Source organism: Corvus moneduloides, chromosome 3 (genome assembly GCF_009650955.1).
Source record: "Corvus moneduloides isolate bCorMon1 chromosome 3, bCorMon1.pri, whole genome shotgun sequence".
Classification (NCBI taxonomy): Eukaryota; Metazoa; Chordata; class Aves; order Passeriformes; family Corvidae; genus Corvus; species Corvus moneduloides.
In genome coordinates, this window is record NC_045478.1 from 91,150,152 (window position 1) to 91,294,330 (window position 144,179).

At 41.5% G+C, this 144,179-nt stretch overlaps 2 protein-coding genes across 2 annotated transcripts; one reads left to right on the forward strand and one right to left on the reverse strand.

Moving 5' to 3' along the window:
• Positions 1-5,600: 5,600 nt before the first annotated feature.
• On the forward strand, positions 5,601-87,794 carry GLP1R (glucagon like peptide 1 receptor). The gene is made up of 13 exons (XM_032102736.1): positions 5,601-6,086; positions 34,387-34,483; positions 35,728-35,838; positions 54,400-54,509; positions 57,041-57,147; positions 60,542-60,695; positions 62,160-62,319; positions 70,833-70,893; positions 75,024-75,093; positions 75,797-75,885; positions 78,416-78,554; positions 79,404-79,445; positions 84,364-87,794. Exons 1-13 carry the CDS (start codon positions 5,616-5,618, stop codon positions 84,529-84,531), a joined length of 1,779 nt encoding a protein of 592 aa, XP_031958627.1. The 5' UTR covers positions 5,601-5,615; the 3' UTR covers positions 84,532-87,794.
• Positions 87,795-88,226: 432 nt separating this feature from the next.
• Positions 88,227-89,756, reverse strand: SAYSD1 (SAYSVFN motif domain containing 1). Its single transcript, XM_032102737.1, has 2 exons — positions 89,586-89,756; positions 88,227-89,507 (listed from the first exon to the last, which is right to left on the reverse strand). The coding sequence occupies exons 1-2, from the start codon at positions 89,739-89,741 to the stop codon at positions 89,217-89,219; spliced, it is 447 nt and encodes a 148-aa protein (XP_031958628.1). The 5' UTR covers positions 89,742-89,756; the 3' UTR covers positions 88,227-89,216.
• Positions 89,757-144,179: the final 54,423 nt, after the last annotated feature.

Consider the following 144,179-nt stretch of genomic DNA (forward strand, 5'->3'; position numbering starts at 1 on the left):
CTTCATTAAACAGGCACCTGCCCTTTGTCCCTGCAGCTTCAGATGACCTGTGAGCAGGCTGCTGTAGCAGTGGAAATGAAGGATGGTTAGGGTCACGCTCTCTTTTTAGGGGGATGTTTACGATGTGACAAGCAACAGCCTCAAGGACATAGTGATTAGCAGCTTGTGATCTCCTTCTTACTGAGGAGTAGTTTGACGAAAAGTCAAACTGCTGTAATGCAAATGGCAATGTAAACGAAAACTATTAAACCTGTATAATTACAATCTAGAGAACTTAATTAGTCACAGCCATGATAACACATGGGAAATCCAAGACACAGGTTCCCAGTCTTACTCATTCATGCGGGGAATATTTTGACACAAAAAGACTACAAAGTTTTTTTTCTCAAGAGACACATCCTGTCCCTCTTCAAAGGATATTTTTCTCAAAAAACCATTAGATACTGCAGACAAGCAACCAGGTGCTTGTCTCAGCATTTGGGAAGCATTTTACTGAGGGGATACAGGTCCTACCTATGAAGCATCTAGCAGCAGAGTAGACAGAAGTTCTCTCTGTCTCTTTGGAAAAGACCAGTATCAGACCATTGCACAAGATGTGTATCAAAATGTACAACACGGTTTTCCTCTTCTGTACTGAGGTTTCCCTTGGTGGGAAAACATTGAATGGAGGGATTTCCAAATAATTTCTTCACGGGAAAAAAGCTACCACAACCGAAGAGGGAGATGGGAGAGTAGTATTTCAGTCAATTTTACTTAATAAGTAGACTTATCTTTTTTTCCTTTGTTCTGTGAGTCATTGCTTCCTATTTTCTTGTAAAAAATGAGGAGAGAAATTGAATTCTTTGCTCAGAATTTCTTACCATCCTTTCTTTCCATTAGTTCAGCCAAGTAGCCTTCCATAGTCCAAAATACAATTCTTAACAAAGCTTTTTGAACAGGGGTTTTTAATAAGGAAATTTTAAACAGGAGTTCGGGATTCTGGTAAGAAATTCAAACTGTAATAAAAAAGTTATTTTCTGTTATATTACAAAACTGCAACTAGCTTTGACATTTCTATAATTCTAAGATTTTTAAATATAGGAATCACTGGATCATATTCACAAAATAACAGTCATATGAATTTTTCAACAACATTTTAAGGGACATATTTAAATCATTTTCTTCTTTATAAGACAGAGAACTGTATTGTATTGAAATTAAATACCTATCTAAATCATTCCCTCCATACAATCATTACACAGAATAAATTCCACAAAGCAGTTAGACTCCAAAAGTAGATACAACTATTTCAGTTCATTATGTAGTTTACAAAACTTCAGTTAAAAAAAAAAAAAAAAAATTATTTCTTTGTTTTCATCAAGTAATGTATCGCCCAAAGTGTACAAGCCATACTGTCTGACAGCTGAAAAATGGAGCTCTCCATTACCTACAACCAGGCCCTTATATCTGGAAAAATAAGTGAGCAACAGATTACGTTCATTCATTCAGAGTCTGCATCTACAATTAGGGAAACCTAGTTGATTTCAACCCCTGCATTCCAGCCCTGCAGAGCCACCAGGAGACATTTCATGAGCTGAGCACATTGTCCTGCACGTGGGCAGGTAACTTAAGTAACAGAACAATTAGTATTTAAAAGCACTAAATTAAAATTACTGAAATTTAATGCAAAATGTGTATCATGGCCAGCAACCAGAAGAAATTCTCCTGCTTCCTAATGCCCTTTAAAAACATTTAGCAGTTTTTTACAATGATCTGTCACATAAGTATTTGCAGTAGTCATGTTCTGATTCAAAATAAGACAATTTTGAGTATTGTTCAGAAGTATAAATTAACCTGAAGTTCAGATTTCAAGGTGCAATTCATATACTTTAGTTTCTCCAAAGATATTGAAGTATATATAGCTCCAAGACTAAATGTTCTTTTTAAACACCACTGGGCTGTAATTACAGTCATACCTTATATGTTTTTAACTCTCATTTCCGTAATCCTGCTCAAAGCCACCTTTTTTTTTCCCCAGGAGGCCTACAGAAGGATTCAGCTTAGATAAACTTTTATTTCAGTTAAGAAGGTATTGATATGAGTTACAACTCTACAAACACCATTCAAACTCAAGGATTGAACACTGAAATTCTTCTTCTTTCCTAAGCACGTATTTAAAAATTTTAAGTGATTTGAGTTACTTCATAGGTGCTAGTTCCCAGCTCAGACACTTTAGCTTTTATTGAGCTTGGAAGGATCTTTTCTCACAGTTCTTCTTAGCTTTGCAGAGAAAGAAAAAGAGCCAAAGCATATTCACCGCTGCAGCACACTACAGGTACAAAACACAAGAGCAAATGGCTCTTGCCTTTCAGGCGCTTGGGCAACACTTGCACAGCCACTGCACAGGGCAGCCACTGCCTCCAGTTTTCATTTAAATCCTGAGTCTTGGAAAACACTTCATTCTCCAAATGTACTCCAATCTCCAAACCCTGTACCCTGGAACTTTAAATACATGTGTGCAAGGTAGAAAGGAATTTCACTAAAAATTTCACTAAGAGTACAGATCTATTTGCACTGAGATCCAAGAGTGTATCTCTATCCCAAACAAACTTGATATGAAAGATGATGTTTATAAAAGCTAGTAGCTACTGGTCATGGAGAGGCACGAAGTGCATAACTCGCAGTTAAAACTGGTAACATTCCTTAGGATACTGCCTATGGCAGTTTAGGAAAATGTCTGCTACTCAGCAAATGTCACAGCAGAAACATGTCCCATGACATGGATTTTCCCCTTCAGAAAGTTTCAGAGACAAAGCATTCAGTCTCTCATGGGACAGGGATGTTACTTTCTGCATACACAAGTCCAGTGGTGGTAATTTTCAGATAGCAGAGAACCCAAACCCTTGTGATGGCTTTGTCTCTTGCCTACAGTTATGTTTATGCCATCTCCACAGAAAGGGATTATCAGGGGAGATTACTGAAAGAGACACTGAACTTTTTCACAATGCAGTTTTGTCCTCAAAACATAGTCAATTGCATTAAGAATGCTTTAATGGTCATAGAAGTATGATAATCCCTGTGTTGCAGTGTAACTGCAAGGCAGCTCCTCCTTAATACGAGAGGTCTGGTCCAGCTGGAAGGTAAGGGAACAAGAGCAGTTACAAAGTCCTGCATTTTAAATAGCATCTGCAGTCCTTCAGCTACAGAAAAAGAAGTGCTTGCCTCAACAAACAAAATTCTGAAGTTGAACACAGCTTCATAAACTCCTTGCATTGTATTTTTCAAACTGAAAGGATCCCAGCTCCTTTCAAATTTGGGTAATGTCATTTTAAGGATTCACTTGGCTACTTTCAAACTGTTCTTTTCTTGCATGATCACTGATAAGAGATCAAGTTAAATTGTAATATTATTAAAAATATGAATAAATATAACAAAAATCCAACAGACCCAGGTTTGAGAGACAACTTTCAAGAGTATTTCCTCACAAAAAAGATTTGAATTTATTGAATAAATACTCTTCCATCTCTAGGAAAATGACCTGTCTTTTAATACAGGCATTTAAGTCAACGGGATTTCTTTAGTCTTGTGAGATTTGAGAACAGCTTCCTAATAGGCACAGTGCAAATGCACCTGTTCAGAGTTTACTCTGATCCACTTTGTTCTTTTCCTCTATTCATATAGATAACACTGGTGTATGTGTTTTGTTAAGAGTATAGAAATTCAGCAAGAAAATAAACTCCCTTGTGCTCCAGCTGGTCCTCAGAGATCAGAGGGTCTGGGTGCAGCTGGGATTGATTTCTGATTATAACCAACTTGGCACTAAGTCTGGTCGTGTTTAATAGGTACTTCCACGAGCACAGATTCACAAATACTGCAGTTTCAACACTGTACGTCTGGTTGTGGTCAATAGGAACTTGTGCAACCACAGATCCACAAACACTGTGGTTTAGTGAAGCAACAGAAATACGGATTCTGAATTGAGGTTGATAAATGCACTTGATGCAATAGGGATATAATAGTAACAATAATAATAATTGTATGCAGAAACTTACCGAAAAAGGCATCCTTGCTTGGGAAGAGAGAGAAGAGAGAAGAAGGTAGCCCATCAACTGTTTCCAAGGTCCTTGTGGGTCTTCTTCCTAACTAGGTGACATTTCTACCCTGCTTTAGACAACCCAATCTTATACCCCTTCTCCTTCTGTATAGCATGATCTAAGGGGGGAACTGAGTAATACAGTCATGTATGTGGTAGCATGTACTTCATTGAGCTTAATAGCATATGCAGTTTGCCTGCTAATATTTAAATGTCCCTTAATAAGAGGCAAAAGTGGCTTTTTTGGCCATGGTGTCCTTCAGAGTTCTGGTTATACAATTTTTCTCCATTCTGTGTGTCTGTTAGAGCCTAAACAACAGCCATTCTATATCCACAGCATCTCTTCCTTCAGCCAACTCACCCTTTCTTGCTGTCAGTCATGCAGATCTCCATCCACAAAGATAACATAGAGGGTACCCAGTGTAGGCTGTGATAGTTAAGCCCTAGTCCTTGCCTGGCTGCTTGGTGATCATCCCTTGGTATGATGTCATCATGCCTGAATTACCTTTGATTATTTCCGGAAAGCAGAGTTACTCTCCAAAGTAAAATTCCTGCTTCCAACAGGGTATTCATCACCGTCGTAGCCCTGATGAGGCTTTTCAATGGAGGCATGGGCCCACTAAGGTCTGGTAAAAGCAGCTGGCCCTCTGCTGCACACCGGTGCTGGGAATCATCTCAGGAGCAGAAATCTTAACTGGAAAACTTAATTAATTAAGCCTGGTGCAGAAACAATAGAGAGCAGTAAAGATTGGTATGTGAAATAGGCACACCATGCTAAGGCTGGTGGTGCTATCCAGCTGGAAGAGATTTCTTTCTCTTTATTTAAAGGTTTCTGTTGCCTGGCCTGAAGGTAGTAACTTCTTTTATTATTTTTTTTTAATAATTTTTTTCTCTCATTTTAGAAAAGATGAAGGAAATATCTTTTCAGCCTTCAGTCAACCAAACCACCATGACAGATTCTTTCTGTCTGGAGTTAGCTGTTGAGATGTAAGTGCTGCCCTGACAATTCACACTGAGGAATTTAATGATCTCACAGCATCGATGCTCTAACTAGTTACATTTCCAAAGCATCAGACTGATGCTGTGTTGTATTTGAAATTAATACATACCATTAATATTTAAGCTATTAACTTTTTTGTATTCTAGCTGCATCTAACTGACCAATGTGAAATATTTTTCCCACTTCCTGCTTCAGTTTTGAGCTTTCCTTCTAGCTCTCATGGATTTCTTCCAGATTCTGGTGTAGAATGTCACCAAATACAGGTGCTTTAGTGAATGTTTAGTTCTACTAGTCAGTGCAAAGTGAATAAATAAGAACAGTAATATGAATCTAGCACAAAGCAGTTTCAGAGTCTTCTTTTGCTGGGAAAATTAGTATTCTAAATCATCCAGATTTACACATCATACTACTGCCGGGACTGACCTGTGCCCGTCTTGAACTTAGAAAGCAAGCTCTGATCTGCTCTGCGTGCAGCTCTGCAAATTCACGTTATAAATGGATAATTGCATTCACAATTATTAAACCTAATAAAACTTGGACGTCATGAACAGCATGAAGGTCACCAAGATGCCCAAGCCTGAACAGATTCAGAGTAAAACAGAAGAAAATAAGAAGTTGAAAAGGTGGGGGGACGGGATCACAGAGGCGCTTCCTCGGCTTTTTTCTTTCCCTTCCCCTCCCCGACACAGCCCCTGGCGCTGCCACCTCCCGACACCCGCCCGTGGAGCGACCGCCACCCGCGGCAGCTCCTCGTCCCCACCGGGCGGGGCCGGGCCGGGCCGGGCTGTACCTGGGCCGGCCCCTCCCCGCCTCCGCCGCCGCTACAAAAGCGGCCGCCGGAGCCCGCGGCGCGTCCGCCACCGCTCTGCTGTGCCCGCCGCGGAGCCTCCGCGGAGAGCCGGAGCCTCGCCGGGCCCCCGCGCATGGGGGCCGCCCCCGGACATGCCCTCCTCGCCGCTCGGCTTCGCTCTCCTGCTGCTGGCGGCCGCGGGAAGGTCCCTCCCGGTGAGGCGGGTGAGTGGCTGCGCTGAGCGCGGGAGCTGCGCGGTGCCGCCCCGGCCGCTGCCCCGCGGGGCTGCCCCGGCCCGGCCGGGCGCTCTGAGGAGATCCCGCGGGGGCTGCGCTCCGCTGCGGTTCTCCCGTAGCCGCGGGTCCGGGCGCGCCTCGAAGAGAAGTCAGAAGTTTAAACCCGTTACTTTTTGGGCGCTCACGCCAACACTTGCGGCGCAAGCGGCGGCCGCCGGGGCCGGCGGGGCTGGAGCGCGGAGAAGTCTCCGCGCGCGGGTCCCGCGTATGAGGCGTGCGGCCCCGCCGGCGGTCTCGGCGGGCGGGTGTGGGCTGAGGGCGAAAGAGTGGAGGAAAGAAGCGGAGACGCTGCTACTGCGGGGGCATTGCCCTCGAGGTAATGCTCCCCCCGGCACCCACAGGAAATAACACGCGTGTCTGTTATGGCAAACAAATGTAGTGCCGTGGGAAAAGCGGAGCAGGGTCCTGGCGGGGGATTGTAGGGTCGGCTGTGACACAGTGTGAGGGTGGGAAGGCAAGATGTCATCTGTGTGAAGAGCAAGGTGAAGTGATGGGGAAAAGGGAAGGGGTCAGAGAAAGGATGATGGACAGAGAAGGCTGTCTGGTTTGGTGGACTGGGGACAGACAAGAGAGACTGATGCGGAGGGATGGAGGTTACAGTGTTGGGGTGGCTGCCGGAGTCTACTGCTGTAGGGAGAGCAAGGACAGGCTCAAAGCTGGCATTGTGGGCTGCAGAGGTCAAGGAAAGGACAGTGTTATCTGATGATGGACCAAATACACTGTCAAGTTTCTTTGCAGTTGCTAAATGTTTTTGGGGTTACAGATTTCTATAATACAGCACTAAGAGGATCTGTTTAATACCCAGCTGGGTCTAAGCCTGTAGGGTTGTCTGACATGTTGGTTTTCTTGGTGGGTTTGTTTTACTTGCTGTCTACCTCAGGCCCTTAAGGAAAGGTGCAGCAGGCACAATTTACCCTAGGGAACATTCCAGTTAGGAAAATCTCTTCATTATTAAGATGATCCAACCACTGAAACTGGGGAGCCTCCATCTGTGGAGGTGTTTGGTATTTGGCAGGATAGATCACTGAGCTGCTTGAGCCTGGACCACAGAGCAAACTAATGATGGGACTGCCAGCAGTAGAGAATCAAAGTGAAGTACATTTCTGTGCCAAGGGGCCTCCTTTAGCTGGATGAAGAACTGAAAGCAGGTGAGAAGAAAAGAGGCTTCCATGGCCTCAATGCTATAGCTTCATTCATACAATAAAACTAGTACTTTCATAGCCTTTTCTGACACTAGAGGGTCTTATCTGACAACTTCTCTAGAGCAATGATTGTGCTTGTTGTATGCTGAGAAACTGTACAAAGTACTCTGCTCAGTCATAAGTGTACAAAAGTATGAGACTTTGCTATCTGAATTCTTTTCTCACATTGTTTAGAGTAGTGTTAAAGGTGATATTTAAAGGGAACTGAAAATAGCACTGCACAGGCAATAGCAGGTAATAAAATCTGTGAAAGACAGGTGTGAGAGGAAGGCAGAATTGCGATACAAAGTTGAGGGAAGAAGAATTTTGTTGGTGCTGTGACTAGTGTTTTACTTTGACGTTCCCTCTCTCCCCTTGCCCTCTCAAACAAGTGAGGAAGGGAAGAGGGAGAAGAGAAAGCTGAGAACGTACATAGAAGGAAGAAAAATTTTAGTCTGGAGTTTTTATCTGAGGTGGTGCTGCCCACATGCCATCATCTTAAATGCAGGGTGATGGGTAATTCCTAGGTCTGGATCTTCCTTACAGCATTGAGGGTAGTAAAATGACCAAGAGCTGGTAGCACATGGCTGCATTGCAGAATCTCATTACTAATGACAAGCTTGTGTCCTTTCCCTGTTTGGCCTTGAGCAGTGATGCCCTGCTGCTGAGCGAGCTGACAGACAGCTGACCACTGGTTCCCTGCCATCCAGCCATCTCTTGGATTTGGATTTCAGACCCTGCTTTTCTATGTATTAGTTTTGCTCAAAGGTTTGATAAGATAATCTTGAAGACCTAGTTTAAGTGTCAGTGAAGAGCAGAAAAGAGCTGTGCCACAGTTTTGATTTGGGGGGGGTCCCGTTCTTCAAACTACCCCTGCTTTTGTTTCACAGGCTAAATGGGAATAATAGAGGTGGTCTGGGTAGAGGCAGAAACAATGAATTCAGTGGAAAGGCTATGGATATTTTGCTCTCCTCACCTCTTATTTCTGAAGTGCTCTGGTATGGGAATAGGAAAGCACTCATGTAAATATCAATGTTGGTGCGTGGGTATGTGTGTGTTACTGGTGCTCTCAGCTACTATTGTGTTACTCAGGCTTATTTAGATACAGAAGCCAGCTGTTCTCCAGATCAACAGCATGACTTTGTTAGGCTGCAGGTGTTAGGGACATGTAGATTTAGTTACTGCTACTTGCTCACCCTTCTGAAGCCTGCTGTGGCTGCTTTCTTGTTCTGCATGCAGCATCTGCTTCTTTAACTGTGGGTGTATAGGATCAGGTATTTGTCTCCAGGAGGGCTAGTTTTGAATCCTGATAAGCTTTGAGGAAAAGATGCAGTGTGAGGGGGGTGGTTTTGAATGCCTTGTTAGTGTGCTGTACTCTGCTCTTGAGGGCATGGAGGTCCCAAGAGTGTTTGCGTGCCCCAGCCCAGGCTTGCAGAACAATGCCTATTTTGACTTCTTGTGTTCTGTTACATGCCCTAATGCTGAGAAAACTGAACTATGGTTCCTGACTACCACTGTCTTGTAGGTCTGTGTTCTTTAGAAGTCATTAGGGTGGGAAAATGACTGTAGATAGAGCTTGGCTGAAAAACAAGAAGAAAAGTGCACCTGGAAACTAGTGACTCCTTGCAGAAGCAAAGATGGTGAGTTGGACTGCATCTTGATTAGCTGTATCTTCACCTGGCTAAAAATCCCTCCATTAGTAGGTTGGCTGGAGGTTCTGAGTTACTCCTTTTCTCCATTTTCTGCTCCCAAAAGCTTCACAGAACTGTTTTTTGTTGCCCGCACTCTGAAAGTCAAAATATGCTAGACCACTCTCATCAGCATATACTGGCTGAGGCATAGAAAGCAGTGGAGGAAAGGGTGGACGAGGTCTGACACTGTGCCATCTTGCTGTAGTTATTATTCAAGGATACTTGGCTGGCTTCTAGGTAATGGGCTGCTTTCCCAGGAATATGGTCAGATTCTTAAAAACTTAATATTTGTAAGCTATTTGAGTTCATTACTATATTATTATAGTATAAAACTTAAATTAGATGATTGTATTATTTAATTCAATGCAGATTAAATTGCTAAGTGACTAAAACCTTTATGTATTCATAAAATAATGTGGGGATCTTTGTTTGTTTTGTTTAGAAACAACTCTAATTTTCTGGAAACTTTATAAAGCTAGGGACAGTGTGTGTGCTATAAAGCCAGATGGCCTAACATAGCAAATCTGATTACACAAACTAAAAAGGTACTTGTTATGATATCCCAAAAGTAACTATACTGATGGGAGGTGGGGATGACACATGGCATATCAGGCTTAAGGAGCCTAGGACAAGGGTGTGTAGTGAGAGGATCAGAGGGAATGGCTTCAAACTGAAAGAGATTAGGTTTAGATTAGATGATAGGAAGAAATTCTTTACTGTGACAGTGTTGAGGCACTGGAACAGGCCCAGAGAAGTAGATGCCCCATCCCTGTGAGTGCTCAAGGCCAAGTTAGATGGAGCTCTGAGCAGCCTGGTCTAGTAGAAGGTGTCCCTGCCCATAGCAGAGGGGGTGGAACTAGGTAGTCTTTAAAATCTCTTCCAACCCAGGCCATTCCATGATTCTGTGATCTCCAAGGGCCAAAGGAAAGCACTGTATTTCACACAACAGAACAGTGACTTGGCCCTTGGCATTGTTTAAAAGCTCTGATGTCTGTTCCAGGAAAGTTTTAAGTTAGTGAAACAGCTCTTAAATCCTTCCCCCTATTTCTATTGCCATTACTGCACCACCACCATTCCACACACAGACCACTCCACCACTACTGCCTTGCCCCCCAGACTAGGAGACAGTCTGAGAATTTGGACAAAAGTATTTGAGGAAAAGTGTAGACAGATACAGTTGGGCATGGAAGGACAGATATTATGGCTTACAAGCACATGTAGCTCTCCTTTGTGAGAAGAACTTGTATTCTCAAAGTGGAATGGAGATGGAAGTGATAGAGCTTTGTAAAGCTAAAACTCCCACACTCCAAAAGTTGTGACTCTATAGCTGAGATAAATTTCAGTGAAACTGGGCCTGATACACAGAACATAAACAGTTGTCTGCTGGCTGTCACATTTTTAAAGGCGTTGTATCACATCTGGTTTCTGCTAGCCTGTATAAATAGGGCTTTAATTTGCCTAATTGATTGACTGCCAGTTACTTGAGAGGACACACGAGGAGGAGCTGTTACCTCTGGAATCACAGGGCCTTCACTAGTTTTTAACTTGGAAATAGTCCTTTTCAAAAATGATTGTTTCCTTCTGCAGTGGTGTAGGGAAATGAAAGCTGTTACCATCTTCTTTCATTAACAGCTTTTTCATTTCTGTGATAAACCAGTGTATGTACTGCCACCAAGGCTGCCTGCTCAGGTTTCCTTGTGCAGTACATCAGTTCTATTAGTTTGTGTCTTAACAAAAGTAAGTGTATACAATAGCAGGTATGTGTGTGTTTTGTGGGGGAAAAGAAATTGTCAGCCTAGTAGATAAAAGACCTTTTATTTAAGCTCTACAATGTTGTTTTCTTGTGAGCCCGAATTAAAACATTGGGCAGGAACTCATTTCATTAAATAAAACTTCCTCACCTAGCTACTGAAAAAATATCAAGTTTATTGCTTGCATCCAATGCTTCCCATTAGAAAAGGGATAGGGTAAACAGTATCTAGGGATCTCTAGCTTGCCAAATAGAAGGTAACTCCTTCAAATGTCATAGTTTAATATGCAGCTAATTTAAATTTACGATGGGTGGGGAAAAAAGTTTGGTGGTGGTGGCTGAATACTGTTCTTTGATGCCTCTTTTTGTTCAGTGTTGGAAACTGGTATTTTTGAATTTCAACCACACTGGGCTATGATTGCTGCATTCCAGTGATCTCTTGCCTTGATGTGAATGTGGAGGAGCTTAGGAAATACGTGTCGATCTTCACAGGCAGGAGGAGAATCTCCAGAAAAAGTTGTAGCACCATCATGATCTGTGGTTTATAAACGTGAAAACTCCACCCCTTCCACTGCTGGAGGAAAGTAGATGACTCTACTCGTACTGCCTGGGATATGGACCTGTGCAAAAGGAAACTCCCTGCAGTTTTATTGGGACTTCAGCAAGCCTTGCAGACAGTGTTCCAGGGATACAGTGTGGCACATCTTGGTGGAGGAGAACATGATTGGATTCTACCAGTTGTCCTTCCATTAATCTTTATGGTCTCGTCTTCTTAAAGAAACAGACAACTGCCACTGCCTCTGATGTATGTGAATGAATCGACCCAGGTTGCTTAAGTCTGGCCATGATACCATAAACAGCTCTTTCCTAAATGTTTACATGAAACCTTGTGAGCAGCCCCAGCCTCAAGGTCGAATATGGCTTCTTAGTATCATAAATACTGTAGTTCTTGTATAGAGAAGACAGGGGCTTAATTTAATTGAATGAACAATCAAAAATATGGTAACTTTGTAGAGGAAATTGTAGTTTAGATGTGAATAAGACTATTTCCTTCAACTGGTCGTTTTACTGACTACATCTTATTGCTGTTTCACCATAATTGATTGTTAATAGATTGCTGTCTTAATGTAGTGTGGTATTGACTGCTATGTTTCTTGCAATTGATTGCATTTCATTGTTAGTTCACCTTCTCACCATCTTTTTCCTCAATTGTTTTATGCTGGCTTTTTCAATTACCATATTTTTGTCTTTTGGTCGTCTGTTCATTGAGCTCAGCTGCATTCACCTACTCTGTCCTTGCCTTGTCCCACTTGTGCACATGCCCTGCCACTCTGAGTGCCTGCTTTGATGACTTTGGGACAATATTTGAAACTTGCATTCTATTATTGATAGATACTGTTTTAGCTGTTGGGTTTTTTTTATTACCCATTTCCTTGCTCTGTTGCTTTTCCTGTGTGCTCTTTGTTGCATTGTGGGATAAGTTCAGGAAAAGGAACCTGCTTTCTCTTTGTGCCTTGGAATCAGCTAAAGAGTTGTGATCTTTGGAGAAGAACCTTTTTGCATGTGTGAAACTATGAACCCTTGGAGCACAACTGAGAAGCTTGTGACTCTTTTGGTGTCCTGCCTTCTTCACTACCTTCTGGCTCTCTGTTCCTTAGAGGACAAGTGAGCATGAGTTAGCATGTCATCTAAATTTTGTTGTAATTGGGGCATATCTGCTCACCCACTTGTGCCTCTTACCCTTGTTCAGGCTGATTTTTCCCTCTCCTTTCTGTAAAACTGCACTGCTTCTTTCCTTCTCCCTTGCCTCCCCAGCTGTCCCTTCTCCCCATGAAGCAGTCTCTTTGTTAGATTTAATGAGTTAGGGCAAACAGGAAGGGGGATGTGGGGTGTGTATATGTCCTGCATAGGACAATCTCTGAAGTCTTGCTCTTTTTAAGACTTTAATTTCTGACTAGGATGCTTTGGTAACTCCTCTGACATCTGGAGTTCTGGTGCTCCTCAGTACATCAGTCTGAAAGCTGAATCACACTGAAAGGCCTGGCATCAGGTAAAACAAAACACTTGTGTGAGCAGCCTGAGCGAGAGCAGTGCTGTCCTAGAAATCCTTCTCTAAATGGGAAGAATAGTGACCACTGAGTTTTGTGTTGAGTATGTTTCTGGTGCCTGGCAGAAGTGTATGGAACTGTTCTCTTATACCAGAGCATGTGTTTGTGGCAGCGTGAGTAGGCTGAGACTTGCTCTTAGATGTGGACAAGCCAAATGCAGGTAAGAAGCTCAGGCCTGCCTTCTGGCTGCTCTGGCTCTGCTTATGGTGGGTATTTCTCTGGTGCTTTGAAGGTGGTCCAGCTACCTGTGAGCATGATGTATGTGCTGAAGCAAGTTGAGGAAGAGATGCTATAACCAAGCTTTACCCTGATGTCCACCAAGCACTCAAGGGAGATCTACAACAGTCATTCTGATGAAATGTGTGGATTGCACCTCATAAAACCAGTCTCAGGTTATTTCATGATACGTAGCATTAATCTTCCTCTGAATTCTGCTAACAGCAAACTTTTATATATTATAGGAAACAACTGTTGTATTCTTCCATTTGCTAATATTCCTACTCCCATTCTGCTCCATAGGTATCAGCACTGCTCCTGTTGTGACCAACATCTCCTGGATGCTGTATTCATCCTTATGTATTATTTCATTGTGAAAACTGAAATTTTTTTTCTCAAAGCACATTCCAGTTGTTTAATTGCAGCTCAACTTTTTTGCAACTGAGTTTCAGAGAGTTTTTCTCATGTAACCAGACTGAGTCAAATTTTGCATATGCTCATCTTTTAGCAATTCAGTCTTCCTTGGACATCTGAAAGAAGCCCTCACAAAATGAGTGTAATTGGACTTTATGACAATATAGGATGTGACTGGGGGACATAAAGGACAGATGACAAGTAGGTGATTTCTCAGCTGTAGCAATGGGGCCACAGTTCTCTAAGAATCTCTTAGAGCAAGTAAATCAGAGAATTACCTTACTATCTCTGATGGGTGTCAAAACCTGTGGCCACCTTAAAAAAAAAAAACCTCCAAACAAACAAAAAAACCGCTTGAAAATCACTCTAAAACAGAACTGAACTTCCAAGGCATTCTTGAGCATCTCTTTAAATTTGAAGTTTGCTGTAACTAAATAAGGCATTAGGAGAATAGTAGGTGAGGGGGTGAAGTATGTTCCTGCAACTGCAAAGATCTTAGCAAGTCTTTAATGTTTTTCAAGATGACATAGTCAACTTTTAATGGAGAGAGAAAAGGACGAAGGATTTGGGCTCAGTTAGATGGAGAGACTGTTTTTTAACGCACTTGTTATGTTTGAGGTCATGTATGCACAAAGCATACAGGAAAACATTTGATGTCCATATTAGCAGGAGCCTTGGTGGATGTGGCTTAATATTGTGTTCTGTGCTGCAGTTCATCTCTAAAGCCCCAACTCTGGAGAAGGTTTGGAGACATTAGAATAACTTTCTCTTGACTTTTGTCTAGTAGCCTTCTGTGATACTTGTTTCTTTCCTAGATTTTTATTGAGTGGAAGATAAATCCTAGGCACAGTGTGCCATGTGTATTGTCAGCAACCCAGAAGGTGTTTTTGCTCTCTCCTGTGAAGGAGATTATCTCTGAACTATTGCAGGTAAAGTAATGGCAGAAGACTTGCTCCCTTTGGGTGATGCTTCTGGTCTAGTGTTTGACTTCTGCAGGTGCCTAGTAGAAATTCTGAAGAATAGGCTTAATTTAACTAAGCTGTGGTGTGAAAAAGCAGTACTTGTTACCTGTCAAATCTTCTGGGAGAGACTGGCCTGCCTGATATCTGCAATCCTCTTCCACAGATTAATTTCCTGATATGCACAGGTTCCTGGCAATGCAGTAGCCTCTTCATAGATTTTCTTCAAGATGGAAATTGATAATTTTGTTTCTCCTCTGACATGTCTGGAGTGTTGTACAGAAGCTACTGAAGAGCTGCTGTAAGTCATTTTGATACGCAGAAAGGGTTGGGTGTACTGAAGTGCTGAGAAGTATCAGGTGTCTTACTTTTTCTAATTGGAGGGGGGAACCAGGAAACTCAAAAGGCTTGGTTTATAGGTTACAGAATGTTCTATTCAACTACTACTTTATGAAATTACTAATTTACTCATCCCAATGTGATCTTCGTGTTGTTCAGGCTCAGAGTGAGCACCTTGAGACCTGGAATGGGGTGGCAGAGCAAAGTACCTGTCATGTTTGCAAAGCCCAGAAACGTGTTGCCTTTATGGCTGGTTGTGACTTCCCTACAGACTGATTGTTGGCCTGAAGAGGTCTGTACAGAACATAAGCATCAGTGCTTGAATTCTTCACTCTATTTTGGTATGTGAAATTGAATGGTAATCATGAAGTGTGAGGGGAACACCAATATCTAGGAGGCTAACAGCCTGTCCCCTATGCCCCAAAATCACCAGAGGTGCTACTGCTGTTGTGGAAGGAGCCAGACTCTGTAAAGCACTTACACTTCTCCTAAGTCACCTCCAAAAGGATATTGGTACACCTGTGGATGGATTACAAATAAAATACACAGCTATGTATGACTAGATCAGTGATAATTAGTTAGGTCAATCTCCATCTTCTTCCTTCTGTCCTATTCCTCCCAAATAAAAATGTTCTGCTGTACGAAGCTTTTAGTTTTTATCCCTTGGGATGGGAAATTTAAAGGTGTAGTATTTGGTCTAAATTATTTAAAATAGCAGTTGGTATTTGCTTTTGTCAGATGCTGTGGTGCTCTAATATATTGCCCTTTTCATTACTGTTTCTTAATGAAGACAGATTCTTCAAGTACCATTTGAAATGCATCACTCTAAGAATAACAAAAAGATCCCATTCCTTTTAAACTCAGTGACACCGCAGGCAGAGTACACTCTGGGAAAAAGAGAACACAGGATACTATTATGTGCTGTTTATAATGACACTATTATAAATTGCACATCAAATAAATTAAGATGTGTTTGTAGTGGACTTCTTTCAAAAAGCCCTAAATCCTTAATATGTATGACCTCTCTAAATGAACTACAGAGCATCACAGATGGCATGGATGCCTTTCAGATAGAAAGGTAGGCAGAAACATCCTGTTCAAACAGTATTTCAGAAAATGAAGTTCCAACACATTTATTGTTGTGATAGATGTGCTTTGAGCCTAGATCTTGGCAATCCTGTTAATTAGTTGAATTGAGTAGAGGTTGACACAGGAAACTTGAAAAACCTGCATTCAGTTGCACTCAGCTTTGCTCTCTATGGGCTTCCAAGGGGCAGCAATTTTATCTTTTAATTAACTATAGTTAGAGGAGAAACTTCTACTAGAAGAAAATTGTCAAATAATTATTCTATAGCTATCCAGTATGCTTTCTATTTGTTCATTGCTCTTTGGGGATTAAGACACCTGGGGGTAATGAATGAGGCTATTAAAGCTTTGTAGAATAAAACTGATTTTATTACTAATAAGATGTAATGATAAAGGAATGTTAGCTTAATAGTTTGAACTCTTAACTTAATGCCCTTGCAATAGTAGCAATGGTTTTAAATTGCAGGAAACAAAGCTGGAGTTGGAAACTGCATTTCTTGATTTCTTAATTGTTTTGATACCTAAATGCCATTGGAACCACAGAATGGCTGAGGTCAGAAGGAACCTCTGGAGGTAATCTGGTTCAGCATCCTTGCTGAAGCAGGGCCACTTATTTATTTGTGTGGTAAGGTAACATCAATGCCAATGGGTCATTGAGCAGCCAGAGCTCTTTATTTCCTGATCTGTTTTCCTACTTGCTGCTTATGCTAAATGAGTGGTGGGACATCCTCTAATGGTTGAACAAAGCTTTTGTCTTGCTCATTGCTCCTGTCTTCTTTTGCAGTCCGTCATTGTTCATCCCTCTTAATTAGCTATAAACTGAATTTACTGTGGTATTTCACCAATCCGAGCTTTTTTGAGGTGAAAAGATCTAGTAAGTCTCTGTACAGTAGACTTATAATCACCTTGAATTGGACTCAAATAGACCTTTACATGATCACACCAGCAATTAAACATTGAGTAAGGAAATGGGCAAATGAGTACATGGATTAATTTCTTCCCCTACATATTAAGTCTAGAGGAAGCTGTTACATTAGCAGACTTAATTTTCTGTAAAAGAAGCCTTGAGTTAATGCAGCTTTGACTACTTCTGCTTGGTTTTTGCAGAAGGGTGTCACAGACTTTCCAAATTTGAACAGCAGTCTCTTCTTTGGACCTTTACTGTGATCTTCCAGGAGGCTCTTCCTCCTCCTAGGAGGATGATAGAGAGGTGTTTTGGGGTGGGGATTTTTGTTGTTTGTTTTGTTTTGAGGGGTGTGTATGGTATATTGTAGGGAAACTCTTTGAAAACCTGGTCAGAATAAATTGTTTTTCAACAGAAGATTAATTTCTGTGTCAGGATGGGTGGGAAGTACGTGCTTTCAGCTACAGAAAGTAGTTGTGGTCCTCTTTGGGGATAGGACTCAAACTTCCTTACATGGGAAAGGAAAGAGGAGAACGTGGGTAGCAAGCTGTCCATCTTGTTGCTGTGGTAGTCGTGGTTAGTCTGCGCAATCAAGGGAGAGGTGCCATCCAAACAGTGGTTGTTGGTGACAAGGAATCTGCGAAACTCTAACTTGTGGCTTGCTCACAAGCTGTTGTTCTTTGTTGAATTTTCTTTTTAGCTCACACGGTGTTTGTGCTTTCAAATAAAGGCTTTCTTCCAGAACCAGAAAATGGAATATTCAGGTGAGAAAAGAAGCAGAGGTGTCTCAAGATCTGTGTTAAATGTCTTTGTGGCCCCTCATCAAGCCTGGTGGAACATCTTGTAGCTCATAGATGATAAGAAATGGCCGGATTTGGGCCTTGGGGAAGTGTTTCCTTCTTTCTTTTACTGTCTTGCGTGGACATACTTAAAATTATCTTGCTCTCTTCATTTTGGGGAGATTGAGTCAGGTGAGTAACATTCCTGTGGGTTTACATATTAATTATTGAGTAGGGAAATGAATTGCAGTGTTGCCTTACCTTTTGCATAGGAAGTAGGAGCTGTTGTCACTCTTGCTTTTAAAAATGTGTGTGTGGCTATAATCCATTTGGTAAGATGACCCCTTCCAAGTACCTATTATGGGGAAGGAGTGGTAGTGCTTTCCTCCACTTAATTCACCAAGTTTGGGTGTTTGAATACTACTATGATGGGTGCCTTGGAAATATCTGTAATAGCTACAGAAAGCAGTAGAGGATGAACTGCTTTTTATATTGAGTCAAGGTTGAAGGACGGTGTTTGTCTGAAAATGCTCTCGGTTCCTGTATAATTGATTGCTGGTGGAGAAGGGGTTACAGCTGCACAGGAGACATCTTCATCAGTGAGACTACTTGTACTGTTAAACACTATACTCTTCTTCAGAGCCAGGCACTTAATAACAAACCAAGCTGTCAAGTAGTATGCTACACATACTACTGAGGGAGCTTGAAGGCTGTAATACTGGGAGAACAAAGCTAATGTAAACATCATTTATGGTTCATGAGGTTAACTTTCTACTTGCTTAAGCTTTCAATAATTAGTTTCTTTCATGTCTATCTTTTGTATTGCCCATTTGCATGTAGAGTTCTGGGGTTCGGCAGCTTGGTTCACAGCTTGGCTTTAAGCTTTGCTGTGTTGTCTTTCCCCTGTTGTCTTTGAAAATAATCTATAGTTTTTCTTCAACAGAAAGACTTACAGTTCTCTGTAATCATAGCTTTGCCATTATGGCTGAGCTGCTTGGCATAATGCTGAAGTAAAGCTTTAAAGAAAATTCACGTGTTTGAGTAATTCATGAATATGCCTGTACTGTATGGGGAAGGAGAGAGCCTTTGTACTGACTGAGCAAGCAGAAACTAAATTTCCAGTTAGTGTGCTAGAAAAATCTTGCATAAAAATTCTAAATTCCAAATATTTTCTCTTGTCCCCAGATTGCATCTGAGATGGTGGTCTTTATGTTGATGCTACTTTATGGCCTCTGGAGTTTTTTTGGTTTGTTTTTAATTTATAGCTCTTCTTATTCTTCCCTCTTTCTCCTATTTTTGTCATGCTGGAGATATTTGGAGCAAAACCAAGTTGTGGAGAAAACAGATATATTATGTTGTCCAAAGTATCTGTATCCTGCTCAATGGACAGCTGGGATCAGCACAGAAGAAAGGTATTACGTGAAAGACAGCATGAGCAGCAGACTATGTCACTGGGAAATGAGAAGATAATTCCACAGCACATTTGTGGCAAGCTTGGAACACTGTCAAGTATGAGATGACAGGCAGCTGACATGGAAATATTCAACTTCCACTACTGTTGTGACTTAAATGCTTTGTGCTTATTTTGCAATGCTTATCTTTTATTTAGTTTTATGATCCAAACTGGAAAATAAACTATTTGAACAGTTGGGAATGGAAAGTGTCAGCCTCCCTTGGTCTTGATTAAATCATTTTCTCTTTAGCCGCCTTTTCCCTCTCATCTGTCTTTTCCTCCACTCTGGCGCCTTCTTAAGTTTTTGACCATTTCTGGTCCAAGTAATCTGACAAGAGAAATGTTCTGTGGGTTAGTGTCCTTTCCATTAAAAGTTCTGGTAGAAACAAAGCAGACAAGCTGGCCTGTCTGCTGTGTGTTTGTCCGCTTGCCCAAGCTGCTCATCTAATGGGCCCCTCCAGGGAGCATGTCCCAGCTCTGGCCAGTGTTGTCTTCCTGTCCTCCATGTAGTGAATTGCTGCCTTTTTTGGCTGTGTTGTTTCCTCCCTTGAATTCCATGAAATGGATACTACTGAACAACTCCAGTTAAGATGGAGATTTTTAGGAAGTTCCCCCCTGCTTTTTATATAGTGGTTAGCCTACAGAGATATTTGGGCTCACCTGGAGCCTCACTAAATTGTAGTGATGAACATTTGTGCTTCTTTTGGTTTTGAAAAACTAATAAAAATGTTCTTTTGTCTATTTTTTCCCCTCCTTTTTAAAACACTCAGCATAGCTGAATCATTTTGGAGACAAGAATTGTAAAAGATTTAACTTCATGATTTTCTGACTTGCTCATTTTAATAATTGGAGACTGTTGTATGGAGGATGTTGCAGGATGTTTGCATGCACAAGGACTTACTCACTGCATCTGAATAAATCTTGGTTGCTGTAAAGGAGGAGGTCTAAGTGATCTGAACCGAAGCGGTTCCTGCAGGTTGTTTAGAACACGAGGTTTTTCGTTTCTGCTGTTTCCAGCCTGTTTTTGGACCTGACCTTTCCTTCTTTTCCACTTAGTATTTCTAATTCTACCTGGGTAATAAGTGTTTTTACTTATGTAGTGGTGTTTGAGCAGAAACTTCACATACAGTGGCTTATTTACCTATTTTAAATCTAAGTGTTTCAGTGAACTTTCTGCCCTCATAATCTACAATGCTAAAGCAAAAAAGATGCTTGAGGTGGAAAAGGGACTGTTGTCTGTAGTACAGCAGTGTGCTTCTTTAGTAGCTGCAAGGAGAAGGTGTGTTTTTTTGGGCAAGGTGTTCAGGCATGAAAGCTTTTATCAATCTCTAGAAGCAGATGTGATCTATAGCCCTGATACTGCAGCACTTCCATCTACAGATTTTGACTTGTTTACCTAATTCATTCCTTCTAACTGGAAAAGTAAAAAAAAAAGTAAGCTACCATCTGCAGCTGCAAAGCTGAAAGAGTAAAAATGGCATGAAAGGAAAAAACTACCATACAAAAAGCACAAATACTTTTAACTTTGAGGTCATAGTGATGCTGATAGTGTCCCCAATACCCCCAGCTCTGCAGGTGTCTTCTTAGAACTTAAACCGTTCTTGTAGGAAATGGAAGTGGTGGCAACAAGTACAAACCAACAGTTTCAAAAATGCTAATGAAGATAAAAATCTCTAACAAGTCTGCATAATCTGAGGCTAAGGGACTACTGGCTTCTTTATCAGAAACCAACTTAATGGCAGTGGGGTGGAGGAGCCTGGACTCTCCTTTGCAGGGCTCCACAACAGTGTGGCAGTACCTAATGGTAACAGTCTTTGAAAAATTCAGTTTCTCTCTGTACTTCTTAACCTTTTAATCTGATACTCATCCACCAGTATTGTGAAAAGACTGAAAAATTATCTAACCTCGTAAATATTAACCAACCTGTTACTGTGGGAAAATTTAGGCAGATACAATTTTAATTACTTCAGATTGATCTTATTAATTAAAATTATTGTGACATACTTCATGTTTTGCAAGGTAGTTGCTCTTAAGCAAAGTCATTTGCGTGGTTAATTTTACTCAGACTCAAAATAAGTGAAGACCTCAATACTGAGGGTGATCAACCACAGTAGCAGCTTGCCTAAGTGTGCAGTGGATTTTCGGTCACTTGGGGTCTTCAAATCAAGATTAGATCTGTTTCAGAATGGTGTTTTCTGGCCAAGCTGGCATGTGTGAGGTGGATGCAGCAATTGTTGTGAGGCTCCAGAAGGTGCTGTGTGGGAAATTGATGAGTGTATCATGTGAGTCCTTTGGCCTCAAGGTCACCATGGTTGCAAAAGATGAAAAATCATGACCTGTGTGGTAGGGAGTGTAGATGACGAAAATTTAGGGGGACTGTTGTTGAAGTCCTCAAGTCTTTGCTTCTTTTAATACATTTTAATACATTTGACTCCTAGCTTAACATTTTGATACTGGTAATTCAGTTTATATGCTATCCAGGATTTTACTTACTACTCAATTCTAAGATGGTGGAAAATTAAGAGTATTCTTATGTCTCCCTGTGAGCTGTGCTGCATTTGTCTCTGCTTCACAGCAACACTTAGCCTGTCAAATATTTTTCCTGCTTAATTTTACCTCTGAGAGTAAGGCTGTTGGGCTTGCGGTTGCTGATGGTATGAGTGCATCATAAGGCATAAAGAGAAAAGGGGAGTGAGGCATGGGGGAGAAAATCACCACCTTTCTCTGGGGACAGAGAAAACACTGCTTTCAGCAGTGGTGCTGGTTTATACTGCTTTAAATACTGATAGGTATGCTATCAGTGCTTCAAAAGTACATTTTAAGGATGAGCTGACATGAAAACGTAAGTCTTTTGCAGAGCAGGTTCACTCAGAAAGAAAACTTTTCTTCTGAAAATACCTGTCAAGCCAAGCCTCTGCTATTTAAGTTCCTCAGTTTTTTCTCTAGCATCTTCTCTGGGAATGTATTCTGTTCCTACAAGTGCTGCTTGATTTAAGGTTAATGTCTGGTGGGGAAATATGTAGCTGTGAAAGTACTAACATGGAATGAGTGTAATTCCTTTAAGTGATCTATCCATTTTCAGCTTTATTACTGCATGGTCACTGCTTCCCTCAGTGCTTTTAAAATTGGAGCTGAGGGGAGGGGAAGCTTTGTGCACAACTTTACCTTCCGCAAAATGAATAATTTGGAGACTTGATTGGAGGGGCAGCTCTCTCTTGTGTTTCCGTTTGTCCAGGCTGGATAGCTTACTTGAAGCTCCCTGCATGTTTTTCTTTGCTTGCTTTACTAAGTTGATTCTCCGTTGGGCTTTATCCTGTCTCTTGCTTTCTGAAAACAAGTGTGCTTACAGCTGGAACAGCAATCTTCCTCTGTTGCTCGCCTTCCCCTTTATTTTGAAAGTGTCCCCAAGGAAAAGGGGCAAGAAATGGAAGTCCCGTCAGCTTTAACATTAGCACAATTGCAGTTCACTTCTGTAGCTTAAACCACAGTCCTCTTTAGCTGCATATACCTCTGAGAGTAAGGGAAGGAAAGAAGGAATGAGGTGGAGGCAGGCTGATTTCTGTGGAGAGTTATGACTGTTTTTCAAGCTATCTGACTGAAGTAAAGAAGTAAGATCCAGCCCCGGGGCTGGTGAGGATAGTGAATGAGGAGAATACACTGATTGCCTGTGTATTGAGAAAATAATGTAATGAGATCCCAACTCATGAAGATCAAAGCCTGCTAGAAGTGGCCTGAAGATGGGGTAGGGATAAACTTTTGAAAAAATAGAAGTTAGATCTTGCATCTGAGTTCCTCTCTTCTGTTACTGTTTGGGGACAGAAACATTGTAGCTTGTGGGGTTGCCTTGCAAAGCTAATGCATAGATCCTTTGCTACTGATTCAGCTGTAGCCAGAGATCCTGGCACTTACTGCACAAGAAGGACTGCATATTAGTATTTGAATATTTGATATGCAAGGTTAATGCAGCGGATTTGAGGAAAGACCTGAGCTGATTCCTGTAGCAATAGGGTGGTTCATAAGTTGCTTTGCAGTCCTAGAGTAGGGAAAGTCTGTGATTCAACTTGACCTGTCTGTACTTCTGTAGTCAGCTTCCCTGGCTCAGAGGGATTGCAGGAAAACTGGGAAGTAAATCTCTTCTGGATAAATTTGTCAAGCACTTCTACTTTTTAGGATTTGGCAGGCAAACAGATGATGTCTGGTGAGCTTTGCTGGCAGAACTTCTCTGTATGCTCTGCCCTCAAATGTGTCATAACTATTGATGAAAGCGCTGGCAATTTGTGAAGGTGCTACATATAACTGCCTTGGCAGGGACGAGGCACACGGCAGATAATGGGACAGTGAACCTTGAGCCAGTGTGACAATGAGCTGCTGAGGGACTTAATTTGCGTTTGTTAAAATCGGAATAAACTACTACCCTCAACTAGGACCTAAAAGCAATACAGATTTGATTGCATTCTACTCTGGCAATCTCTAAACGATAGTAGATGCAGAACCCATGAAATTATATAGAGCAGTTTTTGGGTTTGTGTGTGGTGTTGTTTTTAAAATAGCTTTGTGGTGATTGTTTTTCTGTTGAGTATTTTTTTAACTGGAGAGCTAAGTTTGTTTACAAATAAGTGTAGATGGGAATGCTTTCAGAGAGAAAAAGGTTTGTGAAGGTTAATTTGTCTGATTTATTTGGTTGTTTGTTTTTTCTTCTTGTTGAGCTTATTGCAGGGATTGCAGTGATGGTATGACAAACTGATGACCAGGCTTACATTGCTACAGGATTTGTGATCTTGGAAAAAATAGCTACACTCTGCACCACAGGTCTTTAAGAAGAGTGACTGTTAAATAGTAATTTGAAAAGCTGGGGGAGCTTAACTCTTTTGGGATGTTTTGGTATGGAAAGTGAAAAGATTTAGAGTTTTTCCTGCCTAGTGAAAATACAGATTATTTACAATGAAGTGATGCTCATTTAGTCCCTGAGGTTGTGAGGAAGATTACTCTTAGATTTTTTTTGGTGGTGATTTTTTTTTTTTCTGGTGGTAACTTTTTTTTTTTTTTTTTACTTGAAAACTCAAGTTTTGCAATTCCATGGCTCTGTGGAACTGCCAGCTCAGTGTGTCCCTCTGCTCATCCAGCTCTGGGACCGGCCAATTACTGGGGTACAGAGAAACCAATCAGTTATAAGCATAAGATAAAGATCCTTTTAAATGTGCTGGGTTCAGTATGTCCTAAGGAACAGCTTAACTAAATGCATTTTAAAGCTCTGCAAGAGGGGCCAGAAGTCCAGCTTTGACAGATGTTCTTTAGTTTGTTTTGCTTGAGCAGCTTAGAGATGAGTCAGTTGTCCAAATGTAGGCATCTAGAGCTGCTCAAAACTTCTACAGTATTCAAGACCCTGTATGGGACTAATGGATGTGATGTAGGATACAGGGGAAGCCTGTACCTGTCTGTAGGTGTGGCAGGAGACAACACAAGGGACACATCTATGGTGAAGGGAACTATAGGTACCTGTGATCAGGCATTTGAATTCCACCCTAAACCTCCTCAGCTTTTTTTAACCATATATATCCCTCATTTTCCCTCTGTTCCATTTGATAGTACATGATTGTGATGTCTCTCAGGTGTCTGTACTGGGACCAGTGCTTTTAAATGTCTTTATTAATAGATGGTAGTGGGATTGAGTGCACTCTTGGCAAGTTTGCAGGTGACACTAAGCTGAGTGGTACAGTGGATTCACTGGAGGGAAGGGGTGCCATCCAGAGGGACCTTGACAGGCTTGAGAAGTGGGCCCATGTTCAACAAGGCCAAGTGCAAGGTCCTGCACCAGGATCAGGAGAATCATCAGTATCCACGCAGGCTTGGTGGAGAATGGATCAAGAGCAGCCTTGCAGGTAAGGACTCGAGGGTGCTGGTGTATGAGAAGCTGGACATGAGCTGGCAGTGTGCCCTCACAGCCCAGAAACCCAGCTGTATCCTGGGCTGCATCCAAAACTGTGGCCAGCAGGGTGAGGGAAGGGGGTCTCCCTCTGCTGTTCCTGTGACATCCCACCTGGAATGCTGCATCCAGCTGTGAGGTCCCCCAATAAATGAAAGAAATAGACCTGTTAGACTGGGTCTGGAAGAGGGCTGTGGAAGTGATCTGAGACTTCTACAAAGAAAGGCTGAGAGCACTCAGATAGTTCAGCCCAGAGGAGAGAAGGCTCTGAGGAGACCTTATGGTGGCCTTTCAATACTTAAATGGGGCTTATAAGAAAGGTGGAGAGAGACTTTTTACCAGGGCTTGTAGTGTCATGGGACAAGGGGTAGTGGTTTTAAACTAAAGGAGGGTAAAATGATTTTAGATAGAAAAAATTACTTTGTATGAGCATTATTGTGGTGAACCACTGGAACAGATTGCTCAAAGAAGTTGTGCATGTCCCATCCCTGGAAGTGTTCAAGGCCAGGTTAGATCGAGCTCTGAGCAACCTGATCTGTGTGAAAGATGTCCCTGACCATAGCAGGGGTATTAGAACTAGATGATCTTTAAATGTCTTTTAACCCAAACCATCCTATGATTCTGTGTTACTACACAATTTTTAATGAAATGATGAGTTGCTCTTCCAGTAGCCTAGGCTGAATTTAGTTTCTAAATCTGTAAGGGTAGATATGAAGTGCTGTTCTCATCATCAGCTTTGTAGCTTCTGCTGCTCCTGCAGTGTTCTCAGCTTTGCCTTTGTTCATTCCTTAATGTTTCCAGAGCTATACCTTGTGTATCTGTCTAAAAATACATTTTCAACTATTATGTTGTGCTTGCTCTGTTGTACAACTGCATCAGTAAAAGTCCTCTGCTAAAGAGCACTTCAGAAGTGTATGTCTAGATTTGCAATGCACAGTAAAATCTCCTTGTATGATAATGTAATTCTCATGAGTGCTGTATGCTGTCTCCCACTAAAATTGTTGGACTGAGTTCTTCTCTCCAAGAATTTGTGAGTTATAGTTGCTTCTGAATTTTGCATTTTTCTTCTGTCCCTCTGCGTGGTTGCTCAGTAGTTTTCTTCTGGCATTTTTGAGTGGCTCATGTAGTACATCCTTGACAGGAACACTTACCAGAAAGGATGAAAGACATTGTAATGAAGGTAACATTTTCTGGTAACAGCAGCTGCCAATCTAAATGTGTACCTGCTTCAACGGTGAGCATAAGGATTCATGAGTCCTACAGTCACCAAGGACGAAAATCTTTCCAGGCTGTGAAAGTTCTGCATGGGACAGAAAAACTCTGCGGGTAACTGTTCTTGTCTCAGGTCTGTCTGTCACTGGAGACAGAAATATTAGAAACTTGAACCCTATGAGCAGAGGTTTGCACCACATTTTCAGACTATCATACTTGACCTATGGGAGTTTGGTTTTATTTATTTATGTTTCTCGATGATGCTAAATTTTGTAGCATGCTGAAATATTACGCTTTACTTTATTCCCTTTATTTTGAAACTGTATACTATGCAAGTTGATTTAGGTCTTTGTAAGTTTGCTTTGACATCTGTGTCTCTGAATGCCAAATAATGTCTTGATCCAGAAAATGATAGGGGCCAAGAGATATTTTTCTCATTGAGATGCACCTTGTCAAAACAAAAATTTCAGGGTTGGGAAAACTGGTTATTTTCAAAGCACAAGTGAAAGATCCCAGGACAGACCTGGAGTGTTTGGTCCTGGAATGGAAATCCTTGTGGTTAGGGCTGAACTCTCCTGCCTCCTCAGACAGTTTATGTATTTGGAATGATTTGTGGAACAATCAGTCAGCTGAACTGGGAGCTCCCTGTGCAGAAGTACCAAGAAACAGGAATACGCCTCAAATCAGTTTTGGTTTTGTTCTTTAAAATGCCTTATCTGAGATTCTGTGCAGAAGCATTCTGCATTTCCGGACCTTTAGGAGACGCCTGTGCTTATTCTTTTTTCCTTGATCTAGTAAGAACACATCTTAAGAATGGAGGGGGTGGGAGAGGGGAACGGGGTGGTGGTGGTAAATGCGCTTATAGGTGCTGTTATAGGCTGCTGTGGAATTGAGCCCAGCCAAACCTTTCTTCTGAAGCTGTGCAGGTGTGTAAAAGGAAAAAGAAAAAGGAATGAGGGCAGGCAGGCCATGAGGGACCATGTGGTGCACTGGTTATTTTCAGCTGAGAGAGAGAGGGTAATGCTGAGATTCAGCCACTGGTTTAAAAAAAACAGAACAACAGCAACAAACAGCACCAAAAAAAAAAGAAATTTGGGCTGAGCAGCTCTGAAGAGGCAGACGGAGGAATGTCTTTTCTGTGCATTGATCGTGTGTATCTGATGAGAGCTTCCTCTTGCAGCTTTGAGTTCCAAAGCTTAATGTCATGAAACTTGAAGTGAGTGACAGAACAGAGAGGTTTCCATGCTTGGACAGACAGTGAAACACTGTTCTCAAGATTTGCCTTTATCGAAGGCCTGAACCTTTTTGTTTTTCTTGAAGGACTTGTGAGTACTAAGCTGCTGCAGCCTGAGAGCAAGAACAGCTGGCAGGTGTCACCCGGGAGTTTCTCCCTGAATTTGGTAGCTCCTTTTGAGGAAGCTCATTTGTTGCATTTCACTAGCAGGGAGGATGCTGAAAGGTTTCTTTTTCTGGTGCTCTTGAGCTTCTGAAATAATTGGTCATTAGTAACTAAGGAACAGAAGTATTTACAGGAAAAGCTCCTAGAAGCTGGCTTCCCTCTGAATGATAAGTTGTTTTGATCCTGTTTGTTTTTTTCTGAAGGGTGAGGAATTTGTACAGAGTGATCCAACCACTGACAAAGTATCTTGTAAAATATGAGTTGGGAAGCATAATTAATATTATATCATCTGATCAGTCAAGCAGCCCTACAGAAGGGATTGAGAGTAATGACTTTATCTCAGAGGGTCACTTAGTGTTGCATAATGTCAAATGAGTACATTAAACTTGATACTGGGCAACGTAATGTGGCAAGAGAATGTGATAAATACAGAAATCTAGGGAATGTCAGTCCTAAAGTGTGATCTAATTTATGATCTCTGTAAAAGGGTACCTTTAATGATACTACTTTTGAATTACCTATAGTAGAGACATAATTTTTTTTGATGTACCTTCTTCTTTGGCATAGCTTCAGTTCTTAAAGGAGAGTAACTGAACTGTGAGATGTTGCATGTAGTGGATTTAGATTAACTTATTACACGGAAGTTGAACTAAATAGTTATAAAATTGGGTTGAATATCATCTCTTTGGGAGAGTGAGGGTTGAACAATAAAGCCTTCTCCCACACTAACACCCTTCCAGAATGTCTTTTTGGTCTTCCAGAAGCATTGTACTTGAAGGACTGATCCTCGACAGAATTGTTTTATCATGGGGTGAACAGTGATTCAAAGGACTCTGTTAATACCAAGTTCAGTACTGGGTGTTTTGGCTTAGTGTTTAGTTTGGATTTTTATTTTTCGCAACAGCTGAGGAAACATAACTGTTCTTAGAAACAAGTGGTTGGAGCAGCTTGACAAGTTTGTAGTAATACCAGACAAACTGAATCTTGATCTTGAGTGATGGGCTTGGGGGTATAGTAACAGCATCCTTCCAGTCATGTGCTTTCATATTTACTTCAAGTTAGAATTGGAGAAATGTGATGACAAATTTCAGGGGGAGATAAATTTGTTCTGTGAATGGTTAGTGCTGTTGCAGAGTTCTGCTGTGCTACAGCCTCTGTTTTTAAATTTCTGCTCCCAGAATGCTTTTGTGGCAAGCTGAAGCATCTTGCTGCATGGGAAAACACTTTCAGGAGGGTGGCTATACTTAAGCCCCAAACAAATGAATTCATCTAAGCTTGAAACCTGGAAATCATTCTTTCTTGAACATCCCAATAAATGCAAGATGATACTGGATTCCAGCAAATCTTTGTGGGGTGGTAGTGTTGTGTTCTGTGCCATTTGGGCTGTGATTTTAGGACAAAACTGTAAATTCAAGCTTATGTCCATGCTATGAATTCAATAAACATATTAGGTGACCACTGTGTTGACTTTTATTCACAGAATCACAGAATAAGCTGAGTTGGAAGGGACCCACAAGGATCATTGAGTCCAACTCCTGGCCCTGCACAGCATTATCCCAAGAATGACACCACGTGCCCGAGAGTATTGCCCGAACACTTCCTGAACTCTGCCAGGCTGGTGCTGTGACCACTTCTCTGGGGAGCCTGTTCCAGTGCCCAGCCACCCTCTGGGTGAAGAACCTTTTCCTCATATCCAACCTAACCCTCCCTTCACACAACTTCAGGCCATTCCCTTGGGTCCTGTCACTGGTCACTACAGAGCAGAGATCAGTGCCTGCCCCTCCTCTTCCCCTTGTGAGGAAGCTGTAACTGCAATGAGGTCTCCTCTCAGTCTCCTCCAGGCTGAACAGACCCAGTGACCTCAGCTGCTCCTCACACGGCTTCCCCTCAAGGCCCTTCACCATCGTCACAGCCCTTTGGATGCTCTCCAATAGTTTAATGTCTTTCTTATATCGTGGTGACCTAAACTGCACACAATACTCAAGATGAGGCTGCACCAGTAAATCAGATTTCCTTTTATGACCAGGTAACCCACCTGGTCGATCAAGGGAAAGTTGATGTAACCCTTTTGGATTTCAGTGAAGCTTTTGATCTCATCTCTCACAGATCGTTTTGCACAAAAGTTTGAGCACACAGCTGGATAAACACATCATGTGATGGGTGAGCAACTGGCTCACAGGTCAGGCACAAAGGGTTACAGGGAATGAATTGACATCAGACTGGGGACCTGTCACTAGAGGGGTTCCACAGGGCCCCATCCTTGGCCCGTTGCTCTTCAGCATCTTCATAAACAGCTTGGACACAGGACTGAAAGGGATACTAAGCAAGTTTGCAGATGGTAGAAAACTAGGAGGAGCTGTTGATTGGAGAGAGGCCCTGCAGAGACCTTGACAAATCAGAGGGCTGGGAAATCACCAACCATATGAAGTTCAACAAGGGAAACTGCTGAATTCTGCACCTGAAATGAGGCAACCCTGGAAGTATGGACAGACTGAGGAAAGCAATGCCATGGGTTCTGGTTGATGGAAAGTTGGACATGAGTCAGCAGTGCCCTGGCAGCCAGGAGGGCCAAGCATGTCCTGGGGTGCAGCAGGCACAGCATCGCCAGCCAGGCAAGGGAGGGGATTGTCCTGCTCTGCTCTGCTCTGCTCTGCACTGATGTATTGATGCAGACCTGTAGCTTATGTTACGTAAAGGATGATTTAATAAGATGTGTATTATATGTGAAAGAATGTTATGAGTCAGAAGGAGCATAAGGCTGGTAGTGTGTAGTCTTCACCTATCTTGGACTTAGTTGCTGTGCTGCTCCTGAGCAGAATAGCCTTGAAATAATGTGTTGCTTTGGGCTTTTCAAAAAGGGCAGTGAAGTTTAAAAGCAACTCACTAGTGCCCTTCTGAGCTAAAAGGCAGTAAATATAATCTGAATCCTCCTCTCACAAGGTAGAGATGCCAGCATTACTACCCAAGGGAAGAATACCAAGGCCATACCAAGCTGTTGCTCAATGCCAGGTTGCTTATCTTTTGCTTTTGAAGATTAAGATTAGCAATTTGGAGGTCCCAGTGATTGTAACATTACATGTGAGCCTTTAGCAGCAAGGCAAAGTCTTGCTTGTTATCCTGAAATATTAAAAACATGAAAGAGTTGTAACAAGAGTGTTCCTGTTTAAAAATAGACAAGCAAAGGCAAAAGAAATACAAATAGAAGGAGGAATTTCTCACTCTATTGCATGTGAGACCTTATATGTGGTGGTGGGAGAAGAGAGAAGATAATCCCAGGAGTCACCAGTTGCCTCTGAAGCTCTGAGAACTCTCCCTTCCACTTTAATGCCATTTCATGGTACATTTTGCCTGGAGGCTTTAGACCCTGTGTGCTCAGATTTCACTGTATTAGAATATTGCTTTTGTGGCATTGATCACCTTGTATCTGTGTGGATGCTGGTTTTCATTTCAGCAGGAATAGTTTCAAAGATGTTGAAAAGTGATTAAAATGCTTACTTTTACAGTAGGGCCTATGAAGACAAATGAAAGGGGCTTTCCTATGAAGGTGTTAAGGATTTGTAAGGAATTCTGTCTTCAGACTGTTAAATATGCTAACTTAGAGTGTGCTTACTAGAGACTAATTGTACTTAATTGTATGCGTGCACCGAGAGTCTCCTGTCCTGTCCTCTTGATTGTCCTAATTTTTCTGCATTTGTTTCATGCTCCTCAGGCTGCATTGTCACTCACCTCCTTAACATCTTTCATCCATTCATGTCTTTGACTTTTCCCCCTTAACCAGTCAGCTGTGTTTCCATCTTCTCCTCTGCTAAGCTTCTGTGATATATTTTCACCACAGCAAAACTGCTGCTATTTTTGCACCCATTGTTGAATATAAGAGGAAAAATCCCCAGAGTAAACCCACAACTAGATGCTTTCAACAATGAAAATATAGTTCTGAGTTTAATGAAGCTATATGTTTTCCATTTGCTCCAAATTTTAGGAGCTGACCCAGGAACCTTGGCCTTGTATACTTTCATTTAGTGCTTTGTTGCAGAAGGAATTAAATAACTTCTCAAGAAAAGACAGTATCTCATATTTGAGTAACTACTTACATGGTGAATCTGTGGCACTGTGTAACTTGTGATTCTTGTTCATGTGGGCCATAAGCTCTGAGAAATAGGAATTAGCATATGTTAAAATCAGGTTTAAGTCAATGTGTCTGATAACAAACCACAGTATTTAGCTGAACCACAGTGAACTGTTGCATAGAGAGAACAAATTAGATTGTCTTAGAATTTATATTTGATTGTCTTATTGCAACACACTGTAGATAATAGAAAACTGTCTACCAAATAGGTTATCTCCACAGAAAGGCATGTCTCATTATTTCACTCTTACAGTTTGCTAATCTCTTTCTTAGAGTTGTCTTCTCACATTGTGAAAAACCAGTATAAGTAGAATGCTTTTACTTTCATTAAATATGGGATAGAGGCTTGCTTTTAAGCTGTAGTTAAAGCTGGTTGTTCCTGCATTCATGAAGGCCGTAGATGAAAGCTTGTTTTAGAAAAATTACTTAAAAGCTTCCTGACTCCAAAAGAGCTAATTTTTTTAGTGCAAGCTGTTTTAGGATATTTTCAAGATATTTTAAAAGGTAGAGTCTTGTTTCTAAGTGAAACTCTGTATGCATCTATATCTTATAATGATTTTAAAAGCTGAATTTGGATTAACTTGATGTAGTCATCCACATGCTTGATCAATAGTTACTTTTTGGGAAGATGCGTGATGTTTAGTAACTTCTGAAATTGTACTGAATTGTAATTTAAGAGGTCATCCTGGAAATGTTCCTTTTAATTCCTTTATTAGACTGTTAACCTGGTGATGAGAGGATAGTGAAACAGTCTTGTGTAATTTCAATTTACCACCCTTGTAAAATGAAGACCTTTAAATGATTCTCTGATTCTAAAAGATATATAACCTAAAAGTCACTTCGCAAAGATGGCCTGAGAGAAACTTAAGTTTGAAAACTGTTTCTCTCCCTGTATTCAGGTCATCTATCCTTACTCAGCCTACGTGGATATGTAAATGGCGTTTTAGTTACTGATGATCTGTTTCTCTACACGTACCTGTAGACCTAATTCAGGTGATGTTTTCTTTCCCCTTCAGGTATGTTGAGCATAGGTCACTATGCTATGGGTTTGTTTTTCCATAGATACATTCAGTAGAATCCATTTGTTTTACAATAGACAGACTTTGCAGCATTTAGTGGCATAGATAAGGTGATTTAAATCAGGCAAACAGGGTCAGAGTTTCCAAGATCCACAGGCTTGTGCTTGTTTTGACTTCAGGGGGACCTGACTAAATTCTTCTAAAATTACGGTGGTGAAGCCGCCCTAGCTACAAGTTAAGTAATAGGTACTTACTCTTGAAACATAACACAGGTATTTACTAAATGTTGTACTTTTCATTGCATATGCAAGACCATATTTGTAGTTAAATGTAGTGGGCTAATCCAGGCAGAAGCATTATGCATATAGTGCTTGGTTTATTTCTTTTCAAACAGTTTTTAATGGGAAGAATATAAAAGAAGAGGACTTGAGAGGTCTGGTCTGTTCTGCTCTTTTATACCAAGGTGATTGCATTGGTGTCTAAATTTTAGTCATACTGGTTGTAGTGGACAGGGTTCAGTTTGACTTTCTTGAAATGCAGTAGAGTTTTAAAATTACTTCTTCATTTTAAAAGAATTCTTCCCATACTCTAGTTTTATTCTAACCATCTGAAAAAGGTTTAGAAGCACAAGTGGAAAACAAAAATTAGCAGTTGAAGCTGGGAGGGTAAAACTGGAAGGATTATTTACCCTCATGCTTCACTAAATAAACTGATTGATATCTGGGATTAAATGAACTTCCTTCCACTCAGCAGCATTAGTGTGTTGTACCATTAGGTTCATACTGTTGATTGTATGTCTGAGACATCCATGAGCCTTTCTCTGGAACAAGAAGGCTGAGTTACCTGCATTGTTGATGACTTACAGCCCCCTAATCCGGATGTTTAAACTTGGTGTATACAAATACAAAGAGGGGGGGAGAAGGAGTAATGTCTTTACTCAAATGCAGCGAGTTAAGCTGGATCTCTGTGAGCCAGGTAGGACATCTGCTAGGGTTGAGTGAGCAGCCAGCCCTGAGTTAGCTGTTCATTCTAATAATGGCTAATTTCCTTTGTCCTCAGGTGAAGTTTGTACGTACTTTTCCACTGCCCCCTCACTACTTGGGGTAGCTGATGGTGGAACCTGCAGCCTGTCAAAACGTGCAAAAAGGAGGTTCCACATCTTTCTGCAGTTTCGGGAAAAATATGCAGGATACAGGGAAAAGCATCAAAGAAAAAATAAAATGGAAAAGCTTTCATCCACATTTTGGAAGAATGCTTGGGCAATATCCACTGAATACAGTGAATTACCTTGTTTTCATTTATGGGGAAGCAGAAATACTTCTGTTGGAAAGAAAACCTCTACTAATAAAGGACTTACTGCTGTCCCTGTCTTTTCATGAGATAATAAATCACACAACTGGGGCATGTTAAAGAGAGCAAGGCTAGCTCAGTTTGGGTTTCAGTAAGGACACAGTATAGTTTGTAGGGTTTTTGTTTCCTCATGGTGCAAGTAGAAGGGGATTTTTTTGGTTGAAATTAGGCAAATACATAGCATCATCTTGTACCCTTTGTGATAAGCAGTGCTGTTCTGGCTTTTTGTAGTCATTTTCACACTCACCTACTCATTCTGCATGAAAAACGCTACAGTTTAAATCCCTGAAATGTCTGAGACTTGTGATTTCTCTTTCAGAGTTCAGATGGATCCCTCTCTGAGGTTGTGCAAAAATGGAAGGAGTATCAGCTCCAGTGCCAGAAATACTTGTATGAGACACCCCCCATTGTGGCAGGTAAGCTGGTTTGGTAGGGATAGGATGTATTAATTTTTAAAATGCATGATAACAGTAGCAAGGGAGTGATTATGAACTTGAAAATACTTCTTTCTGGTCCATTGCTTCTTTATCCCATTTGCTCCTGCCTGCTCTCTGTGGGACTCTTCCCTCTGCTAGAGGAAGCATTTTATGGAGCAATTTCATTGTAAAGATGTTTGTCCTTAGGTCCAGAGTGTTACAGAGTGGCAAGTGGTAGCTGTACCATATCAAACAGCCACTAATGTAATAGACCTGAAACTTGTTTAGGGGTCAAGGTGTTAGGAAATCTGGGACCATGCTGTTCACATTGAACTAGGAGTTTGTGGGTTGTAAAGTTGGTATAAATTATTTTCAGCATTGTAAAATGCTGAAATGGCTTTGGAAAAAAAGCATGCGACTTAAGGAGAAAGAGAATGTAGCTTGTCTTAGCATTTGAGCTGCTGTAACGTGCTGAGAGCATCTGTGATGTGCCAGCATCATGGTGTTCAGAGGACAAGTGGTGATTTGTCAGTGATGCTCACAATTGGATACCATGCAGCCTGTCCTCTGCTTCAGTGCTTTTGTGACACACTGAAGATGGGTCTAAGGTTGTGCCTGTGAAGAATTATTTCAAAACTGTTAATATTCCTTGTCTTAACTACATTATTATGTCAGAGTGAGAGCAGTAGCTGATGACAGTGGCACGGACACATTCATCTCCCTCTGCTGCATTATTCTGTTGAGCAGTTGAGTGCTGCCCTCTAAGAATGACAGTTTAATGAAACTAAAGTTGAAGTATTCTCATGTTGATTAAGCTGTAATGCAAAGTTATGGCTGTGTGTGGGTATTTCATTGGTGGACCTATATATTATAGTAGACTTCCCAACTGCATGACTTTGAACTATTCTGAAGAATTACTATCTTTAGTGTTCATAGCAAAAATGATTTTAAATTAAACTGGGACAAGTAAGGGTCTAAAAAAGAAAAGATAGGTAAATTAATACCAATCCATTACTTTCTTGTCAATTCAGTGCAAGACCCTAATCTGTTCCTTACTTCCTCCCTGAAACAACAGTTTCCTGTGTGAAGATTATCTCTTTTGGATAAATAAATGTCATATAATTCCACATCAGAGCTTAAATGCTTGTGTCTGTATTTCCTCTTACATTCTGCTCTTCAGTCTTTTCCTTCTTGCTGTATTAGTACGAGGCAGTGGCATGACCCTCCCTTCCCTCTCTCTGCAGAAGGCAAGTTCTGCAACAGAACGTTTGATGATTATGCCTGCTGGCCAGACGGACTGCCTGGTACCTATGTGAATGTCAGCTGCCCCTGGTATCTTCCCTGGGCTAATGCAGGTAAGAGTCTTTCCTTATAGGCACAGCTTTAAACCAATCCTATTTTCCTTGCACGATCTTAGCAAGGACAAGATTGGCTTAAATGGCTGTGAGTGCAGTCGGTGCTGTGTAACATAAAAGTAGGGATGGATATTAGTATGATACATTCTTTATCTCTGTTTAGCAGGAGAAGATGAAAATGAGAGAACAGACTTCTTAAAGGTTGCATTTAGTTTGCATGGTTTTTGCTCTCATCTGGTTTTGCTGCTTGGATAGTGGTGACTATTAATAACTTAGCTCTGTGTGCTTGCTGAAGGCTATCTAACAGTGATAATGGCTTAGTTGGAAAGCTGAGATAAAAGTAACAAAGGTAACTGGTACGTCATCCTGTAGAAGATACAGACAAAAAAGTCTAAAATGAAAGTGTTTTGTGCTGCTTCCTGGGATAAATTTATTTCTCAGAATGCTGTGAGATGAAGGCATTGTCATTGGTTGTAAAGACTTCTTCTATGAAGGACTGAATGTCACCTTTAGATTTTACACCCTTAAGTGCATGTACACTTGAAGGCAAGGTGTATTAGATCACTTTGTCTAGCATTCTGTCTTTCAAACCAGTGACTTGTACAACTTGTTCTTTGTGAAGACCTTTCTATGCTTTGAGGTCTAAATGAAAGTTCATTAGCCAGCTACAGTGGTGTGGAGAATTGGCTTTGGCCTCTGTAAAAGGGCAGAGGATATTAGTTAATGATAATATATAATTCTGATTGATGGGTGCTAAGTGTATGGTGTAAGTATGGAGAACATGTTGTAAGTGTTGGTATGAGGGGATATCAGGAATGACAAAGAAAAGGGATGGGACAGTCAAAGATTACTTAAATGTATTGCATAATGTAGGACCTGGGCATAATACACATAGCATGAAATAAGGGGTGGAGATGAAACTTAGTCTGACTGGGTTGGAGGTGACTTTCTTCGCAACAGCACTTGTCCAGCATCAAAGCACTCACGCCAAGCCCTGCCTGAGGCCCTTGAGGCAAAGGACACCGATGGCTTCCTGGGTTGTATTAGGAAAAGCATCATTGGCAGCTCAAAAGGGTGATCCTTCCCCCCTACTCTAGGGGGTGTGACACATTTGGAGTGCTTTGTCCAGTTCTGGGCTCCCCAGTGTGAGAGAGACATGGACTTACTTGAACAAGTCCAGCAAATGACCTTGAAATTTATTGAGGAATGAGAGTCTCTTATGAGGTGAGACTGAGAAAGCTGGTGTTCTTCAGCCTGGAGAAGAGAAGGCCTCAGGGGAAATCTTATCAATGTGTATGTTCACATATTGAAATACATAAAATTTCCTTTAAACATAATTATTTTACTGTGAGGTTGGTCAAATACCTAGGACAGGTGACCCAGAGAGGTTTTGGAGTTTCTGTCCTTGAAGAAGATGGTCACAGCCTGACTAGACATGAACAACTTGCCCTAGTTCCTCGCTGTGTTAGGAAATATCCAGAGTCTCATTCCAATGTTGACTGTTTTGTGATTCTCTGTTTCTGTTAATTTTTTATAGGATGATAAATTTTGATAACCAATTATTGTCAGGTATTAAAAATTTCTGTTGCTGTCAGTCAGAGTATGAGATGGGGAGGAGAATTTACATGGTAAATGTTTGGAAAGCTGGAGCTTTCCTTGGGGAATTACAGGTTTTGCAAACTATGCTTTAATAGCTTTTACTGTTTGTGTACCACTCTTGTCCTAGTGGCTGTCAGTCTTGAGCCTGCCTTTCTGCGTATCTCAGCAGCAGATGTGGCCCAGCAGGTTGCCTAGCAGAGTAGCAGGCTGAAAGTGGTATGAAGAACTTTTTACATGCTCAGCAGGTATGTGCTGTGCCACTAGTCTAACTGCACATGATGTCAGTCAGTTCTTGTCCCTGCGTGATGCCACAGAGCTGCTCACTGAGGTGTGACTTCCTTCTTACTCGTTCAGTGTGGCAGCTTCTGAATCCCTGTCTGCATTGTGGGCACGGTTCAGCAATAGTGCTTTCTCTGGGTCTTTGGATTGCTCATTTATCTCAGGGTACACAAGCAACTGCAGGGAGATAGGAATCTGTTCATTGAGAAACTTGAGAGTTAATCTGGTGTTCAGTGCTGTATGCCTATTCAGACTCGTGTGCGTACAGAGACTCAAGAGCAACCTTTCACAAGACAAATCCACAGAGCATGGGCCTACCGGTCTTTGATGCTAAGGAATAGGTGCATTTGCAAGATTTTTTTTCTTACAGGATCACATCCCTTGTGGTTGCAACATCATCTTCATCCCTTTTTGAAAATGCTGCTTGCAAAGGTAGCCTATAAAGTACAGCAGAGACAATCAATACTGTCCCACTCATGTCAGATCTCTTTAGAAATGCTGAGGCTGAGACTTCTTTTTGTTGTGTTACCTAGCAGGTGTGTCAGCATCCCTGCAAGAGTCTGTATTGGCATACTGTCTGCAAGTACCTGGACTTGGAGGGCTGGGAATATGTTCATGGTAATTGAATAGAAGAAAGATCACAACATTAGACCAAGATTTTATGCTGGAAACCATGTATGCCTGTACTGCTACAGACTTTTTTTGTGACAGGCAAGTAAATTAAACCTGAATTGTCACAGGAATTCTTTTATTATAGGTTGCACTGAAATAGTTGTATTCATTTTTGAGTGCTCTTTTGAGATGTGCCCTGAAGGTTGGGTTATCTTATCTTTCTTCAGTGGCACTGCACTGCAGTCTTTTTTTCATCTGTAGTTACGCAGCAAACTAGATTGGGAATTTCACCCAACTGAAATGTGGGGGCTTCTCCTCATTCCTTTGAGTCTGTCTTTTTTTTTTTTTTTCTTGTTCTTTCATGTAGATCAGTTTCCTGATTGATGTGATTGCAGCTGTGTTAGTATTCATCTGCTTCAAGTATGCTGGTCATTATATTATTTTCTTAACAGAAAATTATGAAATAAGATTATTATGGGTATCTGAGTAATCGGTATCCCACTTAAAGCCAAAGCAGCTGAAGTTTAGAGTATCCTCTGCTTCAGTGCAGGTTAAATCATTGTCAGTGAATGCAAAATAGGTGGCAAATGCATCCACAGCACAGTGCAGGGGTTGGTATCCTAGCAAATGAGGAGCCCAGACACTGCTGGGCTGTAACTACATGGCAGGAGTTCATAAAGTCATCTGTGTCCCTTTGGTGCCATATAAAATAGCTTTGTGCATGTAGTGAGGGAGCTCTTTCTTGCTTCTTGACAGCAAGAAACAGGATCATGGGGGCAAATGGAACGTGGAAGGGAATCTAATTTTGGTCAAACAAAGTATTCTGTTCAGGGCTCTGTAGGGAAATTTTCTCTTTATGTAGATTTCTTGGTTTTCAAGTGTTATTTTGAAATGCTTTGAAAATACTAAGTGAAATATCTGGACTATCAAAACAAGCACATGCTTTACTTTTGCATGCCTTGCTTCCTTACCCTGCCCCCGCCAAAAAACCCAAACCAAAGCAAAGCTTTTTTGGCCTGCTTATACATCTTTGAAAGAACAAACTATAGAAGTTTTTCAGATCTGTATGAGCTATTTCACTCTACCTCTGTTTGGCTTTTATTTGTTCTTATGCAGCTCCCACTGTGGGCAGGTCTTTGTGGGGAGATGCTGAAGTAGCAGGAGGGAGGTTATTGTTAAATAGATTTGTTCTGCAAAGTTGCCAGTACAGATCCTGGACCACAGCCAGAGCTTGTTGAAGGCAAATTTTATATACTTCTGGCTGACGGAGTTGAAGCTTTTGCTCCTGTATGCGAAGACCACTCAGGTTATGATAGCATTGAAGTTACACCAGGTGAGCTTTGCACACCTTGCTTTCCACATTGTAGTCAGAGAGGTTATGGTAAGTTCTAGGGCCATAGCTGTCTCCAAGCCCAGCCAGTGCAGAAGCTCTGAGGGGAGCAGTAGGGGCTCCTTTAAGGGACAACGGGCACCTTGCCTCACTGTCACTGGCTGTGTGCTTTTTCTTGTTACCTTCTTCTAATTGAAGGCCAGCTGCCAGTAACACCATGTGGATTTGGTAACTGTGGAGCTGCGCAATTCATCTTGCAATTATGCCTCCTCTGGGGTTCTGATATTTTATTGTTTAATAGCACTAAATCCTTTTTAATTAAAAAACCTTCCAGAGGTACCAGTTTCAGACAAGAGTTATGTGAGCAGTTGCCACATCGGTTGCTCCTGTATGCACTGGGCTGCACCAAGGCTGGCTGCAGACTTGCATCAACACAGATGTAGCTGTTGCTCAGATCTCCATTCAAAATCTGAAATATTTGAATGCTTTTGTTTCAGCTTAGGACCTGTCTCTAATTTTGAGGGGTCTGACACCTGAATTAGTTTGATGCCAGTATCTGTGTTGGTATCTTGCTATGGCATGGTAGTGAATTTTGAAGCAATCCCTGATTGTGCTGCTTGCCGTGACTGATTTCGTTTGAGCAGCTTTGGTGTCTGTTTCTTTGGAGGAAACTAAGCCAGAAGCTGTACCCCAGGAGTGCCTTGGATTATTTTCAGTCCTGGAGGGAGGCATAAGACCTGATGATTTGTCTGTACTACCATGAAACCTTCCAGTACAACCATACATGAGCCTTTGGAGGACTTCTGCACTACCAAGGTCTCATTAAATTGTAATGTTTCTTGTGCCAGGTAAAGGGCCAAATGTCTTGTATGCCTTAATTGATGTTGTCCATGAGGCCTCAGTGCTTTGTAGTTCCCTATGCTCTCTAAATCTACCTTTCTCCTAGTTTGAAATAGTTTTCTTCTTTACCTAATAACTTCCATTGTCATTCACTTTTGGTTGAATCACTTGTCTCCTGTAATTCACTTTATTATCTGTATTATCCTCTCTTTATGATGTTGTGTTGCAATGGTGACACCTGCTCCTTTGTTCTCCCAGATCATCAGGCAAAGTACAGCCTGGGGACCCCTGGAAACAACACTGGTTTCCAGCCTGCGACGTGAGAGACCTGAAAGTCTCTCTGGTGGCAGAATAACCCAGCAGTAATACCAGATGACCTCTGATAGTAACCTTGTGGCTGCCTCTGGCTACTAGAGATGGGGTCAGTCTGATTAAATTGTGGAGATATCTGGCACCACAACAATCCTTTACACAATAATTTTGCCCAGTCACAGAGATTGTATGAGCTTCACTTCACATGGGGTGTGGAAGTGCAGAATCAGACTGGATTGCTGCTCCAGAGTACCTTCAGTTGCAAGGATACATCCAGGTCAGATCTTTCTCATTTCCCCCTGCTGTAACCTACATTTGAGACCCTCTTTCCAGCATTCTTCATTTTCTCTCTGGTGGCGGAACTTCTTTTCCTGATATGTCTTTAGGTAGGTGTGGGCTCTGCACGAGGCTTGGGGTGGAAGTGGGGCATTATCTTGGAACTGCCAAGTACCAGACGTTAGCAGTTTGACAATGAGATTTTATGCTTGTTTAAAGCAATTTCCCTAGGGTTATGAGATTCAGGAAAACCTTATTGTGGTGCAGCAGAGATCATGGAAATTGTCTGCACAGTCCTCACCCAGCATAAGTGTCTAAGTTAGTCCTGGCTGCTGTTTAAATCATGAACTAATACCTTCCTTCTTGTGTGGTGCCTTTCTTTTCCCAAAAGCTGTAATTATACTTACACAATAGTAAGGGTATCATGTACAGAAATATTGCAGATTTTATTCCCTGCTACACAAGCAGGAGAACCAAAAGTGTTGAAATGAATCCGTCTGTTCCCAAGCTAAGTCTGTCTGTGATTGTTGTGCCCACCAAGGAGAAGGGCTGAGAAAGGAAACAGAACCTGGTTGTGTTTGTCAGGCTGTTGCCTGCCACGAGTGCTTTGGGTCTGTGGCCTGCCATACCGTGACCCAGGTGAGAATTATATGTACACTTCTGCCTCAGCAGGATTTTGTGTGATTGCTGCTGAGGTAGCTGGACCATTGGAAAAGCTTCTGCAGCTAATCTTCTCTTAAATGTGGTTTAGTACCCCCCTCAGCCCCTTACTATCAAACGTGGTCATTCAGGGCTGTTGTTCATGCATCTGCTGTGCTGCAGGATTAAATCCAGTGTCCTGGTCCTCTTCCCTTTCCCTGAGTTGCCTGTGTTTGTGCACTGTTCACACTCAGAGCGGAAGGGAGCTTGGGGACAGAGTGCTATAGTACCAGCAAAAAACAGAAACAGGAGAAAAAAGGTGTTTTTGTTTGTGAAACCTCCTGTGGATAGCTGTGGCATATGGATAGTGCTGTGGCAGTGAAGGTCTAATGTTGCTTGTGCAAAGCAGACCAAAAGAAACTATGTTGCTTTCTAGAGGGCTCTGTGGAAAACCCTAGGGCTGAGGAAGCAGGCATTTCTGTGAGAGTTTTCCTTCAGACAGTTTTTGAAGTTATATGCACGGCAGGAACATTTGGTTCAAGGGACCAAGTTAAACCTTGTCTGATTTAATCTCTCTCACTTTTTGTTTAATCATCCAGCTTCGCAGTTTGAGGTAGCCTTTTAAAACCGAGGCAGCAGATGGCTACGTGAGTGTATAGTTAAAGTACCTGCTTGTCTTTTTGCGTGCAAGAAATAAATTTCACTTCAAATATTGGATACTCTGAAGATTATTAGACACTTATTAAATTTCTTCCCTTCTTTGCTTTAATAAAACCAAGCTTCCAGAAAGCTCTCCATAATGCTGAAAAGGGGTGTGACCTTTCTCAGTGCAAAATATGTTTCTATGCATTTGCTAACCAGTAAGCAATTCAGAATTTATACTTCCTTGCACCAAAAGCTGTCTCAAGTTAATTGGCAATTTCAGTTTGCTTAAAGTAATAATAAAAAAAAAATCTTAGTCTCTCAAGTTCACCTCTGCCTCTGTTTGTCAGTCTCCATCTGGTAGTGTACCAGAGAACTCTCAAACATATGTTGCTCATCTCAAGGGTAGATATAGGGACTGTTGGCCGAAATAATTTTTAAAATCATTAACTGATAGATATTAACATGCATTTATTTTGGGCCATGTGGCAATGCCATTCTCAGTTTTATCAATTTTGCTTAAACAAAAGGAACATCTGTTTAAATGAGCTGCTGGTTAACTTCAGATTGAGGTGCATATAATAGCGCAGGGGTTTATGACCTTCCAGCTGGGCTGAGATGTGGCTTTCTGTAGGGACAGTGAAAAGCTCTCTGCTCTGCTTCCTCTCGTGCTGCAACCGAAATACATCAGGTGTGTTATAGAACAGGAAACTTTGCATATGGCCCGACACTGAAATGCACATATGTGTGATGGGAGCATGATGTTCATATGTCCAGTATAGATCTGGTCACCTGAGACCTTCTAGGAAGAGTTAAGGTTTTTGCACTGCTTGGCATAGTATTAATGCTGGACAAGCTTGCTGTAGGATATCGGCTTGCTGTGTCTGTGGGAGTTAGAGCAGTTGGCAGGACTGCATGTTTTCCAGAAATTTTTTAGTTATAACTGTATCATGTTTTTGTTTAAAGTAATTCCTTGAAATGCACTGTCAAGGATGTCAAGGCACACCTCAGAAAAGACATAGCTGAGCCTCATTCTGTGTGTGCTTGAGAAGTTTTCTTCAGCTGATCTGGCCATGAGTAGTGCCTTTCAGTGAGAAATGAACACCATTAGACCCAGCTGCCAGGAAGAGCTGGACTGCCTCTGTGCCTTGCCCATGCTAGTCTAGGAGGTACCTAGATATGTTTGAACTCAACAATTATCTTAGACTTCATCTATGCTCTCATTACACATTGGCATAACTGAAGTGATTATCTACTTGCTTTTATTTGTTTTCTGTACCAGTGCACTCGTAAACAGAGGGACCTCAAACCTTTCTTCAGGTTACTTACACCTAAGAACTTGCAGTTTTTCATTGTTGTGGACAAGGAGTAAACTGAGCTAATTAAGGGTCTGAATAAACAATAGTGCTTGTGTGTGCTACATAATTAAATGCCTTGTTGAAAACAGGTTATTAGCTTTCAGCTCACTTAAATGTTGCTAATTAGTAAAATACTGATTGTTTGGGGTTTTTTCCCCCGAAGTCCCAGAAGATGTGAGAAGACACGAATGCCTGATCTTAAAACAGCATAGGTGGAGAGCAACTTGCCCAAATGGCTCACTTCTTACTCCCCTTTTCAGGAATTCCTGGCACTTCACCTTGGGTGTTGGGAAAGGCTCCTCTCACATCCACCTTACGGGTGTCCTCTCACATAACAGATACGCTTTTGGTGTGACAGTGATCTTAAAGGTTACTTCTTTTTCTTCAATACCCTCAGTTAATTTTTGGGTGAAGAGATGAACCAATCTACATATATACCTCTATATATATATATATATGTAAGTAAATGCTTTATGTAAAGGCAACTCAGTCTTTGCCTCTTGAAGTTAGTAGGTCTGCGTTTAAATTTTTTATAATATTTTCATTTGACAGAGTAGTCATGCAAAAAAATGTGGACTGAGTGAAAAGGTGTCTGAATATAAGTAGTCTAATTGTAGAATATCCTCCCTTTCATGCCATTTCACAAATGCAACTGTAACTACTAATCTTTACAAGGATTGCACTTCTTAATCATGCACACAGTTTTTATTTGTTTAGCGGTATTATCCTTTTCTACTTGCATGTTTTATTGGTAACTTTCCCCTCGAGAGTTTTCTGTCATAGACTAGATTTTCCCTGAGAGACCCAGGTCCCTGCTATGAATTTTGAAAGTGTCTAATCCTCCTCAAACATGCTCCAAATGTTAGCTGTTAGGATTCCCAGACATCACTTTAATTTTTCTTTGAATAAGAATAAAGCTTTTCTGGGCAATGTTTATGAGAGAATGTGGGTACGTGACTTGTTTGATGACAATAATAATGCCGGTTGATGCCTGCTCAGACTCATATGACTTTCTGGTTCTAACTTACTTTTTGACAATTGGAATGAGCAGAAATGAAGTAGGCAAGAAAAGGATCAAGTGCTCATCGGCATATTTCTTCTGAAGACAAAAAACTGACTTACACATGCAAAAACTGCCTGGTAACGGTCCTGGAGCTTAATGAAGCAGGGCACGAACAATTCCTTTAAACAGAGTGAAAGCATGGGTAAAATGTGGAAAACATTGCATCGGTGTGGCTGATGAATGACAGTGGGCCTCTCTAAGTATTTTTAAATGTGAGGTACCATTGGCAGTGAATATTCAAGGGAAGGATTGCTCCTTGGCAGGAAAAGAGAAGTTTAAGTTGAAGGAATTTTATGTTCATCCAAATACCTTTCAAGCAATGAAAATTGAGCAGAAATGAAAATGGAATCGAGAACTTGGGGAAAATTACCCACTTAAGGGTGTAAGAGAGCCTGATTTTCCGATCAGCTTTGGGTTGGAGGGTAAGAGTCATTGAGATTGGTGTAAAGATTGACTTTGTAAAGGGAAAGTAAATCCAGACATAACTGCATCTTTAGTGGCCTCTGGTCACTATTGACAGAAAAGGTGGTGGCTCCTGTGGTACTGATGATGTGTCTCTTGCTACTTGTGGGGATGAATTCCTTATGAGTGCTTGTTTGTACCTACATTCTCCAGAGGCCATATCACTGTGGAGTGATGTTCCTTTCTCCTGAAGCACATGACTTTTGGGGCCAGACGTGCTTTTGGTGCATGGGCTGAGCAGGGCTTCTTGTGGCCTTGTCGGCTGCAGGAGGTCCAGATCTGAGAGCAGATGTTCTTTGTTGATTTTGCCCCTCTTCGCTGCTTGGCTGGAGCTGGAGGAGCTTTGAGTGATGATGAGGAATGCTGAGGAATAAACTGGCAAGAAAGGAGATTTGAGAGGCTGGAGTTAGGTTGCCGTTTTAAATACAGTGGTTTTGGAAAATGGCAAGCCTGAGTAGGAGCTGAGAGAAATAGGAAAGTGTGGGGTGAAAGGGAAAGGGGGGGTCAACAGTGGGAAGGTATAAGCATAGAAGCAGCATAGAACTAAACATTGCAGCAGCAGGAAGGGTTGAAGGAATTAACCTGAAGAGGAGAACCAAGGAGGGCAATGCAGTTAGGAGAGAGAAGAATGATGTGTCTTCAGTCTTCGAAATGCATGAGATGCTTAATTTTATTTGTTCTGCTTTCAAGTATCCACATTCTTTACTTTCTGTAGATAGTGGCTAATACTTGTGGAATTATAGTTAGCACTAAATGAAGTCAGATAGTTTGAGTTAATTTTTATGATCTGTTTAGCAGGTGTCTGTGCTGAAAGCTTCCTGTTGTTTAGGATTTTTTGGATTGTTTTTATAAATATCTTGCAAGAGATGATAAATTTAGCATTATTTAATCAGTGGTTTTTTTATACCATTGTTTTCGCAGATAACCAAATACCACTAATTTCCCTGTTGCCAAAGATTGGCAGTTTGCTTGCAGTGCCTGGCATTTGTTTTAGCCTCCATGTTCTGGAGCTTCTTGTTTTGCTCAGGAACTGCATCAACCAACCAGTGTTTATTTGCATGTGTACTTCCCTCTTCCTCCTGGCTGTGCATATGTAACATACTAGTTATCTGTTGTTTTTTCTCAAAGTTTTTTTTTTCCCTTGCTTTAGCTCAGCAAGCATTATGCTAGTGATTTGTCTAGTATTTTTCCTTTCCTTTTAGCTTGTTTTTGGGGTTGTTTTTTGATTTTTTAAGGCCTTGGAATATAGACATAGTAAAATAGATCCCTTCGTCTACCCTGGGAAGACCTTAGTTTGCAGACTTCTAAGAGAACTTTTCACTGCATTTTTTTTTTGCATCATTTTAATATCCTCTAATAGAATGGCTTCTATTAATTACATTAACTGATCCAATAACTTAAAACCACAAAACCTCTTTCTTAGCACCATTTTTAGAAGTTTATTTTGCATTAAACTTCCGATCATGTTTGTTGTTGCAATAAATTTATTCCAACCCACTTCTCTTTATTCTGAGCAAAACTTTTAATGGTGTTTTTGGTATCTTACCAAATGTTGACAAAGCTGTGCCATTATCATAAATACTTGTTTTTTATAAGCTGCCTTCTTTTATTGCATTAGTTCACATATTTTATATAGTTCATAAACATTCTTTATTAAACCTGATGCACACATGCATGCGTGCACTTTTATGATTTTTTTTTTAAGTTCATTTCAAAAAGTTATGTTAGGTGTCAGTGTGGTCTAGTGTAGTTAATGCAGCCTTTTCTTAATACAAGTTCCTCAAATTAAAGGCTTGGAGGGTATAGCTCCTTTTAGGGTAATGCTCTGTTAAAAACAATATTGTTTTTCAGAAAGCTCTTTTAATTTTTGAGATACTAACTCATACCCAGTGGTGTATAAGTTTGTGACTTAAGGAATACTTTGTGATTTGGCACGGTCTTCTTTGCTTGCATAACCTTTATTGGCCACCATTATGCAAGCAATTTTTAATTATGAAGCTATATTCTGAGATTATTTTTTTTTTCCACAGACCTTATTCCTTTGCTATGAGAATGGATTTGCATGTGAGGTGTAGTAAAGGGGACTCTTCTCTGCAGGATCATTGCTTCATTAACTGAGGAAGTTTGTGTTGAGTGAGGCAAGATATTGCAGAGCTGGCAAGGATGATCTCTGCACTAGGAGAACTGAATATGCCCATTCAGAACAAATTTTGTGGCTGCATAATTTTCTTTTTGTATAAATGTGACTTTATTATGTTACTAAAATATGGTCCTTATTTTTTGGATCATCTCTTTATGCATATGAGATAATAGCCTTTAGTGTTCATTGGGGAGCTGAATCGTTGGTGGTCTTTGAATGGACCACACAAATAAGAAGATGCTGTATTTGATATAGACTTTATTCAGTCTGCTTAAAATGGCTTGGCATGAATAATTTCACATTAAATTATCTCACTCTATTCTGTGTCCTGAATAAAACCATGGATTCTGTTGGGGAAAAAAAAAGTATGGCTGTGTACGTAGAAACAATGTTACTGGGTGGAACCCAAACTCATGTAAGTAGCTTTAGCTTAACACTTCCTAATTCTTGAATCTTCAGTGTTGTTGTGTTAATGTAATTTCAAAAGGAATGTTTTTAAGTAAGAATTTATATATATGCAGGCAACATCCCTTGGGTGATGCCACACAGCATCATCTCCATCTGCAGTGTCTGTGACTTTGTGCTTTTGGTAGCACAGCAGAGGATGCAGGCACTGAGGATTTCTGGGACAGGTGGGGGGCTGTGCAGCCTGTGGCATGGCCTGTGTTTAGCTGGATCTTCCCTTGCACCATGTGAAGGTATCTGTTAGGTCTGCATAAGGTCATGCCAAGTGGTCACTTCATGTTCTTGCTGCAGGAAGAGAATAATTTTCAGTAGTGTATATTGTTTGCGTGAGAGGTGGGGAAACAGACTCAAACATCCCTATTGTGAATGTTCCCTATCACTAGCTCCTAGCTTGAAAAAGCCAAGAATTTGCCCAGCCTTTTCCAATTAAAAAAAAACCAAAACACTGCAAGGAAGAAGAGTGACAAGAGGAAAAAGAAAAGTAAATGCATTCACACTCCTACCGAGAGACAGACATGAGTTTGCACCCACCTAACAGCTACCTTTACATGGTACAAGGGAAGATCCAGCTAGGCAAGCACAGGCTTTTGTTTTGTTTTGTTTTTTTGTTATTACAAAAGCAGAGAAGTTGAGATAACTAATACATTATGAGGGAAGAGGAATGGTGGGAGAGAATACTGAATAAGGTACCTGTAGTTAAACTGCCTGTTGAGATAATATAATTTCAGATGATGTGGTGGTAAGCCCAGCACAAAGGAGCACCTTGATAAATGTGATTCTTGGACAGTGGTGCAGGCTGGGGCTCTTCCAGCTCCCTGCAGGCTTCAGAATCAGGCTGTTCCCTCGTGTCATGTTTTTAGCTGCATGCTCCAAGGAATGAGTCCTGGGTTTAGGATGCCTTTGCAATAAGCAGCACCAGGGTTGGGGCTGAGTGAGACTTAGCAGCAGCTTTTACAGCCAAGAGTGATTCCTTTCAGGAGAGCATTGCCCAAGTCACAGCAAGTGACAGAACAGAGCTGCTGATGAGGGTGCAACCTCCTAATTTCTGATAAATTGTTATCCCCATCAAAGGCCAGGTTGCTCATTTCAGGAACAAGCCAGTCTGCCTTGAGGGCTGTTGTGATGCTCTCATACTGCAGAGTCGTTGCTTTATGGAGAAGATTGTTACCTTTTCCAAAACAATCCCCCTGCTGGAAGTAGAGAACGGATGTTAACAGAGGAGAGGTCTGTAATGTGTGACACAGAGCAGACAGACAAAACTGCAGTCTCTTGTTCTTCTCATTCTCTCATCTCTCTGCCTGAATAGAATTGATTGGCTAGGAAATGCTGTAATTTATTTTTACAATGAATAATGTTCCAGTTTATCCTCAGGGACAGTTGGGTGAGTAATGTCACACTGACCTGGACACCCTGATGTTGTAAAATGCAGATGAAGTTGCCTGTTTCAAACAGAGAAGTCATTCAATTTGCTTTTATTTCTAGTAAAAGTGGGGCTAATAAGGAAGAGTTTGTGAGCTTTTTGCCCATGCTCTCCCTACATAAAAGTATTCAGCTTCTTCTGGAATTTGATTTGATTTACAGGTTCACTGGATAGATGTTACTAGCTTCAGTGCTGACTCTCTACCTTTTGTCAGCTTACAGAGACTGAGTTTTGGGCATCAGTCCATGTTTTAACATTTAATTCTAATGAGGTGTGATTGACACTGTTCAAATAAACTTGTGCGATTGAGCTGCTGTTTTGCAACTTTTTGCACTTAACTTAAAAAGCAAATAAAATCAGATTCCCTGTGCACTGGGTGTGGATTTGTTTGTTTATTTGCAGAGGATGATAGCCAGTTCTAGAACATAGTGGAATGATCTGAAGCATTGACTATATGGTAACAGAAAATGTAACAGGACAGGAAAAAGGTATTGCAGGATAGCAAGGAGGCAACAACAACCTCGAACCTTCAAAAAAATACTCTTCGTCATTCTGGTCCATTAGAACTGAAGCTGATCATTGTATGCTTGGTGTTTTTGACTGCATTAAAGGTAAGAGGGCCTGAGTCACTTTGCAGAATTCAGGCATGGACAAATGTGAATTGCCTCTGAGTAAACCACCTGCAAGCAAGAAGCTGAAATTGCTCAGCAGTTGCAGGGGAGGCTGTGTGGGTGCCTTCTTTCTGTCATGGCATACAGGCCACCTCCGAGCATGTCACAGTTAGTTTGCATCAGTGTCTATTAATAACTGAATTTCTTTTCAGCAATGGCATCACATGAAAGTTGAAGGAAATGAGGTTCACGGTGAGCTTTGGACCAGGCCCTCAGCAAAGACAGAATGTGTATGTATACTACCTCTTTATCTGTTTTAGAAGGTTGAAAACCTCTGCCATCTTAAGCCATGACCAGCTGTGCAGAGAGGGAGTCATAAAATGTACATGTGAAAAAGTTGTTTTAACATATTTTTAGGTAGCTTTAATGCAAACCATATGCTTTACTCTGAACAGTAAGAATGGTGAGACACTTGCAATTCTTGAGTCAAAACATTCCTGATTAAAAGCTAGTGGATTCCTTGAACTTTGTTGGAACTGCTTTCAGCAAGCACAGATGAGAATTTAGTAAATGAAAAGATGATCTAAAGTCTCCAGGGCTTTATGGGTTATTTGGGAGAAACACCAGAGCAGAGTTTCTGGTGTAGAAGCTGTGTTCCGTCCCTTTTAGTGAGGCAAGACTGGGGAAGAGCATGGAGTTCAGGTGATACCTCTCCTGAGCTATCAGTCATTAACAGCCTTGGCTGTATTTGGGCAGCAGCAGGTGGCTGCCTGTGACCGAGCCTGTTGCCCAGAGGATGAGTGGATGGAGGCTGTTTGCCTGCTGCTTCGAGGAGATGGAGAAAGTAGGAATGACTGCAGGTTGATGCAGTTCGGGAGGGTTCTGTTTCAAAGGCGCACCTTTCCGTGGTCATGCTGTGTGAAGTCTGGGCTCTTGGCACTGTGGCTCTTGGCATCTCCTCTGGGCAGCTTCTGTGACGGATCACACAGCGCTCAAAAGTATCCGCACCCCTGGGTCCTGCATGGTGCTGCTGCTGGATGGGCCCAGCTGCAGGGCATGAAGGGTCTCATGTGTGTGGTGTTCATCCATTTCTGAGCCCTTTGCAGCTCCACAGAGTTGATGCTGTGTTGGGTAATGGGGAGTCTGACACATTACTGAAAGCAATCCACTTCCACAACAGTGAGACTTGTTTCCACATTTCTGAGAGTAACCAGCTGCCTGCAGTGCATCAACCCCTGTGTTATTTTCATGTCCTGCTTTCTGTAATCTCTCAGCTCTTTCATGAGCATTGTTTCGTGTATCAACCAGAATCTCAATGGTGCCTCAAAGTAGAAGTTTTCTTTTTTTTAACATTTTCTACCTCTTAAGCATTTTGGTTAGTAAGTTATTCCACAGAACCAGGTGTTTATGCTCTCACATTGTGATGTGCAGTTTCGTCTATTTGGAACTTGTTTGATTATTCTTTTACATTTTAAGGCTCTTCCTGGGTACAGATAGCCCGGCTGGTCTTCAGTTGCCTCTGAGTCCTGCACTGATCACCACTATTTTGGCAGTCAGTGAGGCTATGACAACCTGATACAGCTGGCATGTGACTACCTAGAAGTCTGTAAGAGCCATCCAGTTTGAGTGCTTGTGACTCATAGATGTGGCAGGAATATTCCTGTCTAGTGTAATAGCATTACATTATTTTTCCTTCATATCTAAATGAATTGCCTTGTTTTTCTGTCTGATAGCAAATTCCATGTTTCATTTACAGTAAACCTTTCAATTCTCTAATATATGCCAGACTTCAGCATACAATAGGTTTTCCTCATTATTTAAAAAGTGTTATCAATAAAAAGAAAATTAAAATGTGTCATGATGATTGGGAGAGAAAATAAATATACTGAAGCTAAGCATTCATCCCAATTAGACCTTGCCACTAAGAAATACTGGCAGAGGAGGGGAATTCACAAAGAGTTTCAGAAGATGTGAAATAATGTTGGGGTTTGGGGATTTTTTGCTTGCTTGTTTTTTAATTAATTCTCCTTTAGCAGGTCTTTCTTTTTTTTTTTTTTTAAATTCAGGAATATAGTCAAATTTCTTGTTTTCTGAGATTATTCGTCATAATAACTTCATCTTATAATACTTGGTTATAGCTCATCTAATGGCAGTCAGACTGAATTTCCTAGTCCTATGACCCTCTGGACTTTAAACCTCCTGGATTTCAAGTTCATTGGCTCCAAATATGCAATATTTACTGATTCCCGATTCCTAGGGCTGCTTTTGCATAGGTGTTTTGAATGCCTTACTTCAAATTGTGACCACTAATCCTGAGAGGGGGATGGAGGAAAAATGATGTTTTCCTACATGCTGCTCTCCATCAGGTGTGAGAGCCTTAATATTGTCATGGAATCATGGAATGGTTGGGTTGGGAGGGACCTTAAATATCATCTAGTTCCAGCCACCTTGCCCTGGGCTGGGACATCTTCCCCTAGGCCAGGCTGCTCAAAGTCCCATCCAGCCTGGTCCTGAGCTCTTCCAAGGATGTCGTGTCCTCAGCCTCTCAGCATAACCTGTTGCAGTGCCTCACCACCTTTATAGTAAAGAATTTCTAATCTAAATCTGCATTCCTTGAGCTTAAGGCCATTCCCCCTTGTCCTTTCACTACACGCCCTTGTGGAAAGTCCCTCTCCAGCTCTCTTGTAGCCCCTTCAGGTACTGGGAGGCTGCTGCAGGGTGTCCCTGGAGCCTTTTCTTCTCCAGGCTGAAGCAAAAAAGCCATTGAGTACCTCACAGCCTTCTCAGTGTCCTGTGCAGCCAGGTCTCCCCTATCCTTCCTGAGAGGACCCACGTTTTCTCTAGTCTTTCTTTTATTCCTGGTGTTCCTAAATAAGCTGTATTACCCTTGAGCAACATCATAGCAATACCCTGACCTAAGGAAGTGGTTGTCACTGGTGGCGTCACCAGGAGAGTGGGTACAGTTAGTGGCTGTGAGTGTATGTGTTGCAGGTGCTGTACCTAACCTCTCCTTCTGTTTTCGTGTGAACATATGTAAACAGATACCCTTAATAGTAAGAAAAAACCTCCACCAAGCATAACTTAATTTTTATATCATCTTTGTATTATGTCTTACTGGTATATTCAGGATAACAATTACAAAAGCAAATAGGCTGTGCCTACCAGAGCCATTATCAGTTACCATTTAGCATACTCATTAAAAATGTCTCATTAGAATATTAATGTCTGTATTGTTTTATTAAATCACTCATCACTTAGAGAACCTACTAGTTGTCTGCTGCTGGCAATTATCAAACAGATTAGCAGTTGTCAACTAATGTGTGAATAACCTACTGGGATGTTAGAATTTCAAATAAGTTTTAAAATTTTCCCACTGAACAGAAATGCCAAATTCTGATGAGTTCTAGTTTGCAGTAATAAGGGAGCTGACAACAGGAGGAAGTTGCAGCAGGCAAGGTTAACTTAGCTTCTTATACCTCAGAATATTTGTGTAAGTGTGTTTTTCCAAACATTGCCTGGGTAGAGGCTAGCCCTGGCTGAGGGATTGACCCAGCATTGCTTTTTGAGGGGTAGCTTCATTATATAAAATAGATCAGTTTACTGGCTCAAAAATGTGATTAGTTAGAAACTTCCTTTGCAAAGCAGCTCACACTGTTACTGTACTACAAGGACACTTGCAGGTTGCTTGTGTACACAACTAAGTTGTTAGATTTCCCCAGAACTCCAGGCACTAGAGAGGGAGTTTCTTTTCGTACGTGGACTGAGTGCTCCTTTCCCTTTGCATTTTTTGTTTTAGTGCTTCAGTCTGATGTGATTTTACTATGGACCATTTCAATGTACTTGCTTTTACAAGATCAAGTAGCTAACTGCTCCAGTTAATTTATTGCTGATTTTGTTATTCAAACATGTAGACAGAAGGAATAGAAAGAGTACATGGGTAGTTTAGGAAAAGATTTATGGCTTTGTTTTGTAGCACAGATGTTTGTGTAAGAAATTACATTTTGGGAAGCTTGTGTTAGCATTCCTGTTCTGAGGTTTCTCTGGATCTGCATGCTTTCAGAAAAGAAAAGGTGTGTTTAGTCTTTGTGCAGCTTCTTTTCTATGTAAAATCTATCACTGAAGCTTAACGTTCCCAGAATTTGCATGTCTCAAAATCTAGTATTTCACCGAGCTGGAGTTTATGCACGTTACAAAATCCACACAAGGATAGCAGCAATTATTTCAGTCTCTTGTTACTGTGGAATGGTCAGTGACTGTCCTGGAGCATGTCCTGGAGCCACCTGATGCCTTGGTAGCTGCTCTGGGGCCCTGAGGACAAGCAGCAGAATGTTGCGGGCAGTCAGGGAGCCGGTGCAGCACTTGCCCTGCCATGCTGCCGGTTCCCCCTCCAGCCAGGAGAGCGATGGGTGAGGAAGGAGCGTTGCACGGAGATGCAGACCACTCTGTGAGCCTTGCCCCTTGGTTGAGCAGGCTCTCCTCCTGCTGACCCTGTGTCTCATTTTGCTCCTGGCAGTGCTGCATGGGCAGGTGTACCGCTTCTGCACCTTGGAGGGGACCTGGCTGCTGAAGGAGAATTCGACCTTGCCCTGGAGAAACCTGTCTGAGTGTGAGCCCTCTGACCAGGTAAGTGTTTTTCCCATTTTCCTCCCATCTTGCAGCTGTTGCTTAGGGCAAAGCAGAAGAGAGGAAAAAAAAATAATTGTTGATGCCCATGGATTTTTGTCCTGTCAAAGTAATCCTCACTGACTCACCTCAGTGTGCCTAATGGTAAGGGACATCAGGTCTCTCCCCTTCAACAAAGGGAACATGGAGGGTAGACAAGAGCACATTTAAATGTACGTGAGAGCCAAGAGAAGTGACTCAGGTCACCCCAGCTGCAGTGCAGAGCAAGGAGCTCAACTGCAGGAGTGACCTAATGTTATTCCTTTGCCTTTTTTCCATTGTCACATCATTATAATAGTGACCATTTGCTCTCTCTGTCTTGTTAGCAGCTATTAAGGTGATTAAGATGAACTGAACTGAAGGATATTTGCTTTTTCACCTTTGGGCATGGGGCAATCCCTGCCTTTTTTTTTTCTTTGGCTTTTTTTTGTCTTTATACCTTCATTTTCCGTGGGCAATGGAATTAGGCTTGTCAGTGTTATTTTCTTGCCCTTGTGCTTTTTACTCTGCAGGGAGCTGAGATGCCTGGCACCAAATGAAGGAGAGCATAGGGATTTTCAGAGGATTTTTGACAGCCATTGGCGTCAGCCGCTGCACTGTGTGCGTTCCCATGACACGTGATACCACTACTACTGTGAACCTCCAAGGGCGATGCTTTTCCTTACAGAAATTGAGTGCACTCTCTCTATCCTGGGGTACTGGGAACTAGTACATTACCTAGATAAAACTGTTCAAGTTTATGAAAGTCCCAAGAGCTGCAGGATCTATGCCCTCTGTAGTTCCCATTGCTCAGTGCCTCATTCTTCAGAAGGAATAAATGGCTGCAGACTAGGAGGAGATTGGAAAAGATATCTTTCTCCAAATACTTGAATTTTAGCCTTTTCCTTTGACTTAAAGCGGTATTCCTTGTCCCTTTTGTGTTCTGTGCTATACCAGCAGAGCACAGTGTGTTAATGCCATGTGTAAGCCTGGTCGTTTGACTTATCCTTGCTGGCCATTATGATTTCTTCCAGAGCTGTGTTGGGACATGCCAAGGAGTGAGATACCTAATGGTAACACTTATTCCTTTGGCACCTGCCTCCACTTTTACATGAACTGATCTGGTTTCTGAAACCCTGTGTACATGGTGTCACTCCCTGAAATATGAACAGCCCTGTTTGGTTTTCCAGCTAATGTATATAGAGCCCCATAGTGACTTTGGCTTATGCATCTGGCATGCGAGAACAATAAGTTGTTTTTATAAGTTTGTCATGTGTTCTATTACAAATGCAGTTAAAATTCCAAAGTGTTTGGTAGCGAATCTTTAAAAATTTAGGTGTATGATGTCATTTTCATCTGTGCACATGTTTTAAATTGTCAGGTTTTAGTAGTTTGCCTAAGCTTTGATACTGAAGAGATTTTACTTTTCATAAGGCAGCTTTCATAGCATTCCCTTTAAAGCATTATCCTAGCAAATCTCTGAGGTACAGCCTGTATGTTCACCTTAAGTCCTCCTGGCTGTGCAAAGTACATCTCAATAACTGTATCTAATTTATGAAGTACAAGGAATGTGTTCCTTTGTACAGCACAGGTCTCAGGAGTCAATTGCAGAGTTAGCAGCTTGAAGAAGGGAAATAAAATCTTAGACAAAGATACATGCTTAGAGATGAACTAGAACAGTGAATATGAATGTGCCTCGGAGCCTGAGCAGTAAGGGTGTGTTATTATTCAGAGCTGCCTGTACCTTTTCAAGTAATTCTCTTCTCTATAAGGATTTTGGCCAGAATTTTCAGGCAAGGATCTCAGTAGTCATGTTTTAGTGAATCTGACAGGAGCCCCCACTGCTCTGGTCTGCACCAGGTCGCTCCCTCTCAAGCAGTGCTGCAATACCCAGGTCATGAGATGCTGTTGAGCTGTGATTTGTTCCCAGGAGGTTGCATAGTTGAGGCAGAAGACAGATTATTTGAGGGGCAGAAGAGGGTTTAGCTGTGTGTATGCAAGGCATGCTTTGCCTCCACATCATCAAATAGGACCTGGCTTGTTGCACTTCTAAGTATACATGAGCACTCCCCTCATTACCGCAGTAAGGAGACTTGCTTGAAGTGCTCAAGTCTGAAAAGGTTAGGTCTGCTGTTTTTACTGCAGGTCTGAGTTGTGTCTTTGCTTCCTGCCATCTGTTTTAAGACTTGCTTGTGTGATAATTCATATCTCTCCAACTTTATTATGAAATAATGTCAGATTATCTATTTTTCTAGCTAGGCTGCAAAACTCAACTATTTGAGCGAACACCTGGGAGCAGCTGAGGAATTAAGATTAAATTTTTATTTCTTTAGAGCATATGGAAAGTGGAAGACTGATTTGATAGGTGCATTTAAACTTGAAAGTAGGAGAATGATTTCTGGTTGTCATTAAGAAAGTTAGAAAGTAGCTGGGAGAAAAGAACTGAAGGCCATGAGCTCTCTCTTTTCCCCCTCCACTTTTTTGTTTTTCTTTTCTTCTTTCTATGCTCTCAGGATGCACCAGAAGAACAGCTCCTGAATTTGTCCATCATATACACCATTGGATATGCTCTTTCCTTCTCTGCCCTTGTAATAGCAACTGCCATTCTTCTTGGATTCAGGTAACTGGTGAAGCTTTGAAGAGAGTGGAGTAAAGGTTTTATGTTTTTCTATATGACAATATCAGACTTTGACAGAAACATTTGGGGTTTTTTTTGCCTCCTTTCATCACCTCGTTATTTCTCTATCTCTTGTCACTTCTGTGTTCCTTCCTAAAATAATTCCTTCTCAAAATGCAAGTAAAATGGCCAAATTTTTGCAGTTACCCATATTGAACATGTGGAACAGGTACTTTTTATTAGTTGGAATATTTTGTTAGGCTAGCTTTTATTTCAATGAAATTTCCACTGGGAGAGGTGGTAAAAGAGAGATGCAAGCGTTCCTCCATGGTGTCACCTTGCAGATGAGGCACAAGTCTGAGAAGGGCAAGGATATGTAGGAGAAAAATTTTCACCTTGCCTTGCTTGGAGTTACACAGAGCATAAATCTCAGTCTGGCCTTTATCCCAGCCCTCACATGCAAGGTGTGCAGAAATGGATTTTTGACACAATTTTCATTTTTGGAGAACTTTCAGAAATTCTTATTTCTTTCACAATATGGAAGAGAGTCTAATTTGAAACTTGAAACATTTATGTGAAATAAATTGCTGTCAGCTGGCCAGAGTGACATACTGAGTTCATCCTGGTTTGTACCAACAAATGCAATGGAGCATTTGAAAATTTAGATGCTCTTGGTTTCACATGCCAAAAATACACTGTGTGTGTTTGGTTAAAAAAATAAATAAAAAAGCCCCAACCAGACCAAAACACAACTTTGGATTCTAATAGGGGTCTTTATTTTTTACTCTGTAAATGCAAGACATGTTGTGATTCCAGCCAGATTTTCCTTCAGTTTGGGAGTGCTGAACACAGGAGGCTGATACTTAGAAAACACAAAGATGAGATCCTGTTCTGTTGTGGGAAGGACGTCCCTCTGCTACGAAGTCCTGCTCCTTGCTTCTCTCTACAGCCAGGTCCCATCCCTCTTATGTACTGATGAGGCTGCCTCCTAAAAGAGTGTAGTCTTCCATCTCCTGGTACTCTTATTTGAAATCAAGTCAGGACCTTTAAGTGCTCTGATCCTTGAGAAACTTCCTTCCCTGACTGAAGAATTATCATTACCAGTTGATCATTTGCTCTGGTGCCTGTGCTACACTTTCAGGAAGGCAGTCCCTTTCCTTTCTTCCCTTATGCATTTAAAAAGGTCAGTCATGCCTTTTAGCTTCCAATTTCCAAAACTAAAATGATGCAACCCTTCTGATATTGTACCATACGTTTTAGCACTGTATTATCCCTTCTCCTTCCAGTGGAGAAGCATAGGTGGGAAATATCAAGGAAGTTTTAAAATGACTGCAGAAATCCAGAGACATGCTCACCCTCTGTGAATGCCATGTGATAATTATGATTTGTATGTGTTGTACCTGTGCTACTTTGGGACCTTTCTGAAAAAACACGAGATGGTCTTGAAGTCTCCAAATGTCTCCCAGGATAACTGTTTTCTCCTCATTTCACCCATCAATGACACTTCTTGAGTAATCTTAGCAGCCCAGGGTCACAGAGCACAACCATATACTTTTTGAATGAAGGAAGAAAGGATGTTTTCTGGCAGGGAACAAAGAGCAAGTTTGTCACCAAGGGCCGGTAGGAGAGAGGGAATTTGGATGCCCTGACTTTTGTGGGGTGATGCTTCAGCATTTTTTGCTTCAGCTGTGAAGCAGGGACTGGAGAAGTGAACGCAAGTGTGTGCTTCTCATTTTGAAAATGAGGTTCCAGGGTTGTGTTAGAGGTACCAAGAGTCTTGTTAAAACTATGCCATCAATCTGTTTTGTGTTCTCCTGTCTAAGTTGTTTATCAGGAGGCAACTTGGTCCTGGATTGCATGAACTACGAGACCTACCCCTATGTGAAATGCAGTTTCTGGATTCTGGCTGGAATCTCTGCTCTTCTCCCCAGAGCTGCTCAGCCTCAACAAATGGGGATCAAAATCTAGTTCAATGGCATGCAAATCTGATGGGCCTCTTTAAGTGCTTAGACTGCAGAATAACCTTTCTATTTGTCTTTAAAGATGATACAGCAGAGGAAACAGTTTCTCTCTAGAGTCCTAGTTTGCATCCTCCAGAAGAAATGGAAGGAAAATCTGTAATTTCAGTGGTGGAAGCTGAATTAGGCCCATAACTTCATGACTCAAACAATTTGAATAACTTGCATTGCCTGTAGCAAAAATAGTAACTACTTGCAACCTATTTTCTTCAATTGCCTAATTTACATAACTTTTTCAATCAGATTGAAATGTGTAGCAGTTCTGAAGGGTAGCAGCAAATGAATTTTGAGTTTAAGGAAAATAAATATTAATAATAGGTAAGTTTTGAAATAAATTGTGACTTAGAAGTCCCAAAAAACTACAAAAAATTCTATCTGACCTATGAAAAACAAGTTGTTCTTTAGTGCAAACCTCTAACTTTCAGACCAAGTCAATTTTTCTCCCAAAATTTATAGAGCTGTAAAAACCAGACATTTAAATTATACGTTCACTGAAACTTTTATTGGAATAATTGCTGATTACCGTATGTTACATCTATCTTTTAGCATCTTAAAAGTCATACCCAAAGTAACTTCCTTTGAAGTAAAGTGTGTACCCTTGCAGAGCTGGAAGAAAAATGTTTGTGAATAAGGCTGGTAAAATACTGGCAGCACTCTGCAACTGGATGCCATTTACATGACTGCAGTTACTTTTGCTATCCCTTAACATGCTTTTTTTGACAAGTAGCAATTTTATTGTCTTTGCAGTTGGCTGCTGAAGTTCAAGAGGATTTTTTCTTTGGTTTTTTTGTTTTCAATTCTTAATGCAGAGGTGAAAAATCTGTTCCTTTTACTTCTACAGAAAGTATGTACAATTCTCCCAGGAGGCAATTTGAATACAGATTTTTCTCTTGTTGTCAAGGGGTAATTTGCAGGTGGATGTTTTTTCATTGCGGGCTTGAGCACAGCCAGAAGCTGCACTGCACACCAGCCCTGAGCTTTGCCAAGGTAAACTTGTGCAGTGACATTGGGGTCAATTCGAAGCAATTAGCTTCAGCATTATGCAGAACTTGACTTTTTTAGTCCTTTCAGATAAGTCTTCTGAAAATGACTTTATTTTTACATTTTATAAGCTTTTGAAATATTTTTTTCTTAACACACCTATCTTCTTCCTTTCCCCAAACATTGGCTCTATGGGCTGAAGTTTTGAATGTGTTTTCCTTGATAGTATTTTCCTCCCAAAGGCAGTTTGAAATCCCTACAGCCATTCTCAAGTTATGGGGTTTTCCTCTGGTGCCTCCTGATTTCCTACAGGGCCTGTTGTTCCTTTCTCAGTCCTGTGTGTGATGTTGCATCTTTTATGTAGGTAGTGGATCATGACTAGATTTTTATTTTTACAGACATCTGCATTGCACGAGGAATTACATTCACCTGAACCTCTTCACCTCTTTTATCCTCCGGGCTATATCTGTTTTTATTAAAGACTCAGTGGTGAAGTGGATGTACAGCACAGCCACACAAGAGTACCAGTGGGAAGGACTTATAGCCTTCCAGGTAAGGGCAGACACTGTGGCCTTTCTCAGGATATTGGAGTCATCACTGTGGTGTGTTTGCATGACAGCAGGTCATGAACTTAATTCTTCAGCTGATGGCATGATATGTTTCTCTAACTGTGGGAAGTTTGCCCCCACTAGACAGAGGAACAAGAAAAAAAAAAAAATATATATATGTACACATATCTATATATATACATACACCAATGCCTGTATCTTCTTTCTGTGCTGAAGTTTCATTTCTTTCTAGCAATGACAAGAGGGCATTTATTTTCCTAAGCCAGCACCTTCTTGTGATAGAACTGTCCATCTGGTCTAATGACCAGATAAGTTGGTTGTTCTTGTTCATCTCTATATAATCTCTTGGTGACAGGAAAAAAAGGAAGCATCTGATTAAAATGTGAATTTGAAAGCGTTTGAAAAGCTTTAGAGGAACAGGCTAATTAATACTTCTAATTGATGAGAGAGGATATACAACTCTTTTGTAAATATGATGAAAGTGTGCCCTTCCCCATTTGGATTTGGAATGCAAAATGCACTTGAATCCTCGAAGAAAGGTAGCTTTATTATCTGTATAGCCCTTGTAATTCTAAAACATGGATATGGCATTTACTGCTGCAGTACAGGGTTGGAGCTGTAAAGGGAAACTCTCCTGATGCATCCTTAGTACCATCCTTTTCTGACACTGCCTAAGGCAGAAGTGCTAAAACAACTTAGTCAATCTCATATGATGGTTGATTTTTGTTTTTTTCTCCTCTGCAATGTATCGGTTGCCAGAAAATAGCATTGTAAAACACAAATGGTTTGGAAATATTTGTATTGGATTGTCAGTCATTTCTTCTTTCCAAAAAGCATAGACTTTATGATTTTACACACGGTTTACTCAAAGTGGTTTCATCAGGTCTGATGGATATATTAATTAGGTAATGGGTTTTCATACTTATCTAAAGCCCTGCTGATCACCTCTGTAATTTATCAGCAATGAGAGAATTTGCACTTAATGGGGTGCACTGGGCAACATTGCTGTTCTATGAAAATATCCTTTGCTTTGGCAAATAGTCAACCCTATGGCATCCACTCTTTTCTTTTTAATAGAGAAATGCTCAACTGCAGAATAGAGTATCAAGGAAAGGGAAAGATTCACTGACTGTGGTTGACCGAGTACCTTTCACTTGTTCTTTCATCTGTATTTGTGCTTTTCAAAATATAATCCATTGCTTATTGAGGAGAAAATACAGAACATGTACTTATTTTTTTTAAAGGAGTAATGCTGTTGAAAGCATCTGTCTGCTGTGTATAGCACCTAGTACCGGCTTCTGCCCCTTCAGTAATAAAATACATGATTAGTTTAGCAAGCTTTTTTTTGAGCAGCAAGAGTAGGAAAGAGAACCAGTCTTTTGGGTTAATATATTTTGATTCTCAGTCTCTGTTGCATTAATTTGGGCTGTGCTTTGTTCCATCACAGGAATCACTCAGCTGCCGTTTGGTGTTTGTGATGATGCAGTATTGTGTGGCTGCAAACTACTACTGGCTGCTGGTGGAAGGCATGTACCTGTACACACTGCTGGTACTTTCGGTCTTCTCTGAGCAGAGGATTTTCCGCCTTTATCTCTGCATTGGCTGGGGTGAGTTGATTTTTCCATTTGTCCGCCTGTGGCTGCACTGGCAGATGTATAACAGGAAAAGTCGTGTGTCTGTCCTAGTTCTGCCCAACTTAAGTCCTGCACTCTGCATTCCCTTTTTGTTCCCAGTCCCTTACCTTGTTTGAGCTGGAGGGTGTGCTCACAGCTCCAGGATGCTCATGGCACAGAGGCTGTGGGACACTGCAGAAACTCACCAAACCAGTGGCAAACTACTTTTCCTGCAGGACATCAGCTTCCCAGAACACATTATGTGTGGGTGGTTCCAGCTGGGTGTGGAGTTTTCTGGGCTGCCCTGCTTCATCTCCTGAAAGTTTCCCGCTGCTTTTAAAGACATCTTAACTACTTGTGGTGCAAAATAGCAATGATGCTTTGCATCTGGGCAAGGACAACAGTAGAGAAATGGTGGCAGCATGAGGTAGGGTGATGCAAAGGGGCTGATGAACAAGGGGGTGCTAGCTGGGAGTTGTCAGGTTGGCTAAGTGGGCAGTGCAGGTCAAATAGGGATTTTCTGGGAAAAAATGGTCAGGGTGCATGTGCCATGGGCATGTGTGTGCTTGAAATCAAGGACTGTGATGCCCTGAAATCAGTTGGTTGAGCAAAGGTCACCTTCTGTAGAAATGCTAAAGCTTTCTTTCACTGTACAGCTCACCTGAAAATACATTACAGTTTGGGATGAATCCTAGTTTTGGAGTGATCTTGCATGTACTTTTATTGCATTCTCTCCCTTCCTCTTCACTACCCTCCCCTTTTGGTGGAATCAGGCCACTTTTGGAAAGATGAAAGTAAATCCAAGTAAATACTACAAGTGCCTTCACAGATGCTCATTTGAACATTTAAATTGCTTTGACTCTCCTCCTCTCTTTATGGATTTCATTTGTGACTATTTTAGCAAATTAGTTCACTGGAAAAAAGGATATAAATGTCTTACTGTAAATTACCCAATTCTACAGAAAATCAATATATAAGGAGGAAAGGCTTTTGGACATATTGATAGGATTAAATATATAAATGCAAATAATAGCAGTTTCCTCTTGGAGTTTTATTTAAAGTTCTACATCTTCCATATTCTTTTATCTTGGGCATGCAGCAAAAGCAGCACCATTTTGTATAACATTTGAACTATATATGTTTTAATCAGACCCTCAATTCAATTTAAAAAAAGGGGGAGAGGGAGCTATCCTGAAGCACTGACTGAGGTCATGAAAGGAAATGGAAAAGAAATTAGAACAAAATTATATCTAGTCAAATCCTGAGGGGATCGTGTTCTTTTGTAAGAAAGGGTTAGGCTGCTTTTGGTCTGAATCACTTTTATTTAGAGTTTGTCTCCTGCAAAAGAAGGCAGAAACAGGTGATAATTATTTTGGTTTTGTTCTTCCTTTACAAAGCTTGTTTTACTCTTGTATATTGAATTTCTGGATGAGTTTGTGGAAATGAGCAGCAATGCAAGAACTTGGTACTAGATATAAGGGTTTCATCCAAGCTTTCTAGAAAAGCTCTGTCCGTGCCATTCAGTTGTTATCTGTACAGTTTCTTGCTCTTCCATATGTGTCTGCATGTGCAAACCTTGCCAATGATTCTCCACCTTCAAATGGAGAAGCATCTGCTATTTCAGTGCTCCCAGATTAGTTACACCAGATAACACTTTCATCTCTTACTGGGGGGAGGATACGAAGATTTTTCCCTTTCTTTCTGCTTCTTCATTGGTGGTTCCATTTTTTGGGTGCTCAAGTCCCTCACCAGGTGACTTTCTGCTGTAGGCAATGCTCAGAAGATTTTGATTTAATTTGATTTTTGAGCTGCGTGATAGCCTCAGTGTAATGCTGAGGCTTCAAAGAGAGACAGGAGGCTCCTGTTTGAACCGAGAGTGTTCTTCTCTTTGAAATAATTAATCAACTGTAAAAAAAAAAGTGGAACAAAAATAAAACATTTATTTGTTTGTCGGAGCTGATTTGATGTTCTGACCCTTTGTTCTATTAATGAGTTGTCTTCTTACAGGATGATTTTTTAACTTGTTCATTTCTCATCATTTGATGAATATTTATGTATACAAATTTTATACTTGAATTGCTCAAAAACATAGTCACTTCATGTTGTTATTTCTTACAATCATAACTGAAGTCTGTGAGCACTCAGACATACCAGAGTCTGCTCTCCTGAATTCCAGGGTACTGAGCTTGATGTGCACCCTCCTCACTGCCCTAAGGATCTTGAATTCCACCATCTCATGGTCACTGCAGCTAAGGCTGCCCTTGAGCTTCACATTCCCCACCAGCTCCTCCTTGTTGGTGAGAACAAGGTCCAGCATGGCACCTCTCCTCACTGGCTTCTCTGTCACTTGGAGAAGGAAATTATCATCAGTGTGATCCAGGAAACTCTGGGATTTCTTATGCCCTGCTGTGTTGTCCCTCCAGCAGGTATCAGAGTGGTTGAAGTCCCCCAGGAGGATCAGGGTTTGCCGCTGCGAGGCTGCTCCTGTCTGGCCACAGAAGGGCTTCCTGCTCAGGCAGCCCACGAGAGACCCCCCTATAATGTCACTTGTGCCTGTCCTCCCTTTAATCCTGACCCATAAGCTCCTAGTCAGCTCCTCATCCATCCCCAGGTGGAACTCCATGCATTCCTGCTGCCATTGATGTACCTGGTGAAATGCCCTCCTGCTCTCCCCTGCCTGGCCTTCCTGAAGAGCCTGTGGCATTCTGTTCCAACACACCAGTGAGGAGCTATCCCACCATGTCTCTGTAATGCCAATGAGATCATAGCAGGTACTGGCACTGGCATCCAACTGGTAGGAGTGGGGTAGATTAAGGATCCCCTTCCCCAGCAACTTTAGTTTAAAGCCCTCTTCCCAGGCTTGGCAAGCCTATGACTAAAGGTTCTCATTTCTTTCTCTGTCAGATGCATCCCACAGTAGACCAATTGTTCCAAGATATTCCAAATACATTTTTTGCTATATGATAATACTAGGTCAGTTCTGAAGTCAGTTATTAGACAGTAGTCCATTTATTATGAGTCCAAATGAGCAATTACTCTTTGCTTTTGAAGTGTTTATAAAGGTAAAAGTCTGTTTATCTTATGTTACTGTACTTAACAACACCTAGAAGTTATAAAATCTTGATAGACCTATGGAAACTAATATAGTTTCATAAATTGGGAGTCATTTATACTGACATCATGTATATTGATAGGATTCTATAAACCTTCCCTATTACTTGTGAGGTAACTGTATTCCTAATGGCCACTTCCTTGCTGAGATTTCATGCCATACTAGACTTTGAGATGGCAGTGTTGCATTTTTCCTATTTCATTTAATGTTGGATATGTCCTGCTTATGTCTTCTATTTCTTTGTCAAAGCAGACTTTCATACATTTGTGTCAACCTTAAGTTCCACATATCTTACTACAAAAACAATTGTCTAGTCCATTTTCAATGCTGATGGAGGGAAAAAAAGGCAAAACCACTTAGCAGCATCAAACCCCCCAAATTTTTAATAGGCTAATGGACAAGCAGGTAGGTGAGAGGCTTCCTTCACTCTGGGGGTCAGCACAACAGCAGCTAAAACAGATGTTGATTCACGCAGTCATTTATGCTTGCAGAAAAGAGAATCTGTTGCTGCACACTGTTGGTACCTGGTGCTTCCTTGAGAAATCCTTGCCCATGGATCTCACTTTCTAGAGAGAAGAAAACACATTTGTAAGAAGGGGGTGAAAACGCCCAACCTAACTACAGGGATCAGGATCATTACTTTTTTGTTTTGTTTGTTTCTCACTATGTGCAGACTGGTCTGAGTCAGTGTCCAGGACACCAACCCAGCGTTCATCATGTCTGAGCCCAAGGGAGGAGTTGCTGAGCCTGACTTTGACTCTCAGCTATCAGTGCTGTACTAAGTAGTCTCTGGAGAAGAGCAGTTTGTACTGTAATGCTGCAGTATCAGCAGATTTTAGTGGAAAAGGGACCTGTTCACATTTAGGAGTAGGGAGGAGGGAAGGGGGAAACAACAGGAACATCCTACAGTGACTCTGAGTGACATCCAGACGGGAAGAATGACAGGAGAACATTTTCAGCACTCAAGGCTAAGAAGAAAATGCTAATAAACAGCTAAATATTCTCTGAGCTGCTGTGGCAATTTTACACCTAGTTGCACTTGCAGCAGGAAAATTGCCATAAAAAATAAATAATCTGCTTCCTTCCAAGCTTTGGCAATCCAAAGTTGCTCTAAGGAAGAATACTTTGAGGAATGAAGCTATTAAAAGCAGGAATCCTGGCTAGGGCATCAAAATCTACATCCTGATTGCAAGGAAGATCTGACTGGAACAGAGCCAGTAAGAAACCTTCTTTTAGAAGCCCAGTATGAGCTCACTGTAGCAAAGGATGCATTCGTTGCACTGACCTTCTTTTCTGTTTTCAAATGAAAACTGTGTTTCAGAGAAGGATGTAAAAATAGATTTTGTATCCAGACTGATCTTGGTAGGAAGTACATGTCAGGAATTCCACTTAGTTGTCTTCACTCTGTCTTCTAGATTCAACTCTTTTGTGTTTTTCCTTACTTCAGAAGAAAAACAATGTTCCATCTTTTCTTCTCACATCTTTAGTGCTTTTACTCTTTGTAAATCTACTAATATTTGTTTTTCATTTCTTTCAGTTCCTCATCACATCATTCTTGCATTCATTCATCAATCAGTTGATCAAGTCAAAGTTTCTTGGATGCTTTCTGAGAGAAAGAGGAATGGAATTGTTCTGACAGCAGTAGAGTCCTTCTGGTTTGTGTGCCTGATTGTCTAAGAGGTTTAACTTACCGCATGTGGAAACAAGGGATGTCAGGTTACAGCTGAGTTACTGAAAACAGTCCTAAAATGCTGTATTCAGAGTATGTCCTTCTTTAAGTGTTTCAGCAGGATGGCAGTGCTTTGGTCCTACAGAGACAAATTTACTTCAGGAAGAAGTAAATTGCCGATTAGGGATGTGAGGCATGTGAGCATGAGGGGAGCCTCTCTTGCTCCTCATGCCTTCCCTGAAATTGCCTCTATGTAAAGAGAGGTACAATGCAAAGCTGCAAATACAGTGTGTCTGAATGGAATGGAATGGAAACTTGCTTGCACGTGGAGGTAAGGGAAAGAAGATGGCATGGAATAGCACCACCTGCTGACACCTCTCATGGTAACGGGGACTTCGTGGGTTCCAGAACACACCTGAGCTTTTCTGTTTTGTTACCAAAACATCTCAGACCCGTTAAATGAAGAGACAAGCTGCTATCAGCACATGGTAACTTCCATTAGCAGCCCCAGGAATTTCTTGCCCCTCTCGTTAGGGATGGTGGAGTATTCTGAAAACATCAGCCTGTGCAGATTTTCTCAAAATTTCGTTCTCTTACCTACCCCATCCTTTGGTCATTCTGAAAAATGACTGGTTTTCCAACTTTTTTTTTCTTACTGTGGAGGCATCTGGCCAGGTGTAAAATATATAAGCTAGAGTGAAACTAAGTAGGTCGTGCTGCTTATTTATGCAGTGGTGTGTTAAGATGTTGATTTGGCAGTTCCATTACTTTCTCATAATCCATAATATGTATTATTATTGCAGCCTATAATTCAGATGCCCAGTCATTTGAAGTTGAACTTTATTAGCTGAGCTGTCAGCACGCTTATTTCCTGGTATACTTGACAGATTTCATAATCACCATGTAGTGTTCAAAGATTTTGGGTCAGCTATCAGCCTGCAAGAATAACTTTGCAGAGTTTATCATGAGCAGGCTGTTGCAGTTTCTGGCATCTTCAGAGTGATGCAGTACAGAAGAAAAAGTAGATATTACCACTTCCAGAATTCAGAGACCTTTCTCTGGTCAGTTCGTCTAGGAGAAGATCAATCTCAGAGCTTTCTGTATGACAAAAAAGCAAAACCAGAAAGAGTTCAGCCTACACCTTAAATAAATGCATGTTATAAATGAGTGCAGTTTTTTTCTTGGATATCTGATATACTTCGAATAACAGCCGCAGGAGAAAGAAGGGTGGGACTGAAACTCAAATGCACCAAAAGTGTTGTGTTGGAAGCCCATGGCTGGAATACAGCACTGATTCTGTTAATGAAACATAGTCATCTGTGGTGTTTATTCAAGGAGTTGTACATGGTTTATGTTCACTGTCTGCTCAAACCAGACAGAATTCTGACCGAGTGAAGTAGCCAGAATTATATATGCATTTATATAGGCTAATTAGATATCAAGATTGTTAATTAGTCATTGGAGAGTCTCAGTGATCCTTGCAAACTGCAGCTATTGCAGAGATGCTTCAAACTTGCTCGTATGCTGTTATGGAATGGCTTCTACAAGCTTGAAGTGAATTAGGGAATGTTCTTGGGGCAGTCTCCTCTTCAGATCTTCACTAGGGCTTTGGAAAGCTGCATGTATTCCCATTTGCTGGGACTGTGTCCCAGACAGTCTCCAGAGCCACCCATTTCTCAGGACCAGGCTTTGTGAATTTGGTAGATGTCAGGTGGTATCCATGTAGTAAGGTTTGAACATCAGTGCAAACTCATGTGTGTATTGCACTGTTAAGTCTTGGTGTCTCAGACTAAAATGTGCATTGCCAGCATGGAAAATAGTGTGACTGATGGTGCTGCAATACCAAGACACCAGTGGTGTGCATCACAAGTGGGAGTGGGCAGAGAATGTTGAACAAGTTGCTTTATATGTGCTGCCTGTTAATTTGTATAATATTTGTATAGCTGATGCAATTCTATTATACCAGCCTCCCTCTAGTTAGGCTCTTTTGAAATACAGTGTTAATAATACATTTTCAATTCAAATGTTAAGTAATTTGATTAAACATGGAGAGATTTCTGATGTATCCAGAAGACAGAGATAACCTACAAATCATTATTGTTATCACTTGATCTATCAAATGATATATCCACAGACATACAGCCTTTGTGCTCTCAGTGTTCATATCTTATCCTGTAGGTTTCATATTAAGATGTCTAAATGCTCAGCAAAATCAAGAAAGGAATAATTCAAACTATAATTTGTTTCTGTGAATCAAAGTCTCATTTGGTTTGGAAGTGGTGTGCAATGAGCCTGTTCTTATTCTCTTTACATTACTGTCAAGGCAGTATAGAGTTTTTTGGTAACTTTGCTCCCAAAATACTGTGTATTCTCAGTATCAAACACGTCCATGGAACATGGTAGCTGTTTGCCCAAGTAATCTCTACTCAATTCATTATCTTTGCTATTATTCTAATTACTGGTATTCTTTCCTTGCTGCTCTTTATTCTCTCTTTTTTTTATTATTAACTGATTAAGGAGAATATTGTTATTCTGTGTCTGTAGTATTTAACTGTTCTGATAGCAGAGAAATTCTACAGTACAACAAAAGAGAAGGTTTTTTACTGATAAAACCCAGAAATGATACTGCTTGAGGTGTTCAGACTGCGAGAGATCACCAGTTTCCCTGTGGCTTCTGCTGCCATGAACTGTGGATTTGCCCTGTGCAGAACTTAACTGCTGCAGCCTGATGTTCTTATGGTCCCTTGCTTTACTGGTTCTTAAGAATAAAGTAACAAAGTACACTAAATGTTGCTCTTTCTGTACAATGCACATGCAGCATCAGACACTGTCCAAGGATGAATTAGACCATCTTGGTCTATCCTCTGGCACAAATTCCTCATCCTGCCTTTTGAGTCACAACCTGCTTTTCTTCCTTGTGCGCTTTTTTAACATTCTCTGTACTGAGTATTGGTTGGTAGATGAACTTCAAAACTACTTTTGTGATCTAGGCTCTTCATAAATGAAAGAAATTAATTAGAGAGCCTTTGACACTGTAAAGCAGGTAATGAGTGCTAGCTTACTTGGCTTGTCTCTCTGCCCTTTACACCCCAGCTGAACTGACCAGCTGTAGCCCATGCACTGACAGGTGAGGGTAGGGCCAAGCCTCTCCTCACTGCCACAGCTTCGTCTGCTGTCTATGCTGCAGCCAGTCAAGTCCACGCCAGTACCATAGCCAGAACTGGGACTTCTATGGGTGGGGAGAACACATGTGGGTGTGCCCACATTCCCTCTGCCATGGGGGGCTTGTGGGGCTGGGTGTGCTCCAGCCTCGACACCAGCAGACAGCCTGAGCTTGGTCCTGCTTGACTACAGTGGGTGACCCACAGGCAGAAATATGGACACAAAGGTTTTGGTCAGAGCACACTGCACCCCTCTCTAGCATGAGTACAGAGGCTAGTAGAGCTTCCAGAAATTAAATTCCTTTGGCCCCTCTGTGAAAATATCCACAGAATAAGTGGTGAATGCCTGTTATGGGGCAGTTGTGTTGTTCATTTTTCACGCCTGTTGGGAACTAGGTGGGAGCCCACTAGTTCTGTTCATGGCCATCTGTGTTGGATAGGAGCTGCAACCCTGACACCCGCTAATTATGTTGCTCATCATTATGGGGGAGGCAGGGGGAGTTGTTCTCCTCTCTGCTTTTTCCAGTCTCAGTGTCAATGTCAGCCTTGTCTCCTCTCTTTTCAGGTGTGCCAATGCTGTTTGTTATCCTCTGGGGAACTGTCAAGTACCTTTATGAAGATGAGGGGTTGGTTTCGTTCTGATTTTTATCGCTATCTCATTTGTGCTGTATGTGTGCACCAGCAGGTCATTGTTTGCTTTCTGTTCAGTGTGGTTTGCTTTGGCAATGTGCTGAAACATCACATAATTGCTTCTGTTTTGTCTGAAGGTCTTGCATAACATTTCAGAAAGGAGCATATGTTTTTTTCTATCAGAATTTTCTGCATGTCTGAATGAATCTATTCTTTTGCAGGTCAAGGAAAGGTATGTTTTGTTTTTCTGTACTTACAGTATCAACAATAGAAGTCATCATACCCAACCAAGACCATTCCTGATACTGTGCCTTTGGCAGTAGCCTTTACAGTTGTTTCAGAGGAAGGCAGCAACCTCCCACAGGATTCTGCCTGTGATTTGTAGTGATTAGCCTATGCCCAGCAGCAGAGAAGTGATTGCCTTTTCTTGTTTAAGCTCCCATTATTTAGATTTTCTTAAAATAAAGGCGCATTCTCTGTCTACTTATGTTAGTCTTGCTGGAGTCAACTATGTCACGCATGAGACCGCTGTAGAACACTAAATACTTTTTGTCCATTTTTACCATGGTGGCTGTTCAGAAAAAAATTACCTTGGTATATGCTTTATATACCAAATAGCATTGTAGTTTGTTGGGGTTTTTTTGATTTTAAAAAAACAAACAAAAGGAAGGAAAGTGGCTTCTTCTTAGAAACAGTGGCTGCCTAGAAATATTTGGGTAGCTTGCTTTGTGATGAAAGAAATAAATTTATGCTCTTTCATTTTTATTATTAACTTATTATTTAATGGGTTTTCCTCTTAGTTTCCAAACTATCCAGCCAGCACTTTTCTAGAGGATTTTTTTTTCTTTTCTTTTTTCTCCCAGGCAGAATCATTGCTGGAGAGATGCTGCAATGTGAAAATTCAGTTTAGTCAAAGCTACCCCCCAGACTGTTTTCTGGTGTTTGTGAGTATTAAGAACCAGCTTTTTTGTGTGTGTTCCTCATAGTACTGAACCAGTTCAGTCAAAACGGCCTTTTCTGGCTTAAGCAATGCTAGGATTTTTTGACTTTCCTTTTCAAGGCTGACTTGATGATATTCTGTAGCAAGATTGTGGCTGTACTGATGTACTGCAAGTTTTGTTGACATTATCAGAATAGGTGTAAAGACCATGCAGCCTCCAAACAGGCGACGTTGCATGGGCATATCTTCCTACTGATGTAGAAAATGTATTCAAAGTGCTCATGCTGAGCCACTCACATTATGTGGTGCTCAGAGTTGATTTATGTTTTCTGTTAAGGAAAACTGTCACTCACTGCCTTCAGCAGACCTTAAAAGGGGCAATTTTGCACATTATTGAATTTTCTAAATCTTGTCTAAATATTTGTAAAATACAGCAATAAATAACCACATGCAGCAGCTGCTCTGAAAGGCAAGATTTCTGTGCCTTGGGCAGGCATTTGCTGGAGCAGCCAGGGGTATCTTTCATGCTGTTTGCCATAGCTCTGTCACCATGCAGCAGGCTGTAAATTTCATTTGTGATTTAACTACTTCCCTAGCTGTGAAGAATAACTGGAAATAGATGTGGTCAGGGCTGGGAATTTGAGGCAGTCCTGTGAACATAGCAATTGGAATAAAGGACTGAAGCCTGCAAGACTTGGTTTTACACTGGCTTCTTCTTTCCTTACATGTGCAAGTATAAACTCCTTTAGCATGCAATTACTGTTTTCAAAAGTAAGCTATTGAAAAATATTTTGTCTAGATTACAAATACAATTAAAGGCAAGCTCTTGTTCTTAGACTGTGCCTAAAAACCTGATACTTAAACATTTTTGCTTCTATCTGCAATTAAGTTTGTGAGCAAAACAGTCAGCCTTCAGTCCTTTTTTTTTCCATTCAGCTGTAGCAATTCAAGGTGAAAATTCAGTGTTTTCACTTTTAGAAGGGGAATACTGGATTGATAAGCAAAGGCAGAAACATCTCAGTAGCATTTTTTTCGTGCGACAAATTCTCCATTCATGGCTCTGAGGCTATTAGTTGCCAAGCATCTTCTAAGTGGTGCTGAGCAAACTGTAGGGCTAGATCCCAAGCACAATAGATATTGGTGTATTTATCAGTGTGGCAATCACAGAAAGCACAGATGGGCAAGAAATCACATAGACATCTACCGATTTTATTTTCTGGATGCTTCAATAGTCATGACACCTTAATTGACCTGTAATAGTTTTTTTATTGCACATACTTGTATAAATTTAAAGGTAGCTAAAATTGATTTGTGCCACAGGAAGTAGATTAACCCACACAGAAATGTGGGTTAATGTTAAGAATGTTTCTCAGCCTCTGTTATTACAAATAACCTTTTTAATTGCGTCTGCATCTACTGCAGCTAGTGAGAAAATCAGAACTCCACTTCCAGCCACACCTGTTAGCCCATCAGTCTTGAGGTGTTCAATTAAAATTAATTTCAAAGGCTCCATGAAGCTGGCTCCCAGTCATGTGTACCAATTAAGAAGTTCTGTTACTCAGATTCTGGCTCAGGTACACTGACTGCACACAGTCTGCACGCCTTTTTTCTCCGATACCTAAATACAATTGAATTGGAGGCTGTAGAGCTGCTGGTGGTAATAATATGCTTTTTGTATGCATTAAACTGAAATTGAAAGAAAAATGAAATCCCCAGCCCTCCTCAGACTGGCAGTCCCTGCAAGGGAACGTGGAATTGCCACACCAAGCTGCTACGCTTTCCTCTCCAGTACATGAGCACCTGTGGGTGTCTGGTTGTAGCATGGATCCCTCCCACGTGCTGCATGGTTTGCTCTTTTCTCTTAGACTGTCCCACTACAAGGCTGGGGAGGGTTTCAGCTGCACCAGCATCACCCATGCTGATCTTTCATAGGCCTGTTACAAAGCCTTAGGGAAAATTGTGCATATGTATGTTTTGGCAGAACAGATTTGGAGATGAAGAGAAAGCTTTTTTTGGGAAGGAACCTCTGTTTTATGTAGTGCTGTGTTTCGTGGTTTGTTTCACAGTCTGTGTAGCTGAGAAACCTGCTGGCTTTCCTGGTGACTGTTGCTTTTGAGTAATGCTGAGCAGGAGGCTAACAGAGTTATTTTATAGAAATATTAAGAACGCTGTCACTGCAGCAGCAAGTGAAGTGGCACATGAGCACTGCCCTAACACCTGGGCCATTGTGCACAGACAGGGCCCATCAGGCAGTGGTGGTGGCTGGCTGTGGCCACTGGGGGACCAAAAGGAGCTAGATGTACAAACCCTCAGTGTAAGAGTCACTTCAAACCAGTGATCCCGAACTGGGGCTGCCATGACTTTTCTTGTCATTTTTCTCCCATATTGCTCAACGAGACAGGAATTTAGAAAGCCAAAATGAGACTCATGTGGAAAATGAAGTATTATATTGCTGCAGCATGCTACTCACTTGGCAGAGGGCTTAGGTCAGCAAAAGTTAGGAACTGCTGCTCCCATTTTTGATGTTACTTGCTTATAATTTTTTAAACTCCCTGTGGGCCTGAAACCTTGTGCATATGCAGTGAAGGAGCTGGTGTTTGAAGATGCAGTTGCTTTCCCCTGGTTGAAATTAGTAACTCCTTTTTGAAAATAAGGACAGATAAAATAGATGACTGATCTCAGTACTGATATGAGAATAATGATGGTAAGTAATGGGATAATGAGCTAACAAGCAATTAAATAAGATGATCTGACATTGGAGACTAAGAATAATAAAAAATAGTGCAGGACAAGGAGGCTAGGAATGACAGCAGAAAGATTGGACTCAAACAGATTCCCCCCCTTCTCCTTTCAGCCAAATGACAAATTTGACCTTGGTTTTAATGGAGTGAATCTTCACAATTAATGGATAAGAATTCATAGCAAATTGTGGAGGAGAGCTAGCCATTAGTGGGCAAGAAAGGCCAGTGAATAGTGTCCAGTTGGATTATGATAGCTGCAATAGTACAAAGCATTCAGTGTTTCTAAGAAGCAGATGCATCTGTTTCCATGTCAGCATGATGTGCTTTCCTAGGATCTAGTCCTTAATATTGTTTTCCATCTGCATTGCTGGAACAGAATGAAAAGCGAGAGATTTTAGTAATGTACTGAAACTTTTCCTTCATCTCCTTTTTGTCCTCTTACTAGTTGCTGGACCAGAAACTATAACATGAATTACTGGCTGATCATCAGACTGCCCATTCTCATCGCCATCGGGGTGAGTCTGAGACACATACTGTGTCCCAGAGAACAGCACAATATGGTACAAAGATGCACACGTGGCCATTGTGCATGTCCAAAGGCTAATAACCTTTGAGGCTGTTGACATTTTCATTCAGAGATGTGATGTTATGAAACCGAGTTGGTTTCTGTCACTGAAATAACAGACTAGCATTTTGTTTCTTTAATTTGGCCACATGCTGTGATGTTGTAGTGGCAGGACATGATAACAGAACAGCATGGTGCAGCAGGGCTGTTAACTCTTCATGAACAGAAGGTGTGAAAGGTAGTTCAGGGAGACCAACGATACTATCTCAGGTACTGGGCTATGAAAGAGCCACAAAATTTGTGGCATTGTGTAGAAATGCCCTGTTCTGCAGGCACAAGACTGTATCAGGCTCAGACCTCCAGACAAGGCAAATGGGCCAGCCCACACCTTTAATGTGTCTCACTCCAGAGAGTAAGTAGGGTCCCCTGCTTTGTGTAATGAAGTGCCTGTGTTTTCAAGGGTGGCTTGTGCATTCACAGTATGTAATTAGATCACAGTTCCTTAGAAAGGAGTTGAGTTCTGTAGTAAATTCTGCAGCTGCTGCATAGCAGGATGCACAGAGACTACACATGCATACACAAACCAGCCTTTTTGAGTACTTACGCACATGTGTTTATTGGTGGTGATACAAATTCTTTTTTCACTTCTCCAGGTAAATTTCCTCATCTTCATCAGAGTTATATGCATCATCATCTCCAAACTGCAGGCTAATTTGATGTGCAAAACTGACATAAAATGCAGGTATGTCATAAGGTGGTCTGACACTTTTCGTGCTCATCAGAATAAAAGCAGCCAAGGACATACATGAACGGAATGGGTTGACAAAGGTGGTTAAAGATCACAGCCCCTGAGTAATGCACAGGTGTGGTGTCACACTTGGGTGTAACTGCTTGGACAGTGAGTTCACAGAAAAGCCTCAGGGAAGCCAGGGCAGGTATTTCACCTGTGTTATAAACAGAAGGCTTGATGTCTGTCACGTTAGTCTTCCATTAGATGAATGGATGAATATTAATTAAGCAGATACTTTTAAAATACTTGCAGCATATGCAAGTACTGAATGTTAGAGTCCTTGAAATCACTCAGAGGAGGGCAGCAAAGCTGATGTAAGGGCTGGAAGGAACATCCTGTGAGGAGTGGCTGAGGACTTTTGACTTGTCTAGTTTGGAGCAAAGGGCTCTCGGGGATGACCACATTGCCTTCTACAACTCCCTGAGGAGTAGAAGTGGAGAGGGAGGTACTCAGCTCTTCTCCCTGGTATCCAGTGATAGGATGTGTGGGAATGGTTCAAAGCTGTACCAGGGGAGGTTCAGATTGCACATCAGGAAGCATTTCTTTACTGAGAGTATGGTAAAACCCTGGAACAGACTTCCTAGAGAGGTGGCCAATGCCCCAAGCCTGACAGTGTTGAAGAGGCATTTGGACAGTGCCCTCAAGAACGTGCTTTAAGTTTTGGACAGGTGGTTGTCGTAGGTTCCTCCCAACTGAAATATCCTATCTTTCTCTAATTTGAACAAAATAATATGAATTGATAGAAATAAAAGCTTTCACTTCAAGGAAGATGAGGTGGGATCATTTTGAGTTTTGCTTCTTGTTCTTCATGCCAGTAGTTACTGGGACAAACTTTTAATCTTAAATGCATGAGATGTTTCAAGGGAAATGTTAGGGCTATCACAGAAATACTCAGTTTTTGGTTTGCAGGCTTCAGTCTATCCGTGTCTGAATTCTTCCAGTTATTTAATCACCTTGCTAAGATTCATGGTTGCATCCTTCATTTCTGCATCTTGACTGTTATATTGCAGTCTGCAAAACAATGTAGGAATAACAAGTTAGCTCTTGAAGTGTAGAGCTATGTGCTGTGGTAGCTGGACTGCTGCTGGCACTGGACTTAGCTACTTTGACATTGGGTGTTTCAATGCTACAGCCTTCTAAACTAGAGGCAGCATGTATTTTCATGTGTTTTTATCAGCGTAGAGTTGCTGTGTATGTTACCTGCCTTCTTTACCTCACATGAAATTTTGGAAATCCTAATGTGTCTTGAGAGTTTAAAACAAAGATGAGGACCTAGGTCTGAGCTGGAGGCTTTTATTCCAAGCCCACTTGTAGAGAAAATGGAGTATTTTCAGAGGGTCACAGTGAAAAGACAAGGGCAGAGGTCACAAGTTACAGCAAGAGAAATTCCACTTGCATGTCAGGTGAAAATAAATTAATGGTCAGAGTGGTCTGATGCTGGAGGAGAGGCCCAGAGGGGCTTTGGAGCACCTTGGAGATACTCAGAACTTGGCTGGACACAGCCTTGAGTAACCTGCTGTGAACTGGAGTTGGGCCCGGGACTTCCAGAGGCGCCTTTCAACCTGAGTGATTGCATTATTCAGAATAGCAGCCAATAGCCCTCAGGATCTACAAAGGTCTGACAGCCCTGCTAACTGAGTGATTTTGTGTCTACTGACTTGTCTCAAAACAGATTGCTGTGAGATGTTGGCAAGTTCTGTGGCCCAGGAAGCTCCCACATGATCCTCATGCATCTTTCACTAACCTGTTAGGTGGCTGGCATGTATGTCTATCTAAAAAGAGTTAAGGATCGTTCTTGTGAATTTTTTCCTGTGGTTGTGTACCTTGAACTCTCTCACGGGTGAAAAATAATTTATTTCAGGTTGGTTTGTCTTTCATCCTTTGCTAGCTGTGTCTTTGAACTTGCCATCACTCATTTCAAGACAGTTTGATTGCTTTGACAAAGTGTTCTGCAGTTACAGATAGTTACAATGGTTAGAGGATTTAACACGCCGTAGAGGTGGGAAGGAATAGCAAGTACTCTTCCCTTTGCCAAGATATTTTTTAAATATTCCAGCTATTGATAGATTATGTCTTTCAGGTCATCAAGAAGGTAGGTTTTGGTTGTCTTTCTCAATTACAGGTGGAGAAAAAAAATACAGGGGAAAGACATTGCAGGTACAAGAAAGCACATGGTTTCTTACTGAGTTGGGAATATTTTCCAGGTGAAATGCAGCTAGTAGCTGGATACAGAGCTTTGCTCTCACCAAGAAATGGTCTGCAGTGAAGTGGTAGGGGAGGTTAAAACTTGTGGGAACTTACTAAGGTCATTTTGAGGAGGTTTTCATCCTGCAGCCTCTGGAGGAGGACCCTGCGTCATTGACTTGCCAAAGTTGAAGCTGTGTCAGAAACAGAATGCAGGAACAGTGGCTCCCAGTGATCATTTGGATTGACAGTGGTCTATTCAGTGGCACTGTGTTCTTTAATTTCTTTGTGATCTTAGGTTGGCCAAGTCTACGCTGACTCTGATCCCACTGCTGGGGACCCACGAGGTCATCTTTGCCTTTATTACTGATGAGCATGCCAGAGGGATGCTGCGCTTCGTGAAGCTTTTTACTGAGCTCTCCTTTGCTTCATTCCAGGTAGCACTCACAGTGTGCCCATGGGTGTAAGATATTTCTTAACTGCTATTTGGGGACCTGCTTTCTCTCTCATTCATTGCATGCTCCCTGTTCCTTATATTTCTCAGTTTAGCACTAGATGTTACAGGATTATGACAGTGGAAAGGAAGGTGTAAGGACTAATTTTTAACAGCCAACTTGACTACAATAAACTGGTATTCCTGTCCACATATTAATATTTACTTCCTATGGCTCACCTCAGGGAAATAAGAAAATTGTCTGTGATTTCCTGTAATTGTATAATGGCATTGCTGAAAGCACATTTTGTGCTTTCTCCAGTGTTTTTGATAGTCCTTGGAAAATCTGTGCTGTGAGAGGTAGCTGTCTCCAGCTGTAACTGCATGTGAGGAGGGCATAGGCTTATTGTGATTTTTATTTAACTATTGCCTTAGGTAAGGCCATTTCAAATGAGTCTCCTTGTGTAAGGAAATCATTATTCTTTTAGTTTCCCTGCACAGTCACTCATTCCCCATTTATCAAGCGCAGAGCTGTATTTAAGACTGCTGTGAATTGCTCATTTATGAAGTGTTTATGACTTGAAACCAGGTAAGGAAGAAGGGGAAAGAAATCACTAGACAAAAATAACAGATTGAAGAAAACAGCAACTCCTTTTTCCTAATACCATGTACTTTGAGACACAGTTTGGTTAAACCTCCACTCTGCCATCAGAGCTGACAGGGATCAAAGATTCTCCACCTTTCAGTCTTATCATGGACATGCCAGTGTGAAGCCTCTAGCCCTCTGCAAGTGAGTCTGGCAAAGTGAGGAAACTGCTCTGCTCACTGTTCTTCTGGTTTTTGTTGATTTCAGGGGCTGATGGTTGCAATTCTTTACTGTTTCATCAATAATGAGGTAAGAGAGAGACTATTTGTTCCAATTTGCCTTATCAGCATACACCATAGGAAAAGGAAATTGAAAATGGTCTTGAACTGCTAAATTGTCCTTGTTCAGGACATTTTTTTTACAGATCCTTCCTTGCACAGCTCCATGGGATAACTCATCAGACAAATGTGTTTGGAGGGAATTCAGGTAGCGTAATTTAGGGTCACTATTTGTAGACGAGGAATCTCACAAATAGTGTTGCTTGCAATTGTGTAGGTTGCACTGGTGGGATTCTTTAATTAAGAATTATAGCTACTCTTCTTAATCTGTTTTATAGTGCTTCTTATTTGCTTGTTTTTGTGAATGTGGGAGTGGAGCCCATTTTATTACATGAACTTAGCTCAGCTGGCTGGTGAAGTTGGAGAATCCTTGTGGCTGTTGCTGTACAGTTTGGTTTCATTTAGTTTCCCTTTAGCCCAACTGCTTGAAGACATTATCACTCTCTCATTAAAACTGAACTTCACAGTGGTAAATTCAACAGGCCCAGAAGAATGTACCTTTGGCTTTGAGTTAATTGATTGCAAGTACCATTCTGTGGCTTGTGCTGAATCCCAGCCCTGTAGAGGGAAAGGGTATTGTTCTGTTTCAGTATTGCAGGAAACTCTCATGTTACCTTCTAAGTGATTGTTATTCATTCATTCAGCAGCCAGGTTTGTAAGGGAAGCAAACACTACTCATGTGGCAGTACATTATTAAATTAAATGCACATCAGTATGTTTTACACTCACACTAAATCTACTTTTAACGATGACATGGTAATTCAAGATCACTTATTGAGAGACAGGCCTCATCCAGGAATTGGAATCAGTAGAAAAATGTGCTATTTGTGTCATTATGGCCAGCCTGGAGTCAACAGAAAAGCAGCAGGCACCCTGAACTAAGCCTTGCAGGAGTCAGCTCACTTTTGTAGCTTGTGGGTAAGATTTTATTGAAGTGAATCTGTTAATTGTACTGCTTACAAAATCAGAGGTGAGTAGCAGCAGGCTTTGCTGTTGTGAATGAATGTCACTTGCTGCGTGTCGTGAATTGGAAGAACATTGCTTCGAATTCCTTGTATGGCTTTACAGGTGTACTTCAATCCTGAGATGCAGCACTGTCTGCTGGTGGATCATGTATTTCTTTTGATTCACCTTGGCATTTGCTCATACATCCCCTGTGCATCTGCAGCCAGGCCTCTCGTGTGTAATGCTCAATAACTTCCTTCACATGGTATAAGGACAAAGTTACATCATAACCCAGACTTTATTATAAGGCCTCAAACAGGCAGGCTTGTTTCATTTGAGGGAGCTTACTGTGTAATAGCCTACCTATGTTTCTAAGAGATCCTCCAAATCTCTTGTTACTATAATTCTCTTGCCTTTGTAATATAGTTCATAAAATATAACCACAGTGTGCTCAGCTTCACTGACAGACAATCTAGGATGAATTATTTTGCTTGTTTGAACTCTTGTTAAAAGAGAGGCGTAGGATTTTGTCAAGCCTGGTCATCAGCATCCGTAAAATAAATCTACGTAAAGAGTTTGATTAAGTGAAGTCTGTTATAAACTATATGAGAACTCTTTCCTAGACTAAATGAGAAACTGTCTTCTGACACACTGTGTGTGTCCAAAGATTATACTTGTTTGCAGTGTGGTCTACATTTTATTTTTGTCTGTGACTCATTGACTCTTTTTCCTTAACCATACAGAATGAAAATTCTTTGCAAGTCCTAGTGCCCAGATCAAGACTAGAAGTGAAGATAGAAGCAATATTAATGTCCTTTTCTAATATCTACTTCTGAAAAAAAACCAGAATATGTCTTATTTCACCTGAAAGATTCTGGATTTGCTCTGAAGCCAACAGTAGGATCTCATGAAGAACATTGTTACCACCAATGTTCTTTGCAAAATGAGCTTGGCTTAATATGACTGGTTTTTCTGCTGTTAGTACTGCTTTCTATAAGAAATATTTTAAACCACAGAGATGCTGCCTTTTTCCACCAGTTAGTTCAGGATGGTTCAGGTTTCATTCTCTGTAGTCTTGGTTCTCCTTTTTGCCTTCTTGCTATTGCAGTGGAAGTATGATTCACTATCTTCTACTTTAAAGAATCTGTCCTGATATCAGGACTCCTGAGTTCTTGAAGTACTGCTCAATCCTCCCTTTTGCTTTTAATTTTTGTCATTCTCTACAGAAACTATTAATTAAATTCTTCCATCAGCTCCACTCCATCCCATTTTAGACCTACTTTCCTTTCACTATGATTTGGTGAGATTTTTTTGGCAAAATTTAGGAGGCTTTTATAATCAGATTCCAGATTGATTGCCACACTGTCAACTTCCTTCCCCATTAGCTGCATAAAGCTCAATCAGCAGCTTTCTGTGAGAGGTCTTCTCCAACTTTTAATCTCCATGGCCATCTTTTTCAAGTTCTCTGACCTCTTCCCTTTCTCTTTTAAAATACTCTACATAAAAATTTTTCGTCTTCCCCTTTCTCACATGTCATGGTTTAACCTCAGCCAGCACTGTGCAGCCACTTGCTCATTCCCTCTTGGTGGGATGGAGATGAGAATTCAGTTCGTTTACTACTTCCCACTGGCAGGGAGGTGTCTTCCCAGCTTCTTGCACATCTCCAGCCTGCCAGCTGTCAGGGTGGGATGAGAAGCAGAAGAGGCCTTGGCACTGTGCAAGCCCTGCCTAGCAATAACAAAAGTATCTCTGCATTACCAACACTGTTTCCAGCACAAATACAAAACACAGCCCCATACTAGCTACTGTGAAGAAAATTAGCTCTACCCCAGCCAAAAGCACATCATGGGAGCTTTGTTTTTGGTATCCTTTTTCCTGTATAGCTTATTTCTGGAGAATCTTATCAACACAGGGAAGTTACTAGGATAATTATTTTGCTGAAAGATCAGTAGATCTGCTTCTGTGCTCAGGAACTGCCTCTGCAAAATAAATCTTAACCTATTCCCTTGCTTATACATTCAAAGCCATCTAGGCAAAAGCTCAGTTCAACGCAGACAGCAGAGCTTCTCCCTATTCCTCTTCCTAACCCATGGAGAGAAAACTGGTATTACACCATTCAGATCTGTTCCTAAGACAGACCGATTCCTGCAGTCTTTTGTTCAGGTCTTCCATGCACTTTATCTCAATCTTGCAGGCTATCTGTATAATAGCTCAAGCCTGTCATGTCCAGCTGGAGTAAAGACTCATTTCCTCCCTTTGACTGACCTGAAGGTACCTATTTCTATTGCTCAGTGACTTATTCTGTCAGTCACTACATTCATGCTTTCATTCAGGATTTGCCAGTAAATGCCTGCAACAGCTTTTTTCCAGTGCCGCCTTACTGTTTTCCATGCCCACAAAAGATGCCAAATACTGGAGTGGTAATACAGTCAATTCTTTTCCTGCAGGCACTATGGTTCCTGCATTTCTGCCTTTGGCTGCCCATTCTCCCTCATTCTTCTATGCCAGGCGATCCCAGACACACAGTCTTTCTCTGGTGTCTTTATGCACCTTTTGGCACAACAGACCCCCCTTTACCATGGTAAAATACAAGCTTCTGTCTCAGCATCTTTGCTTCTGACCCATGAGGTGAGGTGGAGGTCAGATTCTGGATTCTGACAGATTCTCAGAAACACAGAGATGCAGCTGGTTCCACCAGGACAGTGTTCAATACAAGGGCTGTAGCCCAGAGTTGAAAAGCGCTGCTACAGGTACCCACCAGGGGAAGACAATTAGTTTTTTAAGGCTTTTCTCCTTTTTTAGGACTGCCTCTCAAATTCAGTATTTCACAGAGAACAAGCAAAGAAAGCAGACACACAGCAGCTTGTTTCCTAGGAAGTTCCCCTCAGAATATGAAGGTTTCAGCAGCCTGGGCATGATGACAAACCTGTGTTGAAACTGCCATCAACCTACTTAGTCTCTTGGTGGTCAGTGCAAAATCCTAAAATAAAAGAAAAAGCATCTCTCCAGAGAAGGCTCCCTTAAGTAACCCACATACAGTGAACTTATTTCCAGGCTGAAGTACACACCATAATGAACTGATTACTGTGGTTGCACTCCTGCCTTTTATCTGGAGTAACAAGTGTGCAATTTTATGTCCTCTGCCTTATGTGTTAAAAGCTAATGGTGTTCTTAATTCAGTCAAGTGGCAAAAACTTTGCCCTTGGAACAGGGAAATCTAAATTCTGTTTGTTTTAGCAGTTACAAAATCTGGGATAAACTTCCAAACAAGTGCAGAGGTTACACAGTTCAACCCAGAACCTGTGACTAGATGAGCATACATTGTTGCTTTAAGAAAAGCTAGTATCTGGAATGAGATACTGTAATTGCTGTTTAAAAAGGGCGAATAAGTACAGTCTTTAATCTGCTTAATTGTTGTTTTCAATTCTGAATAAACATTTGGTTTTGTATGAAATAAAAAGAACCCACATAAATACTCAAAGAACAAAAATAATCCAGGACATATTAATGTTTAAATCAAACCAGAAATTAGAACTCTTAAGAATACTTGTTGTGCAATAGTGAGCAGGAAGTCAGTCTTTTCAGGTGTTTCATGGCTGATAAGCAAATTCAGCTTAATTGTTAGTTCTGGTAGGGCATAGAGTATGATCAGTATTGAGGTGAATACAATTTAGAGCAAAATAATGAAGGTAAGATTTTCTGGTGCATAAAAGAGCTTTTTTTCTACAAGTAAAAATGAATGTAATCATTATTTTAAATGTGGAATGGCCTACAATGGATTAATGAGATAATTGGATAATTGGAAGCAATAATATTGCAGCTTTAAGGTACTTCCAGCTTTTCTCAGTAGTGTGGTATCCTTCCTTGCTTTTTTCTGATGGAGTCATTTAAAGAGCTGATCAGTTCTACAGTCATTCCTTTTTTTCCTTCTTTGCTTCTGTTAGGTTCAGATGGAGTTTCGGAAGAGCTGGGAGCGCTGGAGATTGGAACATTTGTATGTCCAGAGAGACAGCAGTATGAAACCTCTGAAGTGTCCAGCCCACAGCATCAGTAGTGGGGGCACAGTAGGCAGCAGTGTCTATGCTGCCACTTGTCAGGCCACATTCAGCTGAGACTTCTGCAGGTGAATCAGACTGAAACAATGAACTGTATAATATACCTGAGAACCCTTAAATACCCAAGTAAGTGGCTTAAGTTTGCCATCTCCAGCGAGAAACTTAAGCATATGCTGCTCATTGCCTGCAGGCTGTTGGACAGAGGTGTTGTAGGGAAAGCAATCTGCTAATGTAATCAACACATCAGAGGAAAAATTGATCATGTCTAAAGTAAGTTAAAAGAGTTTCTTCCTGTTTGCACACAAGGCCTCCGGGGGTCCAAAACTTAAGCGTAGCATTGATCCAGTCTGAAACCACAGGGTCAATGGCTTATTACTGTTGAGTGGGCGAGCTGAGTGATCGACTGATTAAATTACAAGGATATAGAATATGATTATTGCCAAAAAATACATTCAGACTTTTCTGGGGATAGGGTAAGGTGCCATCACCATTTTAGGAAAAAAATAATTTAGTGAGACACAACTTGTGTTTCAGGGAAGAATTAGTTTTGTAGCAGGAGTTTCCCAAAGTCAAAGTTGAAAATATGCTAACGTTTTTTCTGGGTAGGTGAAGAACAGCATCCTGAAGGTCTATCAATATACAGCACATAGTGTAGGGAAAACTTCTGAATACTATCTTTAACCTTCACTTAAAAAGAATATAAAAACCCAAACAAAACAAAAATGAAGTATCTGCTGGGAGCGTCTTCTGCTAGGAATAGGTGCACGTTATCTCTGTTGACATGGATGGAAATGTCCCCTGCATGCACAGGCTTTTCATTGTCAGTGCTACTCTGCCCGCCTGGTGGGCACAGAGGCGTTCACAGGGATGGGATGATGACTGGTGTTTCAAGAGAACATTTCTTGTCTGAGCTTTACTCTGCTTCTTGTGGGTGCAAACACACAGAAAAAAGTCAGCTTGTGGCCTCTGCTGGTCTTAGCAGACCTCTCCTCATTGAAAAGATCCGGTAGTTGGCAGTGTGGACTGACTTTTGTTTCCCCTCCGGCCTTGGTCCTTCTCTCCTGTGACACAAGGTACCCACGCACGTGGAGGGGGAGGCGGCCCTTGCAGAGGGCACGGGTTCAGCACCAAGGACAGCTCCCGCCCCCCTGCCCGGGGTGGGCTGCCATCCTCCAGAGCCTGCCTGCCTGCTTCCCAAAAGCAGCATTCCAAAAAAAACCCAAACAAAACCAACATCTCCAAACAAGAAATCCTGAACTCCATGAGCTTTTTTCCGCCTGTTTAAAACAACAAGGGCTCGTGCAACGACTGCATCTGCATTGTGTAGTGTGTTCCCTCCCTGATGGTGACAAGAATTGCTGGGGAAAAGCAGAAGTACCTTTAAGAAGCAGGAGGTGGTCCATTGCATCACTTAATAAAAGCTTTAGACATCTTTACTCTGCTCTGACTTGGGCTCTTTTTACAGCAGAGGCAAAGTGCCAGAGACTAGCTCTGAGAATCATTCTGTTCACAGATTTCTTGTAGTAAGTAAGCAACTTCCGTGGCATAGCAGTTACAACTACTCAGCAGAAACAACCCCCCCTATTTTCAAGTCTCTTTGCACTTGCATTCACAACCCCTATTGCCAAGAAAGTGGACTGGATATTCTGGGATGTAACTCAGCATCTTTCCTGCCTGAAGCTAGATTGCTTTGCATGGGATTATTTAATCATTGCATTAGAATCCTAATTGCCAACAGCATGGATTAGTTTTGCAATCATAAGGTTAGAATTGAATTAGAGACAATGTGTTACCTTCTTCTGCTATGATGCTTGTAATTGAGCTCCAGGGAGAAAGACATGTTTGCAGAAATCCACCACAGTTCTCAGGCCAGCTTATGTGTCTTCAGCATGCTGGCTTCTCTGCAGGCTTCTTCCAGGCCTTCCCTCCCTAACATCGGTTGCAGAACTGACTTCGGAATGAAGCACTTCAGGTTCTTCTGTAAATTTAATAACTAGCTTCTGTGTTGTGTGACCATCAATACAATAGTTGTCTATGCAGGTGTTAACTGCTGTCATACAATTTAATTAATTAGCTTCCTGTGCGTAGAGAGTATGCTTGTTATTTCTATCTAACATCTACCCTGAAGTGCTTAGAACAGGAAAAAAAGTACTGAAGATAGTCACTGGCAGGTGAGAGGGCAGCGTGGTGACAGATGCAATTTACAGCTGTGGGATAATGTACATTGGTGGGAATAATTTCACTCATTAATATTCACAAGTGGATGCTGGTTTTCTTGGGCCCTGCTTAGGTGTGTGCAAAGCTGGGAAAAAAAGTTTCTGCTGCTTGCGTAGCTGTTGGCACGATGATAGTTTTGCTATGACAGTAGGAAGTTACAGAAGTGTTTTACCTCACTGCTGTGCTGGACAAACAAGTGTGTGTAATAAATGAAAGAGGACAGACATGGGAATAGAGAGCACTCCCATGTGTGGTAACAAACCTGTACTTAGTTGCTGTCACAAACAAGATTCAACAGCTTGATGTGCATTTGAGTTAGTAGGCTGTTCTTGTCCCTCCTACTCATTTGTGAACTGAGGGCTTTGGGCCCACAAGAATAATGCCAGTTAACTTATCTTGGTGACTTCTGCTTTGTTAGAATACAAGAGAAAAGTAAGGTAAGAAAGTGAGGTCTTAGCCAAGAAGAAGGTTGCAGAGGAAATTTTTTCCCCCTCTAATTAGGCTCTTGCTTGTTCAAACTTTTTAAAATCCCCTCTCAAAACAACTCAGTGGAAGTAATTACCACCAAGCAGAATTACGGTATTCGTGTATTTAGAGACTGAGCAAGGCCTCAATGCCAATTTCTCCATCATACTTTATCTACTTCAGTAAAACCTTTTACAAGCCTTTGTTATTCATGCCATCTCTATTTCAAAATGTATAATGTACATTTATTTGAATAGCATGAAATAAGCAAACCAACACAAAGCACTGGAACAGATGAACTGTGTCAATTTTTATTTCTTGTGCCTTTTGGCTTCATGCTCACTTTTTGTGGTAACTTGTTTCATGAAGCATTAAATAGAAGAGGCTATAAATCCACCTGGACAGAATGCAACTAGAGTTTATAGTTAGTAAAAACTTTATTTCCAGCATTGCTGCTATGAATTTTTATAATTTCATGGATCTTACCTTGTATTTAATATTTATTTGCATGTATTTCCTTGTTTTAAAAAATACCCACAGAATTGAACTGTACAAGATGTCAGATTATCAACTCCCCATAAACATTATGCTGATGTTTATTTTTATTGTTGTGAATAAAGTTTCAACTCACAAAACTCCATTGCTTACAGGTGTTTTGAGTATCATCTGACTACTTCTTACCCTGTAATTAGAATATTTTTTAAGAATGGAAAGATTCCCGGTCTGTGGTTCTTCCAAGGAAACAGAGCTTTGTATGTGCGAGTCTGTGTCCACTACCAAGAGGCCTTTGACCTTGCTGAGCCTTCGTTAATAAAATCCAAAATGCAGCATGTTAAAAAATCAAAAGGAAACCAGTAAGAACAGTGAAAACTCTGAGGGGTTTTTACTGGAGAATGACAGAATATGTGCAAATGACAAAATTCTGTGTTTGCCTTTAAGTAGCAGCATTTGGAATTTTTACAACAGCCCACAATAGAAACTGTGAGAGTGCTGTGGGGAGCTACTGAGAGGTGCTTAGCAGTGTTAACATACTGTATGTGCTTTAATCTATTACTCTCTTACTAGTCCAGTTAAATTCAAAGTGCCACTTTCTTTTGTTTCTGCAACAAATGATGAAATTTGTGGTGAGTAATGCCTTAACAATGTGTTTAACTGTTAAATTAGAAAAGACATAATGGAACAGTATTTGAAAGACCAATTTGTGACTTTTCTTCTCAACGCTGTCCTCAGAGACACAAGTTCTAGCAGTTTCTCTTCAAAATGATGACTTAATGATTTCATAGAATCATAAAATTTGTTATGGCTTGAAAAGACCTTTAAGATCATCAAGTCCAACTGTCTGTATAGCATCACCACCATGTTCAACACTAAAATATGTTCTCAAGTGCCACATCCATGTGTTTTTTACATCCTTTGAGCAGTGATGACTCCCACTTTGCTGGGCAGGTCTGGCTTAATGCAGTGATGTACCTACTAAAAACAGCAGTAGATCATACAAGTACACCTGCCATGAGTAAGTCTTTTTTGGCTTACAAATTGTGAAAACTGTAATGTGAAGCAAAATTACAAGGAGAGGTTTGGGTTAGATGAAAGACACCACTGCACCTCCAAGCAGCAGCCTATTTTACGTATATGGTTATTGCTTCATGTCTCTTCTTCAGAACGAGGGTTCCAGCCGGTGCAGGGGAGAGCAGCAGAGGGCCCTTCTACTGCAGGTGTCGAACAGCAGCCGCTCCATGACCTGTGGCAAAGCTCTCGGGAGCTCCAGCTGACACGCTGGCAGCCGCAGCTGTGACAAGTCCGTGCCTCTCGGCGCCGCTCCACAGCGGCCGCAACAGCTGCCCGGCCCCAGGAAACGAGACCAGAGCGCAGGCTTTACTAGGGCTTTATTCGGGACCGGCCGGGGGCGCCGGGCAGCAGTAAGGCTCAGGCGGTTTTTTGTATAGGAACAGACCCCGTTTCCTCCCCCCAAGCCCCGGCCCTTCCTCGGGGCGGCGGCAGCGGGTCCGGCCCGGCGGCTGTCCCGGCCCAGCACAGCGCGGTCCCCGCCGGGCCGGGCGCTACGTGCCCGCGGCGGGCCGGTAGTGCAGCTCCCGCTCCAGCTGCTCGGCCGTCAGCGTCCCGGCGATAGCGGCGCAGCCGGGGTTGAAGACGGAGTAGGCGCTGAGCTCGCCGGGCCGCCGCTCGGCGGGGCCGCGGGTGCCGGCGTACATCCAGTAGAGCAGGGAGAGGACGAAGTAGGGTAGCCCGAGCTCCAGCTCCGCGAACAGCGCCAGCAGCACGGCCCACAGCAGCACCTTCAGCAGCAGCGGGCGCGCCCACAGCGGAGCCGGCGCCGCGCCGGGACGGACCTGCGGAGGCGGCAGGAGACGCGGCGTCAGGCACCGGCCGGCCGCCGCAGCCCCCGCCCCGCCCGCATCGGCGCTCACCTGAGCGCCGCCCGGGCCCACCGCGGCTGCCCGCGGTCCCTCGGCGGCCTCCGAAGCCGCGGCCTTTCCCGGCGGCTCGGCGGGGCGCGGAGCGGCAGCGGCGCTGCCGCGGGCGGCGCGGAACTGGGCGAGGCGGCGCTCCACGGCCGCCGCCATGGCCGAGCCGCGCCTGCGCAAGGCCCGTGAGGGCGCGGGGAGGAGGCGGGGCCGGGGCGCGGGGCGCTGGGAGCGGGGCTGGGGTGCTGCCGTGGGGAGCCAAAGCTGGCGGTCGGCCCGTCCTCGCCGTCCGGGATGGAGAGCAGAGCCGGCGATTCGCTCTGGAGAAAAGCTGTAATTCACCAGAGGCCTCTCGTGTTTTGTTTTCACACAACTAATCAGGTTGGAAAAGGCGTCTGAATTATAGTCCAGCCTTGACCAAACATCCAAATTGTCAAATAGATTATGGCATTAAATGCCATGTCCAGTCATTTACTGAACACCTCCAGAGATGGTGACTCCACCACCTCCCTGGGCAGGCCATTCCAATGTCTAGTGAGCCCTTCTGTGAAGAAATTCCTCCAACCATCCAACCTAAACCTCCTCTGGCACAGCCTGAAGCTGCATCCGCTTGTCCTGTCGCTGGCTGCCTGGGAGAAGAGGCTGACCACTACCTGGCTACAACCTCCCCCAAGCCTCCTCTTCTCTGGGCTAAGCAATCCTAGTGACTAATGTCGGCACCAAAGAGAAGAGGGGAGGGAGACAATACAGCGTGGAGTGAGCAAAGCCTGGGGCCGGGGAATGAGGTGTTCATAGCCAGGCTGACCAGCGACATTTGCATTGGGCTTTCGAGCAGAGGTTTTAGCAGAGTGCTGGGCAGCTGGGGCAGGGCAGCGTGCAGGAGGAGGAGGGCACCGCACTGGGCTTGGCCATTCATCATGTGGTGCCAGGAGCCAGGGCTTGCCCTGTGCCATCCTCTGCTGGCCCTGCAGAAAAGCCTGTGGTGGGCTCCCTCCAACACAGGCCCATGGGCCTTGCCAGCATCCATCCCACATTTGCTTTAAATCAAATAATAAAATTGGGGAAACTAGCTCTATCACATTATGTTTCAGCTATCAGCACTGCCAAGAAATAAAAATTTATTTACAGATTCTGTCTCTTAGCCTCAGGAGTAAAATATCTATCACTCTCCAGCAGTAAGAGTCAGCAATGAGCCATCATTTCATCCTGCAGTGCTGTTTCCAGTTACTTACAGCCTTCTCAGAAGTGACCTTTGGGGCTGAATGTCTCATGCATGTGTCAGCTCAGAAGTGAATATGAGAAGTCTAATAAAAATCAATTTGGGTGTTCTTAAGTTATCTTAATGTGGAAAAAAATGTGGTTTTTCCCAGCTAAATCATTTTTCCAATGCCTATTTTATGCTCGGTTACAAAATGACTTTCTTTTAACCTCTCGACTTTGCAGAGAGTGCCGCAATGAATAAAATTTTTCTCTTTATTTGTGGAAATTTGATTTTGAAATAACAGTCAAAAATGTTTTAAGATAGGCACAGGACATATATTTATTTATTTATTTATTCTTGTTGTTCTACTTTTCATGGAAACAGCTCCTTGTTCTGTAGACTTCATTAGTCAAACTAATAGTTACATGTGACTAATATGTAAAATATCACCTTTGCAAGCTGCACCCAGCGATTCCCATGTTGTCAGATTTTACTCAAGATTTCCCAGGTTTAGTATGTGTTTGCTATTATCCATCCAAATAGCTATTTTATGGCTATTTTATAGAGCTACCTATATTGCCACGTGTTGTTAGGAAACGCACAGAAGAGTGCCATGAATCATGCCTTTGAAGCTTAAGAGCACTCCAGTAACTTCATCTGTGAGTGTTACACTGCAGATAAATACCTAAACAAATTTGTATCCATAAAGTCTTAAAGTACTTCAATATATCCTGTTTAAAACAAACAGCTTTTGTATAGACATTTCATTTTGTTTGTTTGTTTGTTTAACAAACCATATGAACAATTTGTTCCCTACTCCAGTGCCTACAAAAGTTCTTGGCAGTTCACCAAAGCTTAATCTTTGGATCCTCAGCTTGTGGTTGGGAGGGCAGAGGGGACATGGAGAGGCTGAAGAACACATCTATGGGACTTTAATCACTTCATGCCTTTCTCTATCTATGAGAAAAACAAATTTAATATAGTGAGTTTGTAGGTGTGAGACTATGAGTCAAGTCTTTCTCCCCTTGTGCCTTAGCCAACGATTAATCAAAAATGTTGGGTGCTATGGACAGATCTCTAAAGCTGCATTCTTTATAAAGGAAGTTCTGGAACTGCCCTTCTACTTTTAGGAGGCAGCATTAAGATCACCTTAAAATTTAATTTTTTTAAATTTGTTTCTTACTAAATCATAATACAAAGCAGCTCACATGTGTATTTCTCTCTGCCAAGAAGAAAACCTTTGTTCTTTATAAACTTCCACTTCAGCGATTTTGAAGCCTTTTCCTCTATCCCAGCAATCAACTTTTTGTTGTGTTTTAATATTTATGACAGAGAAGAATCATTGCATTCTGTTCTTAGCCAAGTATCATCAGCTTAAGGAGCTAAGGTTCCAAGCCATTAGGAGCTTTGTCTATGGCACTCTATCAGCAAGAAAACTGAAGGAGGTGAAAGAATTGACAGAACAAGAAAGCTGTCAAAGCCATGCCCAAAGTACAGTTGATTTTATATTTTTGGGGTGGTCACTGCAGAGTTTTTCCTAATTAATTTTCAAACATGTCCACTCTTTCACGCCCCTTAAGGAAGGAAGAGAAGTGGAAACCAATTAGATGAAGTATTTTTACATGACAGATGGCATTAGCAGTATTTGTGGCAAAATGCCAACCCCGCTGAGTTAACCTAAGCATTGATAGCAACATTCAGATCCTGTGGCACCCTTTGCATGTACCTGGCTTGTCACCAGGTCTTGGTGACAGCCAAGTGTCCTTGCTCAATAGTAGAGGCTCGGGCCTTGCCCAGTGGTTTGGAGTGTTGTTGCTTGCTTCCTTCAGCTGCAGATACCTGTTCATGTGTTCCAGTTTGGGCAAATTTAGAAATATATCCTCTGAGAGAAGGCACAACCACCCCTCCCCCACCAGGTTCAGGAAAATATAAATTTTCCTCGAAGGAAAGTGAAGAAGATAAAACTATTTATTTAACAAACACATGGGAAGGAAAACAATGTTAGATGGTAAAATCTTTCGCGGTAGAGGAAAAAACCTGGGAAAGTGTTCGAGTCCTCCCTTTGGTCTCCTCGGAGCTGGGGCTTGGGCCGGGGCCAGGCCCTCTGTGCCCGGTGGAAAGTCCTCCTGATGTGCTCTGATGTTACAGCAATCAAGCAGTCCAGTAGAAAAGGGGAAAAATCCGGAATTCCAGAGAAGGAAATCCAAAGTCCAACTCTCAGTCTCTCTCCAGAGAACAAGAAGAAGAAAAAAACTGGCCAAAAACTGACTGGAAAAAAAACAAGCCGGGTGCTTCCTCCCTCCCCTGCCCCAGCTAGGAAAAAAAAAAAAAAAACCTGCTATCTTTTTGTAACCTTGAACGAGCTGCAAACTGCTTTGAGAAAGTTTTGCTCAGTTTTTTCCTTCCCCCTTTCAGGCTCAGTTTAGAGGCATAGAAAGGCACAAAAATTAATTTCTGGGCATAGGCAGCGATATGGGATACACATCATAAGGTCACCCCAAGACATTCCACCCCTTATCCCATATTGTTGGCTCAATGCCCAAACTAAGATATTCCAATTTTACACACACATTAATACATATATATATATATATATATATATACACAGCTATATATGAACAGTGACAGTGATAATCAGCAAGCAGGGGTATACTGGCATTTCACACTACAGGTGGTTGTCACACAACAATCAGATCTCCCTGTGGTACACAACGTGTTGTTCCATCTTTCTGCATTACCCACCATGTGCAACCAGGTCCCTGAGCAAAGACAACCCCACGGATGGGTTTGTCTGTACTCGAGGCAGAATTTATCCACACAGTCTTTCCTAATAGACCTCTGACATGCACTACTGGGACCTTATCTCCATCTGTTGTATGCAGGGATTCAGATTGGGCTGGACCAGCTCTATTGGTGGAACCTCGGGTGTTAACTAACCAGGTGGCCTTTGCTAGATTCTGTTCCCAATTTTTGAAAGTTCCCCCACCCAGTGCCTTCAAAGTGGTTTTCAACAATCCATTGCACCGTTCCACTTTGCCTGCAGCTGGTGCATGGTAAGGGATGTGGTACACCCACTCAATGCCATGTTCTCTAGCCCAGGTGTTAATAAGGCTATTCTTAAAATGAGTCCCATTGTCAGATTCAATTCTCTCAGGGGTGCCATGCCTCCAAAGGACTTGCTTTTCCAGGCCCAGGATGGTGTTCCGGGCAGTAGCATGAGGCACAGGGTAGGTCTCCAGCCATCCAGTGGTGGCTTCTACCATTGTGAGCACATAGCGCTTGCCTTGGCGGGTTTGAGGCAGTGTGATGTAATCAATCTGCCAGGCCTCCCCGTACTTGTATTTGGACCATCGCCCACCGTACCACAGGGGCTTCACCCGCTTGGCCTGCTTGATCGCAGCGCATGTCTCACAGTCATGGATAACCTGGGAGATACTGTCCATGGTTAGATCCACCCCTCGGTCTCGTGCCCACTTATAGGTGGCATCTCTGCCCTGATGGCCTGAGGCATCATGGGCCCATCGAGCTAGAAACAACTCTCCCTTGTGTTTCCAGTCCAAGTCTACCTGTGACACTTCTATCTTTGCAGCCTGATCTACCTGCTTGTTGTTTTGGTGTTCTTCATTAGCCCTACTCTTGGGGACATGAGCATCTACGTGGCGGACTTTCACAACCAGCTTTCTTACTCGGGCAGCGATGTCTTTCCACTCTTCAGCAGCCCAGATTGGTTTTCCCCTACGCTGCCAATTAGCTTTTTCCCACTTTTCTAACCATCCCCACAGAGCATTGGCTACCATCCATGAATCAGTGTGGAGGTAGAGCTTTGGCCACTTCTCCCTTTCAGCAATGTCCAGGGCTAGTTGAACAGCTTTGAGTTCAGCGAGTTGGCTTGATCCCCCTTCTCCTTCAGTAGCTTCTGCAACCCGTCGTGTGGGGCTCCATACGGCTGCTTTCCACTTTCGTTTCATCCCTACGATGCGACAAGAACCGTCGGTGAAAAGAGCGTAGCGTGTGTCTTCTGATGGCAGTTGGTTGTACGGTGGAGCTTCTTCAGCACGTGTCACTTGTTCTTCTTCATCAGTGAGACCAAAGTTTTCACCTTCAGGCCAGTTGGTAATTATTTCCAAAATCCCAGGGCGATTCAGTTTTCCGATACGGGCGCGCTGTGTGATGAGAGCAATCCATTTGCTCCATGTGGCATTGGTGGCATGGTGGGTAGAGGGAACCTCTGCTTTGAACATCCACCCTAGCACTGGTAGTCGGGGTGCCAGGAGGAGTTGTGCCTCAGTGCCAATTACCTCTGAGACGGCTTGGATTCCTTCATAAGCTGCCAGGATTTCCTTCTCTGTTGGGGTGTAGTTGGCCTCAGACCCTCTGTAGCTTCGGCTCCAAAATCCCAGTGGTCGACCTCGAGTCTCACCGGACACCTTCTGCCAAAGGCTCCAGGACAGGCCATGGCTCCCGGCTGCAGAGTAGAGCACGTTCTTCACTTCGGGTCCTGTCCTAACGGGGCCAAGGGCTACCGCATGAGCGATTTCCTGCTTGATCTGGGCAAAAGCTTGTTGCTGTTCAGGGCCTCACATTGGGCGCCACTAAATTTGTTCCAGTTTGGGCAAATTTAGAAATATATCCTCTGAGAGAAGGCACAACCACCCCTCCCCCACCAGGTTCAGGAAAATATAAATTTTCCTCGAAGGAAAGTGAAGAAGATAAAACTATTTATTTAACAAACACATGGGAAGGAAAACAATGTTAGATGGTAAAATCTTTCGCGGTAGAGGAAAAAACCTGGGAAAGTGTTTGAGTCCTCCCTTTGGTCTCCTCGGAGCTGGGGCTTGGGCCGGGGCCAGGCCCTCTGTGCCCGGTGGAAAGTCCTCCCGATGTGCTCTGATGTTACAGCAATCAAGCAGTCCAGTAGAAAAGGGGAAAAATCCGGAATTCCAGAGAAGGAAATCCAAAGTCCAACTCTCAGTCTCTCTCCAGAGAACAAGAAGAAGAAAAAAACTGGCCAAAAACTGACTGGAAAAAAAACAAGCCGGGTGCTTCCTCCCTCCCCTGCCCCAGCTAGGGAAGAAAAAAAAAAACCTGCTATCTTTTTGTAACCTTGAACGAGCTGCAAACTGCTTTGAGAAAGTTTTGCTCAGTTTTTTCCTTCCCCCTTTCAGGCTCAGTTTAGAGGCATAGAAAGGCACAAAAATTAATTTCTGGGCATAGGCAGCGATATGGGATACACATCATAAGGTCACCCCAAGACATTATGTCTGCCAGCTTTTTCAGATATCAACAGTAATCAAGTCACATTAATTCTCTTGATGGATTAATCTAATTCATTGTCACGAGCTCTCTTCTTCATGAGAGAAGCGTTCACACTCACACTGACTTGCTAAGTGCCATAAATGCAGACAGAAGGGCAACCCATTATTAGTATAATGACCTAGCTTAATTAGTTCAATGGAGCTGAGGGAGCATTAGCTCTAGTTGTTGAGGTCTTGCAGAACATGTATAAAATAGATTGAAGTGCATAGATTCATATTTGTCTAATTCCATAGAGAGCTTTCTGCATATCCGTTTACTAATCAGTTCTAAACTACAGAGAAGAGCTGCTTCCTTTGTTAAAAAAGGTCATTAATTTTCCTTCCTAAAATAGCAGCATCAGGGTACTTTGCCATTAGACATAAAGAAAATTTTTTCTGTCTTTTTATTGAACTCGTTTAGTTTCTGAATTGCAAATTTTCGTGTCTGGGTGGTTTTGAAACGTGTGCATTTGTGTATTCAGCAGTGCATGCTAAAAGGTTCTGAGACCCTAGCACTTATGTTTCTGCTTTATATGCTGAAGGGCTCTATATTGAAACATATTTCAAATTGGACAAAGGAGAGTTATTAATATTTCTGTCACAACTCTGAAATGTTCCTCTTCATTTAATGAGAAACTTCTGTTTGAGGGAAAACAGAGAAAAGAATCACTCACTAGTTCAATGTCAGCAATAAATGTCAGATACTTACTGAAATCATTGTAACAGGAAAGCAAGATGAGCTATTTTACTGCTTTTGGAAGATAACACCCAATGAGCACTCTAGATGGGATTGTTTTGCCATGTTCATAACTTTGATCTGATTCCAAAGTCAAAGTTTTGAAAACTGTTTTAAAACATCCGAAGTTCAGAATACTGTCTTTTGACTTTTGTCATATAGCTAGGGTGGGAAAAAAGGCATTTGCCACTTGATATTCCTCATAACTTAAGTGAAAAGAAGCCTGATTTGTCTTTCCTGTCTGTCAACATTATGCTGGGTTTAATCAGTCTTCTCTTCTCAAACTTTTTTGGAAAAAAAAAAACCTTTGTAACTTAATTGTCAAAGTACTTTTGTGAAGTTGGAAGCTCTTTAGGCTTGGAGTGAATATTTTTTATTCTAGGTTTGTATACACTTAGCCACAACAGTCCGTAACTGGATGCTGTAATAGCATTTCCCCAGACAGCAAAAATGAAGTGAAAAGAATGTCAGACAAGATCTTAAAACCAATTGTAGATCTGAGTTCTGGTTCCACATCTATTTCCTTTAATCCAGTCCAGTTTGAAATATAGAAAATTCTTACACATACACAGTCTTCAGAAGCCTTTCATTGAGAATGCACTTTAAACATTAATGCTCACACTGGCTGCCAGTTTTACACATCCACTTCCACAAAAACACAAGAGGCAGAAGAACACTGAGGGATTTCATTGTTAAAGGAGCAGAATGCCCAGACAGGTGTTGCAACAACCTCTTCTCATGCCTTCAAGCCTCTGCCCTATATGATAGGACAAACCATCATCCAGAATCTGCTGTATCATTGTAGTTTTCAGAGTGCATTCCAGCCAGCTGGTTGGAACCTCGGGCTCTTGCTGATAAATATCATTTCCCTATAAACAGTTCAGATAGGGGCCAGACTTCAACTGCGCCCCTGAGATAGGTATGCCAGGTGTAAGGGCTTGGAGCTATTTCTGAATTACCACAAATTATTCAGCAGATTACAAGATGAAGGAGGGAGATATCATGGCATTCCTCTTCCTCCTGGGCTCTAAATGAAAGAAATGAGCTTATTTAGAATAAAGTAGTTGATTATGTATATCTCCACATAATCTATAGAACAGAAGTTCAAACTATTACTTCTGGCAAGGTGTTGGATTGTATGGAAATATTATCAGTTTACTCTTTTTGGAAATTTCTCCTCCTCATTATCTCCTTTTAGCCCTAACACCTACACTGGATTTTGGAATATTGATGGTGTTTATCACCAGGAGTGAAACTGTTCAGTCAGATCACAGCTGATAGATGACAAACTTTAGGGATAAGGCCTTCTCTAATTTTTTCAATGACAGGAATAAACTGGGCAGTCCACCAAGAGAATGAGCCTTTCAGCATGACCTAGGAAAATGCTTTTCCAAATTGACGTTTCAACATATGATACACCACCTGCTTCTTTCCAAACTGATACAGGATAGTAAAAGTAACTAATTGTCATTTGCAACAGAAGTTTGGAGATCCAAGCTGCCTTCAGTAATACACAAAGGTTGTGTTGGGGCTCATCGCTGAAAGTTAGTGGATGGCACACACAAATGAAAAATGGGTACACTGGTAATGAACTTAATCCCTAAATTCCTCCTCCAGTTGTGGAAAGAATTTTTATGGGTTTCAGAATCCCGAGAGAAAGGCAGGAGCAGTAAGCTTTATATCCCACCCATGTAGTAAGTCAAGGCTGGTGCATCATCAGAACCACCTGTGAAAAACATGGTGTTCATGGAGGAAATGGTCCTGCTGTGATACATCATGCAAAGTGTGGGCATCACCACAAGTACAAAGTTCCCCAAGCACTCATTCATTTTCTAATGGAAGTGGTGATTATTTTTTAATGCTCTGTGCTGAATCCAGAGCTATCAGATATCTTTGCCATGTACCAGAGCAATTTACCACCCCTAGGGACGAGTGGTTTGAGAATCCCTAATTAATTTCATATAAAATAGGTCATGAGGATGCTCTGCTCAGTTAGTATGGCAGCACATCTGTAGACACACAGAAGCACCTAAGAACAAAGAGTGTCTTATCCTTAGAGCAAAGATTTTGTGCATGGCTGTCTTGGACTGCAACCATGCAATTTAAATTCCACAGTCCCTCACTCCTGTTTAGGTGACTGTACCTGCACTATTTATGTCACATCTAATAACTGTAATTTTGAATCGAGTCAGAGTCCAGACTGCAACTGATCTGTGTATAAGGGTCAAATTAAATTTCAGCTCTGCTCTAGGTGCTTATGTGCTATTTTGGATCTTACTCCCAAATGATGACTTTTAATTTATTAAGAAAATGCCAACAAATTTATCTTCATGATTGTAAAGAAAACACAGGAACCGAAATGGATACAACCAGTGTGAGAAGTGCAATAGTAGTTCAGAACTCTTTTGTAATCAGAGTTCCTTGCTTACAGAGAGAGTATTTTTCTTGCCAGTATTTGTTCTAATAAATGGAATAAAGATCTGGAAGAAAAACCTATATAAAACAAAATGTGAAGAGAAGAAAGATGTAGGAAAGTCTTGAATCCACAAGAGACTTGCAGACATACAGCTTTTGCTAACTGCTGAAAGCTATTAGAAGGAAACTTGGTCTATTGGAACAGATTAATAAATCTTTGATTTAAACACACTGCCAGCCCTGACTTGCAAAAGTATCACAAGTTCAATACTCCAGAATCCAATACATAAAGCCTACCTCTGACATCCTCAAAAAGTGGAAAATCCTTTGTCTTGAACTTACTTTCCTGGCTTGGGTCTGATTGTGAGACCTGAAAAAACACACATGAAGCACCACATCAAGCAGAGACTCAGCAACAGCCTCCTCTTGTAAGAGACCAAGATACAATATCCCAGGTGTAAAGCCCAGTATGTGGGACTAGAGGAACACAGGTAGGAGGTAAGAACAAGGGAACTCATGTGAGACTAGCAGAGGTGAGGCTGGAGGCACTATGGTGGGTCTGAAACAAACAGAGACACCAAACCAGATCCTCAGTTTTCCTGAAATGATGTGACCCTGTGGTGTTAAAACCTGACCTCACTGAAGTCAGTGAGGACTTTGCCAGGACTACACTGGGGTTGGGATTACATCTCCTGATGGACCAAACTGAGCTCATACCTTGCTCTCTGCTTCATGAGACCTGTGGGCCTCATACAAAAGATCTTGGTGTTACTTCTCTTAAAAATAAACTGACACAACAACAAAAACTTTGCAACTTTTTTTTTTAACCATGACAAGCCTAGCCAATTTATTCTATTTATTATACTGTAAGCATGCCTCACCAATCTTGTACCTTATGCCTTCTAAAATAATATAAATTGCATGAGGAGGACAATTAATACCTAAGCAAGATTGCTTCTTAGATTGTAAAGACAACCTGGAATGGGGCTGAATCTCTGAATTTATGGCAAGTAAAGCTCAGAACTGGGTCTGACTGTGCCAGCACAGTAAGAGAATGTGGAGTGTTCATCCTGCCTCTGGTAGGTTTAGAAAGCATAAACTGTGTTTTGGCATTTTTGTGCTGACCCTAAGGGACACTCAGCACTGCAGCAAGTTCAGTGTGTAACCTCCTGCCTGGGTTCTCTCTGCAGTCAAACTTGACCTGAGTTTCAGTATTTCTCCTGATTGTGGCCTCATAGGCCATGATCTGAGCAACCAAGCTATGAAAGGAAGGGGAAAAAAACAAGCCCAAGAAAACCATGCCTTGTGTGTACTGGCTAAGTAGAGATTTCAGATGGCAGAAAACACTGAGGATCATTTCTAGATCATTTCTTTATCTCGGAGGGCAGGAAAGGATGCAGTACATTCTTTTGTCAGCTCTTCCAAAGGATGACTAAGTGGCTTTCATAGGCAGGACATTGCAAACATTTGACAGTATTATCCTATCTTTTCTGTTTGAGCAGTCCAGTAATGACAACAATATGTAGCAGATAAGGCATGAATTAATGAGGGAGAAATATTTACAGATTAAAAGGTCTGACATTTATGTTTCTAAAGAAGATATAAACAGACAGGAGCAAAAAATATCTACATTTTTGGTTTTTTTACAATCAAAGTGCTTGTGGCAGAGCCTTCACATTTTGAAGTTGAATTCTGGCATCAAATCCGTACCAGTGTATATTTTCTTCCTCCATTCATGGCCTTTAACTCCCTTCTGGAAAAATTCCTCTGAATTTCAAAATCTAGTGTGGTTTTTTTTTTTTAAGATTCCTCAGAATATCAACTTGGGGCAAGAGAGCTGCAGATTCACTCATGACACCATGAGCCGAAGGAGAAATGACAGCACCCTCTGCTGTCATTTTAGATGATTACCTTAAAGATTTCTCTTAATCTCACTGGTTTTAGCTTGCCTGGGAAAGAGCTGACAGAATCTTTGGTTCGTAATTTTTATTTCATATTAGGAAGATTATGACTGCCTTGTGATTTATTTCTATTTTGTTCCTTTGTAAATGACTGTTGTATTCCACAATTCAGACTAGTTTCTCTTTTGGGATCTAAAAGGAATGGAAATTTTAAATCTATGACTTCTGCTTATGTGAGGTAAGATTCACCTTTCAAAATACACCTTTTCTTTCAATAAACATGTTTTTTATCACATGCACACTGAATTTCAACATATGTTTTCTAAAACCCACTCTCTGACTGATGAGCCAAAGAGCCAAACAGGTTTAATTTAATCTTCACTTCTTTAATTCGTACATCTGACACTGGGGAGCTGCACAATTGGGATTACATCTCCCTTTTCCCTGCTGCAGACACAGGTGATTCTGACACTGAGCTCCCAAGGATGTAGCTGTGGATTGACTACAGAGGCCTGAAGGGATTTATTTCCACGATTAGCGACTGAGATACAATTTGAATTACGTTAAATGAATATATACTCCCTCTCTCTCTAATTCCTACTTCCCTTCTGTGATGGACATACAGTTTTGGTTTTGATTCTGAGTTAAGTAAGTTCTAAAATAAATGTAAATTCACAGGAACATTATCTGTGTTATTTATGGAAGTCAACGTATTTGCTGTAGACCTGATCTGATAGTTCCTTTTAATTCCTTCAAATGCATGAAGAGAGTGAAATATATTAGATTTATAATATTGTGATTTACACAAAAGCATGTGTGTCTCCAGGCTGTGGGATACTGGACCAATGGAGCTCTGGACCAATACCAAGAAAATCCTTTACTTTTAAACTTCATGTGAAAATAGATTAATTCTTCCTTTATATTTAAGGTCTGTCTCATTAAATGGATTTCAGAGTTCAGTTTCAGGTTTTCCAACTACTGTTTTTTCTTTTCAGAGGAAATTTAGTAAGTATTCTGTCCTTTTTCTTTAATATCAACATTTTAAATTGAAGTGCTAGGAAAGATTCTGTATTCATTAAAAAAAGCTGTTCTGCTGGCCATGGTTTTAAAACATGGGGCGTTAGTACTCATTCATGTTCTTGAACAAAAGTGATTTTCAGGAGAGAAATGCAGTGTAAATATGGATAGTGTACATGAAATACTAGGATTTTTACTGGGAGAACAAACACATAATTATCCCAGCATTGCTTTTGCTCTGTGTCATTTCCCAGATTTGTTAACGTGCAGTAAACCAACAAAACCAATGGGGAATCAACAGGACAGAACTGACCAGGTTCTCAGTAGGCATCAGCTGGTACCTAAAAATCACTAGCGCTGCATACACATACATGCATTAGCAAGTATTCCTCATGGAATGTACAGGTCTAATGCTAAGGCTCATATGGTTGGCTGAGTTCAGTGCCTGCGTTTAATTCTGGGAAATATTCCTAGGAGATTGAACAGAATGGCTTCTGCACTACAGTTACATTTACTGTGCATCGCTACCTGTAGGCTTGACAGCCAAAGGAACCTGTGCCCTATCTCCAGACCTATCACAGTCTGGGTCTGTTTCTAGTTGCCATATTACCACCTCAGCCTCACTTCACAAGCGAGTGAAGTTCCTTTTCCTGTTGTTGTTTTCTTGTTCTCCAGTCTCGGCTGATTGAAGAAAAATGAAATCCACGTTCCCTGGCCACAGCCTTGGTCCTCCCGTCCCCTCCTCCGCATTTAGCGAGGCCATAAGGCTTCCGAGGCCGCTTCCACCTGACAGTGCTTGGTGCTTCATTATAACTGTGTCTGTTAATGCAGGCTCAGGGCCCTGGAGCAGCAAATCGAAATCGGGAAATTTCTGTACGCAGTTCTGCACGTTCTTTCCCCGTTCCTGACATCCGCCTCTATACGAGGGTGTGTTCTCAGGCTCTTCATGCCCACTAGGTGGTAGCAAAAAGGCGTTGTTGGGAGTTGGTTTGCAGGGCTCCCCCATCCTTTTCCCGGGAATCTGCAGGGCAGAGCCGGAGTCAGGCTGCTGCTGATGCTGGGCAGGTGCGGGAAAACCATGGGAGCCTTCTGTTGCACAGATCCGAAATTATGAGCTTGCTAAAGAGTAAATCCTTCTCGAGCTTCAAGAAGATGTAAGGAAGGCAAGTTGCTTTGTTGAGACCACAAAATGGGTAGTAGGGAGTTCTTGGGGATTTTTTTCCTTGAACGCACTCCCAAAACCTGCAAAGGAATGTCCCGGTGCATTGCTGTACCCCACACACGTTGTCAAATGTGTGGAGGTTTCCATGTTCAGCTCATTTCTTCAGGATATGCTACATATAGTAAAGGCATCCCTAGGGAAAGTGCTAGAGGTCAAAGAGGGGAGCAAGGTAAAGGCAGTTCATGTCGTGCTGATGACATTATTCCTGCTTTTAAAAATACCTGCATTTAATAAAGTGAGCTACCTATTGGGATGCAGATTCAGGTAGAAGCTTGAAGACCCAAACATGGATCTCTTTCTGGTCCACATCTGTAACACGACTAGCACTAAAGCTTAGTTAAAAAATACGAAACTTCTAATTTTGTAGAAGTTTTCCTTTTCTATATAGGGACAAACTCAGTATTTTTTCAATGGAAGATGAGATTATTTTTGGTGAAAAAAAAAGAGCAAAGGAAATTACTTAAAATAATAGGAGCATTTTCATAGGAAAGAAAAGAAAATAAACCAAAATCTCTCATTCAAGTCATAGCTCTGCTTGATTCAAGGCAAGCCTTGATTTCAATGGGCAGCTTTACCAGAACAATTTTTCTCTCTTTTTAGGGTTAGGCTTAGGGTTAGGTTAGGGATAGGATTAGGATTTGGTTTGGGGCTAGGGACGTCTATGTTGCGGTTGGGGTTAGGGTAAGGGTTAGATTTATGTTTAGGGTTAGGGTAGTGTTAGGGTTAGGATTATGGTTGTGTTTGTGGTTGGATTACGGTTAGGGTTAGAATTAGGGTTAGGTTTAGGGTTAGGGTTTTGATTAGCAGTAGCTGTATCGATAGTCTTGGGGTTTGGTTTATGGTTAGGGTTATTTTTGGTGTTTAGTGTTAGGGTTGCTCTAAATTTGGGGTTATGTTTCTGGTTGGGTTAAGGTTTGGAGTAGGGCTAGGTTTAGGATTAGGTGCCTCTACTTTAGTTCTACTTGGTGACCTCATGGGGCACACTGATACAGTTTTTGCCTACAGAGCCTCTGCTGATTTGCAGGTCTCTCTGTCAGCACGATAATCAAAATTACCACAGTAGAAGAAACATTTTTCTGCTGAATCATTCTTGCAATTTGTTCGGGTTACAAAAAAAGCATCTTTTATTTGGAAAATTGCTCCAGGAACTTCTGACCATCTTTGTTCACTGGAGCAGGATGGCCATGATTTCAGAGTAAAAACAGCAAGTCCAGCAAATTGCCCGACCTCTCGTGCATATACAACTTCCCCACTGCTGGAGCCTAATAAAAAGAGTGGTAGAATGATTTTGGAGTCATTTGGTACCGAGTATCACTGGAACAGATGCATTTTGTTTTTCTTCTCCAGCTTCTCAGCATTTAAACTACAACAGTTCAGATTTCTTTGGAGAAATCCTCACCAGAGTGCAATTTAGTTGAGTTCTTATTGTTCTGCAAGAGAAAAGCAGAGCAAGGAAAGAAAAATAAACAAAAAAACCAGAACAAACCCAGTAACTATTAAAAGTGAAATGGTTCAAGAGCAAAAATTCAGAAAATGTCCCCTATCATACAGGATCACTCATATTAGCTTTTCATTCCTGCATTCCTCCAGGTTTGATTCAGAGGCAAAGTAATCAATAATTCACATATTTTCCTCATCTTAAGAACATCCTTGAGGAAATAATTCCACAGGGATAAACTGTTCAGCAATTTCTTTGGTATATTAACCACGAGCAAGCATTTCTTGAATGTCAGACCTTTACTTCTGCTCTCCTTTTTGCCACTATCTTTTTTTTTTTTTTAAGCAATATTGAAAACAAAACAAAAAACAATACAAAAGCCCTGGTTTATTTGACCATTACTTAACTTCATATCCTTTCCACAAGACAAGTTTGCCCTGGAACCCAATCCCTCTGGCACTTCCATTTCCTCATATAAACTGTTATTTGTCACAATTCCTGCATTTAAGTTATAACACTGTTTTGCTCCATTTTTAGATTTCACAGTAAAAAAAAAAGATTTAAATCAAGGTGAATACATTTCTGTTACTGTGGTGGACTTCACAAAGGCTTTTCCTGATGTCAGATCTTCTCTAGGCTCTTGACAAATACCATTGCTTTTGTAGATGATTTTTCCCACTAACAGGATATGTAGCCTTTCACCTCGAAGATGCTGTTTTGAATCCTGCCCTTCTCAGTTGCCAAACAAGTGTCAAAGAGCAGCAATTTAGATTGCAAGACTTGAAGAATCTTAATTTCCAGGGAAAAGATATTCAGAAATCATAGAAGTCCCTTTCTTCTGAGATTGGCCTTGCTCACTGAAGAGTTAATAATCAGAAACTAAAGTTAGACCAGCTCAGTAATGAAATAAAGTGGGCATTCTCAGTAAGTCATACAGTTAAGTGTCTTACAGATTTAGCAGCCTTCAGGGTCAGAGAGAGGGTATTCAGTGAGCAGAAGTTTGTGCTGTAGATGTCATGCTAATGGAAGCTTTAATGCCTTTGCTTTACCTTCACCATCAAGAGGGGTCTGGTGACTGCAGCATCCCCAGCACAGCTAATGACTGCCTCTGTGTGGTGCCTACCAGTGCTTTCCCCAAAGCAGGGCTTGTGCACAAGCAGAAAAACCACAGGTTTTCTTTTTGCATGCCTGAACCATACCTATTCCATGGTTAAACAGAGTATTCTGTTATCATGTTCTTCACGGATGATGGTTCAGGAGAGGCGGTAGTAATAAACTCTCTTGCCCCGTGCAATTTCATTAACCTTTTTCATTTTGTGCTTTGCAACCTCAAATGTCACCTTATTTTCTGCCATCAGATGCAGGAATTAGTCATGCACAGTTTTATTTATAAATATAATATCACCTTGTTTATTTGAGCCCCAGAGGTTTTGGTTAAACACAGAGCCTGAACAAATGGGGATGCTGGGGCTGAGCATGAAGTTCAGAATTTTCTGAGCATGCTGTGCTGCCTTAGTAAGAGCAGGTAAACATCCTAAACAAAGGAGAGACCATAAGGAGAGCAAGCAGAAGCAGGACTAAAATGAAATCCAAATCAAACACACACACACACACACACACACACACACACTAAAAAAAGGCAAAACAAAACCCAAAATCCCAGAACTCATACACACCATGCAGGATGCATGGAAGCAGGGAAGAAAGAGCTGCCCTGACCCGTACTGTGCTGGAACAATACAGATATTTTAGTTGGCTCTTGCCAGTCCTCCTGTTGTTGCTTCCCATCTTTGCCTTTTTGGGGGAGTAAAGGAAGATTCCAGCTGCCCTGGGGCAGCCCTGGTGAGCCATTATACTTTTCTGTCAGCTGTTCTGGGCAGACACAGTGTTCGGGAATTTTTCAATTTTTGGGCTACAAAACAGTCGTTTTGGTTCTGGCAGGTCTCTCCCTTTTCTTCCTGGTGCATGCTGAGGTGAAGGAACTGCTCTGTTTCCCAGCACTATCTAGGGAATCCATGAAGAACTTCCCCTTGGCTTAAGCAGTCTCTGACAGACCTTTTGTCCCTGACATAATTATAAATGTCCTACTTTGACTTCACAATCTTCAACCCTTTTTTTCTCATACCTTTTGTTGCCTTTCTGACGTCTCTGGTTTTGTTGATTTTTTCCCAGCATTTTGCTATTTCTTTGGCTGTGTGATGTTGTGTTGATCCTACTGATTTATATTTTTACTGTGTCTTTATTTATTCCACACCCCAGCCTTGAGATAACACATCATTTTTTGCTCATCAGGTACTTCTGGCTTGGTAACCAATTTCTTGAAATCCCTCATAGTTACTTATCATTTCTACTCCAAGCCTATGCAATTTTCTTTTAGGCTCAGTGAAGCCCGTAGCTGTCCCTCAAATGGTCAATGAAAGTCATGTTTGTGCATATCAGGACAGAATTTGGCAACAAAAACTTCAGTTTTTCCATGTTATTTTGAAAAAAACCCTTAAAAATAGAAATATAAAAAGAAGTGAAGATTTTTCTCAATCCACATTTCTCACTAGAGCAATGTCTATTACCTTAGTGATGCAGGTTTTCACTTGTACCCACTATTCCTAAAGATCCAGATAGGTGTTTCTCAGGGGGTTAGGACATGTGATGCCATGGAGTGTTTTTCTGGGGCTCTCAGGACCCCTGCTTTGAGCATTCACCTACCTGCAAATCTTTCCCACCTTGCCTCAGATCACGAAATCTGCTGTGCCTTTTTAGTTCTGCCTGCTCAGCTTTGGTGATATTCCCATCTGCCATATTCCTTCTCTGTAGCTGGGTGGTCAGTCCAAAGACTTCCCTGCTGTCCTTGCAGGATAAAAGGAAAAAATCAGAGCTCCTTCTTTATACAGGATTTCAAAAGTTCAGTCTGCACTTTCCAGATGTCAAGAAGAAAAAAATTGTTGTCAGAAGAAAATAGCAAGATGAGGAATAGTATGTAGGATAGCCACATTTATCCATAAAAGTCTCTGCAGCCCAGATATCTGTCCCTAATTCATCATAGAAGAGTGGAGGAGGGAATTTGCCTAGAGGAAGAAGTAGGGCAGAAAACTTTAGCCAGGTCAGCACTCCCCTCTGCAAATCCCTGGAAAGGTAGAAGGGGTCAGAGCAGTATGTCTCCCATCTCCCTCAAGTCTGCATTACACTTCTGTTCTCCATGGCATCTGGAAAAGCACAGACCAAGCTGTCCTATGTGTATCACATTCGAGTTCCATCTCTGAATGGAAGGAAATGGGGCCCTGGACCCCCAAACCCTTGGAAACAGAATGAGGCAAGCCATTGGGGACCAAACTAAACAAAAAATGGAAATTTCTGGTTTGGATTTTGAGAAGTTTGCAACACAGGCCATAAAAATTTCCCCAGAGGTAAGTATGAACAACTGCACTGCAGCAGCCTAGTGCTTGTTGTAGGACATTATAATGGCAACCAGAGAATTCCTTTATGTATATTGTTGCAAAATGGTACTGAGCAATATTTATGAGTATGTTCTTGAACATTTTTTCACACTGGGAGTGACTAATCCTTTGGGCAGATCTGCCCAGAGTTTCTCAGGATGTCAGGCAGTGCCAAGGAGCAAAGCAGCCGGACCACTGCAGAAACTGCAGTGTAGCTGTTAGCAAGGACACCTGGCACAGGAAAAAAAGTTAAAAAAACCAACTTCCCTTCTGCTTGAGTAGAATTTCTTGACAACATAAAATCCTTTTCTTAGAGAACAAAGGGCCTCTCCAATGAAGAGGGGTCATTTCTACTGACAACAGGCTTCCAAATTCTGAATAAGTAACAAAACAGCCAAATATATTATAAATGATACATTATATATTTACATATATAAAATATATTTTATAAATTTAAATAATATTTACAATATATTGTAAAGAGCACTGCACTATCAAACTTACGTTTTTACAGCAAATGGGACATATTTGAACACTCCAGATTCTTTCTCATAGATGTCACTTGCACAGACACTGCCCTCCTCATTATTGTACATGAGATTCGTAAATTCTTCTGCTGCAACTACTGAAATACTCGTTTTAAAACAACAAACAATATTTCCTCACATGCCAAGGGAAACAGGAATTTTAACATCTTAAGCCTTCCCTAGAGATGGCAGGATTCCCTTGGTTTGTGTGTTACTCCACAGAGTTGCATGTTATGCCAGTGTGAGGGAGGGGCGTCTCCTCTGGTTTTTTCCACTAACTTCACAGTGAGGAGCTCTTTTTCCACAGACTCCTATGACAAGTCTTCTTGTTTCCTGACTTTGCTCATCATTCATTTCTGAACCCACCACATGGGGCAGTTTTGTACAGGATGGGGAAAAAAAAAGTTATTACAGTTGCCCAGACTCCTGTGGCAAGCAGCAGATTTGAAAGGAGGAAGCATGACAGGTTAAGGCTGGTTGGGTCTCCTTCAACTTTGGTCCTTTTTCAGGAAACCCTCTGCTTCTTGCCTGTCAAGAGTTTCTGATCCTCATCTGCTCACCTCTCCATTTAGTCTCTGGTTTCCCTCTGCCACCAAGATCTGTGTGTGGGCTGCTCCTCATGAAGGACAAACGTTCAGCTCGGCCACCAGCTCTGCAATCAGGGCACTGCTCCTCTGCCTGACTGTGACTCAGAAACAGCTGGGGGCCTTCTACCCTTGGTGCTTGGCTCCTCTTGCTCCAGGTTCATCTCCTATCACACAGTGCCACGCTGGGCTGCCAAGTATTCCACTTAGGTAACACTTGGCATTTCCAGCCCCAGGGCCTCAGCACTGACGCAATTTCCAAAATTATTTTTTAAAAAGCCACAAATATTTTGAATTCCTAGCAACTGAAAAACCCCAAAAGCAAGAGAGCAGCATTCTTCTGCCAGGAAGGGAAGAGGAAAGGCTACAGTGGGGAGCAGAATGGTGGATTGAGCACTGCTTCATCTTTCTATTCCCTCCTCCTCTTTTAAAACTTGCTGATAATTCAAGGTAATGGGAAAGGGAAGAAAGAAAAAGACAAAAATTGGGCTGAAGGAAATAAATTTTGGAATCCTTCCTCCAGGAGTAGAAGTGGAAAAGACCACATAAAGCAATGCTGGCATTTTTCTCTCTCTCTTTTCTAGCTTCCCACCTCCATAAAAGCCATGTATCAATACAGGTGGGAGGCAGATGCTATTACTTTTTCCACTTCTTTCTTAATTAAAAATAAACAGAGGCATAGTTAATGGTTAATGCTGCTGAGTTCATGGAACAAACAGTTCTCTTTTCCCATCTTGCCTGTAGTTCAATTATGAACTTAGGCTGCCTTCAGGCTACAAAGGGCAAGAAAGCAGGAAATACATATATCCAGAAATGCAGCCAGTGTTTGATGTTTCTGAGCTAAAATTAAATAAAATTGAAGTGGAGAATAAAAGCAATATGCAAACCATGGAGCTTGGAGTCAAGTGGAGAAAAGGCAAAAAACCAGATAGCTGAGCAACTTGCAATTTGAAATTAAGCAGTAATACTAGAAAGCTGTTTCTGTGAAGGTTGTTAGTAAATGATCTTCGAAGTAGTCAAGATTAAAAAATAAATGAACAAACTGTGGCTGATAAAAGTGTCCCCTCTGGGTTTTCCAGCACTGAACAAGCAAGGTAGGAGGAGAAAAACCAAGACCCCAGGGCCTGGAGTCAGAACAGTGACTGAGAAACTCAAAAACCCTGTAGGGATACAGAGGAGCCAGAGAACAGGATTCAGCCTCACACTCCTCCCAAACTTCAGGAATGCCTTGGAGTATATGGTGCTGTGAAGATCGAAGGTCAGTACTTACCTGTTGGGGAGGTGAAAGCAGAGGTGAAGCACCACATTGGATAAGGATGCTCATACAAATCTGACACTCAGCAGTGCCAGAAGCGGGCACTGGACAACCTCACAGACATAGGCAGCAGACTTCAACTCCTGATGCTGCAAGAAGGAGAAGGGAGCTTTCTGTCTGGGTTATTCCATGGTGAAAAGAGGACAGTGTGTACAGAAGCCTGCCAGAAAGGGAAGAAGGATTTGGAGCTCTAGCACAAACCAAAACTAGCCCCCCAGATGTTTCCTTTAAGCATGACCCACATTTTTCTGCAGCTCAAAGCGAATCAGAGCTCCTAATCTCAGCATTGCAGCAAAACCCATGAGATCAAGGAATTGATCCATAGTTCACTTAGCATCAGAGAAATGAACCTGGCTTGTCTTTGGATAAAATAAAAGACAGGTGTTGTATTTAAAGGATTGAGAAGTATACACAAACTAGCTGACTTCACAGAACCTGTAACTATTTTCTGAAGAAACCATAAAACATGATGAATGGCATAGGTATGCTCAAAATTGCTATGAATGCAAAATTAATAATCATAAGTACCTGATAACTCATGCAAATCTGGCTTTTCAAGAGTCAGGTAGGTAGGTAGTCAAGCCAGTTTCTAGGAGAAACTCCAGGGAATGTCTAAAAGAATACTGTATATTGAAAGAATAGTGCACCTCAACATCAGACACATCAAGAGATGTGCAGGATGTAGATTCTGAAGACACAGTACCTGCATACTGCAGACTCTGAAAATATCTAGCTGAGGCAGGGTAAAAAGATACTATAATTTTAACCAGTGGGTAGATCCCAGAGAGGTTGTCTTCCCAACTGGTGCCTTTCCCTGCATCATCTAATGAAATCACCTTGTTAATCAGCACATGAGTTTTCTAAAACACTTGAGGGCTAGGTGAACACTATAGGAAGGACACAGTTTTGAAAGGGTTAAAAACACAAGCAAACAACCACACCCAAAAGCCTAAAAGAAATGAAAATTCCAAATAGCCTCTTTACAGTTTTATGTCTTTAATAAATAAAGATGATAATTAAATTTAGATATTGGCATCCAGATTACAGCCAGTAACATTTACATACGTATCCCAAAATCTAGCTATCTGGATGCAAAAGGAGTCCTTAAGAAAGGGCAAAAAAACCAGAGCAACTTGTGGCAGAGCACCAGAGCACCTCAATGACTTTGATATGTTGGTATTTAAACCTAGCACCAAAAAAGGGAAAGAAAAAGTCCTTAATTATGTTGGAAGATTATCCCTTGCTATTAGAATAACCATGGACTTTCAAACAGAAGCCAGAGTGGCTTATTCAAGCCCAAATGCACGTTTGTTTTAGCAAAGGAGAGCCCATATACTATTGTGAACCAAGAGGGAGACAATATGTACTCCTTTCCTTGGTTTTGGTACCATTAGCTCAGGTGATCAGATTATGAGTGGGATGAATTAATTTTGAAAAAAAAGAAAAGCATAGCAGTGTATTAATGCATGGTCCAAGGACAGCACGTCATTAACCTAATGATACACTTGTTATGTTCCTAATTGAGATGTCCTATTAAACAAAGTCAACACTTACAGTCTTTTCCCTAGCTGACTGGTGAGATTGGCACAAAAGCTGTTGTGATTTACATCTATTTTTACTATTTTTTTCTTTGCTAGAATACCAAGTCTCTTCTCTGTGAGGGATCTGACCACTAGTTGGCATCATTACCTCACTCAAATAAGTGGCTTTTAGACGAGTGTTCAGCTACAAAACCCGACCTCTACATTTTTGAGCCCTACGTTTCATTTTGCAACATCTGGACATGGTGATGAGGGAAAAAGGGAGGAACAAATAATATGTGATTGTAAAATTAGTTCCCCTCCCCACCCTGTGTATGTCTTTCAGCAAATTTTTAGTTCTACCTTAAATTCTGAAAGAGTGAAGCAATATAAAGTGTATCTGTGGAGCGAAAAAACCCCAAACCAAACCACAGCCATAGTCATGCACACTTAAGTGGTACAGTCCAGGCTGTGAGTGTAGACCCACTAGTATTCCCAGGTCAGGAAGCTTAAATAACAGAAACACAGCTGTTGAATGCAAACATGAAATACAAGAGCCTTATACCCCATGAGCTGCTCCTTCTGCTACACCAGCGCTTTTAGTGGCGCCTTATGCTCTGAGCTGCTGGTAACAAAGCAAGTGCCAGCTTTTCTGCATGGACATTCTGTCATTCATGGAGTAAAACAAGGGTGTTTTTCTCATTCTCCCACAAAAAGCAGGAGATACCTTTGTGAGTTAGAGTGCAAAGAGGCCTTTAGGGCAGAATCTGCCTGTGCTGCTCAGCCCTGGTCCATTCACTCTCAGGCTGCCTTATCACACACAGGATGGGATGTGGGATTCCTCCTGGCTGTGCTACCCACAGCTCTAGTAGCTCTGCTGTGCGAGACTGGGGAGCCCCTCCGAGGCTCAGCAGCACAAGCTGGTTCTGGAGGTCCCTGCAGACAGGGAGGTGGAAGAGAGAACAGGTTGTCTGTCTGTGTCCCATCAGTGGGAGAAGGAGAGGGGGTTTTCACCTTTTGGAGTCTGACTTCTCGGGCTGATATTGAAACAGTTAATGGTTTGCTTTAGCTGCAAATCAAACTTCCTTTCAATTAAACTTAACATTTCAGTGATACAGAAGCAAGCTTTCAAAAATATCCACTTCTCAAAGGAAAATGAACACAACCTGAAAGAGCTGCTTTAGAACAATAAGAAAGATGTAATCTCTGTAATACTGCAAATCCTGGCTCACACACAAACCCACAGACTGACACTGCTTGCACATTAACTACAGTGAGTCACAGTAATGTTCTCAAATTAAATCCTCATCTACACTACTGACACAATTTAAGGCCTTTAGGTATGTCTCATCAACACTCTGGAGCTCTAAAATACACATAACACTTACCCAGCATTAGAGAGATTAATTCTTTAGTGACTGCAAAATGCTAGGTAAATGTTTACAGCAATTAACAACCATGCAGGATGTTTTCATCACCAAAACAGAAAGAAATATAAAATGCAAGCAGCACCAATGTGAATGGTGGAAAATAAAAGCAAAAATTTCCTTCCATTCTAATGAATGCTTCAAAGCCAAAACAACAAAGTGCAGTTGATCAACCATGCAGTAGTTTTGAGTAAGTTAAGTAGCTTGACATCAAGTCTTTCAGGAAGCACAGTAGGCTGATATTTAAGAAAATTTAAACAGATTTTGCAACTGCTTTGCCTATAGGACTTTCTAAAGTCTCATGATAGAAAGCAGCTGATTCCACAATATCCAAGATATCCTTTGTTGATCTAGATTTAATTTAATTAAACCACTCACAAAATTATGCTATGCCACAAGGCAATCCATGAATGATCACAGAAGCTATAGCAAGCCATCCCCAAATTCTCCACTATTGAATATCTTAGCAACTGTTTTCTTTTGAAGGAGCTGTACATTAGAAACTCTCAATGGGTTGGAGTGAGCAGATGTAGTGCTGCTCCAGACACCCATGTTTGCAGCCTAATCTCTCTCCTCTCAGGGAGAAGCAACTGAAGAATGTGTGATGACTCCTAGTTTATAACACAGACTGGAGTCTGATATCCAATTGTACCCATTATCAAAATCTATATAAATGCCGTCCGCTTTATTTAGCATTAAAAGCTTCCATCCTTTGAAGATAAACAGGTTAACAAGCTTTAAAATCATTAATGAAGTAAGGCTTGAGGAGTATCTCTCTGAGCAGCATAAACATTGGCTCAGCTAACATCTCATGCCATCAACGAAGAAAGATCACTAGCAGACCCAGGCCAAGATGCTGTGGGAAATAAGTGGAAGGCAATAACAGCTGGAAATATTTGGCACATACAATAAAGTTTTGAAACCCTTTGGATACTGGGTTTCCAAGCTCTTTTTTTTTTTTTTTTTAATAACCACAGAATATTTCATTAGCACTTGTGTGAGAAACAAGTCAGAAACACCCAGGTGTGGTATGAATGACATGGTTACCTGCCATGAAATGATACAAACATCCCTCTCCTTCGTCCCTCTCCCCCTCCAATTATCCATTTGCAGAATGCATGTAACAGCACATCTTCAGAGCTAATGTTCTATGATCTGGGTAGGAATACATATCTGTCTGTACACATTACAACTGGAAATCCAGTCTTCTTAGGCTACTTTGCTAACTAAATGGGTTTTATACAATTGTGTGGTACGTCTGTCCAGCTTTGCATTTTCTTATGGTTTCCGAACACAATGGGCAGTTTTAGCCACATTTGACAGATGGACTGAGGTTCCAAATTCCTACAGTACTGTAGGAGATTTGCATGATGATAGAAGACACCAGCAAACTTCCCTGTGGAGGGAAATGCTGCGACAGAGAATCAGCAGCTCCTGCTGAGGTGGTTCTTGGAGGACACAGTGCTCAGAACGGGGCATCACACGCACGGCCTTTTGCCCATGCACAAGTTTGGAGGAAGACAGTGTGTATGCAGGGAGAAGAAAGGCAGGAAACAGTGGAAGGGGAAAAACCTACTGGTGGGGGCCTCAGAAAAGATGCAACTGTTAAATCTGGAGAGGTTTTTAAGATTTATTTTATTTATTTCTTTTAACTGGCAGAAAGTTGGGATGTAGGATGCAAGACGTGAGCGAAGTAGATTTCTGCAGCTCAGAAGAAAAATAATTTTTTTCTACTGCAGTTGTTACTAAGTACTTAGACATCTCACTCAATCAGATGGAACCTGTTTGTCCACTGATCCACTGGTCAGTTGGATGGGGGGGATGAGAAAAATAAAGACACAAACAGTCATGTACTGTGGCACAGGAGTCCCAGTCACTGCATGGACCTGGCTGTGCTTACTCCACAAATGTAAACAGAAAAGATTATTCCTGTCCTAAAAAAAACCAAAAAAACCCCCAAAAAAACCAACCAAAAAAACCCTCACCATAAATATTTTTCCCATCTGTCCTGAAATAGTGAAACCCAAAGTAAACACAAACCAACCACCCTCTTTAATGGTGATTATAGCCTTGCTGGATTCTGTGCACAATAACAATGGTTTGAATTTGTTAAAGGTCACAAGGAAAAGTACAGCAACAAGACCTTGTAGCTGGCAGCGTGTTTTTATTCCTCAGCTTAAAGCACACACAGTAGCTGGCTACACAGCGAGTGCATTTCAACAGCAATCTACAGAAAAAAAGGAATTAACTATGCACTATTGAGCAAGGTAAACTGTTGACTCTTACCCTCTGAAATTTCATAGCTATTTTACCTGTGCCAAAGCCATCAGGGGAAAAAAGTAAATAGCACTTCTCCTTGACTGTACAACCTAAGCAGGAGGATCTCTCCTGCTGTCATATCTCTTTCATACAGAGCTCTGCCAAAACACGGTGGCACAAGGAATATTCAAGGAATACAGAGAGTGCTTCTCTCCTGTGATATTTCTTTATGTACCAGAAAGGAGGAATAACAGAAGCAAAACAAACTTGGATTCAATCAGTACAGCATGACAAGTACTCAGTTGTACTCCAGGCCTTTGCTTGAGTAAACAGCAGTGTGCCTGTGAAATGTTCAAAACAAAAAAATAAATAGCCTTTAAAGACACAAAGTGTCTGTATAAACAGAGGATGGAGGAACACTACTCGATTACCAACACCTTTTGATGGAAAAAGGAATCAGCAAGTCTCTCTTTAGCAGGAATGGAGAACTGGGATACAGACCCTGCAGCAAGGCTTCTTGCAGTCCCACAAAATCACACAACAGATGCCCAGGTGCCCACTTTCCACACCATACCTACCCAGCATTGATAACCAAATAAGGACCTAAGAAACAGCTGTAGACAAAACAGCCTTAGACAGAAGGCAGCGAAAGAGAGACTGAAGGCACTGCTGCTGTCATAGATCCCTTCAATAAGCAGGAAAACTCTTTAACAAAGTTCGTTACATAGTTTAGGGGGACAAATCTCTGCTGATCCCTACAAGAAAGGGGCAGAAGTCTTAGCACAGGATTACCAAAAAATAAATACAGTACAAGCAGTGATCTGGTTTCCTTTTGAACACAACAGTTACACATGGATTCTTATCTTCAGGAATTCTCCAAATTAGTTACACAATCCCTTCCATTGGGCTTATCATGCTCAATCTCCCAACAATTTAAACTCCTCTCTCCTTCCAGTGCTGTTTGGAGCTTCATTCTATGAGTGTTAAGGAACCTTCCAGTTTCTGGCCTAAATTAACTAGAAAATAAGCACTCAATCTGGGACTAGTATTATCCTTTTATATAAAAATTTTCCCTCCCTGATGCATCACCCTCCAATCCATTTACAAATAGTTGTCCTATGCCCTTATAAGCATCTGCCAACCAGGCTATAGAAATCAAGATATTTTTATCTCTTTTTAAGGAATAACAGGGAAATGTTTAATCCACCCCATTCTTCTAACCAACCTACTAATCCTAGCTCGTACCTGTCTAAATTCAAATTAGGCTTTGTTAAAGTTAGGTGATCTCAGCTGTACACAAAACTTTATCGTGGCCACTTACAATGGCTTGGGTGCCTCTACAAAACCGCCTTGCTTAGCATGCCCAAAAATTACATTATGTTTTTTACTTCAGCTTCACACTGGTTGCTCATAGACACCCACAAATTTGATTAACCATCGAATTTGTCTCTTTTTTTTTTCTTCTATGCTTTTATTTGTTTCAAAGACGCAGCAGCAAGTACAAGCAAGACAGCTCACTTCAGAGATGGCTGCTGTGCTGCTTCTGCCCTGCCACAGGGCTTGTGGAATATATGCTGTATTCTGGGCCGCTTTCTTAAATCAGTGGCAGGATTAGCACACAAGGCGAATGGATTATTTTGCAAGGTTTAGGTATTGCAGAGATATAGTTCTCCTCTGCAGTAAGGAATTAACTTTCTCAATATTTCTACATCAACAGATACTTGTGGTTACATGTAAATTGAGAAGGAAAACTTTACATAGTTTTTCATGCAAAATAACCAACAGGGGATAACTTTTGCATACAGATAAGTGAGATCTCACCTGGAGTACTGAGTGCAGTTCTAGAGCTGCAGGCATGGCAAAGATGTGTTGGACTGAGTCCAGAGGAGGGCCACAAAGATGCTCAGAGGGATGGAGCACCTGAAGAGCAGGAGAACCAGTAACACCAAATGTCACAGGAATTTACACAAATGTGAAAGCGAAATTCTAGGGACATTTTCTGAAAAGAAACTGTCAAACACAGCACAAGTGAACACAACACAAGTGAAGGACCAAGAAAGAGCAAAGCACTCATTGTATTGCAAATTGGCCTTCCAGCTGCACTGCCCTTTTGTGGCTGCTGAATGCCACCAGAAAGTTCACAGCCATGACTAACACCACAGATGTCAGAACAAGACCAATTGCACAATTTTTTTAAAAGTTTCCTATACATGAGATTGAAATGACACGTTTCCTGTGAAACATTTTAATTAGTTAATTAGCTTCAAACACATGCACATGCTCACAGTGGTCTCAGGGAAAAGTACAAGTTTTTGGCTTTCAACAGATCAGTGACATAAAAGATTACATAATAATATTATCTTAGACTTAAGAAGAGCCAGAGCTAAGATTTTAGCATCTTCTTAAGTTTGAATTATGGTCTGTTTCTGTACTGCATGGCATCACAGGGATAAAAAGTAAAATATTACCTGAAAAATTTGCTTTTGAATGACCTCAGGCACACAGCTCTTTGTGGCCCACAGACACGTGGCTGTGAGTTGTGCTCTGCTATAGCTTTGCCTCAAGTTGGTTTGGTCACGGCACAGACCATAACACTAAGAATCTAGGAACCTGGGAAAGCAGGATGGCTTCCTGGACACCTGGCTCCTGAGAGGAGTGTACTGCAAATGCACCCTACTACCTGTCCTGTTAATTAGCCAAGGATAAGGCTTTTGTGTTGCCCTGTCACTACACAGACTTTATATCAACTACTAGTTTCCTCTCTTTCTGACATTTGCATTTATTTACAAAATACATAAGCACTACTGAGCATCAAGGAAGCACTTCCTTTGCTCATGATGCCACACCTCCGTCCAGCCAGTAGCTGAGCCCTAAGTGCTCCTTCTCCCTCTTGGCTTCATTCTTCAAATAAATCTGTGTGATGTTTCTGCAAGCTTTCCTTGGCTGCTGCTCTCCCAGACCCACACTTCCATAGGAAGATCATCACCATCTTTGGGGTTTGTTTGGCTGCTCGTAAATTCTGCCAACACAGCTCACAACATCACTGAGATTTCTGTAAGACTTACACTTTGAACAGCAAAGATTATTTTCTCTGTGCCAGGAGAGAGCCAAATAACTTTCTTACACTTGTGAAAATTTCACCTAATTCTTCTACCACTGCTTTTTCCACAGACTGTACATTTCCCCCTGCCAGTCACCAAGCATTTCTGATGACCAGCTACAAGATAAGGCAGAGGACCATCCCTTCTGCACCTTTGCTCACTGCTGTGTTAATTTCTGCACAGGAGTCAAAGGGACAGTCATGGTCTTGGGCCTGAGTCTAGAGACAAGGCAAGCTCTGTGTTCCCTTTGGAAGGGGAACATTTGGCCATGCACCAGGCACCAGAACTACTGGGAGCAATGGAATTAGGCAAAGCTGAATAATTCCTCTCCCAGGCTTCCCACCCCCTCACTAAAAACCTTGGGAAAGCTCAAATCCAAGCTTGATCTTTAGGTACAATATGCGTCAAGGCCACAAAGTGCAAGCTTGCAACTAAAGGTGCTTTGAATACACAACAGATTTCCCAGATGGGAATTTCCTCCATTATTATATTTAATTTTCCATTTCCTAACATTCAAATACCAAAGAATACATCCAAGCACACTCGGCTTTGAAGAAAGCAGTTAAGCAAGGACTAAACTAGGAAAGAACACTTGGCCTTCTACAACACAGCCATTACATTAACTCCTCTGAGAGCTGGTCTTTTGAATCCAAACATAGTTTGTTTTTTTAAAGTCACTAGCGATTACCAGGGGAAGAAAATAATTGTTGGGAAAAGCTTGGTTAATTCAGTGACCAACATAACATTTAACTCCATCCCAAGCTTTCTGCAGAATAATACATTGCGAGATGATGGCATGCTGTACTCTGAGGGCCAGCCTCAGAAAAAAAACAGTCACCCAGAAACTCAGTTCAAATGAAAAGCACAGCTATTTTTTGGAATAGAATGACTGCTGGGCACACAGCATTAGGTTTGAACTCTGGCAATATAAAAAGACTTACTTTTATGTATAAAAAAATTCAATGTACAAGCTGAAATAAGAAGTATCTCTTTATGATGTTCTGTGGGCTTCAGAACAAAAAGAAATCCAACCCGGTTTTTTAGAGGAAAATGTTTTTTAAAAAATCTATTCAAGAAACCCTGGAAATATGCAGATTAAACCCTAGACTATCACAGCATCTTGTATTCTTACTTTCATTACCACTAAACACCACAAAGGAAAAAATGGAAAAAAAAGAAAATACTTCTTAGGACTCTTCCAGACCAAGCTGTGTGCATCAGCTGCAGACTTCCAGATCTTCTTTTAAGCCAAGGTTGCTCCAGCTGAAAGCTTTTTACAGTCTGCAGTTAGATCAGAAAGGTATAGCAAAGGGGCAATGGGTAATATAATGAGAACCTGAATGTAATTTGAGGTTTTGCCTGTGTAAGCTGGTATTTTCTGAAAGAACAAACACATCAGCATCACCCACTTCAGCTATAATCCTTCTTCACCGAGAGTGAGGTACAAGTAATGAGACTAAGTGTAAACCTTGGCTGTACTGCCAATGCCCAGGAGAAGAGGCCAGGCTCTCCCAAACCCACAAATCCAGAAGGAAGCCCCATAACCTTTGACAAATGCAAAAATGTTGCATGGAAATAAAACCTCAGCTGTTTGTCTGGACAAATCACCGCAGTGAAATGTGCTTACAAGCAGAAAACTTGATCTGTAGTCAGGAGATGTTATAATGTTTTCAGTAACTGGATGCTTCACAATTCCAGCACTACTTTTAATCGGATTTACTGACTGTTTTACAAAATGGTCATGGGGAGCCAAAAGGGGCTCTCATCCACCCTGTGTGCCTCTGTCAGCATAACAGTGATTGCTGCCTCATTGGGAATTACAAAACATGATGATTGGAAGAAGCCCTTTCACTCTACATGGAAGCAAGGAAAGGAAAACACAGGTGAATTTGCTCTGAAATAGTATTAGGGAGGAAAAAGCATTTCCTTCTCTCTTCAGGGTGTTTCTAGTTGTTGTATTTTTATTGTAGTGCAGTTTGTTTTAAATATTAGAAAATGCTATTCCCAGGGTGAAGAGAAACTGAAATACTGAAAAGTTCTCTGATCTTGGCCCATCAGTGAAAGCAGTTTGAAATGTCTGCTTCTACTAAATGTTTTGTTTGTGTAACTTCCACTAGGGATTACGTCTAATGCTTTATTTCCATTAGAATGTCCTTTGAACAGGATTTTATAAAAGCTTAAATGAAATGAGAAAACACTTGGGTCAGAACTTGTTCATAGCGGTGTTTCTTCAGGACTTGATTAGCCTGGGATTGAATGAACTGCATTCTATCAGCTGACAATCAGTAAATAAAAGTCTGGGCAATTACTTTTTTTTCAGTTCAGTGACCCTTTCACAGCAACTGCAGCAAAGTAGCAAAGTAAGCACGAATGTGAAGCCATTCACTGAGAGACATTCACAGAAAAGGACACATTTGCTGGCTGATACATCTACAGTCACGCAAGCAGGGCACCTCAGAATACAGTCAGCTGAAAATAAATGTAGCAGATTTGGCAGTTTATGGGCCAAGTTTTGTTCACAGTTAGACAGGCATGTATCTATCATTTCACTGAATTTAAAAACAAAACTAAACTTTAAACTGGATCAACAAAAGCGTTGTCTGGATCTCTGAATACAGCGGAGAATCAAAAGGCATTTAAAAGTGTTTGAAAAGAAAATCCTCCTCCTTTAGGACTTCATTTTATGGATTAATAAATAAAAAAACCCGAAAAACAAAAAACTGACAGTAGGCAAGTGTGAGAGAACATCACCTCTTATCCCACATACAGTAAATCATAATCCAATCTCTATCTTCTAGGGGTTGGTATAAATCCTGCAGTATGAAGTGTATTACTTCTCCAAACTTCTGTGCATATTATTTATGATGTCTCTTCTGGTATCACTTTTTCTTTCCACAATGAGCTGTAAAGAAGTGAAGTACACAGATATTTCTGTGGTCACAGCAGGCCTCAAAAAAATCCTTATACAGAACATTTCCCTGCAGGATGCTCCAGCTGGTTTTCAGCATACGAATGTGACAGAGAACCAAAGCAGTAATCCCTGAAAGAGGGAATAGTGTCAGGAGAAAAATGTTGCCAGAGTACAACGTGCTTTCTGACAGCAGTGGAAATTTTAATCATGACAGCACCAGAGCATAGGACTCCATGGTTAGCCCTGAACATTTTTCCTACAATAAAAATGTCTCTATATTTCTTCTTACATTTTTAGTGGGGGAGAAAAAAAGCTACTCCCCTGATTTGCAGTAAATTACAGCTACAGGCAAAACATTTCTGACCATCTACTTTTATCTATGCACAAGATACAATCATTTTCTGTTGCAGCAAGTCTCCAGCACATTCAGTTATAATTTCACCCAAGGTTAACCAACATCCCTCACCCCTCCCCACCCCAAACCTGGTCTTGCTTTGGAACACGCTGGTGATTTTCCACTCTCTGCACAACACAGTCTCTGATGTTTGTCAGGTGTCTCGGCTACATGGATCAGGATTTTATAACCAGACAATCCATTTCTCTGTGATGCACCACACTTAAAACTCTGCCCTCCTCACAGGAAGTCAGGTCTGAAAATAAACCCAACCTGTTTGTTTCATTTGTTTCAATAAAACCAGTTATTAATAAATTATTAAAATAACACCCTTTCCCCCACTAGTATTTTCTTTCATAGTCATCTGAAGTCTTCTCAAAAATCACTGCTTTTTGATTGCATGTGGGGAGCAAAAGAAAAATATTTTATAGAACATGGTGAAATGAGGGACAGTTGTTGTTAAGCAGAGGCTCTTGCCACGCAGCCGTCTCCTCCCCATGCTTGCCTTTCTCTTCCCCCACCAGCCTTTAGCATGCTCCAGAAATGCAACTTGATCTTAAGAAAGCAAACCAAAACCCCTTTCAGCTCTTTCTTCCCACTCAATCCTCACACCATTATCTCTTTCAAGCCCCACTTCCCTCTCTTCTCCAGCACAGCTTCTCTGCTGGACCATGAAATGTTACTACCAGCTGCACCCTTTCTTGCCATCTTCCTGATCATGGGCAGAGGTGGAAGAAATGGACTCAAAAACAAGCCTAAAGCTTGTTCTAACAGCAGGACTGGCAGGTACACAGATGACCTTGGGTACTGTTGCCATCTACCTGTACTGTTTACATTAATTCCACACACCTGCACAACAGCCAGCAGCTCCTGAGGGAGCACTGATGCCATCAACTGAATCCTGTGCAGAGACATACCAGCCTGGGTTTCCTAGGAATCCCTCCACCTTCCAAAAAGCAACATGTGGCATCTCCTCTGGACAAGGGCAACAGCTGTACATAAAGCTTATTTCATGAGATTGAAATAAAATAATCCCTCCATTTCCTGCTTTACTTATCTTCATCAGGCACAACCAGATTCAGAGGGAGACTTGTTGCTGCAGGTGCTATGCAGGGAAAGTGTTCGCCAAAAACAGAACTCAGGAGTTCTGCTGGAATCTGTCTGTCAAGATTTTCTCCTCATCCTTGCAGAGGTCTTGTATCTTCCAACACATTTTTTTCCCTTTGATGACCCCAAATCTGCTTTAAACTTTAGTGGTTTCTTTGAACATCCAGATGTGGCTTCTCTACCTCTCTGGTAAGGCCCACAGGAGCAAGTGAGGAAGATACATGAGGAAGATCCTCATATTTTCTCAGAATTGACTGAAGGGCTCACAGAACCTGAGTTTATCAGGATATGTACACAGTTAAATATAATAATTTTAACTGTTCTGAGTTCAGAGCCACAATCTTAAGACACAGTCTATTTGTTTATTAAACTGCGTAATGATGTCCTGGGAAACTTCTTAAGTTGCTTATATCCTATGAAGTGACATCACTGAAATGAAACAGCGGGTCACAGTGTCACAGCTGGAAACCTTGAATCCATCATAACAAGATCTTCAAGTTTCCAATCCAAAAGCTCTGGAGCGCTCAAGTATTTTTCCCCCTAAGGGTATTAGCTAAGGATTCTGCTTTCCATGGTTCATTGTGAATAGGACTTGGTACTGAGCTATTGATAGGGTATCTCTGGAAACTCTAGCTGTGAGAGCACTGTGTATGGAAAAGCACAGAGCCAGAAGCTGAGCTACAGTCCTGTCCAGCCCTGAAGGCAGGGTTACTTTGCTGTGAGGTGCCTACAAGCTTCAGAGCTGTATGAAATACAGGTAAACAGTCCAAGCTGGATGACAGATAAATCCAGGCTTAGGTAAGGGAATAGATACAGGCATTACTTGTGCATGGCAAAACAAGAGAAGAGGATCTATGTGAAAAAGATGTCCATCAAGGCAGAGGAGACAGCCATCCACAGAAATGCATGGAAGAGGTCCCTTATAAAGAAACATCTTATGTTCAGCTTTTTCCTGTTTGACCAATGGAATTCAATGTTCTTGCACCTCTATGAGGTTACAGACAAGAAGAGTGGTAGAAGAATAATGCTGAAGTAATTTGGACAGACCTAAGGACTCAAGCCTTCAGATTTGTCTGACAGTAATCTTGAACAACGATGCAGACAGTTCCTGCAAATGCTTCTGTGTGAAGTCATCTGCAGGGAAGGAAGTTTCGACTGTCTAGCATCAGTTGTCTAAATAGTCTCGTACCTACTGAGGCTGCTAATGGAGACCATATTTCTATTAGCAGATTTACTGCAAAACTAGCATCTAGCTCATGTGGAAACCCAAATCCAGCAGGATTTTTATGACCACTCCTTGAAGGTGCAAATTTCCAGATTTTCTCATCAACCACAGAATGGTTCAGTTTTTTTCCCCAAGCCCTTTTAGTGACTACAGTTCATTTCTAAAATTAATGTGTTCATGAAACTCACTAAGATGCATCTGTGGGGGGGGGGGGGGGGGGAATAAGTTAAAAACTTTAACAAACAAACAAACAAACAAACAAAACTATTTAGAAAAATCTTCCAAAGATAAACAGAATTTCCTGTATGGCTTATTGGCCTATCTAGGATTAACCAGCCCAATAAGAAAGATTATTAAACCTTTCTAAACCACAAAAAAGGCCTGAGAAATTTCAACATGATCTGGAGGAGGAAAAGTTAAGTAATGAGTGTTCTTGCCCTCACATATAAAATACAAAGGATCATTTCTTAAAGGTAAAACCCACAAGAATAACTATTTTAGTGCCAATTTTCGTTGCCTGGAGAACAAGGAGTAACCTTATACAGCCTCAAGTCAGTCTGATAGTTACCCATTAGCTGTAGCCACTTGTTACTTTTTAAGCACTACAGGTCATGCCCCAGTGAAACAAAAAGGGGGAGATGGTGGAAATTGAAGGAGTCCTTCAAAGAAGGAAAAGAAGCATGAAGCAGCAAGGTGGCTTATCCAAGAAATTTTGAACAGAGGGGAGGAGTGAAGTGAGATATTTACAACAGTAGTGACGGAGGCAGAAAATAGGGATTTCTCCTCTCATCTGTCTGTATCTGAAATACCAGCACCCAGACTCACTATGGACAGGCAGAAAATTTTGCCTGTAGAAAACTCCAGAAGGAAAACCAGGTAAACACTCCATTTCTCACTAGATAAGAGTAAAATTAATGGTTACTCTACAGAATAGGGGACAATAATCTACAATTCTCTAAGTAGACAATAATCTACTATGGACAGGCAGAAAATTTTGCCTGTAGAAAACTCCAGAAGGAAAACCAGGTAAACACTCAATTTCTCACTAGATAAGAGTAAAATTAATGGTTATTCTACAGAATAGGGACAATATCTCTGTCCAATACAGTACTGCATTAAAAAAAAAAGAATTCTGAAAGAAAGGTGTTTCAAGAAATGCACAGCTTTCTGCACCTCTAAAAGCTATTGGGAGAATATAAAATAAAATCTCTTCCCAGTGCTTCACACTCCTTCACATTGCACATTTAAAGAGAAACAAATAAGTCGTATGGGACAGTGATGAGCCTCTGAACAATCCTTCTTTTCATCAGGATCCAAACTGGGTTTCAAAAGCTGCTTGACACATGCCTAGCTATTTCTGTTCCACAGCAATAAAGTCATGGAAAGTTTTCCATGTACCACAGCAAGGCCACAGAGCAAACAGTTTATCACTGGCGTGTCTGAGCTTGCAGGATAAAAAACAAACAAGGAGTAATATATGACAAAACCTTGAAAGTGGAATTTTGGGCTCTAATTACCTGGTCAGAAGCTCTTTTGAATGGGCTGTGTGAGCTAATAAATTTCTTGTTAGAGAACAAGAACAAGTCTACTTTGTCTGGACTCTAATCTTGGGTTTGTAGCAGATTGTTATCAGTGCTTTTCCCCTGGAATTCAGTTTCTCTGCACAGATTTAAAAGAATAAGTCTTTTTCTCTTCCTTCAAGGCAATAGCATGTGATATAGCTGCTCCTACTTTTTGCCCATATTTGGTGTGAACAGTGACTGGCTTAATTTTTGCTTATGCTTTGGTTTCATTTCGCTTTCCAGCAAGAAGAGCCTGCAGAATTCCTAAAGAAGGCCTCCCACTAAGTACTTTTTCTTTTCTTGTTCTTCTGTGCAGATTTTACTGGGGAGCCATTAGGTGCATGCCCCGTGTCTTTGGGAGCTGGTGGAAGGCAGCTCAGGGTAGTTCACAGGCAGAAGGTGATGGGGTTTCCTGGTGGCTCTGGCACACGGCTGTGTTCAAGAGCAAATGGGCAAATTCAAGTGCAGTGGTTCTTGCTGTGCCATATCTCACAGCTGAGGTCCTGCAGAGCCTACAACTGCCCTCTGGCACCCCTTGCCTGGTCAGATGCCAGAGCACCGATGTGGGGACAACAACAACATTAGTAAAGAGCTATGGTTCGTCTGCTCCAAAGACAGAGTGATTTTAAAATATGGAAAAAAAAAAGAGGATCAGGACTTGGGATTTATTGATTTTTATAAAAAATCCAGAGGAAATCACAGAAAGCAAGGATGACTTGTCTCCCCTTAGGGGGGAGTGAGTCAAGATGGCTATAGAATTGGAAGGGACATTTGAAGGTCATCTTGTCCAACCTCCCTGCAGTCACCAGGGACACCTGCAAGGCCTGGCCTTGAATGTTTCCAGGGATGGGGCATCCACCACCTCTTGGGGCAACCTGTTCCAGTGTTTTACCCTTACACTGTAAAACACTTCTCTAAAAATACGTTTTTTAACTTCTGTAGAATAACAATGGCCTCTTGTCTGTGTGTGTTTCATTGAAGTCTACCCACGTCTTCCTCTTGTTTTGTTATCCAAACCAATGTCACTGAAACAGTAAGGAAGGTCCCCTTGACCCTTCTATGATCATGTTATCACAAATGTAAGACTTCTCCAAAAGAGCAAATGTGCCAAACCATCCCAAGGATGCTGAGCTGAATGGAAAGTACACACTGATCAAATACGTGCTATCGCTGATGGAGAGGGAACTGAGAGCTGGCATTTCCATGACATTTTGTTCTTGTAAAGCCAAGAACTGTTCTATAACCTTTGAATGTGCTTTGAAATTGTTAATCTCACACCAGAAATAAATGGAGAGATTTGGAAAAGATGCAATTATTTATTCTCAGTCCACAGTACCACACATAAATAGCTCCTATTAGGAAATACCATTAATAAATAAGTCCTCATGATGACTGTGAGAAATAACTGATCATATCAAAAGAATTTACAACTTAAGAGCAGGGTGACATAGTAACTCCATGCAAGGTTATCTTGCTCTCTCCTGTTGTAATAGGCACATGTGCCTAGCTGAAAATTTATTTTAAAAACCATACTCATATTCCAAAAGTCAGCTAAGAATAGTAGTCGGCAAATACAAGGTGTTTTCACACCATCCATTAGTCAGAGCTCCAGGAATAGCACTGTATAAGAATCAGGGAATTAAAACATTTTTATCACTTCCACCCTGCACTGGGTCATTTCTCCTGAAATGTGAGTTCTAATGAAAGTTGCTAATACAGATTTGGCCCGGAGTACAGATTGGTTGGACTTGAATGGAAAGCAAGCAGGAACAAAAAATGCCATGTTCAAGGGAGAAACAGTGAAAAGACTCAAAATACAGCTGAAATGTTCAGCACAAGAGAGGAAAATAATTTCAGCTGCTGATTTTTCTGGCAGAACAGAAGTCCAATTTGTCTCTTTTAAAAATGCATGCATACCCTTCTGAAGCAGCTGCCTTCAGCCTCCTTTTTGCTCCTTTGCAACCCTACTGGGATGCATTGACATACATAGACACCACCTTTAACAGGCATCACAAAGTACCTCAATTCTGTCTAGTTCTTTTCTTTTGGAAAAGTGCAAGAGCACTGTCTATCCTGAATTTTGTCCAATATTTTGTCTGATATAGTTTGAGAATGTTCCAAGTGATTTAAAACAATAGCAAGAGTTGTCATGAGGACAGCTCAGTGCATTTACTAAATGGTCTTGTTTCTTCTTTTAAGGAAGATCTACTATGGAGGAGGGGGATAAAGGCCAAAAAACCCCAAATCGAAGCAACAACACCAAAAAGCAACACCAAAGCCTCTCCAAAAAGAAGAGAAACCCCACAAGACCATAAAAATGAAATAAAATAAGTCATTCACCACTGAGCATAAGATATTTCACCTGCAGCCTGTGGGATATACAGGTTGCTTAAAATATGGTTAGGTTTGTGATGTATGCGGATTTCACTTATCCTTTGATAGCTTATTTTATTCTTAACCTGCATTTTATTGTCACAGGTATTGCATAATTGTTACCACACAGAAAAAGAAGTCAGGATTGTTGGGGTGACTTTGTACAGCTGTTTTACTCCACACTCTCGTGCCTCCATGCCTCTGCAGAGACACATAATTTATCACAGTGGGCAAAGCAATTTTAAAATTGCTGTTGAGGAAATGCAAGTCCTACATGGTGATTTCCTTGAATCAAAGTGCCTCATAAAATGGGGAATTACATAAAATTACTTTTTTGCAGTGTGGGAGAAAGCAACAAGACAGCTACAAGAGAAATATTTTAGATCACAACTTAATTGTAGATGCTGCATAATTCTCACAGCATCCCAGCCTGCTTCCATCAGGTGAACATCACAGTTTTTTAGAAGAGCTTGTAGCAGTCCATGCACTTCTCACTAGAGCCTCATAAAATTCCAATAACAGTAAAAACAAACAAATAAACAAACAAATAAACAAACAATGTCTCCTCCGATATATACCTTGAAGTAGTTCTCCTGTATTAACCCAATATCACACCACAGAGCATCCGTTTTTCTTCAACATTTTCCAAACAAGCCTATCCATTCATCCAAGCTCATGCATACAATATTTACTCATTTCCACTAACATTAGATTTAAATGTGACCATTAACTTCTGGAGGCTTCTTTAAAAGGCAGACTAGAAAATCCCTTCTTTCTGTCATTTTGTGGTTGCTATGTTTAAAGGATCTTCCCTCTGGGAATTTGCTGTGGTCAAAAGGCTTCATCACAAACACACTGTACTACATTTGCTGTAAAAACAAGAAGTGAGAGCCTTCTTCATTTCCTTTTCAAGAACCATGGTTTATGATGTTTTAATTAATGTCTCTTAGCTTGACAATTCAAGAATTTAAGAAGTAATTTGAACATACTTTCACTGCTTTATTACCACCACTTAAGGCTGTGGTCGTTGGTGCAGGGGCCTGTGTGCTCGTTGCATATCCCTAGGTTGGTTTGTGTCTGAATGTATCATGTACCAGCTTCTTTTTCTTCCTTACAATGGTCCCATAAGATGTAGATATTTAGAATTTTAAAATAGCATGAAAAGACCAGAAAGTGCACTACCCTCACCATAAGATCCTGGAGGTCTAAGTAAAACAAAGGCATCTCAAGCTGTACCACGAAGTAAAAGCCAGTTGTTCAAAACTAAGGCTGAGACAGCTTTGATATTTTTGAAGGATGATTTATAGAATAATTTACAGTGGGAAAAAAAGGCATAAGAATTGTATAGGCAAAGCTCAAATAAATATGAGGAAGATAACTCTGTGTTTATGATAAGAGTGAGAAACAAAACCCCGCCAACATTTAATGCAACTTTACAATCTGGTAGCAGAATTTTTGAAGGGCTAGATGAAGCCTATCACTTTCTTAGTCTCCCAAGAATCAGAAGTATTTGGCAGATGCTTGAAACAGGAAACAAATAAGTTTTATTTGAGGCCTCAAACATTATTTATAAAAATCTCAGCTCATAGTAATCTACCGTGAAACCTTGTACTATCACATCTGTAAAATGTATATTTTAAGACACAGCTTTAGAGTTTTGGAGTTGCCTGAACCATCTACATTTCTACCATTCATATATATGTATATACATGTGTGTGTGTCTGTGTGTGTCTGTGTGTGTGTGTGTCTGTGTGTTTGTGTAGGTGTATGTATATTTATAAAGCAATTTGTTTTTCTTTAAAATTTGTTTCCCATAAGTCAAAACCTCCTCATTGCACTAAATTGTTTGGTTTAAACCCTGATCTCTAGGGCATTAATACTGATAAACAATATTTTTGTGGGTTTGGGAAAGCTGAAAGTATTTTCACTTTAAAAATCCCATAGTGCAATCCCATAGTTCCAGCAATCAAAAACACGGCATGTTCTCCAAGCATGATTCACTGTGGCTGAGCCCCCAAAGCAGCAGTGCTAGTGGATGATCGCCAGTGGAAGTGTAGTCTAGAAAGAGGAAAAACAACCCCATAAAACGTAAATAGATGTTGTTTAAAACAAATTGTGTGTGGGTACCACTCACAGACAGGCAGCCAGCATTACGTATTAGTCCAGATGTAGGTTAGGTTTCTGCCTGGCGAACAGGAGCTTACCCCTTCGATGTTCTCAGCCAAAGAAACAAAAACTGAATCAGGGCCTGATATAAAAATCTGTCTCTCCTTGGCTAAGTTAAATCTGTTCTGGGGACCCCATCCTGAGAGCACCTTGCCCTGTTTGCTCCCACTGTGGAGGGGATGTGCTGCCAGCTGCGGGATGAGGCTTCCCAGATGATATTTGCCACCTTTGCCAGTCACTGGAAAGGGAGGGATTTCTGACAGCAGTTTTGCAGACCGTATAGGGGCTGGCTAGTCAAATACTTAGCATCTGAATGAATCCTAGCTACCTGCATCCTCTTGGCCCAGTCTCAGTGCAGCTCAGTGCAGCCTCAGCAACAGCATTTGATATACAGCAGAGCAAGAGCACAGCACCTGAAGCTTCTTACTGTAAACCATACACCAAGAAATACACTACAGACATTTAGCAGCCATATAAGGAACAACCCTGGCACTGATCTGCCATTCTCAGTTCAGTCTCCCTTACCTCACACTGCTGCAGCACAGCTTCTGCCTGTGCAGACTCCCACCGACTTTTGGGTTGCACAGCCCTGTGTCTGAAAGCAGATGAACCCAGTAATGCAATGACCAATTCTACAAACTATAGCCTACAACAACAACAAAAAAGTAGAACTAGCCCTCACATCTGTGCTTTGCTCTCACCTCTGGTACATTTTTGCCACACCCCTCCAAAGTCAGAGGGTTCATGGCAAGTGTTATTTTCTCTGCCTCAACTGGACTAACTGCATTGCTCCCCAGTCCTCACCAGGGCATGCCTCCTACATCCCCAGATCCCCCCATGGTAGCAGAATGGCTCCAGACTGAGACCAGCTTAGGCTGAAGATGCCTTTATGCAACTCCTCCTGTTCCAACCTGTCCAAACAGGTCCTGAAAGAGCTCATTCCTCTGCTCAGTTTTCATATGAGAGCAGAGGTAGCTTTGCAAAACAGCCTCAGCCAGGATGAATCCTACCTAGCCTGCACAGCCAGGAAAGCACAGGTCTGTAGGAAAGCACAGGTCATAGATACAAGTGGTGCTTCCAAGGAAATATTGCTCTTCATTCCTGAAGGTCCAGACAGGGAGAGAGGGACTGTCTCGGCAAGGGGGAGCAGAAGTCCCTGCCATGTTTACAGGGCATCTTACAAGCAAGGAAGTGCACAATCAGCAGGAGTCAAAGTACAAATCACAACTGAGCCCATGAAGCTTTCTAGCTTCAGGTATCATATGCAGCCTTAGGCCAGGCAGTAAAAGACCCTCTGAGCTCTAACATCTCATGATCAATCACTCCTGGAAATGACCAGCGATGCCAGTGCATGTCTAAGGGGCAGCCCAGGAAAGGTTAGTGTTGCTCAGTAGAGGAGAAGAGCAGCACTTATATCTTCATTCATTCATTCACGGTATTTGTATTGGCACAGACATTGTGTAACTCCCAGGGAAAAGGGAATTGCCATCCTCAGGAACACTTCACAGTAAGAAGGGCCTCTGTTCTGTTCTCAGCGTGAATAGAACTGAGAAGGACATGAATGAAACCTGGCCATGAACTAAAGAATATAAAAGAATGTTTCTGCCTATTTCAGAGGAAAGACATATTTGCAGCTTTACTTATATTTTAAACAAACAGACAAAGGATTTTTGTCTCCTATATGAGACACAGACAGGGAAGAATTTTTTTACTTTAACTGCAAAATTTTATAGATTGTCTGAAGTTAGGGGAATTTTAACCAGCTGGAGCTTGAGCTACTTCAGGGCTGGGAAAATACTTTATCTTTCATGTTTGATTTGGATGGCTTTATAAAAGGACAGGAAGGTCCAATTTTGCAATGCATCCAGGCAATTTTGTTTGTGTCACAGCACCATGAATTAATTTTACTTCCCCAAGCTATCATTCCCATTGACCAATCTCCATCCTCACATATCTATAAACCTAGTTGCCCATTTTGTCTGCTGAGTCAGGTTTTGTCAAGCTGTGGTAAAGCTCCTCTATGCTTTTGTGTGCCCAAAAGATGCTCTTTCTGCTTCCAGACTACCTTACCTGACCATGTGCATGGTTCTGTTCTGGCTCTAGCAAAGTCACAGGGTGCACGTGAGCTAACCTGCTTCTTATCTTATGAGGCGTCTGCTTCTGATATCCTTCAGATGTCTGTACTGTCTTAATGAACTATTGCCAGCAATATCACTGAGAGAGGTTTTGTTATTTCTTCCCTCCATCATATTTGCATGTTTTTCTTTCAAGTCTCCTCGTCTTCTCAAACTTGACAGCCTTACACACAGTTTCAGTGTGTAACATCATTAATAAAGTAGATTATCAAGTGAAAGAAAACCTCACCTATATTATTCAACCACAGCAGAGAGCAAAGCAGCACATCTATCCTTAACTGTGGTCAATACCTGTGGTAATGCTGGATAGCAAGTCAGGAGATGGGCACCATGTCTTCCTTTGAATTTAGCAGCAAATACTAAACACCAAAAGCTGCTCACCTGTCCATAGGTGAAGGGTTGTTGGTTTTTTTTAAATTTCCATTCATGTTTTCTTCTTTGGCTCCTCTTATTTTCTGAGTCCTACAATCCAAAAAAACACTGTATAACTTCTCTGCCTCTGCCAAAAATTGAGATATATATGATTGGGGCATGTATTTAGAATAATTCAGATGTTGCTATGAGTTTATTAAATTTTATCTACTGGACTGCTATCTATCAGTCTTCTCTTTTGTGTGTTAGTTGTGGCAGAGATGTCATGAACCATGTGCACTTGAGACTATACAGCTTTAAGAGGTGAAAAGAAACCTGAGGGGGGGGAAGTTCCTCACAGCCTTTTATTGCAGATTCTTTTGTGAATTTGTGTTCCCTTCTAAAAGGTCAAAATCATGGCAATGGAGGAAAGAGAAGGCATCTCTTGACAAAGCCTTCATCTTCTTACCTTCAGGTCCCATCCCTTTCAAAATAGCTAATTCCGAGTTTACATAGGGGTATTTTAAGAAGAGATAAAGTACTGGGAAGGGCCTCATTTGAAGGAAATGCAAGTATAGCTGTGCAAGGATTTGGTGAAAATTAAAGAACACATGTAATTCTTGGAGCTACCAGAACAGTTTGGGCCACAGGATGTGGCTCTGAATTCATACAGGGGAATACAAAGACAACAAAAATATTTAGGATGCCACTATACCAACCAATACACTTTTTAGGTCCTTTATTCTTTCCATTATCTCTTCTTCTGACAGCACCTCTGGTCCTTGCCCCTCTGATACTGGCCTATGTGTGGTGGGGGTGTTTAAGCTCTCTCCACAGATGATGTTTATGCCTTTCAGACCAGCCACTTCATCTGCCCAGCCCACACAACTGACAAAACAGATCGTGACTTATCCTAAAACCTTAGCCCAAAACCCACGCCCACTCATCCAGGGAAAAACTGACACTCATTGGTTTTTAAAGTAGCACTCCTCCTCTGTCCACACCATGAATGTAAAACTTATGATTCAATCTATATTTGAGTGTAAATTTATTCATTAAGCCTCTTCACAACAACTTTTACGAAAATGCAGGGTTGGTCAGACACGAGGTGGATTTGTTTGGACACAGAAGGCAAATGCAGTATCAGAGGCACCACGGTTCTATTTGTTACTGTAGAGTTTCCTCAGGAGATAAAAGTATGGAGCACTGGAACATGCTATTGGAAGTTTTGTGGGCCTGATAGTACAGAAGGGAATGCATTCACTTTTTCTCATCACCACATCTTTAAGGTTTTGTGAGAATGGACCACTTCCTCTCATGCATTAAATGCTATTAAATAGTTGCTAATATTTTTCCCAGCTTACTTACAGAATCATAGAACACCCTGAGTTGGAATGGACCCACAAGGATCATGGGAGTTCAACTCCTGGCCCTGCACAGGACAGCCCCAAGAGTCACACCATGTGCCTGAGAGCGTTGTCCAAATGCTTCTTGAACTCTGTGAGATTTGACCACTTCCCTGTGGAAGCTCTCTCAATGCTCCAGCACCCTTTTTTTGTCTGGTTTTGTTTCAAAAATTCAGTTGAGCTCTTTTTCTAGTGCAGTACAATAAAATGCACACCATATTTTAGTAACAGCTACATGTGCCATGGTATAAAAAGGAAATAGTCCCCAGGAATTGAAGAAGTTACTTTCCCCCTACTTCTCCCACTTTTACTCCCACCATACCCACAAATTTCCAAAACCCATTATTTTGGTGCTTTTTAAAATCATTGTTTACTTTCCTGTGGTTGGATGGTGCCATTTCCAAACTGTAAGCTGACCTAGCATATGACCAACATTCCTAATGCTGCTGCTGCACTGGGTAAAAAAGATTCCCCACAAACCACCTACATACACAACAATTCCAGTTGGAGAAGAGGCAAAGCACTGAGTTGGGAAAGGATAAAGGTCAAACCCATAGCACATAATTGGTCAGAAAACTATTTGCGGTTTTGTGGTGTAAAAGTGACATGACTTTTTTATCAAACAATGGTACACTGATGCTGTCATAGCTTTAGAGATTATTCCACTTCTTGACTTGGAGCTCACAAATGGCCGGAAAAACAATTTTTAAAGGAATAAGCAAGTTCAGTGATAACTTCCTTAGTAATGGATGAAAACTACTTGAGCAATCTGAGACACACAGTGTCCCAACCGCAAGAGTGTCACCAAATGTTATTTCTTGTCACCCTGTGACTCACTTAAGAGGCAGCTGTTAAAACCATGAAGCTCTCATTCCTCTTTTTCCCCATGAAGATTGGATCCAGTTACTGAGAACTTGGATGACACAGGAGCCAATGATGAGTGGTTTATAGCATCAGACTACTTAGGAAGTATAAACTAATGCTAACTTCCTCTGTTCAAAGTCTTGATGATGAAAGTTTTAGTTTGAGTCTTAATAAAACTAATGTTGCTCCACAAGTAGAAGAGACTGAGCACACCAGCCATTTCAAGCTTGCTGTGTGTGGGACAGGCAATATTAGTGTCCAGTTTCCAAAATATGCCACACACACCTTGTTTTTCTGCACTGCAAAGAAGAACAGGGTGGGGGTTTTGTAGGTTTTTGGTTTTTTTCTCCAAAATGAAGCTGACAGTATTTCAACAGAGGAGAAAGCCCCTGAAGAAATGTGGGGATGTACACAATCTCAGGAAATAATATTCAGGCAATTGAATTCTCAGGGGTGGACAAGCTGCTAGGTGCTAAGCCAACTCATCCTGAAGGACACTGCTCTCACCAAAAGCTGGTATATGAAGAAGTAACTTGCATCACTATGAGACAACTTGTTCTTGGAGGTAACAAAATCAGATAAAATTCTTTGCAAAAAAGAAAAGCTGCAAATGCTGTCTATGATGAGAACAGGGCGGGAAACTCACTGGACTGAGGGCTTTACTTGCTCCTTTTCTTGTCTTGTAAATTGCCCTGAAATGTGCATGAGAAGACCAGGTAAACACCAAATGAAAGAAATGCTCTTTATGTCTGGTCCAGACAAGAGCTGAGGCCAAAGTAAACACAAAGAGGTAGCTTTAGTCATAAAACCCCTCAGTCATCTGAGGGCCTGTTTTTTTTTCCTCCTTCCTTAGGAATGTTGTAATTATGTGCAACAAAGAAAGATTTAATACAGTTTGCTTAAATATTAACTACCTATGATTTGAGGAGAAACCACAGACTTTGCATAAATATTCTGCTGTTATATGCCAGTGAATGACACATATCCCCTCTTCTGGAAGGGCATGGTCCTTACCCCTTTTCAGTAGTATGCAGAAAGTCATGATTACTTGATTGGTGGGAAGAATTGCTTTCCACAGCTATTAAGGAGGGAATCAGAAAATTATGGTTGCATGATAGGCTGAAATATAATATAATGGACAAAATCAGCAAAAAAGAAAACACAGTATCTGGAACAAAAACATTAAAGTCTCTGTGGGAAAAAAAAATGTGTGTGTGCATTGAAAACAATGAAACCTCCATAAAAAGATGTATCTCACCTAAACCTCCTTGGGAAACAAAAATTAATAGATTTAAAATCTTTACTGAAAGTCAGGAGGAGATATTTGAAACAATGATAAATATTTGTGCTGCACTCTTATCTTTGCCATTTTCAAACTGCAGTAGGAGTTTATCTATTCCTGTTCTTGCCAAACTTGAAAGTGCATAATTGAAATGGCCTGGTTTTTTATATTACCTGGTTTGGAATTGCTTGAGTGCTTATTTAAGGTACCAGTTCAGAGTCCTTTACTCTCCTTTCAAATCCATCTCTGGTGTGGCAGAGGCTGTAATGAGCACAGAGAATTAGCGCAGCCCAGGCCTGGATCAGCTGCTGCCCACCCACACCTCATCATTTGCTCTCTGACTCTGGGTACAGAGGCAGGACCTGAGCGTGAGCAGCATTTTTGTTACAGATGTTTAACACTGATGAGCCTCTTAGAAATTAAAACAGCCCTCCCAGAGTTACCGCCGCTTACACAAGAGTGAGTGGGTGAGTGCGTCCACAGGGAGACAAGGGAATCGGTATTACTAAGCAATTTTGTTCCTCTTTCCTTGGGCTGCATCTTTTGTGCAGCATAAAGCTGCCTGAACCTGCAGTAAAACAGCTTAAAGACTACCACATTATGGTGGCTAATCATAACTATAGAAATGCCATTAATGAGCGTTTTTTAACTGCTGCATTCATTGTAGAACCACATTATTGCATGCTTGGATATTCACTTATGTCCTTGTTGTTTCAATACCATGACTCAGTGGAGAATAATTCTTAGCTTATTTTCCAACTTCTCTGTGGTCTCTCCCATTGATGCATGTAGTACAAGACAGGAAAAAGACAGAAGAAAACAGTTCAGATCCTGCCACTCTATGTAGACCTGAAAGCCAAATCTTCAGACATCGTTTCATCCAGCATCACTCACTGATGGGAACATTTACTTGTGCTAAGTATTTGGCCCTGGTCTTGTACACTGGAGCTGTGCTAGCAGCTTTGTGAGTTATCAGGACTGAAGTGACCTAAATATTCCTCTCCCAGCCTTTGTGCTGATGCCATAGTGTTTCCAGATGTAAGAGCAATATGAATGCAGGACACGGTGCACTCTTCCTCGCACAGGATTTAATTCAGACTCCCTCATCCAAACAACACCCCAAGCAAGTACTACTCTCTAGTCAAGTCCCTAATAATTAGGCCCTCTCCTAGACCATGGTGCTCATCAGCTGGCATTGCTCCTTCCTCTGTTCTCAGCAACTTTATGGCAAGTGTTTGCAGTGTTCACAAGGCTGGGCTGGGAGGATGAGGGGCAGAGCACACACAGCTTGGCACAGACATGAGCTTTACCATCTATAGAAGACATTTGGATGCTCCAGAGGTTGAGAATAGCAGATGTAAAACATTCCTGGATCTCTGATTTTTAATTAAAGATTTAATCATGTCATTTGACACTTTCTATTCCAAGATTTCCCCAGTAGTGAGCTTCTTGAATCAGGTCAATACACCATGTAATCCCACATCTTCAGATCAGCTGTCAGCTGAATCACTGAGTCTCCTCCACAAACACATGTATTTTGAGATGATGATGTATGTGTGCATGAGATGTACATTCCTGGAAGTCATTGGTGACTGGGGGAAACAGACCACAGCTCCTCAGAATTTTGAGAGGCGTTGCCTGTTCTTTTTGGTGTGATTTCAACTAAATTAAAAAACAAGGCAATTAAAGACAGAATGGCCACTCACTCCTACCTCCTGTCAGGTTCCATCAGCCTTCTCATAGGGCTAGACAGATACCTCATCTTCAGTAAATTTAACTCTCTTATCACACCCTCCCAATCCTTTCAGGTTTTAAAGTCACTCAGACACTGTGCAATTTTGGGGACTGAAAAAGAATTTACTGCAATGATGTTATCTGTGGGTTTTAAATCCTACTTGGCTTTAGGTTATTTACTTGGAGCACATTTCATACATGTTGCTTCTACCAGCTGTGGTGACTGGACTAAATATTAGTTGTATACTAAGTGACAAGAGCTACAGGGACAAGAGCAGCTGTGGTGGCTGCTGCTGTTGAGGAGCCATCCCAGGGTCTGTAGTTTTCAGCCTGGGGGACAGCAACCACAAGCAACCTAAGGGAACTTCCTAATTATGGAAAAGCCTCACAGCAATATTTTCTATGCACCTGTCACACCAAGACAGCATGAAATAGCCTTTTAAAATTATTTAATTTTTTGAAAAAAAGGTTCAAAAGATGGTAAATGTTCAAAGCTGAAACTTCAGGAGAATATTCTGGAATCACAGAAGTTTAAATCTATAAGGACCTCAAGGTATCACCTGCAGGGAACACCTAGATGTTCCCTGGCACCGGGCTGTTTTAAAAACCTCCAAAATCAGACTCTCCAAAAAGGGCTATGTAGCTTATTCCTGAACTTAGAAAGTTCTTTTCAAGCCTTCGAACGAGTGCTGATCTCTTCACTTTTATGTCCTGCCTGTACTGGACAAGGAGAGCAACTGATGACATTTTTTATGTTTGAATTCTATTATCAGACAAGCTGATGACATTCATCTGGAATAAATATATTCCTTCAAATTTCTTCCACTTTCCACACAGCTCTTATCATGCTTCTCAATGACTGCAATTTGTTATAGCAATTGTGAATTGCCTTTGTCTAAAGATTTGGAAGGCCTATGTCACCAGGGATGCACTTTTATATTATCTTAATTTTGGGTAAATTTGAGACACTGAAATTTTTGGATGTTCTGTACACAGACCAGGAAAGCTCCTTCACCTTTAACTGAAGACTTCAGCTTCTTTATAATATTATAGTCACTTGCATTACTTCAAGTTTAAAATACTTTTCTTCTCAACAAGATAGGCAACTATTTATGCTAATAGGCCCAGATAATACTTCAGCCCAACAACTTGTGAATTAATTGAACTTCCCTCCAATTCCATTTACTCAACACAACAAAAGTCAGTGGAGATATATCGTAGGATAATGCTTCCAATATTTAAGGTATCTAAGTTATACATCAGTGGACTGGGTGTTTATGTGACATTTATTTGTGGTTGTGTGGTTGAATTTCTCTCCACAGCAGGATTGATTCCTTGACTTTGCATACCACTATCTAACAACCACTAAAGCAGGATTAATAATACAGGCGTATTTCAAATATTTGCTAATGGTTATGATTTTTTTTTTGGTCCTTGCTCTTACACAGCATTTGGGCATCTGTCAGTCGAAAATGTTGTGCAAGTGTTTGGCAGCACTGCTAATGTCGTTGTCTGCAGAAGGAGTATTGGCGTTGTAGACTTTGTTTGTTTAACATAGTGATCAAAAGGCACATTGCATTGCCCCCAAACCTTGAGTCACCTTCCCCAAGGAACAATCACCCTTTCTTTCCATTTGGGTGGAGATTGCAAGGCATTTCTTAGTAAGGCAGTGGTGATCTCAGTCCAAAATTTCTTGATAATACTTACTAAGCAGAAGTGGGTTATTTTATATTGAGGTGACAGAGAAAAAGAAGGCTGATTGCATACATGCTGGTAAGCTTTTGTCATTGCAGTGCTGAGACCATGGGCTTAGTGTCAGGTTTCTCCTGAGCACAGTTAAAGAGGGAGAGGAAAGGAGCATCATTATAGGTGGTGCTGTGAACTTTGCACAAACATCTGGCAGATCCTGGCTGTAGCAAAGGAGTAGAAACAGCTCTCAGTTTTTGCTTCAGCCACGCTCCCTTGTGCGCTTTCTCAGTTTCTAATGGAGACATTCTTCTGTGGAATCGCTGGTTTGGGCTTTTTATGATTAGCAAGATGCAGCAGTGTCAGGACACATCAGGATACACCCTGCCGGTGACTGCTTGCCTGCTGTGGGCAGCAGCACGTGGTAGCAGAGGGAAATGGTGGGAGGTGGAGGGTGATGAAGCTGCCTGTCATGTGCTAGAGGACGGATTGGAGTGTGAGGAAGACTGGTTAATCCTCTCCTGGAGGAGGCAAAACAGAAGACTTTGCAGCCAAGTGCCACTTCCTTTTGCGCCAAGATGAAAAGCAGGAGGGAGGAAGGAAGGGGAGGAAGGGCAGGGTTCAGAGCCAGGGATATGACAAAACCAACCCAACCAACCAAGATCTCCCCATTTCTCTCCCATTACTACCATAACCCTCCCAGCAGTCTGGTCAGGGGCAGGAGGGAAGAGAAGAGCAATTAAAGGGAAGTGCAGGGGACACAGGGTGGCACATCAGAAATTTGCTGGAACTGGTCATTTGGGCTGGACCATGACGGGGCTCTAGAGAGTTACTCATGATACAAAGTTTCAAAATATGTACAACTCGTGCTCAAAAAATGACTTGTGTCTGAGGGCGGGGAATGTTCTCCCCAGCCGCTGCTTGTGAGACAAATAGGAATATGGGGGGGGGGGGAGAATTACTGCAGTGAACTGTTTAAATGAAGATAATTGCACTGAAGTTTGCTCAGGTAATGCTTCATCTTGCTGCCTGTTTTCAAGAGACTGTCCAGGGCAGGTACCTGATAGCACAGCTGGGTCCTGGTGGGACACAGAAGTGGCACAGGAGTGGGCCTGGAAGCTTGAGCCTGGGCTCAGTAAAGACTTTGGGGATTTTATGTAAGCTCTCTTATGAATTAGGGTAGCTGACACTGAGTGCCTATGTTTTTTATAAAGGCTGTCTGCAATCAGAAAGATTATTAATTTATTTTAGCCTCACAGAGACACAGCTGGTAGATGATAGTTGCCTTTAGCATATTATTTTTTCTTATATGAGTTTTTGCTCTTCTTTTCCAAATGGATAAAAGTGTGAATCTCCTTATATACACATACACTTCTGTACTGTCTGTCTCAAAAAATTATTATTTAGAGCTATGGCAGTAAATTATTCTGATTTGCAGTACCAAATTACTCTTAAAAATTATTGAATTTTATGGCTGGTCCAAATTTTGCCCGTGTTGAACTGGCTACCAGTGCTACTTCTTTACCATCACTGACCTGGGATGATCCTTTCAAAGACACTTCTGAATAGATACATCTTGACTGCTGCAATTAATTCAGCTGTGACCATCCCTGCATGTGGATGTGATGTGACTGACAGTGACCAGTTACCTGGATTTCTCATAGTTGCAGAAGATGAAGTGACAGAACAATGTTTGAGCCTGATGGGAGGAAAGCTTCTTCCCGGCCTGTCTGACTTTAAAAAGATCCTTGTTTGCATCAGCATGTATCAAGTCACTCTGACCTGCTACAGCCAGGTTTCCATAAATACAATCTACAAAAGGAAATACTTGCTCTAGCTAATGCTGCAGGAAATTACAGGTCAATTCATTTATCATATGCATCAGTATAATATAGCAGTGGGTGCACACATTATTCCCTTGATTATTCAGAGCATTGCTCTAAATCACTCGGTGCTCAGGACATGTTCCTGCAGACGGCAAGAACCAGCAAGTCCAGTCTAAACTGGGGAGCCATAATTTACTGTTTCTGTCAGCTACACTTGCAACTACTGCAAGCTCAGCCGTGGTACTGGGGGCTGTGGTGCTCTCTCAGTTTGAAATTAACCTTCAGGTAATGTCTGAGTTAGATGGACATCACGAGCCAGGGAAGACTAATCTCATCTGGAGATGCAAACTGATGCGTGGTTTTCCCTTCTTTGTCTCCAGCTCTCCCCTCTCCATTCCCATCTGTCTTCACCTGAAACTGCTGATAAGATATGTGGTACCTGCCTGCCTTTTCCGTAGTTGTCACTCTGGGGAGGTGGGGACAAAAGGCAATCAGAAATTAGCAATACACATGAGGAGTTTGTGATTACACTGATAACATTGCTCTTTGCTTTGAAGCTCTTTTGATCTTGTGGATTTCAAAGCACTTCACAACAGAGTGAAATTGAAGTGCTTTACTCCTTTTTTTCATCTGGGACAACTGTGGCACAGAGATGTACTAGAATATGTTCTAAATTACCCAGTGAGCCAGGACTCGCTGCACCTGACACTCCAAAGAACTCTTGCTTTGTCTGTTAATTAAAATAACATATGGTGGGTAACTCAAGCTTGCTGATACATTTAAGGAAGCAAACATGGTGCTTGCAAGAGTCAGACATTCCATAGGAAGGACTCAGTAAGAGCTGGGGTCTCCTTTCAAGCTCCATTAGAGTCTCTCCCAATACTTCCTCTGCCTGTTGCATTCTCTTCCTGCAGATGTTTTGAAATATATATTAAAAAATGCCTGATGAGTATCTTCATGATGGATGCTCAGCAGTTGTTTTGCAAGACTCAAAGCCAAATCCTCACTTCTAAAAGGCTTTTTGAGACCTGAAATTCTATGTAGGAATAAGGACCTCTCACAACCAAAACCATCTATCCCCAGGGGACTAGAAGGATAATCTAGTGTGGGTTAATATCAACACTCAGATTATCCTTGTGCTAGGTATAAATGTAAAGGAAGCCTCTAAGTTTCACCTGGAGGTATTGGGAGCTGTTGGAAGAACAACAGATTCCCTTAAGCAGATCATTCCCAGATGCTGATGTTCCCTTCTTCCCAAAGCACTCCCAGGTACTTTCATTTGTCTTGAGTTTTAGGGGTAAAGAAAAATGTTGGATAATACCATAGCCATACACATCTTTAAATATTTTTTTATGTTTGCAGAGGTTTACAAGGTGAACATTTTGGTGGGAAGAAGTTTCTGGTGTTTTCAATATTTTTCACTGTATAGCCTTACAGATTTCCTTACAATGCATTCACTGAGAGAGGTCAAAAAAAAAAAAGTAGTTTTTATCTGTTTGCCAGTGAAATTCAGTTTCTGTTTCTCACACTGAGGCCTCAGAGATTTGTTGTCCTTGTTACACGAAGCACTTCATGAAAGGAAAATGATGTTCCATTACTAAAAGTCATCAGCACAAAGATCCTGGCAGTGCAGTCACTCTTGATGTTTACTTAAATCAGCCATTGTTTTAGCAAATTAGATCCACCTTTACAACAAGGTTTAGATTTGGGAACATATCAAATTGAAAGAGAAAACTCAGCTGCTGTTCTATTTAAATGCGTATTTATTTACTGAACTAAGCATACATTAGAGAAAGGTGATAAAATATTATTTCTATGCAGAAGTGAAATTTCGTTTATTAATTCTCCACACTTTCAAAACTTTAGTGTGCTGCAAAACTAGGTTGACAAAATATGACAGTATTGCAGAATTATCAAAAGGAGATAGAGCTGGAATGAGGACATCTGCTTACTTAAGCAGCTGTGAGGGAGGGAGAGACAGTGTGGGATGAGGATGATAAACAAGTTAGTTGGTTCTTCTTCCTAAAATCCACCAATATTTCATTTTCACCACAAGGCACTAACACTCAGATACCTGCTAAGGTGAGCAGAGTAGCTTAGAGACCCATTGTTCAGGTAGCAAATACTGATGCATCAGCTAATGTTCAGGTTTCCCTTGCAATCACAGTGGTTGGAAACTGATTTTTT

Excerpts from the sequence above, each read along its gene's own strand:
- GLP1R (XM_032102736.1), top strand. The coding sequence starts at position 5,616 with ATGAACAGCATGAAGGTCACCAAGATGCCCAAGCCTGAACAGATTCAG. Across the intron at positions 6,087-34,386 it reads GGTCCCTCCCGGTGAGGCGG|AGTTCAGATGGATCCCTCTC; the intron begins GTGAGTGGCTGC and ends TTTCTCTTTCAG. Across the intron at positions 70,894-75,023 it reads TACCTTTATGAAGATGAGGG|TTGCTGGACCAGAAACTATA; the intron begins GTTGGTTTCGTT and ends TCCTCTTACTAG.
- SAYSD1 (XM_032102737.1), bottom strand. The coding sequence starts at position 89,741 with ATGGCGGCGGCCGTGGAGCGCCGCCTCGCCCAGTTCCGCGCCGCCCGC. Across the intron at positions 89,508-89,585 it reads TGGGCCCGGGCGGCGCTCAG|GTCCGTCCCGGCGCGGCGCC; the intron begins GTGAGCGCCGAT and ends CCGCCTCCGCAG.